At 52.1% G+C, this 108,745-nt stretch overlaps 1 protein-coding gene across 3 annotated transcripts; it reads left to right on the top strand.

The window, feature by feature from the left end:
* Window positions 1-16,798: 16,798 nt before the first annotated feature.
* Window positions 16,799-75,997, top strand: RUNX3 (RUNX family transcription factor 3). Of its 3 annotated transcripts, XM_068657774.1 has the most exons (6): window positions 16,799-17,020; window positions 37,049-37,293; window positions 38,357-38,513; window positions 43,401-43,505; window positions 61,068-61,232; window positions 72,386-75,997. In XM_068657774.1, exons 1-6 carry the CDS (start codon window positions 16,963-16,965, stop codon window positions 72,907-72,909), a joined length of 1,254 nt encoding a protein of 417 aa, XP_068513875.1. In that variant the 5' UTR covers window positions 16,799-16,962; the 3' UTR covers window positions 72,910-75,997. The 3 variants fall into 3 exon arrangements, with proteins under 3 accessions (XP_068513875.1, XP_068513874.1, XP_068513873.1); XM_068657773.1 differs by lacking the exons at window positions 16,799-17,020; window positions 61,068-61,232 and having other exon boundaries at window positions 36,618-37,293; XM_068657772.1 differs by lacking the exons at window positions 16,799-17,020; window positions 43,401-43,505 and having other exon boundaries at window positions 36,620-37,293.
* The last annotated feature ends 32,748 nt before the right edge of the window (window positions 75,998-108,745 follow it).

The following is a 108,745-nucleotide window of genomic DNA, read 5'->3' as shown; positions in this document are numbered from 1 at the left end:
TACCTCTGCCAGAACATTTGTTTAACAGGACAAACTGGGAAAGTCGATACGGAAGGTGTGGGACGAGGCGGAGCTCCCCCGGCTGCCCCGCCGCAGGACGCGAGCTCCGGGCGCTCCGAGCAGCGGCTCCGGCGGCCGCCGGCCTCTGCTGGGCCCCGCTCCGCGCCGCAGGGCGGCCACGGCCGGGCCGCGCCGGGCCGGGCAGGGCAGGGCCGGCACCGCCGCCGTCTCCCCTCCGCAGGCCTCACCCCGGAGCAGCGCCGCGGGCCGGCTTCCCCCCCGGCGAGGCCTGCGCGCCCCGGGGCTGCGCCGGGAGCCGCGGAGCCGCTTCGGGGCGGCGTGCGCTAGAGGGAGACAAAGCCCCGTGCTGCCGGGCCCCTGGCCGATGGACGTCGGGGGCCCTCGGTAGCCACGGCCGGCAGCGGCTCGAGGCTCTGGGACGCCCGCTTGGGGCTGCCGGCGCCGTCCGCGGCCCAGCTCCTGGCCCAGCTCCTGGCCCAGCTCCTGGCCCAGCTCCCCGCCCGCACGTCCCCGCCGCGGCTGCCCCGGTGCCCCGAGGGCTGAAGGCCCAGGGGATGAGGTTTCTGCGTGGGCTGTGGGAGGCAGTCCCGTGCACGATGTTGTCCCTAAGTAACAGTCAATCACTGCTCCTTCCAGGGGATGCTCTTTCCCTGGAGTATAAGCGTTTTATTCTGAATAAATGTAAAGGGCACGGATGAGAACAAAAATATCTGTTTTCTCGCTGTAATCCATCTCCACCTGACACTTCCCTCTGGTGCAGCAAGGCTGTTGCCGCTTTATGAGCTATCTAACACTGATTGTGTGTAGATTGTGCAATTAAATGTCACTTTATCTATTTATACCTTACACCCACCTCCCCTACCCACCCCCCTTAAAAAAAATAATTACTCAAAGTTACTCAAGGGCATGGTGTTTGCCACCAGCCTTCCCTGCTGCATCTCTTAGGGATGCAGCTGCCTGAACAGCCTCGCACAAAGCACTCCTGGCCACTACCACCTCACCACTCCGAATGTGTGCATAAATGCAGCTTCAGCTAACAAAATGTGACATTGCTTTCTTGTCTTCAAGGTGCTACACTGATTTCTGCCAGCTGAGGACTTCGCCTGATGACTGTATCCTTTACTGGTAGCCTTTACATCTTCCCACTGATAGGTTAACCAGAGCAGTATTTGTTGGAAGCACATTTCAGAGCATGCTTTTTGAGGTGTGAAGCGTGTCTGTGGAGATGTCCACCTGAAGAAAACATGGGCAGGCCCTCAGCCTTGCACATCTTCCAGGCTGTGAAAGAGGAGAGCTGGCATCAAGGAGCCGGTTTCACTGCTCCACGGTGTTTTTTCACCATTGGGAAATGGTTCCTGTGCGAGCTCGGGGCAGCTGGGATGAGAGGGGTGTTGATGGAGCATGTGATGAGGCTCTCTCCACAGGCACGGCAGGATAGTGTTGGAAACATAATATTGGAAAATACTTTGTAAAGCTTGAGCTGAGGAGGCTGAAGTGCTGGGGGCGGGGGGGGGGGGGGGGAGCTGTGATTCAGGCAGCCAGGGACAAAATCCCCTCAGGCTCCCAGCTTTGGGGAAACTGTCCCAGCTGGTATTTTGTGCATCAGGGGCAGGGGATGTTTGCCCTGTGCTGTTCGCGGTGTGGCAGCGTGGAGAGGGCTGGGCCTGAGCCTCATGAGCTCAGGACCCAGCAATTGAGTCTGCTCTGAGAATGCCTCTCTGGAGTGCAGGATGAGTTTTGAGCCTCTACCTTGTCTGAGTGCTCTGCTTCAATGCTTTGTTGTTGTTGTTGGTTGGTTGTTTTCTTGCCTTTTGGTCTATTTCTGCTCAGTAGAGAACACACTTTCTCTAACTGAGATTGCAGCATTGCCACCCTCCATGCTCAGCCACCCAGGGATAGCCATAATAAAATAAAATAAAATAAAATAAAATAAAATAAAATAAAATAAAATAAAATAAAATAAAATAAAATAAAATAAAATAAAATAAAATAAAACAAAGTCACCCCAAAAAAATAAAATAAGCAGGCTTTTTTATTATTATTTTGTTGTTGTTGTTAGCCACAGTTGAGTCTTTTCTGTTCATTTTTTCCACTCTTTGCCCATGACTGCGGGGCTGGACACCGGCTTTCACTTCTGAACCATCATTAGGATGCCCGTTTGTCACCTGAGCTGGTGCCCATGGGGTCATAGCGATTCTTGCATTCCCAGCCCTTTCAGTGCATCTTTTTTGTTTTTTTTTTGCAAAATCCTACTCTGCCAACTTAGGCATTGGGTTGCAGTGGTTCTGCTTAACATGATGCAAACTCAGCATTGCCACTGGTGCTTTGCTCATGCAAATAATTGCAGCAACAAGCACATCTTCTGTGCTGCAGCATCCGGGCAGGAGAGGTGGAAGATAGCCCTTGGCAAGTTTTGGGGGCAGGTTTTGCTGCTGTGCTTGATGGGAGCTCTAAGAGGGCTGGTGTGTGGGACATGGGGTTGGCACAGCAATTTGTGCTACTGACAGTAGAGTTTACCCCAGGTGTTAGATGCTGTCGCTGCATTTCTGCCAAGAATATCCTCTGCGGTTTATTTGAGGGCTGAAGGATGCAAATGAGCTCTTGCTTTAGTTTGTTTATTTGTTTAGAGCCACGGTCTGTCTTTTCTGGCTTCTAATTTGGACTCATCTGAGCAGTCTCATTTGTTTAGCAGGCCCATCTGTACCAAGACTCCAAAAAAATCCTTTTTTCTAGCACATTTTTCCTGGTCACTGAGATCACCCAGTGGAGCTCTCAGCTTCTGCATGCTCAGGGGCTGGCAAGTGCCGGCAGGGGAAGGCACTGGCTGCAGTGCCTCCACTGTCTTCTGCACTGGTACCCTGGCACCTGATGTCAGTGGTGATTTGTAGGACACAGAAAAATCCTATGAAAGCCCAGAGGCCCTGTGTCACACAAGCAGTCCCCCTGGCAGCTATCTGGTGAGAGGATAGGGGAGGGCAGTAGGAATAGGAACACCATTAAGACACCTCGTTGGTCACAGGCAAACACAGCACTCCCCAAAGCAGCCTGTCTCAACCACGCCATGTCCTTGTGCCCCTCTGGCCTTGTCCTCGGGACCCACCAAGCTGTGACATTCGCAGGTGCCATCCTGAAGCCTTTCCTGTCACTGATGTACCGGTGATAGCATCAGGGAGGGTTTACTTTGTGAATTTGAGTAATGATGAGGTTTAACTCTGTGTCTCTGTAGGAAAGAGCTCCTTCTCTGCACGACCTCGAAGTGTCACATTTCATTTCAAGAAAAAAAAATCCCTGCATTAGGTTGGGGGAGAGGGAAGAAGGCCACAGTTTTTTTGTTTTCTTAATAGTTTGTCTGTATGCTTGATGAAATGGCTGTGTCATTAGAAACCACAGGTTCCCCACTGTTGACATTTCCATTAATGAAGAAATCATTTCTATTTGCAGGTCAAGAGCTGTGGTTTGCAACCAGTTACGCTAATGAAGACTGTGGCATGCCCAGCCTCATCTGGCTTTACACCAGCACCCGTGGAGAATTTGACCCACGCCACTGAGTGCTTTGCCCAATTAAATGGTGCGGCAGCGGGACTGGCGCTTCCCCGTTACCTCCCGGCAGAAAGTCTGCAGATTGCAGCTGGGTTTCTCGCAGCACCTGAGCACCTGGTGCATCCTGAGCCATGCAGCTGGGCAGGCTGGCTTAGTGGCCAGAAGCTGGCAGGGAGCAGCTCTCGCTGTCCTGGACTAGATCCTCAGTGTGCCACCAAAGGAAGAACCTCTGGGGTAGGCTGAACCAAGGAAATAACAAAGTGATGCTGCCAAATCTGCTTTTGAAGGGCTTCCCCTGGACTTTGTGGCCAGGAGGTGGCTGTGGCAGCCTCCTTGCTCACTTGGTGTCTGGCTTGCTGTGGCAGCTGCGTGACCCTGCCATGGCACTGGTGTGGAGCTGGGACACGGAGACCCTCCCCTGCTGCTCTTACCACCAGGGCAGCAGAGCACTTTGCCTGCAGGATGCCTTTGTGCTGTCCGTGCCATTCCTCTACAGGTGAGCTCTGTAGGTGGTTTCCTTTAAACATCCTGTGTGTGTTGGTGGCACAGGGAGACCTCCATCTGAACTCCAGCTAGGAATGAAAGTCAGCCTCATCCCAGTGATTTTAAAAGTTTGTTTTAGTATGTTGAGGATTGTTAAACCTCTTATTTCTTCTTTGCTCCTCAGAGGTGAAGCAGAGCAAGCCAGAGCAGGTCCAGGAACCTTCAGACCTCCCCTCGCAGGCAGCCCTGGTGCAACATTTCCCCAAACTGCCCAGATGTCCCTACGTGAAGCAAACCACAGCCTGGGAATTTGGATCTTAAATACTGTTGTGGCTGTGAAACCCTGGCTGTGGGGTGTCCTGCAGGGGAACGTGTGTGCCAGGGTGTGGATGGGTAAGTGGCAGCATCTGGCATCCTACATCAGTGATGTCTCCTCTGAGCATCATCCCAGCAGCGCCCTGATGCTGAGACCTGTCAGACCCTGGCTCATCCTAATGTCCCCTCAGCCCCTAAGGCACTGCTTTTCCTTGGCAGAAGCAGAGCAAAGCCTTGACAGTGCTAATAATTTCTTCTGGTGAGTAATTTGGGGCAGATCCCTGGCCCCTTATGGGAAAATTTCTTCACACCACAGGGCTGTCAGTGGCTTGGGGGTGGGGAGGCTGGGAGAAAACTGGGGGGAGGAAACAGCTTTCTCTGTTATATCAGAGAATATAATTACGCAGCTTCCACCTCCATTTCTTAACGCAAAGGAGGAATGTGCAGTTATGTGATCACAGTTTGCTGCAGTGAATTATTTAGTCAGTCTGTCCCGGAGCATGTTGTTGAGGCTAATGTTGCTTGTACTAATGTAGGAAATCATTAAAGATCAATAAAGAAATCATTAGCAGTGTGACGCCCTTACCGAACTGCCTGAGCTACAGATATACCACTTAATCCGGCCATAAAAACGGCACCATGAGCTCATTTTAATGGGTGTCAGCAAGATTGATTGGCTGAGGGCAAAGGTTATAACAGCAATTTGGAAGCAGGACCGCTAATGCACTTGTAGCTCTTCGGTACACTTTAATGCAAGTTAAACAGAAAATGCCCTAGAAACCACATAGAGTCCTTTTGTGCAGATGGTTTAAAAGACTTTCAATGTAATGCAAGATTTAGGAATAGAAATAGCACAATAACACAGATGGATTTTACTTAGTTAAAGCAAAACAAGCCATAATGCCATGCGTTCGTTCAATAGAGATGACTCCAAGCAGCCTCTAGCGGGTCTGCCAGCCGCAGGGGATTCTGAGCACTCCCTCAGCGGGGCTGGGACTCAGGGCTGCTGGGCTGGGCTCAGCCCCTGCTCCAGTCCCTGCTTTCTCAGCAGCATTAGGGTTTTGCTTGGTTTGCCTGGTGCTTCCCAAGGACGTCTTTGGGCTTTTAGCTCTGATTGCCTTAAAGGCATTTGATTTTCCGCAAGCGCTGGGAGCACCCAGGAGGTGCCCTGATTCTTTGGTGTGCTTTCACACCTTTTGCCTTTTCCCAGGTAAGAATTGGCCTGTGGGGTGACCATAGGTGGAGGGTGATTCCCTACCAGTTCCTCAGTTTCCTCATCTGAGAAATGTGAGGTGTTGAGCTGTGTCACCAGCGGGTCATTATAGCACCTTATTGAACTGGGGAAACAGAACTGGGAGTCCTCCAGGCCTGATGCAAGGAGATGTTTTCTGGGCAGGGCTGTCTCTTGAGCTAAATGCATGGCTACTTGATTCTGAAGAAATACTGAAGACTCAGAAAAAGTGGTATTTACATATCAAGGCTGCATCTTTCTACAATCCTGATGAAGGGCATTTGATTAAGTAGACAAATCCTAGCAATGGAGAGGGGAAATTGTGGTGGTACCAGAAGCATGCTAAAGCAATTAGTGGGCAGTGGTGCTGGGCTCCACTGTTAAATTCTGTGGTCACTCACATTTATTGAAACCCCATCCCAGCAAAGACACATCTGCTGTGACCTCCTCATACTTCATGCTGGCCACAGGAACACCACAGTGGTATCAAGAGTGATTCGAGGCATTAAGGAAAATTACTTATCGCAAGACAGCATGCTCATGAAAAAACACAACCCAACTGACCAAACTTAGTGAGTCTGAAATAATGGGAGTGTGGTTTTTCTTTCCTCGCTCATCAGGTTTAAATTATTGGCGTTGGATGTAGGGATGAAGCCATCTGTTAATTATTCTTTTCATTAGAGTTTTCCTCCTTCAGGGTGAGTGGCTGCTTTGGGAGATTCTGTGTCAGTCTGTGCTGTACAGGGATAAGTCAAGGGGGCTGTGATATTCCTAGGGATAAGGCTGTGGGTGATATTCCTGCTACAGTTGATCATAGCTGTATCAAACCCTCATTTCTGGGGCCAAATTTCACGCTAGAAATTTCACCTGAAACCTTCCCAGTGAGAATCCAATCCCATCACTTCCCTTGCTCATGTTAGCCATCTTCCACCCAAAGTCAGTGGGACAGCAAAATGCGGCACACTTAAAATCCCCCTGGCAGCAGCGTGAGGAAGAGCACAGCCCCTGCTTTCAGCCGTGTCGCAGAGCCCCGCTGCCTGGCAGCAACACAAGCTGTGGCTGCACTGCCTCCACCTGCAGGCGCTGCGGCGCTTGCAGCATGTGTCCACTGCAGGACACTTCTCCAGTCCCATCTGCCTGCGCTATGACTACTGCCACTGCTTGCTGCGCCGTATTTCGAAGCATAGAACACTTAATTATAAATGGCATAACAATCCCTCGCTAATGAAGTACAGAGCCCTCGGATCCAGCGGATGCAGCTTGCATTAGCTGCTGGTCGCTCACGACGACTTAATGAAACACTCGTTATCTGCTACCAGACGGGAGAAAGGTTACATCCCCATTTAATAAGTAATTCCTAATGAAGTTTGGGGCTGGTAATGAAGGAAATGCACTAGTCATGGTTTGAAGTGCTTATGAGATAGGGGTTTTCTTGGTAAATTATTCCTAAGGTGTTTGTGCTGCAGTGCCTGCAGCCACCCGTGTGAGCCCATTGCATGGGGCTCGGGCCCCAGCTCTCTGCCTGGGGAGGCTGCTCGTGTTTGCTGAGGGGGAGATCCTACTTGCAGGGAGGCTTGCATCACCCCGACTGGGACTGGTCCTGAGAGAGCAGGAGACTGGGGGCGGCCCTGGCTGTGGTCTAGCGGTGTGTGCCCAGAACTGCTTCACTTGGACTCAGAAAGCAGCGAGTTTGTCCTCACTGCAGTGGCATGGCTGGCCCTGCCAGGGCCCGGGGGCTGGCAGCAGAGGTGGCCCCCAGTGCCCACCCTTCCCCCTGCCAGCTCTGGCAGTGCAGCACTGTAAGCAGAGTGCCCAGGCTTGGTGTGCCTCTCAGTATGTAAACCATAAAAAACTCTCATTTCTGCTTTGGTTTTGTTACCTTGTTTTGTAGTAGTGTTTTTGTTTGTTTGTTTGTTTGTTTGTTGTTTTCTGTTTCCAAGACAGGGCTGATTTGGGTTTTGTTCTTTCCCTCTGCCTGCAGAGCAGCGCAGCACATTGGACCTGTGGTCTTGGAGCAGCGCAGTGGGTTGGGGTTCCCCTCCCCATGGCCACCACCCCCACCAGGCTCTTGCTGCCTGTGGCACCTTCACAGCCCTGCTACGTGCTGGGGAAGAGAGGAGCAAAGTGCTGAGAGACGGTAATTCAGCATAAATCCTCACTAGAAAGAAAGAAAAACCCCGTGTGGGGTTTGCAGTGCTGGCTTTTCTTCAACCCCAGAGAGCTGCAGGTGGAGGGGCACTGGAAGTCACATCTCCTTCCCCTCCTGCTGCCCCCTCGCAGCCAGCCCAGCACAGCAGGGGCTGCAAACAGCCCTGGGGCCACCGGCCACAAGCGACTTCCCCAGCGCAGCACAGACTTCTGCTTGGGGAGTGCAGCCGTGGCCAGGGTGCGTGAGCTGCTGCGCCACAGCCCCCCCGGCGCCGGAAGCTGCTGCGTGTTGTGTCTGCTGCATCGCTGAGAAAAGGCGATTTCATGACTTCATGCAGTGGCTCTGTCTGCTGGGGGGGGAAATGCCCTCCTCCACTTCCTCCTGGCTGTGAGTGATGGCAGGCGACGGTGAGGGGGGCGCCCGCATTGAGGAGGCCCAGCCCCGGGGTCCTGTGTGCAGCCTGGGCCTGTCCTGGGGATGCTCCCTGTCCTGCAGCAGCCTCTCTGCTGCCCTCACCGTGGCCCGGTTTGGGGGCAGAAATGGTGAAAAGCCATCCCCGAGCCAACCTGGCTGCTCAACACCAGTGCCTCCCCGGAGAGATGCCTCCGGCGAGGGCTGGGGCTCCCTGCAGCCCTCCTCATCACAGCAACTGCATTTACAGCCTGTCGGGGTCAGCCTGGCTCTTGCCGGGGAGCAGACGCAGCGGGCGTGAGCCTGAGTCCCAGCCGGCCCCTGTGCAGCAGTTATCTGGGTCACAGATAAGGTGACTTCTGGCCCATGTCTCTGTGTCACCACAGGGTTCCTGCTAAGTTCAAAAGTGTCTGCGGGCAGCGCAGACTGCCGGGTTTCAAATCCTTTCAAGCCGTGCAGAGCCCAAGCCACGGTCCCTGTGCTTGCATGGTGCCAGGTCCCTGAACCTCTTCGACAGTGCCCCCAAAATCCCGCTGCAGCACCCCTGAAGTGCCACCGGGTTTGCTCGTCCGTCCCTGCCAAGGGGACACTGCAAGCAAAGCACAAAGTGCTTGCAGTGAAGGGTTTGGATTTCTCTCTAACTTGGAGAGACATCCTGAGGGGAAGTAGATTCAGTACGATAAGGTTTTACTTTCTAAATTAAAACGTGAGAAAAATTTGAGCCTGAAATGAAGCATTTCCTCCCAAACCAAATGCAGACCTTGTTTTATTTTTTCCCCCTTTCTGATCCATTTTGTTGGGTTTGGACTGTTATATTTTCTCCTGCAGCTCTCAGTAATGCCCAGGAGCATTTTTCCTGGACGAGGACAATCCATTCTTCTGGGAGTGCCCCTGCTCATGGCCAGACCCACACCCTGCACGTTAGCAATGTGACCAGCTGTGGTCAAGGGACATCCCTGTGTGCTGCTACAGAAATGCCTCCCTGCCTCTGCAGGAGAGGTTTCTTCAGTGTTGGAAACTTCTCCGCCCTTCATTTCTAGTAGTAGAAGCATTTGGGATGCATTCTTGAACCTGGAGCAAGAATCCAGTGCCTGTTTGCTGCCTCTGCCCTGGCTCAGTGCTGGAGTTACCCGCTGCTCATTGCCCGCTGCCGAGAGCTGTTGGCAGCACGAAGCCATCTATGCCCTGTTCCCCAGACTGCTGGTGCATCTCAAACATGAATGAAATGTGGTTTTGTGATTTTTATTCTTTTTCCTCCCAGGTTGAGTCACCTGCAGAGGCTATTTGAAAATGATTCAGAACAAATTACAAGAATTCAGAACTTCAATCTCAGAGCAGTTTCGTTTCACGAGGAGACCTGACGCCTGCAGGGAGGTGCAACCCCCCCCCCCCCCCCCCCCCCCCGAGCCGTGTCTGCTCTCCCTGCGCACGTCAGCAGCGCTTGCTGAAGCCTCTGTGACCCCACCACTGCCTTGGTGCTGACATTTCCCGTAGGGAGAGCTGCCTCCTGGTTCTCGGCATTTCTCCTTTGTGGCCAAAGTCACCCCTTGGTCCCACTCAGGATCTGGAGCTGAGGGAGTTTGGAGGACCTTGCATTGCACACACGATGACATTGAGAGACCCAGAAATGTGTATTTTCACATGGAAAAGTGCCACTTCAAAAGCATGAGCAACTCCAGGTTAGGGCAACCCCAGGTTTATAAAGATGCTGCTAACCCACAATGAACGGGGGATGTGTGCTGGGCTGTGCCTCAGTTTCCCCCATTGCTAGGACAACTGCAGAAGAGGCGTACAACTTCAGGACAGAGAGAACGGCCTTTTGAAGTGCCCACCAGCCTCGGACCCGCTCAGCTCCCTGCAGCATCAGGGACAGAGCTGGGCTTCTCTGGGGCCACCTGGGTTCCTCCTCCTGGGGGGCTGACCCGGGGCCAGGCTTCCAGGGCCCCTCCCAGGGGACAGGGTCAGGGCTGCTCAAACTCTACAGACACCCACAGGCCATAGAGCTGCCCAGGGCCCCCTCGAGGTTCCCCTTCAGGCCAGAAGTGCCCTCGGTACCACTCCCGCCCTCCCCAGCCCCCAACACAATTTTAGATAAGAAATTGTGGCTTTTGTTTGTTCGTTTTTCTTTTCTGGAGGCAGGGGACTCTTTTCTTGTTGGAGGGAAAAGGAGAAAAAACAAACAAACAAACACAAAACTCTTTGGAGCTTCGTCCTCCTAAAAGATCTGACCTTGATCCTCTGTGCAGGAGGCAATTGGGCTCTGGGTCCTCCGAGGCAGAGGCACTCACTGCCACTGCTGGGGTTGTGGGTTTTTTTATTTTTTTTTTATTTTTTGTTGTTTTTTTTGGTCACCCCCCGCTTGCTCTGCCTGTGACTCACCCGGCACAGCGATGACACCAGTCCCTCAGTTTAGAGAAACCGCACGTCTGAAGAAGTTTCCCACGGCCGCTCTTTAAATAGGCCCCAAAAGCCGTGGATTGACCACGCCGCCGCTCGCGCTCCGCTTCCCCGGCCGCCTTCCCCTTCCCTTCTTCTTCCCTTCCCCTTCCCTTCCCCATCCCTTCCCCACCTGCAGCAGCTCCGTGCGGGGGCGCAGGGCTGAGGTTGGGGCATGCAGACCTCCTCCTGCCAGCGAGCCTGCCACCTGGGCGCAGAAGGTGAATCTCAAGTGTGTGCCTGGGGGGCATTGGTACCCCCAGCAGCCCCAGCACATCCTCCAAGGCCCCCGGCCCCTCGCAGGGCACTGGTGTGGGGCTGAGGGGCCCCGGGCAGGGCTGCACAGTGGCCCTGCATGCTGAGAACTGTCCGTGAGCCCCCCAGCATCGCAGCGCTCCGCCAGGCTCCACTGTCCTGCTAGGACAGGGGCAGCTCAGGGAAGGGCTGATGGGCCCCGGGGGGGGGATCGTGTGTGCTCAGCCTCTGGGGTGTCACAGCTTATATGGTGTCCCAGGAAAAGGGTAGGAAAAGGAAAAGGGGAAAGGAAAAGAAGAAAGAAACCTTCCTCATGCTGGCTGCAGTGAGATACCAACAGTAATATTAATCACAATTTAAGCCACAGATGACTTGAATTGTATTTACAGAAGGTGAAATTTGGAAGACTGTGGCCAAGTGCCCCCATCCTGCTGCAAACAGGTCTCTGCCTTCAGCGTCACTGTGTCGTGGTCACTGCTCAGCAGGGATGATCCTCGCACCGGGCACATCCCTGTGAGCTGGCTCCACTGAGCTCCTCCCTGGGTGATGATGTGTCAGGTCTTGGCTTGTTTCCATTCTCCTTTCTTCTCTTCTTCCTCCTTTCTTTCATTCTTTTTTTCCAAGGTGGAAAACATCTTTGAATCCACCTCTACCCACAGGCTGTGGGGTTAATACTCATTTTTCTATCTGCTTCAGAAGTTGCCTGGTAACAAACTGCAGCCCGCACTTGCTCTCCTGTGCTGCCCACTCACAAGGGCAGGGCAGCAGCAGCTGGCTGTGAAATGCAACCCACCACGTCCTTTGGGGGCACTGGGGTTCTTGGTAGGGTATGACCAGGAGGATGACCCTCCTGGTGGCCCCTGCCTTCATTCAAGCCCCAAATGCGCGTGGGAGGAGCAGAACGGAGATGCAGAGGGATCGCTGCTCTTCCCCTTCCTCTCAGGCGCTGGGTCAGCTGGCCAGCCTTGCCCTGTGGCTTCGCGTTTTGGTAAGCAGCTGTTTTTATCAAAAAGGCACTGGGGCTGGATCAATAAAGAGCTGCCCTTTCCACCAGTGTTTGCAGACTTATACAATGTCAAATCCCAAGCGGAACCTTTTTACCACTGGCTGAAGTGTCTGGGTCCATATGACACACGTGAGCCTTTGAACCTGACACCTCCCCATGTCTCCGGCTCTGCATTTGAAGCACGAGATGGTCACGCAGCTGCTTCACTGCGAGCAAAGCTGTGCTCTCCCTGGGGGTGCGTGTGTGGGTGTTGGTGTTGGGTTTGGGAGTGTGTGTGTGTGCAGCACCTTTGGGCTCATTTTATCCCTAATTTAGACCTCGTGTGTCCCACCATATTGATGCAAACAGGGCACGTGGTGTGCCTGCATATCAGCAAGCACAGTGGGGCACAGACCGTGGGACTTCTCCCATGGTCCTGGCCTTCTCCATGCTGGGGAACTTGGATTTATTCCTGATTTGATCATTGCTGAAGGGAGATTTGTTAAGTGAGAATCCACCAGCAACTGTCTTGGTTTCCTTGGCTTCTGCAGAAAACTTCTTGGATAATGTATGCTCTGAGACCACAGACCAGACACAAAAATTCACGTTGTTTGCCATAAATTATTTGTTTTTGCATCACTATTTGTGAGAGCAGCAGTTAAAATGGAAGGGTGATTTTGTATGTTCCCATTGGCATTTCAGAATGGGTAGATTTCTGAAAAATCAAAAAGCAAAGGGAGCTTCTTTGTGTTCTGTAGACAAATTGAGGTTTGGCATATTTTTAGATTCTCTGTTCCTCTGTGGGGCTGGATGCATCGCCAGAGGGAGCAGCCCCAAAATGCCCATGGCCTTTGGGTGCTGCCAAGCCCAAGGCATGGCTAGTGAGTTGGAGCCCACATTGGAGATTGGAGCCGGAACTAACTCCAATCCTACTGAAATTAACATGATTTTTTTTTTTTTTTTCATTCGGGGCTATGACTTAGTAGCTGAAGTGGCTTTGCCATCACCTGAGAGTGTGATTCCTTCTGAATCTAAAAGCTTCCCTTTAGCTTTTAGAAAAAAGCTTTTTTGGTCACCCCCAGCAATGCACAAGGGCTGGGGCTTGTGTGGGCTGGGGCACAGAGCAGGATGGGGACGTGGTTGCCAGCTGGCCCTGGGGCTGGTGTGATTCTGCTGTACATTGCACGCTCTGACAGCCTCAGGGTCCCACAGGAGCAGGAAGGAGCACAGCCAGCACGGCCTGTCCCTCTCGCCCTGTCTGGCACCTCCCTAGAGCCCCTCCAGGCTCCAGAGATCTCCAGGTGGGCACAGTCTGTGCTCTGCAGAAGCACCAAGTTTCCCAGTGCTGCCTCTGCCTTGCGGTCCCTTCCTAAATTTGTATTATGTATTTCTGTTATTTTTGTTTGTTTCCTTTTCCCCTTTACCCCAGGGCTGTGGTTACTTCCGTGGACAATCTCCTGGACCGCAGCAGATTCCCTCTGCCTGCAGCTCTTGGGATGCTGCTGCCATCACCAGAGGCAGCTCAGCACTGCCCCAATGCCCTGCAGCTGCTGCAGGGGCACCCACAGCTCCAGAGCCTGGGTGCTTTACTTTGCCACCATCAGACACACAGGGAAAAGAAGGCAGCAGAGATGGAAGTGATCGCATGGCCAGCCTCTGCTCCGTGCAGCAGGGATCGTTCCCCTGGCACCAGATTCATAATGCCAGCATTGTGCCGCTCGGCCACAGCCGCGTGGCAGCACACTGCTGCGGGCAGGGGTCTGGGCAGCAAGCACGGGGGTGCACAGAGCACCCTGGCGCCAGCAAGGCAGTGCCGGGGTGAAGGCTGCACACAGCCTCAGATTGTTTCCTGGGCCTGGTAGGTTTTATGGAGGCAATCACATGCCTCGTTTCCCAGGGCTTTAGCCAGAGCCAGCACAGGCTGGGTGAGGCAAGGAGATGCTGGGGCCGGGATGTGCTGTCAGCGTTGGCGGCTCAGGCGAGTGAGTCCTGTCTTGGCAGGGCACAGCCGTCAGCCCAGGGGGCTGGAGGGGGCCATGAGATGCACTGCGGTTTCAGGACATGGGGGTGAGGAGCTAACAGGTATTTTGGCTAAAATACAGCATGCCAAAATGATGTGGCACATTGCAGATGTGCAGAGCTTTGAACTGTTAAGGACATGTATTTATTTGCTTTCAGCCATCTTCCCAAATTAATATATGTTTTAATCCCCACTGTCTGGTCTCGGTTTCCCACATATACCATCAAACCACCATCCCACCTCCCTTCCTTGCAAATAATGACTCTGGGAAACACCATGCGTACTGCAGTGGCTCTCCCCATGGACCAAACTGGCAGGTGCTAACAGCCTGAGCTCTTGCTTTTCTCGGGTGCCTGGATGCTGGCGCTCAGGCTGCGCTCGTGTGCACAGCAGGTGCTGGACCCTCTGCCCTGCACCTTGGGAGCAGAGTGTGGCTGTGACCTTCCCAGAGGCCAGCGTTCGTGGCACAGGGCACAGTGGGCAGCTGCAGACAGGCGCGGTTTTAGCTGCACCAAAGAGGAAGTCATTGAGCTGCAAAGCCCCTTTCAAGCGAGCACACAAAAGCGTGTGCACTTACAACAACCTGTTAGCACCAATGAATGTCAGTTATTTCCGAGTAGCAGCATTTTCTGAGGGTAAAAGCACTGGGCTTGCTAACCCAGAAATGCCTTGCTATCCCTGAGGCTTGCAGCAGTGACAGAAGTGGCTCTGGTTGCTGTACCCACACTTTGTTTGGGAAGGTGCAACTGCAGCTGGGCTTGCTTGATGGTGGGGCTGTGTTTGCAGGGAGGGCAATAAAGGCTCAGTGGCTATCTGTGGTAACATGGCTAACAAAACAAAACAAAACAAAAAGACACGTTTTTGTAAACAGATAAACAGATGTAATAGAGCAAAAATTTAATGTGGGTTTTGTCCTAAAATTGCTCTGAAGTCTCTTAGAACTTTGGGGAGGAATTTTGGATTTCCACGAGTACTGGCAAGCAAGCAGAGTAAGTCATTTGGGATGTTCATTACCCTCACGTGGATGCAAATAAACGTGTGTAATGAAGTGTGATGCCTGAGCTCATTGTTAATCTTCTGGACGCATGCTGTGAGCACGGTGTAGGTGCCGTGTATAGATAACACATGGAATACCCATCAGTTTGTAGACCACATAATAAACCCTTACCTCTGAAGGAGCAAATTGGAGTGTTTAGATGTAAAGATACACTTGTGGAAAAAAAGTGCTGATTCAGAAGGGCTGAAGGAGAAATTTTATGATAGAAGCTGATTTTGTGGATTGCATGAGGACAATGGCCAAGTCCACAAGCCCTAGCTGTGCTAAAGGGGCTTGGTACCACATCTGTGGGGTTGGTACAGCCATGATTTAAGGAACATGAGGCGGTGGGAGAGTGACCAAGAGGAGAAGCCCCATCCAGAGCCTCCTCCAGTTAGCACAGTTGAAGGATGTTTGCTCAGCTCAGCTGAATCAGAGCTCCAATCAATCTGGCACCTTATAGTGGGGAGGGTGCAGACACCTTAAAAGCACTTTCCCCTCCTCTTCAGTGTGATTCTTCCCCCTTGATGCTAGTGGGACTTAAGCCAGATGAGAGGTGAAACTTCCACACATTTCTCTGTATGGAAGGAGATGCAAAATAAAAAAAATAAAATTAAAAAAAAAAAAAAAGCCTGAAAACTCTGAATGTCACCCAAGTGGACATGCTGTGCTGCTGAGCTAGGCAGGGATGGTGAGCAGGGTACTGTTCCCCTGCTCCCCTCTGGGCTGTGCTGGGGATAGGGGGCTGCATCCCCCTGCTGCTGGGCACCTAGAAGGAGCAACGCCACTGCTCCAGTGGAAACAGCTTCATTGCCCATAACTCACATCCTAGGGCTGAAGCTGTGGTCGCAGGTGGGCATCTGGCAAGGAGAGACAAGGCGATGCTGTTTGATAGCATAGACACAGCTCTTTGTGGTGCTAGGGCTTGCATCAGGTGTTTTCCAGGCTGGGCTGCTTTCCTCTTGTACTGGTATTTGCACATTGTCTGCCACCTCCAGGAGTCTGAAAACAGTTTTTCCCACTCTCTGCTTAAAAGTAGAAAACAGGCTGGTTTTCAGTTGCAGCAAATATAAGCAGCTCTTTTTTTTTTTTTTTTTTTTTTTTTTTTTTTTTTTTTTTCCCCCAGCCTGTAATAATGCCGCAGGAATCTGTAATGCCTTGGATGATAGCATCTTGATACATCTGACTGTCAACATCCATCAGATGAAAAACTCAACTGACAGCAGCAAGTGGCAAGAGGAGATGAGTGCCAAACTATAAATACCTTGAAATTGTACTCATGTGCCCTGATGCTCAGCCAGACCCACTGCCTTCTTCTTGTCCTCCTGCTCCTCCTCCTCACTGGCCTTTCCCACCTTTCCCAGGAGTGATGGTGGTAGGTCCCTCCTCTGCAGAGAGCAATGTTTCTTCTACTGCATGTGCTTCATATTTCTACTTAATACTAATTCACATAAAATCCCTGTGAAGAACCACCCATCTACACATATGGAAACAGTCTCAGCACACAGTACCAATAATCTGTAAGGGCTGGAATTCAGAAAGTCGTGTACAGCTAAAAATTAGGATATAGACAAGTGGTGAATGTGTGAGAAAAGGCAGTTAAAAGGAAAAAAACACTGAATGTAAATGGGTTATTATTTCAATCACCCAATTAGAAATCTACAGACTCTCTTCTCCATTTCTTCTAAGGCAACGTTATAATTAATTAAAGAAAAATGTCTCTGCGCTCCTCTGCTCCGCTCCTGTCTGTCACTCACCAGCGAGTCCGAGTGAGTTGCACAGGCCTCCCATGAACCAACAAATACAAACCATAAAATTATTAAGAAAAAAAAAGTCGAAGCCACAGCGATATCGCCAGGCCCGTTGACGCCACGAATCAGGTGACGCTGCTCTCCCACCCAGCGGATGCCGAGCTGGCGGCTCTGCTGAGCCGACCACAGAACCACGAGCGAGCCAGAGGCTACCTGCACCGCCGGCGGGGTTTTCCTCTTCCTCCCCCTTGCTGCTGCCTCTCCCAACCCTCCACCTCCTCCTGCCTGCCTCCAGCTCCTAAGGGGGAGCCGAGCTGCGGGACGAGGGGATGGCTTCCAACAGCATCTTCGACTCCTTCACCACCTACTCCTCCACTTTCCTGCGCGGTGAGTACAGACCGGGCTGCCTCATTCCACGGTGGCAGGAAATGCTGTTGGGTTTTGCATTTATTTAGTTATTTTTTAAAGAAGCAAGCCAGCAGCAGGCTGTGATGCAGCTTTGCTGGCACATCTCTTCTCACTGCTCCTCGCCAGGGTTTTCTGTTGGGTCTGCAATGCTTTGATCCATCGCTGTCCTCGTGTAGGACTGGTGTGTGATTTCCTCCCAGTAGTTCTTTTCCTTTTTCCCATGTGGTATTGTTGCCAGCCGTGCTGGGAAGGGTCAGTGTGGACATTGCAGAGGGTCAGGACTGACTTGTGCTGGGACTTACTTGATGTTTTTTCTACTGTCCAAGTTGTTACCTGGGCATTGGGTGTTGTGGGCTGGATGCTGTGCAGGTACAGCAGGAGGTAACCTGCAGGGGGAGTAAAAATCTGCAGAAGTGTAAAGAAATTACTTCTAGGGAGAAGCTGCTCTGCAGGTGGAAAAGGGCTTGTGGGGAGGTTTGAGCTGCATTCAGGCTTGGACTTTTGTATGTTTACTTCTATATAAAACTATAAATGTGAATACACACAGCAACTGTACATAGCGCTTCACCAATTATGTAATTTCCTTGGGAAATGGATTTATTCAACCTGTTCTTACTGCCATGGCCTCTCTGCAAACCCTGGGACATGGTGGCCTCTTTCCTCGTCTGCCTCAGGACAGGCACGTTGCCTGCTCAGTGCCTGCTTCTCTCTGGGTTTCTCCTCTGCAGGGTCCCAGCTCCCAGCCAGCAGTGCCTGCTCCCAGGTGTGGCACTGGGAGGAGCAGAATTGCAAACTGCCACAGTCTGTCACTTTTTCAGGCCATTGGTGCTGTTTCAACTGCACGTTTTATGACATGCGGTGCATGTGTGTGAGCACAGAGACACCCTGAAGGATTTATGTTGCAAAGGATCTTTCTTCAAGAAGGGGGATAGGGCCTGTAATTCCTGCCGGCTGCGGTGTGCTGGTCCCTGTCTCTTCATTGCACACTGGTGGCTGCAATGCCTTCAAAATGCTTCTCACAAGAGCATACATACTTTGCAGGTAAGTTGCATGAGATGAGCCAGATGATTTGGCCTGTCCTTGTTTCTGCAGGCTGCAAGCGGGTATATGATGACACCTTTTTGGGAAGAAGCTTGGTGCTTGCTAACGAGTTGGGCAGAGCTCTGCAAACTGCTGCCTTCTCCCTTCCTAGTTTTGCAGCTGCAGTTAGGGAGTGTCAGCCGAAGCTTGAGCTGATCACAGCTGTAAAGACTCAGGTCCTGAACCCAAATGGATAGGGGCAGGGTGATCCTAAATTGAGCCCTACTTTAGGGGCAAAATAGAGCAGGCTGCAATTCTTTGGGGCTTTCCAGCTGCATGACCAGAAATGGATTAGCCATAGTTTTTTCTGAGAATGCAAAGGTTATGTGTACTTTTGAGGCAGATTGATGGTGTCAACTCTCATTGCTGTACCTGGGGGCTTTGAATTTTCTTCTGAGCAGAGGACGTTGGACAGGGAGCAGAAGCCAGAGCTGGTTTGGGGTATGGGAGTGCGAAGCCGGGTTGGCTCCTCTGACCCCAGCATGGCTGCACTGTGCCAGAGGACAGGGAGAACAGGCAAAATACGCATGGTTGTCGTAATGCCCTCTGCTCAGGGACGGTGGCATTACAAATGTGTCTTTTGTACTCCATGGAGCTAATTAAAGGCAGTTCCATGGCAAGGAAATAAGAGAATTTTATAAAAAACATTTGCATGGTTCTTTTTAATCTATACTTCAGCCTCCACAAGGCAGATGAAGAAATGCCGGAGTTTAACTGTGTTTGCTCATTTAAAAATAAAAAGAGAGTGAGAAACAGAAATATCACGTCTCGTATGCAATTTCCATACAAATAGGAACTCATAAAAGCAATAAACATCTTTGTTTCAGACATAATTTTTATTAAACGGGGGAGAATTAAATGATTACTCCAAGGGTGGAATATGGCCAAATGGTGAAACATTTGTTTAGTATTAGGACAATAAATCCTTGTTTTCTTTACGGAGCTCAGTGTGTCTTCTGCACAGCTTTGCGCACAGCTAGATTTGGGTGAGTACAGTAAAACATTCATGAATGTTCATTTAAATTCTTCATGGCTTTTTTGGATTCAACTGTATTCATATTTTTTGTTTGTTTTTCTGGGCATATCCATGAAAATGGATGTTTGTTTGCACAAACATTTAAGGAATGAAACAAAAAATCCCAAAGGTATTCACTAGTTAGTCTGGAAACCCTTTTTTTAATAGAAAAAGTATTTTTCATCTCTCCAATGGGGTAGCTGAAGAAGTGCCACATGGTAGAGCTGCACCAATCGCCAGTCAAAGGAGTGAGGAGGAACTGCTCATATTCACAGCTGAGTAAAAGATATGGTAGAACCTCAAATGAATTTGCTTTGAGTCCATGGCTTTTTGGATATAAACCCCATGTTTTGTAGGGAGAGCAGCTCCATGGGGCAAAGAACTGTCGACAACATGTGGTTCAGCCGATGTTCCTCACGCCCAAAGCAGGCACAGCTCCTTATGATGCTGGTGGTAAAGAATTATGATTTTTGCTCAGCAGATCAGCTCCTGGTTCCAACCATGCCCTCCTGGGACCTCACGAGTCACCACCCTGGTGGCAGCAGGTTGCCGCAAAGTTGTCAGGCCACTCGTGTCACATTAGCCCGTTGCTAGTGATGGCTGTCGGGACAGGAAGGCTCAGCGAAGACCTCTGCTTTCTTCACAGCCACCACTGCTGCTTCAGTAGAAAACGGCTCCGTTTGCAGAACTCTCTGGCGGTGGCTGGGCTGTGACACCGCGGCGGGGCCACGTTGGGTGGCCGGGGCTGCCAGCACTTCGCTGCGGGTCGTGAGGGGCTTGGTGCTGGGGCGAGCCCTGCCGAGGCCTGCTGGCAGCGGCATGGGCGACTTGTCTCCACAGCTCAGAGCGCCCATGCTTTGTGTTTTCCCTTTGCCTTTGTAAATCTAAGAGCACGAGGGAACAGCTCCTGAACCAGCACTCTCCGTCTGTGCTCCCCAGTGAAACAACAAAACTGTGCTATCTTGTTTTTGCATCTTTCTCCGTCATGTTGGTGTCCTTGTGGGCAGCTGCCCTCTCCTTGCCTTGCTGGTGGCTTGACCGGTTTTCTGAAATCCCACTGAGAAAATTGGCTGCCCCAAAGGGGAAGAAATGAGCCACATGCCCACGGGGCACCATCCCCGAAAAGCAGCGGCTCACACAGATGAGTTAACTTCCGTCTCCAGGGGTGGCCAGTGGGAGCTCTGCCTGCTGTCCTGCTGCTGGGGGGGGGGGAGGAAACATTGTGGCCGCAGGTGTCAGAGGTGCTGCTGGTCACCTTTGTCTTCTGAAACTGGGTGAGGATGACAGCCCCCGTGCAGTCAGAGGCTATATTTCTTCTCTGTCAGGTCGATGCCGTCCGCATGTTGCCAGCAGCCCCAGGGAACCCATGAGCACAGGTTACTCAGAGGTTTCACCATGACTGGCTGCAGCGGCTGTGCCCTCAGGGCGCCTTTCCCTGTGCCCCCAGGCCCTGTACAGCCCCTTGCCATCCTCTCCCTTCCTCCTTCCCTCTCCAGCTCTTGCCAAGTGCAGCAGGTCCGCTGCTCCTTCCAGAACCACTTTTCTTCTCATCTTTTTGTCATGGACCACACATGTTTTTATAAAATGACCAGCTCGCCTCATGTGCTTGGGAGAGGCAATGTCCCCGTCTCTCCCTAGGCAGAGGTTTCTTTTTCCAACCTTCCCATAACTCGCCACCTCAGGATTTTTCCTCATCAAACTGCCTTTAATGGCTTTCTGTGTTTCTTCCTAACCACAGAAAACTGTAACCCTGGCAATGTTTCCAGCAGTTTTTCCTTGTCCTGCCTCACCACGCTGTGGGCAATGCCTCTGGCCGAGGCTGGCATGAGCAGGCACCACACATCCCCACGTACGGGTAGTGGCAGCACTGAGCTTTGCAGCTGAGTTTCCCTAAATGCAGGTGCTGTGTCTCATCCCGCAGCACTCAAGGAGACTTTTTCTTGTTTCAAACACGAGAGCAAATGCAGTTCTCCCCAGCATGATGGCAGTGTGCACCAGAGGTCTGCAGCAGGGGTGGGAGGCAGGAGGACAGGGGCCATACCTGCCCGTGGCTGGGCACCAAGCGCGGCCATGTCTGCGGGTGGGAGAAGCAGGGCAAAAAATCTGGATGCTGGGGAGGGGGGAAGGGATGCTATGCAGGCCAGCCCACAGACACGTGTTTTGGTGTTAGGCTAATTTATAATGGGTAAAATCGGTGGGTCTCAGCACTATGCTTTAGCTTAGAGTGCTGAGGAAAGCTGGTGGTGATTTTGGACAGAGAGCTGGTGATTTGGGTGCACTGGAGCAGTGTCGGAGCAATGCTGGCTATCTAGGCAGGGATGCTTGCACACCCTAGAGCTCTGCACACCTGTGAGCTCTCCAGTGATCACAGCTCAGCTGGAGCCTGCTCTCACCCAGTGCCTACCTATGCATGCACAAAGCCTGGCTCAGGGCCCCCCAGCGCCCTGTGGGTGCAGAGTGGGGGAGCCCGAGTGCTGCACTGCACCGCCCCTGCCCTGCACGCACACACTCACACACGTGCCAGGGGCCTGGTGTGCTGCAGCACGTGGCCGCAAGGTCTGCTTTGTCTCCATTCATCCTCCCTTCGTTGGGATGGCTTGTGTGGTGAGTTTGACGGCTCCTGATCGACTGTCAGTGGCTTTGCCTTTTCCAAGGGCACCCTGCTGACTCGTGGCATGTCTTTTTTTTTTTTTTTTTTAATATATTTGTGTGTGTATGTTTTGGGGGGGGCAACAGTGAATATAAATTCATTGTCTCTCATCACCTTGTTATGATCTAATAGGGGTAGAGAGACAGTGGCGCTTCCCTTTACTAAGCACTTTAATTCATGATGATTTCTTAGACTTGATCTGCTCTGATATGTCGTCAGTGTTTGTGGTCCACTGTTTTGGCCATGTACAGTTTAGGAAACAAAGAATGAGCTGTGTGCTTGCAGGCTCAGATCCACACATGGTTGGCATTAGGAGCAAGAATGTGACTTCCCATCTGAAGCAACGAGCCTGAGCCACGGACCACGCCATAAATATTCCCCAAACAAGGCTGATCAACAGAAGGGAGAACATTCAAAAACCTGCCAGTACGTTCTCAGCGCCCGCCTGGCGGGACATCCCCCAGCAGCGTCGGGGCGGTGGCAAGGAGGGTGTGGGGCTCAGCCACAAGGATCCATGTTTCCTTGTCCTCCCGTTACGTGGGGCATTCACACCCCATTTTTTCTCATGGGTATGTCCAGGGTGGGAAGAAATGTCATTGCTGGGTCGTTAGCTGCAACCTGCTGAAAATGGACTCTCCTGCATTGAGCTGCCATGCAAGCAGACCAGGGTCCAGCAGGCTGAGCTGTGCCCTCGTGGTTTCCTGAAGCACCCGACCTGCCTGCTGCAGTGCCCCAGCCGTCCTGGCACACGGTGCTTCTCAGACGGGCGCTTTCATTTTCTTTGGCCTTGGTGCTTTATCCCTGACATGCTGGGGATGGAGCCGGCGCAGCGGCTTGGGCTGAATCAGCACTCCAGACCCTTTCATCCTGGAGTCCCAGCAGCCTGTGCACAGAAGTCCCTTTGAAGCCTGGCCACCAGTTCACTCAGGGTTTCTTGGTGTGTTTTTTTTTTTTTTTTCTTTTTAGAGCTCACCCCAGTTTTGCACATTTCCTGTCCTGTGCAGAAAGCAACGACCAGTACTTAGAGCAAATGGAGCAGGGCCAGTGCTGCCATGCAGTGCCTTCCCATGGAAATCGTGCTGCATGCCAGAGCAAATGCGCTTTCAAGGAAGACCTGGTTGGCTTTAAGAGCTTCAGCTTTAATTCTTGTCCCAAAAGAACACTATCCTTGCCCTGACAGCAGCACCTGGGGTGGTGGTGTAGGGTGGGATGGAAAAAGGAGCAAAACCCATCTATAAATGTGGTAACTCTCCCCCTCCTCCCCCTTCCCCCCCCCAAATTACACACAGGCTGTTGGTGTTTGCTGCAGCAGAGGGAAGCATCACAGACACTTCAGGCTTTTGGGCTGCAAATGCAAACTGTCCTCTGCCCTGCAGCCTCCATATTCATTCTGACCATGCCTACTCCATCCCTGGCTCCTGTGATCGCCCAGACCCAGCTTGTTAATTTCTCTGATTTACCTGTGTGAGAGCAGTGGGCAGAACACAGCATCAATGCACTGGGTGCTATACAGGCCCTGGTGATGCTGTGGGGCTCTGACAGTCTAAATCGACACCAAAGCTGGCTGTGACCATGGTCTGCAGCAGGACTGAGACCCACATGTAGGTCCCCAGGGTGCTAGGCACAGCCTTTGAGCACAGCATCCTCCTCCTTGGCTCTTCCCTTTCTAAAAATGCTTTTTTTTTTTTTTTTTTTTTTTCAAGAAAGTGGGACAGTCAATGCGTCTGCAATCTGGGGGTATTTTCCATAACATAAACATATTAAAAAGAAAAAGAAAAGGGAAAATAAAAAGAAACAATGTTTTTCCATTCCCACTGGAAGAAGCAAGTGCCTTTGGAACATGAGGAACGTATTACTCAAGCTATTGTAAAATAAAATATAAAAACAACCAAAATAGGAGAAGGCAGAGTTGAGTTTTTGTTGTTGTTGTTGTGTTGTTGTTTTTTCAAAGAAAATGAAGGATTGAGTTGGGAAGGGAGATGCTGAAAACGTGCTTTTTTCAACAGCCCCTGTTATGCAGGAGGGCCCTGCAGGAGGCCTGACCTTTGCCTCTGGGACAGCCACAACCAGGACAAGAGGGACATGAAATGCTGGAAAAAGAGGGTCCAGGGTCTGTGCGTCCATTTGGGGAGGCGAAGGCTGGGAAGGGACCTCCTGGCACTGCATTATTGTCCCAGGGAGAAGCAGCCCAGGAGGGATTTGTGGCCCTGAGGTGCCAGCAGCTTTGTAGCGGCACCGTGGGGTAGCAGGCACGCAGCCTGGCACCCGCCACGCCTGCTCAGGCCTCCACCCGTGCCTCGCGCCACGCCGGGGCTGGAGCTCATCACTGCCGGCGGCCACGCACCCGGAGCCGGGGGACACCGCATGCTGGGGGCTGCCCAGGAGACAGCCACGCTGTGGGAGCGGGGCCGGTTCTGCCCCTGATGGTGGGACTGGGGGGTCTGGGGCTGCTTTTTGTCAGTCAATGTTTGTGTTTGTCTGCTATATTGGGATGCGATTTCACAACTCAGCATGGTTTTTGTTAAAATAACTTCTAAAAAATCAAAACAAAATGGTAGGAATGATGTTAGCAGCACAGCCCTGGACAAAAGTCTGCTCTGGCTTCTCGCACCCTCTGTGCCTCCTGGTCCCTGGCCAGGGCTCGGTCTGGCATGGGGACAGGCAGACAGGCTCAGGGTGTCGCAGACTCGCCGCGGGGCGGTGGGGAGCGTGCAGGCAGGTCGGTCCCGTACCGATACACCAAGTCGTGGCTGGGCTCTGCTGGAGGCTTCCCAGCGGGCTCCAAGAGCAGCCCTGGTCTCTCTGCACAGAGTCAACAGCATGAGTGTTAGTGTCTGCTGAATGGGCGTTGGTTAAATGGTGCTTGGTTTGTGGTTTGCAACTGCAGAGGTTCATGCAGCAATGATAACTTTGTAATGAAGGGGAGTTCTGGGGATGAAAACTTTAGCAAGCAACCGAGGCATTGGCTTTCTGATCTCTGCAGCGAGCACATGGTTATTGCTGGGAGAGGCGTGTTTCCTAAGGAGAAACGCAGCCTGTGCACACCTCCCATCCAGCCTGCTGCTGGTAGCATGATTGCTACACGAATGTCCCCAGCAGTAGCTTGATGCTTGATTTCTTTCCTGATAAGGAGCCAAGAAGCAGGGGAGGAAGCCACACTCATTACAAATATTAAAAACTACTGCCAGAGTTGCCTACTTCCATTCTTGTTCAGACACTGTGTGTCCCGGTGCCATCTGCCCATTTGTGAACCCATGGCTCTGCTGGAGTTAATGGGACCATTTGAGTGAAATTATTTGCACATGCCTTGATGTCTGCGGAATCAGCGTGTCTCACCCAGACACCGATTTTTGCCTTGTGCTACTGCAGGGAGATGCAGGAGATCATTTATTGGTGCAGCAAGGATGTCTCTTGTTCAGCAAAGGCAAGTGCATGAGAATTGCAGATAAATGCTTGAGCTTGGTCTGGAGCAGCAGCTTGGGCTGGGTGCGGGGAGATGCACTGAGGTGCGCAGAAAAGCTGCAGAGGCTGTTTCTTCGCAGCCTGGCAGACATTAAACACCAGACATGGGCTTTGCTGTTCCCTTTAAACTCAAAGCATATGCATGGAGATAATTTCAGGACAGAGCACAATGCCATGGTTTCAGTGACTTGAAGTCAGGAATAAACTACTTAGTGGGATTTGAGAAAGGCTGTGCCATTTTCCCTCATTAGGAGAGAGAGAGAAAATGCTGCCCGGAGAATATAAAGAATAAATCTCATGTTCTGTTCCAAGATTAAGCCTTGTTCTGCAGCTCCTTTGTACCATGGCTGCATTTTACTGGCCACTTTTGTGCCCAATTACATTGAACCCTGTAATTAAACACCTCCTTTTATTAGTCCTGGGTCAGTTTGGAAAATCTCACTGCATGGGCAAGCCCACCATTTTTTCCATAAACTCAGCACAACTGCCAGGCTAGGGAGCAGCAGCCCCAGACCTGGTTCCTCATCCCTGCACCCAGTGGCAGGGTGCCCACCAGCTCCTTGGCCCCGGTGCTGCTGGGCTGGGTCCCTGGCAAGGCGCTGGCTGTGAGGATTCATCTGGCACCGTCCCCCTCTGCCTGCCCTGGAGGTGTCTGTGTCCCCACATCAAAGCCTCTTATCCCTACAACCTTTGGTGTTACACTGTCATTAAAAATCCTGTGCACGTGCTTTAAACTCTCCCTACCTCCACAGCTAATAGGGGCCTCTAAGTGGCAAAGCATGTCAGCTCCTAATTTACTCCACATTAATGCTGTGTGTTTTCTTTTGCACCTTGAGCTGGGCACAGAGCTTCCCTTCCCTTGTGTTTTTTCCAAAATGTCATGGTTCTGCTCCTTGTTAGCTTTGCTTTCCTGGCTCTCCCCTCGCATAGCTGAGTACAGTGGCCCCTGGGATCACAAGCAGGAGCTTAAACCACTCTTCCAAGTGCTAGGGCAGCTGAAATCCATTGTCACTTGCTTTCTCGTGTAGTTTTGGGCACTTTAGGTCTGCTGAATTTGATGTCAGGATTGTGGAGGCGTTTCATGACATACAAGAGATGGAGAAGGTGTTGGGGAGACATCAGTGTGCAACAGAGTTAACGTGCTGCTGGGAACCAGACCTGTCCACTTCAGTCCTGAGTCCTTCCATCCTGCAACTCTCCCCATTGCCTTCCTCCCTTGGGTGATGGAAGCCAGTAGGGTAATAGATATGAATGAAGTAGTTCCTGGTCAGCCCCCGATTCAGCTAACTTTTCCAAGACCAGGCTGTGGTAGCTGAAACCCACTGGCATACATTTTTCTGCTATCATTGCAAAGGCTCGTTCCTGCTGTGATGCCAGAGTTCTTTGTAATTTATTCTGAGACAACATTACAGGATATTATTAACATGCAAAAATGCTGTTCAAATTATTAGAAGGGGATTAGGTTTTTATGGGAAGACCACAAACGTCTCTCATGCAGCAATCTTGTAGAGCACTGGGAGTCCAGAGGTGTACCTGCTCACTCCCTCTCCTGCAGCAGCTTTTGCCTGCGCAGCTCCTGGGGACAAGGAGCTGCTCTGGCCCTGCCCTGTGATGGTGGGATGGACTGGGATCCACAGCACTGAAGCTTTGTGTCTGTGGTGGGACAAGCAGGTCTACGATGCTGGCCCCCCAGCCCCTCCATCCTGGCTGCCCCTTCACAGGAGGGATTGGATGGGAAAGGCAGTGCTAGGATTTCTCTTGTATTGACACACTCTTTGGTGTAGGAGGGATACTAGCCAAGCCCTTGAGGTAGCTATTTTTTATTAATTTCAAACCTCTTTCTACCCTGAGAGTCAGCAAGTGCTATTTAAACTGACACCCTGCAGAAAACACAGCTTGGGCGCTTGATGTCCCTGTCTCACCCTGAGTCAGAGGAGGTGAAATACCCTCATCACCTGCATAGAGCAGGTGCGTTGGGGTATGCTTCCGAGATGGGGGAGTCATAGTTTGTCTCCCCAGCATTTGAATGGAGACCTCCCGCCACCCATCCCCAGCCATCACACGGCCGCTGCAGTTTTACTGTGAGGCTGCATTTTGGCAGGAGAGAGGATCCTGACTGCTGAGAGATCAAAAGACCCCGTCCCGTGAAAATCCGTTCCTGCTGACATAAATGGAGGTCGAGAGTGCTCGCTGTTGGCAGGACTGGCTCATATGTGCGCGTATTTTATTGGCACGGTGGATTGAAATGTCAAGGAGTCAAGGATGTGAGGCTGCCGGGGCTCACAGTATTTTCCTTGAAGGAGCACCATGGCCAGGGCCTGATGGAAACGGGGGCTCCTCAATGCCAGATGCGGGATGCACACGTGGCACTGGGGTGGGTTGTGGTGCTGGGGGCTGCCAGGGCTGGGAGAAGCACCGTTATCGCTGCTCTGCAGATGGGGGAACCGAAGCACTTGCTGGAGCCCATGAGCAACTTGTCCAGAGTCCTTGGGGAAGGCTGCGGTGGAGCTGCGAATTGAACCCAGACATCTTGCTTCCCCCGCCAATGCCTTCTCCCAGAGCCCACGCTTCCTGCCAGTGATGGCCCTCTGTTCAGTTTTAGGAGAAAATGTAAAAATATTCTCCAAAACCACACGATCTCTTCCAGTTTTGGAGGTTCAGGCAGTCCCTTCAGCCAGACACAGAACGGCTCAGACCCGAGGAAACAGCTGAGGTTGCGTTTCACAGATAAGATCCCCCCTCTCCCCGCAGAGCTGGCTGCTCATGCTAGACTGAAAGCCACTACCATGTTGTCTGGACAAGTTCTCCATTTCTCTCGGCTCCAGCCCTAACCTGCTGCTGAACTGCTTCACTTCCCAGCCCGTGGCCTCGGCTGGGGTGGGAGCCTGCTGGTGGTGTCAGACAGCTGACCCCGGCAGACAGGCACCTCCTGGTTGCATACAAACTTTTATAAGAAACTTCTGCAAAAATGAGCTCATGTAGCACGAGGCTTGCAGGGCTGGGGGGTTGGAGGGCAGGCGTGGTTCCCTTCCCAGGCCCAGGCAGGCGTGGTTCCCTTGCCGGCATGCTGGAGATGGATGAGCAGCAAAAAGGACTCAACAACATTCTCTACATAACATTGCATTTGATTTGTCAGAGTTCATAGCCAGAAACCAGAGAAGTACCTTCCATGTAGTTTTTAGCCTGTGACCAATTCCTTAAAGTCCAGGGGATTTGTTCTCTGCCTACATGGATGCTAAAGTGCAAGGTGAATTCACAGTCTGAGCCCTCTTTGGGGTTTTCTGTAGCTACTCTACCACTATGAGACTTACCATCCAGGGATGCTGGTTGCCAATGAGAGTCTTTACAGAACGGCAAATATGACAAGAGAACGTTTGCACCGGAAAAAATAATCCGAGGAAGGAGCAGAAGCAACCCTAACCCAGACTCCATCTAGTCAAAGCTGCCTGACCGCAGCTCTGCTGTGACATCGTGGTGATAGTGCATCGCTGAGAGTTATTCATAGAAGTGAAACTAGTGAATAATTGCAAAAAGCAAACCAGCCTGGAAAAAAATGGTGTGGGCCCAAAGGACAACTTGCAACTGGAAACAGAGGCCAGTTTTCTCAGAATTACTTTACCATAGGTTGGTCACTGACAGCAGTTTGAGGTTGCTCTGTGTCACTGGTGGAGAACCTTTACTGTTTCTCTGGCTGATTGCCATGGAATCTGGCAGATAAGGCACAAGTCAGGGATCAGTCCCACGGGAATGTTACACAACTTGTAAAGGAAAAGCTGGTCCTAGCCTGGGACCTTGTTTTCTGGGGGGGGGGGGGGGGGGGGGAAGCCAATAAGTTGCATTGACAGAAGTGTCCAGGGTGCAATTACAGCCCTGGCATTGCAAAAGGGATGCAAGCCAGCCTGAATCTCATTCGTATCATCTGCCTTGAGCTATAAGGTAGTTATAGCTGTGTTTGCCAGCGATTTCATGGCTTAATTTGTAACTGGTGTGATCCTCAGGGAATGGCTGTTGAGTCCCATTGACAGGGCTACACACAGCATCTCCTCGCGTGCTCTGATGTGTCCCCAGAGGCAACTTTACTCTCCAGTGTGAGTTTTGGGGTGGGATGGGCCCCATGGCCTCAGCACCCCGTGGGAGGAGACCTTGCCAGCACTACTGGTCCCCAGAAATTCCGGGGTTCTGGGCAAGCTGCTTGAGTCACAGCCCATGTGAGGTGGACCTGGGGCAATGACCGAATGCAGAGACCTGGGATCTGCCCACAGGGCTCGGCCGGCAGCCACTGCTGGCTGTTTGCTCATGTTTGTTCCCGTTGCAATGCTGATGTTCTGCAGGGAAGTTAAATGGTTGAGGTGTGTTTGCACTTGCCTATAAAACTGGTTTTGTTGAGATGTGGCACTAAGAGGCTCTATTAGACCTGAAAAGGAAACTGGAGCTCCAGCTGGTGCCAGTTCCAGCTGCAAGATGCTGTCAGTCCCCTCCTGCCCTCACCAGGCAGACAAGCACCTGTTTCTGTCCCTGCCTCCAAGGCGTAGTTGCGGCCATTGCAGCAATATCTAAATCTACGGCCACAGTTTGCTACAAGCCCGGTGCCTTTCACAGCGATATTAGGTGAGAGTGGGAGAACATGAGCACTTCCCAGCGTTCACTTTCTCTCTGTTCGTGTTTGACTTCCCCAAATGCGCGGCTCCAGCTGCTGGAGCACAGCGCAGCAGTGTTCAGGGCACTGCGAACACTTCACCCAGCTGGCACGCAGGCACACAGCCTGGCCGCTGCTTTGGTGTGCATGAATGACCCTTCCCAGAGGCTCCGTGTGCAAATCTCAGCCTGCCACAGGAGTACTGTGCACCCATTTGATACCCGGCATCACAGCAACATTTGGGGCCAGACTCATGGGAGCCTCACTGAAAAATGTTCTTTGGGAAACATCATTACACATTGAGTCACCACATGGAGATAAGTGATGGGGCAGGTTTGCCAAAGCACGGCTACTTTCTGAGACAAGAAAGTGCCTTCCAGAGCCTGTTTGTGTTGTGGGAGAGCTGCTTTGCCTGGCACGTGCAGCAGGGTTTCCCTGCACACTGCAGCTGTGTGGGTGCAGGGCTGCCAGCGCCCCAGCCCTTGGCCTGGGAGCCCTTCCGTGACAGCAGCTCCTCGGAGCGCCTCTCCTCGAGCTTAGAAATCATACTGTGTTTTTTTACATCGACCCCGTTGTACTTTTCTTGTCGTCATGTGCCTTTCAGTTCCTCTTTCCACCATCCAGACATTTCCCCTTTTTCTTTCCTTTGGAATTTTTTTTTTATTTCTCCCCATGTCGCATTTTGAGTTTTGAAGAGTCTGGCACCAGCCCAGGCTCTGGCAGCACCTGAGGCCTTGTGCACGGCTGTGGCCTGGGCAGTGCCTGGGGCCCGGAGGCTGGAGGCTGCTCCCTTCTCTCCTGGTTTGGGCTGCCTAGGCTCTGAGAGAGGTCCATGCCACATCCCAGGTGCCCTGCGAAAAACTCGGCAGGACTTCAGCCACCTGCCTGCCAACGTGGGAGCGGGCACCGCGGGGGTGTCTCTGTGAAAGATGAGTCCTCACCCCTATAGGGTCTGGCAAGAGGCATTGTACCCCTCTAGACTCCTCAGAAACCCCCAAAGAGACAGAAACTCCACAAACCTTAATAACTCAGAAAAAAAAAGCGCTGTGTTTCCAGTTGTTATCCACCTTGGGCATTTTTTTGGAGGAGATGGGATGTCCTTAGGTGCTCCATAACCTTTGCATGAATAGTTCCTTTTCTCTGCATAAACACGTTCTTAAAGGAGCATCAGGCTTTCATTCTCCACTTACTTCAACCATCGTACTTCTCTGTTCACTTGTTTAAATCAAGCATAAAGCTCTAACTGTTCTTTGAATATTTATGACTAGTTTTTATCTCATGCCATGCATACAAAACATACTTGATTTCTTTCCTAAAAGTTTTTTCAAGTGCAAAGTTTTAAAAACATGTGGCTTTTATTGCAGGCAGGAATGAATAACAGCATTCCACCAGTAACCACATTAAATGGAACAGTAATATTCATATGCGTAAGGGCAAAAGCTGCCTTGTTTCCTATTTGCAGTTGAACTCTGAAATTAATTAAGAACTAAAAGGATCTGACAGTCATTAGGATCTTTTAAAAAGGAGTGGAAGTGGCAGATGGGACCCATGCTCCAAAAAGCTCGGCTGTGCTATCAATAGCACAGAGGATGTAAGCCCTGAATATGCTCTTAATTGTTGCCGTTGTGAGGAGAGGAGAATCACAGTGCTGAACAATGAAGAATGGCACTTTCGTGACTTCAGAACCACAGGATTCACGTCAATAGCACTCGTGCTCCTAAGTCACTTTGCAGCTTTTGAAAATCTCCTCCCATCATGCTGCACAGAGTACAGGACACCCGCAAAAGTCTGGTGCCAGGGGAGCCGTGCGTTCTGGCTCTCATTGCATGCGGTGTGTAGTGCTGAGAATACCTCAGGAGCAGCGGCATTGCCCGTGATTCACCCCAGTGCGTGCCCCTGGGGCTCAGTTCTCTGGTTCCTGAGTGGTCAAGGATGCGTGTGTGGGTGCACATGCATGTGGAGAGTCTTCCTGGGGATGCTGATTTAAGTAAGGACTGGTATATAATGCGCTGGTGTAAAATGGGGAGAAATGGGAGGACAGGCAAGCCCCAAAGTTGTAAGGAGAGAATGCAACCACTCCTCCAACTGTGGCCTTTCTAGTCCTTCAAATGGTGAAAGAAACCTGGCCCCAGGCAGCCAGGTAGGAATCTCATGTTGATTTTCCTGGGTGGCAGCATTTCATGCCAGGATCCAACACTTTTGCTGGAGTCTTCCTCCTGCTCTGGCTGCTCCATGCAAGGATCCTGGACACCAGGCTCCAGAGCTGCTTATGAAGACAGTGAGGTGGAGCTGGGCAACTGTGGCTCCCATGGGGTTAATGGATGCCCTGGCTCAAATATTGATGTCAAATTGCAGCTCTTGCCTTGTGAGCGGGTGCTGACATAGGTTTTCCTCCCTTCTCTATGGGTGTCACCCAGCCCCGGGGCATACTGGCCACAGAGCAGTGTCTGGTGCAGCGCTGCTGGAGTCACCAGCAGGACAGTCTCACAGCAGGTCCCTCGCCCAAGTACAGGCTTCCCAGTGAGTTATGTCTGGGGCAGGCACTGTTTTTTGCGCGCGCGCACACACACACACACACACACACACCAGTTTCCCCATATTTCTTCCCTTGAGTGCCACAACTTCCCTCCTGCAGGAGCCTCTGACTGCGGCTCACATAATTGCCTCGTGAGAGCCTGTTTTGTCTGTGACACTCAGGGGTTAAAAATTGTCACCGTCATGCACCCCATTGGACCTAGCATCTGTTGTTTGATTTATGAATGAATAGCACGCTCCCTCCCTGCATGCTGCTCTCAGATCCCCTTCCCTTAACTACAAAATAGATCCAGACACCCGCATGGCCCTACTGAGCACTGTGCTCCTGAGACAGAGTTTGTGATGAATTTTTAATAGAAAGCTTCCTATAAGCCTCTGCACTTACTTCCTTGCTGTTGAAGCAAGTGGCTCTGCTGCTAAATAACAGCTCAAATGAATTAAAAACTACAGAGGAGACTGTAAGGGAACTAATCCCAGCAAGTAATGATTTAAAGAGCTGCTGACCTCCCTGCAAATGTGAACAGTAGCTTCAAAGTATTTGAAAAGAGGCCCATGCAAATCCGTGGTCTTATACCACATTAACCTTCCCTGGAGTGAGCAGGGGATGGAGGAATACTCCCCACGTGTCGATATTTCCTGGTTTGCAGAGGAACAGAGTGGTGTGCGCTTCGTTCCTCTCTCTCCATTTCCAGCGCAGCTTCCAGGGCAGTTGCTGTCCCGTTTGGCTCTGTGCTGCAAAGGGAAAGGGCAGGGGCTGGCAGCTGAAAGCCTGGTGTTTCACTCGGACGTGAGTGCCTAACTTTACCCTCCATCACCTGGAGGAGGAGCCCCTCTTTGAGACTGAGGGATAATACAAACGAAAGATAATTCCTGTCAGGCTCAGAGCTTGCTGGTGCCAAGGGTCCCTGTAGCTCTGGGACATGTTTTCTTGCTTGAACACCTCTTTGCTGGAACAGCTGCTGAGTTGCTTTGCTGGGCTTTACATGTCTTGGGATGACCAGCCAATCTGAAGTTGGGGAAAGTCTGATTTACCACTGCTCAATGTTTTAGGTTGCATTTTGTGTTGCTGCAAGGCAGTGGCCAGCTTTGTACCTATGCAATGGGGAAGTTCAGGGCCACAAAATGATGCAACAGGTTATGGGAGTGAGCTTGCCTCCCGTTGCTCAGAAGTAAAAAAAAAAGTCAGTGTGGGGGATCAGAGGGTGCTGGTGTGAGTAGCTTTTGGGGTGGCTGCAGGGGAGGGGCGGGACATGGTATGCTTCACACCTGGAAATACCCAGCTTGGGTGACTGACTCCAGGTATTTTGGGGAGGCATTTATATGGTACCTTGAGGACACTTAGACGATGCAATTAGGTGTCCTTTTGAGCGTGTTGTTACCAGTATAAGAAGGGGTTCGAGCAATTCATGGACATCAGGGCTGCAAATGGACACTGACATAAGGCAGGAATGTGCCTCCATCATACCTGAAAGTGGAGGTAATAGCAGGAGTGTAGGCTATGGAAATCATCCAGGTTTGTGCCCTCTCTCTGAATAGCATCACCTCTCCTCACCAAAGGATGATTTGGGTTAGACGAAAAAGATTTGCATAAAGCATAATGAAAAGCAAGAGCCCCCTGGGGAGGACAGTGCTGTGTGGCCACAGTGCTTACAGAGTCCCGGTGCGGAGCAGCTCGTCAGCACACAGCAGCTGGACAAATGCGCGAGGATGGGCTGCTCCTGCCCACCAGCAGGCCCCCAGCTGGGCACTGCCAGGCCCGGGCCCGCCTGTGCTGGGGGACGCCAGCCCCTCCGAACAAGCACCCAAAACCCGTGAATGGGTTTGATGTGCTCCATGGCAGGTGCTCAGTCCCTCCCTGGCTGCAGTGAATGGATTAGATTCTCACTTTGCGGCATCTATAAACAGGAGAAGAACTTGTCACCTCTACTGGTGGGGAGCAGGCTGGGAAGAAGGGGGCCAAGGTGCTGTGTCACTGCTCATGCTCTGTAGGAATGTCAGGTTTTAGGGAGAGACACTTTAAAGGCAAGTTCCCAGCAGAACTTTAAAGAAAATAAAAAATAAAAATAAAAGACAGGACAGGCAGGAAATGTAAAGCCAGTAAACCTAGAAATGAGCATCATGCCGCGGGGAGGCAGCTCTGTCCCACCGGGACCCCCCCACACCATCCCAGCCCGGTGCTCCGTCTGAGAGCAGCCGGGCGGGGAGGGAGGGGGATGGGGGGGGCAACACGGGGGCCCCGGGGCCGCGCCTCCCTCTCCGTCGGAGAGAACCCGCGCAGCGGGGCAGAACCGAGACCGAAATCACATCGGGGGGGGTGGGGGGGGGGGGCAGCAGGACGAGGTCGGCAGCCGCGGCGGGGCTCTGCGACGCCAGAGCAGCGCCGGGCCCCCCGCCCAGCCTCGGCACGGCCCCGGTCCGGGGCGGCAGCGGCCCCGGCAGCCCCGTCGCGGCCGCCCCGTCGCGGAGCCGCCGCGCGGAGCCGCGGCGCCCACCGGCGGCCGTGCGCCCGCACTGCAGCGCTGCCCGCGCCCCGCCGCGCAGGCGTGCCGTGCCCGCCCCCTGCACAACCCCTCCGTGCCACCCCCGAGGGTACCAGGGGGACGGCGGGGATCGAGCCCCGGCCGGCCCCGCCGGGAGGCCACGACAAGCCCGGCCCGCCCGCGGCGCTGCCCAGGGCTCCGCGCCCAGCGGGGGCAGCCGCTTTCTGCGTGCGTCTCCCTCGCTGCTACACGGGGGCAAAAAATAGCAGTGAACGCGGCGGCCCCGCGGCCCGGCGAGCTTTCCCCTAAAAAGGGCAGGATCGCAGCGCCTCCGCGCAGGGAGCCGCCAGGAGACGCCCGGCACGCGGGGGTCGGCGGCCGCCCCCCCGGGCCGGCTCGGGGCCGGTGCTGTCCCCGGCACCGGTGCGGCTTCCGCGGGGCCGGAGCAGCTTCCCTCTGTGCCCCGGTTACCAACGGGGCACCGCCGCGAGGGAACCTCTGATCCTCCCTCCTCTGTCCCTGTTAAATGATGTCTTTGTTCGCTTATTTTGACACACGCAGATTTTGTCTTTCGGTCGTGTCCCCGGCTCGGCTCTTGCCGGCAGCGGAAGGGGAGCCCGGCCCGGGCTCCTCCGCGCCCTGCGGCTTGCGGGGGAAAATGTTTCGGCAGTTCGAGGCGGAATTCGTCAAAATAAGAATTTTCTTTCTTTTAGTTTTAAGGGAAACCGTGTTGCTCGCAGCGCGGAGCCGGGCCGGCTGCGCTCCGCCTCCAGCCCCGACGTGCGGTGCCGGCCCCGAACCTGCGGGAGGCCGCTGAGCCCCCCCGCGCCACTCGGGCCCGACCGCGGAGCGCGGAGCTCGTCCCCGCCGCGACCCAGCCGGGCCCCGGGGCAAAGCAATCCCCGCCTCGCCCCTCCGCCGCTGCCCCCCGCCCGGCCCCGGCGCGGCTCGCCTCGCGGCGCGGCGTTTCCGCGGGCAGCCGCAGAGAGCCCGACGCCTTCGTTTTGTTCCTGCAGCACCGGTCGCTTCGCCACGAGTTTTCTCGCCAACGATTCCGGCCGGGGCCGCCGGCCGTGCCCAGACCCGCAGCCCCCGCAGAACGGCCGGGGGCGCCGGGCACCGCGGGCGCCCCGGGACCGCCCGAGGCTGGGGCGGCTTCCAGCTTTGGGGGGCCGGAAAGCGGAGGCCGGGGAGCCGCGGCTTGCAGCGCGGTTTGCGGGGCGAGCCGCCCCTCGGCGCGAGCCGGCGGGGCCCAGCGGCGCGGCCTCGGCTCCCCCCGTCCCGCGGTGACCGAGCCCCGCCGGGGGTCGCGGGCGGCGGCACCGGGAGCGCTCCGCGGCGGGGAGAGGAACGGGCCTCGCTCCCTGCCGCGCCACACGGGCACGGAGGCGCCTCCGGCCCCAGCCCGGCCCCACCGCCCCCCAAAAAGCCCCGGCGGCGGCGGCGGCGAGAAGCTGCCGGGGCCCCGACGTGCACCCGGCCGGCCCGGTGGGGCGGGGCTCCGCGGGGACACGCCCGCCTCGAGGGAGACCCCGCCCCCTCGGCGGAGTCACCGCCCCTTTTCCGTGTGACCACGCCCCCGCGCCCCCCAGGAGCCGGCGGGCGGGCGGGGACGAGGCCCCTCGCGGCTGCCCCATTGGCGCGGCGCCCCGTCCTTCAGGCGCGGCCCGCCCCCCCGGGGCCGGCAGTAAATACGGTACCGGGCGGCGCGGCTGGCACTGGGGAGCTGGTTTCGGGGCCGCCCGGCGGAGGGGACCCGCCTGCAGCCGAGCGCGCCCGGCCGCGACGTGGCTGTGCCGGGGCTCCGCGCCGCCTTTCCCCGGGCGGGGCGGGCGGGACCGCAGCGAGGCCTCCGGAGACGCGCCCCGGAGCCGGGCGGGAGGAGCAGCCCCCCCGCGCCGCTCGCCCCGGGCCGCCCCGCCGAGCACGGGAATCTGCCGGGACGGAGCGAGGCGGCGCGGGCCCCGACTGCCGCTGCCCGAGCCGCCTGCGGGGAGCGCCCCCGCCGCGCCCCGCCGCCCCGCCTCGCCCCCCCGCGGGAGCCCCGCCGCAACCGAGCGGTGGGCGCCGGGCCTCGCCGGGCCCCTCTTCGTCCCCCCCGGCCGCGGCGGTTCCCTGACGCCCGCTGTTGTGATGCGTATTCCCGTAGACCCGAGCACCAGCAGGCGCTTCACACCCCCCTCCACGGCATTCCCCTGCGGTAAGATGGGAGAGAACAGCGGGGCGCTGGGGGCCGCCGCACCGGGCGCCCGGGCGCGACCCGAGGTGCGCTCCGTCGTGGATGTACTGGCCGACCACGCCGGAGAGCTGGTGCGCACCGACAGCCCCAACTTCTTGTGCTCCGTGCTGCCGTCCCACTGGAGGTGCAACAAGACCCTGCCCGTCGCCTTCAAGGTAAGCCGGGAGCTCCGGGGACGGCTGCGGGGCGCCGGGTTCCGCTATCCCCCTCCTGCCCTCCGTTCCGACCCGCTCGCCTCTCTCCCTCCGCCTCTTTCATTTTGACTCGCTCCTGACATCACCTTCACGAGAACCTCTTTTATTATTTTTAATCAAGTCTCCGCATTGCCCTGCGGTCACCGCATCTTAGATATTCCGTACAGTTAGGAGCTCTCAGGCAACTTTGAAGTTTAATGAGACTGGAGGTTAATTACCTTCCCGGGAGAGGGAGAGGGAGGCAGGGAAGGGAGATCTAATCTGCAAGAAGAAAGCGAGGAGCTGGAGCGCCGGCACCGGGTTGCGCTGCCCGGGCCCCGCGTGCCTCCCCGCGGCTCCGCTCCCGCGGGACGGGACGGGGCGGCCCGACGGGGTGCACCGGGATGGGCGGCCCCGCTGCGCGACCGGCGCTGGGGCCGGGGGAACGGGGCCAAGGCGAAAAAAGCGAAAAGAGCAGCGGGAGGAGAGGCGGGGGAATCGGGAGGGGCTGGAGAGCAGGGCCGGGCTCCGGGCAGCCCGGCGAGGCGGGGAGGTTTTTACAAACCGAGTCCCGCTGCCGTGCGCTGTCGCCGGGAGCGCGGGGCGCCGCTCCGCGGACCGGGGCCGCTTCGCTGCCCGCCGGTCGCTTCTCCCCTCGGCGGCCGCTCCGGGACCCCAGGCGCAGCCGCCCCGCGCTCGGCAGCGAGTTTCTCCCGAACCGAACAGAACAAATCCGCAAAGCCGCGGTTCGCCGGTGCCGGAGCCGTGCGGCGGACAGACCCCCGGCACGTGGAAGCCCCTCACTACTTCTTACCCCCCGTTTTAGCTCATTTTCTCCTTCCCCATCCGTTTTTTAGTGTGTGGGTTTTTTTGTTGTTGTTTTGCTGTTTGTTTTTTTTTTTTTTTTTTTTTTTTTCTTCTCGGGGACTCGGATTGCTTTTGGTTTTGGTTTATCTTTGAGGGGGCTTGAGGGGAGAGAAACCGTAGGGCAGGTTAGCTCAGACCGCAGTTAAACTCAGCCTAAAATCCTTTTGTCCTGCCCTAGGTTGTAGCCCTTGGAGATGTGCCTGATGGGACGGTGGTAACGGTGATGGCAGGGAATGATGAAAACTACTCTGCAGAGCTCCGCAATGCCTCCGCCGTGATGAAAAACCAAGTAGCAAGATTTAACGATCTCAGATTTGTTGGGAGAAGCGGCAGGGGTAGGTATCGGCCAGGAAATGGTTGGCCTTCTTATTTGGCTTTTATTTTCTCTAAGAAAAAAAGAAGTTTGTTGTACTTTAACGGCATATGTCTTGTGAGCCAATGGAGGTGGTTTTGCTGCTGCGGGCTGGGCTTGTTGGGCAGGGAGGAAACCTCCAGCACCGAAGTGGTTTTTGAGTGGGCCGTGGGCAGTGGGGCAGTTGGAGGGATGTGGCAGCATCCCCGGCTGCTCCCTGCAGAGCAGATCTAGTGGCGGCTTTGCTCCGCTCCTCCCTGGGGTTTTTCTCTGCTGAGACATCAGGCACAGATGGTGCAGGAAAAGAAACCTTGTTGTAAAACCAATGTGGTGTTGTAATGCAGCCCCTCTCAGGTGCATGGGTTTCACTCAGAAGTGCACATGCATGAACTGGTAGGCAGCCCCAGCCCAAGTACTTCTAAATTTATGGAGAGTCTTCTCAGTGAGATAAGGCAGACTGGTGACTGCTGGAGCCTGGGTCCCCTCTGCCGGTGGATGTACTTGGGGTCTGATGAGGCAATAATCTGCTTTTCTGTTAGCTGTTAAGGGGTGCAAATCAAATGTTTGAAATTCTTATTAGAAGAATAATTCCGTGCTCTGCATGGAGTAGATGCTGTGAGTAGGGTTGCAGAGAGATTCATTCAAATTGCTGTGGGCAGTACCACTGCCAGGGACGCAGGAACTGGGGCAGTTGCAGGTGTGAGTGCCTTTTGGGGAAGATGCGTTTGTTTTTCCCTATGCTTGCTGCACAGGCAACTAGAACAGAAATTTTACCTTCTGTCTCTAGAGACTGGCTCTGTTATTTATCCTTAAACTGATCACAGTACTGGCTTTTTGGAAACAAATCATCAAAGAAATTAGTCCTTGCTATCTGAGAAAAGCAGAACAAATCCCATGAAAATACTGAGAGCCAGTGGGTGTTGAGAGGAGATCCCAGTGTGCCCTTCACTTCTGCACAATTCCTCACAGCCGCATTTCACCTGAATTTCAAGTAATATAAATAGAATTTCAGCATTTCATCACCAATAAACACTACGGACTAAACCACTTAATTGTTAATTTAAATAATAATTAAAAAAAACTATTTTAAATGGACATATGATAGCACTTTCTCAGTCTTTGAATGTACACACACAGTGTCAAATGTATTTTGACTTCTCTGCATTAATTAAAAGCAGTGATGTTAGGAATTATTTGCATGTAATAACTGTTTACTTGTTCCTCTTTATGAAACTTGAATAGTTTACATTCTTTCATACATTTCCTTTTTCCTGTTGGCTCCTTCTCCAAATTGCAGTTTCTTTAAAACTCTCCACTTAACTGGTTGCAGGTTGATGGATGGAAAATGTTTTTCTTTTATGAATTAAGCTTTCATTTCTGTAATCAATTATTCTCTTAGGCTCTTTTCTTTGTTTTTTCATTCTCCTTACACAAATTTCCAAACTGAATGCAACCCAATCTCAACTTGACTCTTGAATTCATTATTAACTTTCCTCCTCTGCAATCCCGAGCTCTGAATTAACAGTAGTTTACAGTCTACTGAAAGTGGCTGGGTGAATTGTCTCCTTCCTCCAGCAGAGTCCTGGTAAATGCTCATTACAGCAGTGGAAACACCTCTGTTGCATCTAGCAGGCTTTGGAGCCAGCAAGAAGTTTTAACTCAAGTGCGGATTTCTTTACCTATTCTTACGGGATGAGGCTTTGTAGTGTCTGCACAGACCTAACTCCAGCAAGGCTCCCTGGTGCTGTGTGAAAGAGGCACAGTGGCGTTTTTTTTTTTTGCAGCTTGAAGCGTGTGCTTAGTTCTCTGTGCATGGCTGTGCTTTCTCAGCAAGGGGCTACTTGAGGCATATTTAGTGCTAAAAATCGTTTAAACTGAATTTTTAATCTTAATCTTAATGTCCAGTGTTGGTTTTGTTAATTCTGGTGGAAATCTGAATTTGCTGCAGAACATTTTGTTGGAACAGAGTTCTGTGTGTGTAAAGTTTGTGTAAATACGTTGTGTGTAGATGTGTGCTTGTAAACACGCACAGCCTGTGTCCACCGACTAACAGCAAGTCAATGTGCCTGAGCTGCAGGAGAATCACAACCAGCGAGGCTCTTGTTTTGAAAACAGGAGCTGAAGTGGTTCAGAGCCGGCCACTTCTGTTCCTATCGTGTGGGTCACCCAGCACCGTGAGCCGCCCGGGGGCAGGGGAAAAAGCAGGTTCTTACCTCCCCCTCTCCAAAATTACCATCCCCCTGTGCAGGACGAAGGGAGGGGAAAAGGGCCGGGTCCCCGGCTTCGCTCGAATAAAGATTTCTGCTCATATTTCAGCATATAAAATGAAAGCCAAGGGCAAGGGGATGCTGCAGTGTGCGCTGCTCTCCCGGCCAGGGAACATCCCCACGGAGCATCTCTCGGAGCTGCCCGGACCCCCCGAGGGAGCCGGGCTCCTTCTCGAGCCGCCGGCGAGCGGCTGCTGCCGCCCAGGCGCTGGGGCCGGGGAGCGGTGGGAATGAGAAACCACAGCCCGGCTTCCCGAGAAGGCGGGAAATGAGTAAAAATGGTGCTGAGTAATAATCGTCATTTTCAACTCATGGGAGGATTTTTGAGAGCTGTTAGAGACGCAAAATGTCACGGCCGGCTCGGCTCTGCAGCCGTGCTCCCTGCGCAGAGGTGTTTGTATCTGCGGGGAGCAGGGAGTGAAACCGAAAGGCAGGGGAATTGTCGCTTGGAAAAGAACAATAATTAAAATTAAAAAAATAAATAAAAATCACACCTAGTGGGAAGTAGCAGTGCTGAGCACGGAGCTGCGAGCTCCGCTCAGCCCTCGCTGCGTGCCCGGGGTGCTCCCCGCGCTGCGCTCCCACGCGAACAAAAGGGCTCCCTCCCGTTGCCTTCCTTCCCGTGAAATAGCTTCCTAAATAATTTCTTCTAATAATCCTCATCTGTGCACTCGGTTTCTGCAGGCATTTTGCTAACAACTACTCTGCTTGTGTCGGCCGTTTTTGTGTGAACGCAGTCCCCGGGAGCCTCCGCGCTCTGCAGGCTGTGGCAGTGTGGCTCTTTGGTGCAGGTCGGCAGCCGGGCTGCTTCCTTGGGGGTTACGTTTTCATTTAGGGGGGTAAAAAAAAAAAAAAAAAAAAAAAAAAAAACTCCTTGTGTAGAGAATGAGCTGAAGGTTTGTGCACCGTTTCGGCTTATTTTGAAAGCTGAAGTAGGGCATGGATTGGTTTCTGGCTTTCACAAATCCTTCTTGCCGTCTGCTTTAAAGCCAGCCTTACTCCCCACCCCCCAACACTCCCGTAGAGAAACTTCCCACCTGAGATAACTGCTCAGTGTTCTCTGCAGGAGATAATTTATTTTTCTATTTATTCTTTTTTTTTCTTTTCCTGTCTAGCTGTATAAATACCACTGATTTTTACTATGAGCACTCTTAGATCCACCCTTATAGATGGTGGTTGGGATCTGGAAAGCCCTAATCCAGGGAAGAGGGAGAGGAGTCTGTTTCTTGCTCTCGGTGGAGCTGTTTGTGAGTGAAGCGAAGGCTGGAGGAGCTCGCGGGTGACTGCGCGGGCACTTCAGGGCGATTTGTGCTGGGTTTTCTGCCTCCGAAATACCGCCTGCCTTCGAAATCCCGCGGCGATTGCTCTTGGGGGATCGGCTGGCGCGGTTCCCTTGCACACACACGCAGCCCCCCCGTTACCCGCGGAACTCCCGAACGCTGCGGGGATGCCCCGGGAGGGGGCGGGAGAGCCGAGGCCCTTCCAGGAGGAGCCGGCGCTGCCGAGCCCTGCGCCTGGCGATGGTGTCCCCGACCCGCCTGCAACGGGGGCCGGGCCGGGGGCGTGCTGCTGCTGCCGCTTCTCTCTCTGCACGGGGAGAAAATGCCCTCTGCGATGCCAGAAGCATTTGGGGCTGCAAATGGAAACGTGTTCTGCCAGAAAATGTCACTGTTGTGCTCTCGCAAATTATGGGTTTGGAGAGCTTTTCACCACCTACCTCCCTGCCCCCCACTTTTTTTCCCCAATAATTAAAAAAGTGAAAAGCTCAGTGCGTCAAAAGCATCACTAAAAGCCCACCATGATGATGTAAGAAATCTTTTTTTTTTTTTTTTTTTTTTCTGGCAGCGTGTTCCTGCTCTCTATTTGGGGCTGGGGGAATGGGAACAGAAGGACATTCCCCCCAGTCCATGGGGCCACGTGTGTGGTGGCCAGTCCTGGTGCACAAAGCTGGACATATTTGGTGCAGGCTTTGCAGCTTCCAGTTTCTGCTGCAGCCTGGCATAAGCACATGTGGGCTGTGTGCCGCAGGTGCCCCCATGGCCAAGAGCCCCATGTAGCTCCCCTCCAAACCTACCTGTGTAGGTGCCTCTGCAGGACCACAGCCACCAGTTTTACCCAGCAAATGCCATCATCCATCACATCTAAACTGATGTGATGTTGCTTGATTTTTCCTCTAGGAGTATTCCATGGGTGCCAGGACCCAAATATGGCCCTTGCAGAGAGGATCCACCGTGCAGTGCTGCATTTTGGGGCTGGATTCCCATGGGAAAAAGGGAAATGTCCAAACAGGGAGGCAATGGGAAGCTGCTGTGATATTGGGATAGGGGAGGGGAAGGGGGACAAGTGACTTTTCTGTCCATGAAGGTTCAGACTCCTGCTCTGAACCAGGCCCAAGTCTGTCTTCACTGCAGCCAGCTGAACCCCAGCGGGAGGTGGCTGAGCTTTGTCTCGACAATAATGTCTTATAACATTAACTGATATGTGTGCTGGAGTTTGGTGTATGCAGATGTTTGTGTCTGAGTTTTCTCCAGCAGGAGCAATTTACTCTCAAAGGAGCTGAACGTATGTGAATATCCTCTTTTTCTCTCCCCCCCTTCCCTTAGGAAAAAGCTTTACCCTGACGATCACAGTGTTCACCAACCCCACCCAAGTTGCTACCTATCACCGAGCCATTAAAGTGACTGTAGACGGACCCCGGGAGCCACGAAGTAAGTTATGTTTTATTTGGCTGCTGAGCAGTGGGGGGGTGTCACAGGGGGCTGAACTTTCCCTGGCCACGCGGGTGAAGGATGCCTCTGCAGCCGGGACAGCTGCCTTTCGCAGCACACAGAGCAAAGATGACGGTGTGGTCAGGCAAACCCCAGGAGTGTGCCCGGATTGTCTTCATTTTCTTTTTCTCCATGGAGCACCACACGTGTCCTGCCTGCTGCTTGTTCCCTCTTGCTGTGCTCTGTGTCCCCCAAGGTCTGTGCGGTTGTACAGCCCTGCTCCTCGTGGCACTTGGGATGCAGTAGAAATGACAAAGGCTCAATCCTGGGGGTGTGCAAGGCATTTTTGGGGTGGGGGGAGTTATGAAGCTGGAGATGCTGTGCCCTGCTTCAGAGGCTGAATTTCTGATTAATAACACGTTTTCAGGTTTCCCTTGCTCTGTGCTTCTATTTGCCTGTCTGTCCACATGGGCCCAGGAGAGCTCGCAGGGTACCTTCCCCTTCTGTTTGTTGGCAGTTTCACTTTCAGGTTGTCAAAGCCTCTGGCTGGCAGTGGCCACTGATGGAGGCTGCATTGCTTGAGAAAACCAAGCAGACGATTCAACTACAGAACTATCTTTCTGTTGTGATCAAGAAGGGTCTTCTGGATATTGCAGGGCTGGCAGTGTCTCTGCAATGGCAGCTGCAGACTGGCTGCACTCAGTTGATTTTTGGAGTTGGGGTGGCTTAAGTTCATCTTGGAGTGCCTCTCCTATGATCAGAGGAGACTGGGGAAATGCTCCAATAATGTCAGCAGGAGGATTGTCCCTCTTCCTTGAGTACTTGCTTGTCAGGACCCCTGTGAGGTGGGGTCCCAGGACCTCGTTCCCAGCCCTCTGTTGCTGTCCTTCTGCTCCAGCTCTGCCTTCCTGCGTGCTCAGCACCACCCTGGGCACTATAAAGCAGAGTTTGTTCGCTTAGCATGTAAAGCTGTCAGTGCCCAAATTTAAGGGAAACAGTTTGATCCTTCTAAATATGCTTTAGAAAATATTTTCTGTTGATGCTGTCGCTGGGCCATCGGCACCCCTTGATGTCAGGCTAGGTCAAGGCTGTTACCTCTGCAAGACAGTTTTATTTGCCTTGTTTTTTGATTTTTTTTGTCCCCTTTTTAATTTTTTTCTTTTTTTTCCCCCCCTTTTTTTTAGTGTTGGAGCTTGGGGTGTTAGAGACCTTATATAAGCCCATTGGGCTGCTGGTCTGGAGTGCTTGTTTGCAGAGATAGTACCTAGGCAGTGCAATGCTGTGTTGGTTTTTTGTTTTTTTTTTAGTGTTTTGTTTTTTAAACCATAAGCATAAGGCATGTCCCTGTTACAGTGCTGTGGCAGTGGAGAGCAAACATGGGTCGTGGTGGGCACTGCAAATACCTGGGAATGGGCAATCTAGGCTGGGCGGCAGAAAGCAGGCAGGGTTTGGGCAGGGAGTTGCACAACTGTTCCATGTCAGGAATAGAAACCAGGTCTCCTGACTCCTGGCTCAGCCCCTTGTCTGCTGCATCAGATCGCCTTTCTAATAATAATAATCATCATCATCATCACCATCATAGGGAATATATAAATAATAATACAAGGCAAGATAGTTACTACTCTTAGCGTTTGGTTGGCTCTGACTTCACCAACGCTCAGTACTTGCCAAAACCAAGCTGAATCATACCCACTCCTCCTTTTGAATTTCAACACGATGGTTGATCATTACTGATCTTTAATTTAAACTTTCTGATACGGAGGCACAGGATTTGTAACTAGGCAGGGAGCTGTGGGTTTGAGCCATGGACGCTCTTGGCCTTGGTGCTGTGCCTTCATTTTGCACAATTAGCTAAAACCTGAGGATGGGGCAGCTGGCCCTGACTCTTGCTTGGTTTGCCTGGGGGATGCCGTCCTGGTGTGCAAGGTCAGCAGTTTGCTGTTGTGTGTGTGTTTTTTTTTGTTTTTTTTTTTTTCTCTCTCTGATTTGTGTACCTCATAATGTTTGTGCTGACGATTTGGGCTCTTTAAAGAGCTCTGTGTCATATTTATTTGTTGTTTATTTCCTTGTCTTGTGTGGATCCTAAAGGTCAATCTTTTTTCCTCATCCCTGTACTACCAAACACCCTCCTCCCCCTAAATCCTATGAATTACTGATCTGAAGAGTTTAAACCTAAGCTGTAGTTTTTCTGCTATTTGCAGATGGTCATAGGTTTGTTGGCTGCAAAGGTCATATTTGTAATCTCTGGGTCAAACTGGGAATTCACTCATGTCTCGTGAAAATACAGTCTTACACTGTATGGGAAAAGTTTTTTTGTTTTTAAAGTTCTCTCCTTTGTCATACTTCATTGGTTTTAATTTTCTAATTAACCTGAAATTTAAAAAAAATAAAATTACATTTGTCCCTTCCTCTCCCTGCACTCCTGTCCCTGCAGAAATCCTGGCTGTAGAACGATGCTGGCCCACCTGGTCGTGGAAACCAAAGGTGGTTTTCCTGGGTAACCTGCCACTGGGTGGCTCTCTGGGATAGCACCCCTGGGTGCACCCGGCACCTGCTGGGAAGGGAGCTGGAAAGGCTCCGGTAACAACCATCTCTGGCCATGCATGACAGCTTGTGCTCTCCTCCCCTGCTTGGTTTTGGGAGGTGAGATCCACCAGCAGGACTTGCAATTATTTTTATACATGCACGGATATTACATAGGTGCATTTATAGATGTAAATATATACGTAAAAATATTTTTTCCCCTTCTTGGCTGCCCTGTTGCAAATGAGAAGGATGTGGTGCATAGCGGCTCCTCTTGTGCAGGACTGGTGTTGGCTGGTGCTGGAGGCTGGACACGGCTGGGGAGGGGCTGTTGTGATCGTGCGGAAAAGCATCCTTCATACGGAAAGAATTGGCCATTTGTCTTGGTATCCTGGGAAAGCCCTGGGCATCATCTTCTCAGATGCGGTGAAATTCCTCCAGCAAACGTTCTCGTGGGGTTTTTGGCCAGAAACGCGGCTCTGCTCCACGCCCCACCTCTGAGCTTCCCATTCATCTTCCACCCCTGTCCCATCACTTCATCTCAGCCCTTGAGCAAGTCTTTTAACTAAAGCTTTGCCCAGAAAACATCTGAGGAGTTTGAAATCAAGTTGAGTTGGGTGAGAAACTGCAGGGAACCGAGTTGCAGCCAGAGCCCGTTGCGGGGCCAGTGGTTAAAACCCGGATGGGGAGACTGGGAGAGCCAGACCGATGTGTTGAAGACACCCAGATGTGCTTGTTTGGAGGACCCATGGTGAAACTGTGGGTCACAGCCCACAACAAAGTGAAGAGTAGGGTCAGGCTGTGCACAAGGCTGGTAGCAGCAGTGGCTTTGGTCAAGTGCTCATGTTGGCTGTGGTTCATGAGCATCTCCTGCAAGCCATGATGCAGGCTTGCTCCCAAGTTCCCTGCTCACTCATTCCATTATTTTTTTTTTTTTTTTTGCTCTGCTTCATTGTGGGTTAGATCTGGAGAGATCAAGGACACTCTTTCAAGTTGACACCTTAGCTCTAAACAAATGGTGCATTGGGTGCCAAGTGTTGACATACTTCGTACAAACAGGAAGTAATAAAATATCTGAACTTCCTGTGGAATTTCCTTCTCCCCCCTCCCTTCTCTTTATTTAGCAAAAACCTGACTTAGTTGAGCTGCAATCCTTGTGCAGTCTCTCGCATCCACGCCTGCTTGCAAAATAATCCACAGAAGGCAGAACACAGAAAAATGAATAGCTGGAAGCTATGCAGTAATGTTTAGTCTATGCCTGGGTAAATGAGAGCATCTCCAGGGCCTCCCCCCTCACACCTACCTGTTGGGTGCCTTCCCCTTCCTTTCCTACAGCTCTTCCCTCTTGCCTTCTGTCACTTCTTGTCAACCCTTTTCACTTGCTGTCCTCCTCCCAGCTCACCCCTTGCAGCAATAGTTGCTTTTTGTCCCATCTCCTGAGAACTCTTGTGCAAAGTCCTTCTTTTTTCCTTCAGTGTCTTTAACTTGCTCTGACTTTTCCTGCTGCTGTTCATCTTTCCTTAACCTCCCTGTATAAAGTCCTTTAGCTCTTAACCCCTTGTTTCTTGTTTCTACCCTGTCCCTGCTGTCCTGGCCACTGTGAGGAGCAAAGGGCACCCACAGCAGATGTGATCACCCATCCATAACCCTTGTGGGGCTGTATGTAAATATCCAGCTGCGTTCACTGGGGGGTGAAAACCACCCCTCTGGCTGTGAGTGGGTGTCGATCCCTGAGCATGGGTGCTGTGGAGGTGGGCAAGGTGCAGGGCAGCTGTGCCAGGATGTCCGGAGCCCTCTCTGCTCATGTGGTGAGGACCTGGACCGCTTGGAGGATAAGGTCTGTTCCTGAGGTTCGGTGCTGGCCAAGCTGTACACAGCTGGCTTTTTTCCCCCATCACTGCCCCAGCAAAAAAAGCATGTGGAAGAGGGAGCAGGCATGGGGCTGAGGTGCCAGCACAGACCCACTTGCTTTTACACTGCGGCTTTTACACTTCTGTCCTGAACGAGTGACGGAAAGGAGGATGAGGGCAGGAGGGGCTGTACCTTGGTTTTCCATGGCTGAGGAGCGGGATGGCAGCGGGGTTCCTGCCTTCCCCCCTCCCTGGTCAACCAACAGGCCATGGCTAGGAACAGCAAAGCAAGCGCACATGGTTGGTGGGGGCCACTGGGCAGCGAGTTGGTGTCTGTTGCTTTTGGTCATGTCCCTGCTTGGTGTGACCACAGCAAGCATGTCCCTGTGCTGCGCAGTGTCTGCTGGGCTTGGAGTGGGAGGGGACAGATGATCAGTGCCAGGCTCACCTCCACCTAGCAAAAACATTTAGGCTCCTGCTCCCCACCACGCTGACCCTGCAGGGACTTCCTGGCTGGGCCTATCCTGTACAGGCACGAGGTGTCCCCTCCTTGGCCACCTTTCCAAAAGGCTCCTTCCTCACATCCACTGGAAACACATGCTGGGAGCAGAGCCCCTGCCGTGGGTGCAGCGTGTGGCCGTGGTTCTGCTGTGCCCCGAGCACCCGCTCCCCCCTCGCACAGCACATAGCTGGCGGGTGGAAAGGCTTCTCACCTCCCACGTTTCTGAGTTGTTTCCAAGAACCACTGGTTTCTGCTTTGATATTTTTAAGAGCCTCGGCTGGGTGAGGGTTTCCCTCTCCGCCTGTCCCCTGCGTGTGATGTCAGTCCAAGCTGCAGCACAGCCACGCATTCTCAGCAGGGAAGTCAAGAGCGTGGGGTCTGCAGAGGGTAGCAACCTTCCTTCCTGCAGATGGGAACGCTGCTCCTGTGCAAGGTGTTAATGGGAGAGAGAAGAAAGACTAACTGGTAATGCCAGGTACCTCAAGACCCTCTCTAAAAGCATTTCTTCCAGCACCGCCTGCACTGCCCAGGTGGCAGCTGAGGAAGAGAAAGGGTTGTATCAGCATTTACTTGAGATGATGCATACCTTGCTGTGGCTTCTCTATCCACCTTGAAGCTGCACTGATAAAAAACCAGCGCCCTGAACCACCCTGTCCTGCACTGGACCCGCCAGCCTGGACACACCTCGGCTCCACTGCCCACACCCCAATCTCGCCGCCTCCATCTCGGTTCTCATCCCACGCCCAGCGCCTCTCTGGCCCCGGCACCTCAAACATCGGCGCCTCCACAAACCACCCTGGAAAAGCTGCTTTCTTGCTTTTATTTATTTTTAAGGTGTGTCTGAATCGATTTTCTTGAATTCTGAGGGTTCTGTTTTGTTTTTTTTTTTTTATTCTATTCTCAGTGGATGCTCCAGATTGAAGCAGAGAGAAAGAGGGTACACAGGGCTGTGCTAGTGAGGAAAGCGATCCCCCCCAGAACTCCCCGTCCTCGTGGCTCCCTCGTGGCCAATGAATCTGAGATTTACAGCTAGAAACAGCAAAACTTGAAAACCTGTTCTATGCAGGGAAGGGAAAAGAAGTGCAATATTTCACCCCGCTAGTCAGAATAAGCTCTGTAGAGACCCCAGTATGATGGTAGCAACTAGAAATCACCAGGTATCTGCTATAAGATGGTGCTGAGCCTAATCTGAGCCTCCATTCCTGCTAAAATTTACCTGCAGGCTTAGGGCAGGGGGCTGTGAGGCTGAGCACCTAGGGTTTTGCACTTGCTGTGGGCTCTGGGAGGTTTCAATACTTCAGTTTGTGTGGTTGTGGGGCAGAGTTGGTCGATGTGTCCCTGCAGTAAGCAGTCTCTGTTCAGCACCGGGTTCGACCCCAAAACCAACTCCACTCCTTGAGCACCTCTGTAGCCCCAGGCACGGTGGGGATTTATTTATTTGAAGATGAAGGCAGTTTGCCCAGACCTGAGGCTGTGCTGCGCGGCAGCTGGGTGAGGCCGAAGAGCTGAGTCAGCCCGTCCGTGCTCTCCGGCATCTGGGGCTGACGTGAGGGCTGTTGGTGGCGGGGTCTTCCTCAGGGCCCCCAGTGGTGCAACTTGCCAGGCTTGTGTTGGCTTTTTCTAGGATATGGCCATCCTGTGCAAAACTGATTCCTTTACCTGCATCATGGTTTCATGCCTTAATGGCTTAAATGCCATAAAAAATACAAAAGTGTGTTTAATATATTGTGGTGTTGGTTATTTACTTGCAGACTTCTGGTTTATAATATATCTGGCCAGATTTCTGACTCCGCAGTAATTGTAGCAGACAGCACCTCTGTAGGACTTCCCTCACCTGCACCATTTGGGGGCAAAAAAAAAAAAAGAAAAAAAAAAGAGAAAGATAAAGCAGAAACATTCTGATTACCTCTGAGAATTTTGGCTGTATGGGGGTTGTACTATGAAGTTAAACGGTCCATGCATTCGCTCCTCACATCCTGGCCCCACTGTAAGGTGTGCTTCAGAGAAGGAAATTGCTGGCAGCATTGGGAGAGGAAGAGCTGCTACCAGCAAGCGGGGTGATGCCGGGCGCCTGCCCGTGGGGACGCAGCTCTGCTGCCTGCCAGCCCAGCGGTGGTTTTGGAAGGATGATTTCAGGATGTTTTGTCGCGTGGACCTGCGCTGCAGAGGGATTTGCATAAATCCACACCACGCTTCCTCCGCAAGGGAAAAAGTGTCAGTTGTCTCATGGTTTCGAAGCAAAATGAGATGCGAGAGGGACCCGTAGGGCAGTGCTGTGGGGAGGCTCGGGGAGATGTTGCAGCCCCTGGCTCCGTGAACCTGGGTGGCGGAACAAAACCTGTGGTGTTTCCATGCCTGTGACACGGGGTGCCAGGATCTGCTGCATAGTGGACATGGTGTGCGTTAGCAAGGGACAGCTAAAACCAGCTGGGGAGTAGAGAGGAGAGGAATGCAGCCAAGCAGGGTGACAGGGCGGAGGCAAAAAAGGAGTAAGGACAAAGTGATCCTCTATCGCAATCTTACTGTGGGCAGTCTTGGGACCCCGTGGTCTGCAGCTTGCCCAGGGCCATGGCAGTGACGCCCCACGTTTGCTGTGCCTTTTGTCCTCAGAGATGTGATTTTGTCTGGAAAGCCCTTGGAGAAGAGATGATAAATTATTACAGGGTCTATTGCTTTTCTGCTCGAATTCATACCAGGACTTGGGCTGCGTTGTGCCAGGATTATATGGTTTCAGATCTTTATCTTGGCAGAAAGGGTTTCTCAGGGGGGATACATGAAACTTGCCTTTGAGATATTTCTGTAATTAAAACCAGGATTGTTGCTTAAGTGCTCCCGTGGGGTGATAGTTTGGGGTATTATTAGGGTCTTTTGTTTTTTTCCCCTGCTTGTCCTAAGCTAGATATAAATAAACAAATGTTTCCCAGTCTGTCCGGGAACTATTTAAAAAAAAAAAAAACAACAAAAAAAAAAACTGTAAATAAATCAAACCAACAAGATCATTTAAATAAATGACCTCACCACTTCCTGGACAGTCACTTGTTGATTGTAAAATTGCTATCATTTTTTATAATTTAGAGTGCAGTGCTTAAACTAGGGTGATTTCCCACTTCTTAAGACCTGTCCCCTTCCCTAGAGAGCAGAGGAGGAAATCCTGAGTGACAGTTTCTTGCTTCCATTATTAACTGTTTGCTCTGGATACACTTCAGCTTGCGAGATGAGCCCTCACAGAAGCCCAGCAGCTGCTCCCTGCACTGGCCCCTGGCCCAGCGGTGGTGCAGCCCTGGGCATGCCGGGCAGCCACTGGAAAGCTCCCTGGCCTCTGTTCCTGCTCTGCCACACAGATCCTGTCCCCCTGGAGGCTCCTACCTGGAGGAGCAGAAGGGTCTTCGAACAGGGCATGAGATCTTCAGAGTGTCATGAAACAAAGCATGTGTGTGAAATCCTCAGAAAAATACAGCATATCCTAATGTTTTAGTTCTACTGCTGTTTTCTTATATTGTCCCTTAAAGCTGTCATCATGGGGCACTTGCACGGAGGGTGCCTCCTGCACGGAGACCAGCCTGCGCCATCCCACCCTTCCATGTCCTGTTTGCTCTTTGAATGGAGAAAAATGAAAAGCCAATGTTGGTTGGGATGATGGCAGGGCCTTGGTGCCGTCACTGCACACCCTGAGCAGCGATGCACCTCCCATTCCTGCCCCATCCACCAGGTCCCTTCAATTTTCCCTGGTGCCCTGTTCGCCAGGGGCCAGGCAGGAGGTCAGGGCTGGGGCCAGGGCTGAATCCGCACAGCTCAGGTGTGGGACTCTGAGTTCACGCGGGAGTCCTTGCAAATCAGTACTTGCTGTGAAGCAGGGTTTCTCTGTGTTTATTCCCATCTCTAATGTGTTTTGATCCCAGCGGGTGAATTTGAACCCTTTGGTATCTGCTGAGACCGTCCAGGGCATTGTTTTCTTGCAGAGGCAGTTTGGGACTGCTGTTGATACATGCATCGCAAGCAATTATGTTAAACTACCTCCTCCTCTAATTTCTTATAGGTACTGCTATCCAGTTAACCCCTTCTGGGCAGAGACAATGTGTAGGGGGAGTGAAGGTTTGGCTCTGGGTTGGCAAAAATCACTCGGGAAGAAAAGCAGATGGGCTCTGGGTTTTGGCAGGCCAGGCTGTGCAAGCCTCCATCCCCACTCACCCCTCGGCTGGGTACGGAGCTGTTCCCCGGTTGCCAGGGGCTCACGGAACCTTCCTCAGCAAGAGCAAAGTTTGCTTGGCTGTGCCCAAAGCAGTGGGTTCACATTGCCTGGTCCTTTGGTGTTACAGTTTAAGGCTGTAATCCCAGCGTTGAAAGAAGTATCAATAGAGCAACCAAAATTATATGGGCTCCAGTAAATTCACTCCTCTAATTATTTTATTTGGTGCATATGCTAAGTTCCACCTCTGCTTTTATAATCACCCAGTGTATCACAACTTCAAAATCATTTCACTTAAAAATGATTAGTATTTTCTAAGCAAAGCAGTATTGGGAGTCAGAACAGGGAAATTATTTTTGCTTGCATTGTACAAAGAATCTTTGTTGAAAGTGGTTGCAACACCTCCTGCTTTTGAATGCTTTGGAAAACCCCAGGGCATGATTCTCAGCTGAGTAGGAGAGCACACCTGATCCTGGTCTGGCTTTGGACAAAAAAAAAAAAAAAATCAGAATTGTAGACAAGACATTGATATTGTATCTGGAAGAGATTAAACTGGAGCAAAAGTATCCTCTGGTGGATGTGGCACATCTGGAGAATGAAGTATCATTGAAGGCTACTTCCAGAAGGATGTCAGTGGTGTTTTGGTCTTGGGTGCAGGGGCAAGTTGTGTCAGCTGCTGTAAAAATAAATAGCAAAATAAATTTCTGCTGAATCCAATGGGTGAACCAAGCAAGTGCAAAGGGATGAGATGGGACAGCATGCAGGTGCCAGGACACCCTTCCTCCCCCCAAAAAATGAGTATTTGTGACAAGGCTGTTGGCAAGCTTTGGTCCTTCACAAGGGGTGTCCCAGCAATTTGTCCTGTATCTTATTTTATCTGTTTGTAAAGTGAATCTAATAACCTGGCGCATAGTGGGTGACGTGGGAGCACGATGTGTATATGGAAGCTTCTGTTGGTGAGAATTTGTTGAACTGCAGCTAGAACTGCATCTTGCAGGTTTATTGACGCATTGCAGCCCCACTCCCCTTGGGCAGGATTTGCAAGCTCAGGAGGACAGTGCAAAGGGTCGCAGACTGAAAGAGGGAAAAAAGTCAATGCTAAAAGGCAAGTTTCGTTTCAGGGAAGACAACAGCTAAAGGACCAGAACTATCAAACAAAACCACAAGATCACATCAGATATCAAGGCAGGACACATCTCGTTTCTCCCTCCCGAAAGAGCTTATCAGTGCAACCAATCACTTTAATGATGTGGTGGAGGGAGGAAGAAGATTTGACTCAGAATGAGATGAAATTTAGTTCCTAAGACCCTGCTCTTCTGCTGCCGGAGACTAGTCACCTGTTCTGCAATCACCCAGAGATAAATCATATCCTGCAGCGGAAGGTGCTTAGACATGATTTTGCATTATTTTATCTTACTCTTTCCAGTGAATCTATGCGCTGTAGTAGGAGAGGGGAGGGAGAAGCAGCAAGCAAAGAGCAGCTCCGGTGCCTCCAAGCCGTCGCACCAAGGATGACAGCAGTGGGAAGGTGCCAGCAGCCGAGAGCTGCGCCTGCTTGCCGGGGCTGCTGTTGCTCTCCCAGCTACACGCCTCCCAAAAGCACGTGTGGAGCAGGCAGCTCAGCGGCATGGAGAGGTGAGCCTGTGCGTGATCCCACTGCTTCGGCTCTGGAGAAGCAGCGTTGTACAGAGGCCTAGGGGTGCCATGCTGGCAGCATTGCTCTGGGACTCTCACTTACAGCATTGCGCTGTGAGTGCTGGTAAAGCTTGGCAGGAGCTGTACTTATCTGACATACCAGCTGGTCTCTGGAGATGGAGCTCAGGGCTCAGTCCTGGGATTGGGGGATATTACTATTCTAATGCCAGGGCTTCGCTCCAGCTCTGTCCTAGGGTAAAGGGGAAACACGACGCTCAGCATCCTCAACCTTGGGAAAGTTTGGATCTGACCCGGGTTGTGCTGTGTTACTGAGAGCACAGGACTGTCTGGCAAAAGCTCCTACATCCAGTTGTCTGCTGTACGGCCCCACAACATCAGGTGCATCTCGTGTTTGTCAGCTGTAACAGCATATTCCTTGCACAGGTTTGAACCCAGCAGATGGTCCTCCCTGTCCAGGGCAGAATATCCTAACCCAGGTTGCCCAAAGGAATTTGATGTGCTTGCCCTAATGGAACAGGTTATTAGATGGGAAAAACCAGCTATACTGGTACCATGCAGCTCCCATTTCAAGCTGTTAGATAGCAGGTATTAACTCACTGCCTGCTGTAAATTGGCATAAATCCACTGATCTACCTAGTGACAGCTAATATATATGTGCACTTGAAAATCTGATCTCAGACTAGACTGAGGCAATACCAGCTGGATGTGCTTGAGATGTGTCTGCTTCCTCCCAAGTGCCCAGCCTTGAAATCGTTGAATCAGGGTTTTTGCCTAATTCCATGAGAACTGGATCACAGCCCATAATTGAATTTTGCCTTCCTGGAAATGGGAGGAAATGCAGCAAAGCCAGTGAGGCTGGTGGGTTTTGCACCCTCTTATGAAAGCTGCTGTATTTCCTACAGATGTGCACTGATCTGCTAGTTTGTGACATGTGAAATTTTCAGATCTTCAGTCAAAACCTTTAAAAACCTCCTAATTGACTCCGAAGTCTCAGAGCCAGATTTTCAAGGGTATTTAAGGATGGAAAAATACAGGAAAGCACTTGTGGGGTTTTTCAGCAAGGCATAAGCAGGCTAAATGCTTAAACCTAATGATTTTTACCCAGTTTATTGTTGAGACACCCACCAACTTTACTTGCGCTTTGAAGTGCTTTAATTGTCCTTCAAATCTAGAAAGACTCAGTCTTCCTGCTGAAACCCTGGGGATGGGGAGCCCATGTTCTTCAGGATCTGTGCTGAAGCTGCATCAAAATTTGTATGCGAAATTCCTTTCAATTGGAACGTGGGCCACAGCTCTTGCATTGCAGGAGGTGTTGGAACTGCTACCCAAGATTTCTTTTTAAATATCTGAGTTAATGCCCTGCTTTGTTTTCCTTCCAGAGGGATGAGTTTTTGGGTCTGCTGGTGTAATAAAAGGCTAGAAGTACAATAGGATTTATCAGAAGCTGCCTGCTTGCATAGCCTCCCACCACAGGGTGGACAGGGAGAGAGGCAGAGGCAAGCAAAGTCAAGGGACTAACCCACAAGTGAGAGGAGATTAAGGGCTTGCAAACCAGCTAATCAATACCAGCCTGCATATAATGAACATCTCTCCCACTGCTGTAGCTTCAGACAGTAAAAACCTACTGTAAATGCAACATATCTCTGTGCTTCCTGCCAGCTGGCCGGGAGCCAGCGTATTTCCTTCAAAAAGAGGGATATTTATTTTCATCCTTTTAGAGGCAGCCAATTCATCTCAGACCACCACCAGCTAAAAAAGCTTTATAAATTAGCAGCCTTTTTAAAATTCTCTCCCCCACCCCCTTAAATATTATTTTCCTTTCGTTGTTCAAGTCAGTGTAAATCCTCTGCCAGAACATGCGAGCCGAGGCGCATTGCGACACACTCGCCTTTCTCTCAAAGCTGGAGAAAGACAGTAGCGGTAGTGTCTCACGAAAGCCAGAGGAAACCAAAGCAAAGACTCGCCGTGACCGATTCTCTTTCCAAATGGCGTAAGCAGGCTAACTTCAAACATGTGAATAATGAGTTATCTGTGCTTGACTTTGTTCGGCAGCAGAAGAGACAGTTCCTTCTAACACTTTCTTCCTTTCCTCCTGCTCCCTCCTGTGAACTTCTTTGCTTTCAGAAGCGGGCTGAAGTAGCACTGGCACTTGCCAGCTGCTGCTGCTCTCTGGAGCTCAGCAGAGCTCTCCATCCTCTGCAGAGACGTCGTGCTGGAGTCCTTTCCAGCTGCTAGTGCCGTGAGCAGTCCGGCTCCGCTGCCCTGCCCTCCCTCGGTGGCCATGGGGCTCCACCACGTGCTTCTTGGCTGGGCATTTCCCAAGGTGCTTGAGCTGGAGGTGGGGTTCCCAGGAAGACCTGAGGGTCATCCTGCGTTGCTGGTGTGCAGAGATGAAACCACTCGACCATCTGTTGTAAGGGACAGGCCTGATGTTCCTGTAACACAGGCCTTTCACATGTGGCTTGTTTCTGGAGAACATGCTGGGACTTGATAGTCTAGCCGAGGCTCAGACCAGAAAAAAACTCAATGCACTGTAGAGGATTGGTGTGTCTCTCTGAAGTACCTATTTTGAGGGCTACAAGAGAGATTTGAAAGCTATTTTGTGCATTGAGATGGAGTTTTATCCACCGGTGATTGCTTTCTTGTGGTCTCTTTTCATGGATGTGTAGTAACTAAGCCATTAGGCTGTGCATGGCATGGCTGCACAGCTGATCCGGGTGTACTTCTCAGCTGGGCTGCTAGGGTTTGAGCAGCACTGTGGGAGAAGGATGGTGGGAGCTGGCAGCTGTGACAAGCCCTGCTTTGAAGAGGGACATGCTAGGGGCCCTGTGGCTGCTGATGGCTCATCTCAAGCTGCTGTGGCATAATCATAACCGAGGCACTGTGCCCCAGCCCACACTACCATCTCCTGGTTCTTGTCTCCTCCTCTGTGGAGCTCAGGAAATGATCTACAAATGCGTGTGTTAATAAACACACACATACACACACATACAGCCCTGAGCTGAAACGCTCTGCATTTCCTTTGCTCCATCTTGCCGCCAGTGCTTCGCAGCAAGACGCCTGGGGAGGGCCAAGCCACTTCCCACCATCTGCTCTCCCTTCCTTTGGTAGCACAGGGTTATGGCAGGGGACAGGGATGAACGTGACACCCAAACCCCGACCTGCCGAGGGCAGAGAGCGTGCTGTGCCAGCTCCCTGCCTCTCTCTGCCGTGACTCCATCTGTGCCTACGCACAGATAAACCAGGGGCCAGGACCCCAGGTGCCCCAGGGGGCTTTACAAGTTGCCCTAGCATCTGTACTGGGCCAAATCAAATTTGCAAGCTCTTGGAATCTGGTATCATTCAAGTCATGAAGTTTCTGGAGCCCCTTTCTACCTTTGGTCAACGTTATACGCTGTACCTAAGCAATCTGGGGAAATAATCTGCTCTTGTTGAGCGCTGTAGACACCCCCTACAGCCTAGAAGCCCCATCCTAGCTTCCATTTCAGAAGCCATGTCAAGTTGCACACTCTTAGAAGGATGAGCAGGGTCTGTCTGGGCTTTGAAAAGTTTTAATGCAGAAAGCCTGTCTTTAAATCATAGCTTTAAGGACCTGAGCTTCATTGCAGCAGGAAACACCCAAAACTTCCAGTATGCATCTTATTACTGGTTTAAAGTGTAAAACGCTCATTGTCTCTTCCAGCAGGGAAGTGCTCAGTGGGACTGTTTGTTTGCTATGCTGATACAGGTCGTGTTCTTATCCCAGGAGCTGAGGTGATCTGTCAAAATATACATCTTGTCATACTGAATATCAGAGTTGACTGACTTGGAAACTTGACCTACCTTCAAAACCCACAAGAAGTGTCCAAGGTCAGCAGCTGCCATAGAGTTATAACCATAAGGCTGTTGTTTCCATGAGCACTGACCTGTGCAAGTTGGTGCTAGTGCAGCCGGCTGCATGGCCATGGAGGGCAGGAAGCCGCGCGATGGAGCAAGGTGCTTGCACTGGGGCAAATGCAACACAAAGTTTCCAACACAACAGCAGGTTTTGTACCCAAAAATTCACTGTTCAGGGTGATGAAGACTTCTCAGACAGATTTCTGGGGCTGAGGTCTGGAGCTGTTTGAAGTCGATTGAAAATCCACCCACTGACTTTGTGAGGCTTTGAGTCAGTCCTTGGGTTAAGCTAGAAACCACCTTCCTTTTCTCTAAGGTACGAGCTATTGTTCATTTGACGGCGTTGGTTTCCTCTGCATGACAGCTGTGGGTAGATGGGGAAGGGCCTTTAATGAAGCCAACCACTGCAGAAATTAAAAAGCTCAGGTTGTTCTGATGAAAGAAACCCATTAATAGCAATTCTCTCTTGCGTGACAAAGTCTGACGTCCCTAGCTCTCAGTGACAAGCGGCAGGAAGTCCTGGGGAGACAGCCTGTACCAAACAGGGTTGGTAGTCCGCAGAGCTGGTGGTTTTTAACTCGTTTGTTTCCTCATTTCATATAGCTCAGTGCTGCCCAGCCCCAGCTCCGTTGATGGAGTTATGACACTGCCGGTGCAAACTGGAGACGGTCTGGGAGAGCCAGGAAGGGTCCTGGCCTCACTCCTCTGCTCTGAGTTTCACTCCTAAATGAGACCCATTCTTTGCTTTGACTTAGTTTGCATCAAGTTTTCTACTTTCTTTTTGTAGGAACAGTCCTAGGTTTGAGGGTGGGGGTTGCTGGTAGTTGCTGTGTCTGCCCACAGACCGTCCCCTTTCAAGGGTTGTGAGTACAGCACTGGTATTTACTTGAGGCCTAAAAACCCTGTTGGTTTGTGCCTGTGTTCAGGCAGCGCAGGGACCAGAGCAACCACAGTGCAGCATAGTATAGCCACATGAAGCTCTTGGTTAGGTTGCATAGCTGAGTAATCTTTAAAAGCATTATCAACATAGACATCACTTGATTTATTTTTCAGTATTTTCTCTGTCACATGCTAAACACTACTGCAGGATTGGGTTTCAACTGAGACAGAGGCAGGGACATTTCCTTTAAATTTCTGTATGACTTGGTCTTTGCAGTCCTTTTAGCTTCTCTGCTAAGCCCTACCTGAGAAAACTGTTAAAGGAAAAACTTAAACTTTTTTTTTTTTCTTGTATGTTCAAACATATATTGAAATAATAAAATGTGGGCCAAAACAAGACACCTCACTGCACACGCTTTCCCCCTTGGGGAAAACACAAACACCATGTGAGTTGCTGCTTGTGTGTCTCTGAAGGCCCTCAGATAAGACAGAGATGCCTGAGGTCTAGGGGCTCACAAAGATTAGAAGAGATCTTTTATGGTGTTGATTTGAGGTTTCCTTGGTTTACTTCACACAGCAGGGAAAATGCATTTTCAAAATACCATTGGGTTTTGCTTTCTGCTGGGAGTCCTTTCGCAGCAAGTTCTGCTCGCTGGCATTGGCATGTTCTTGTTGGGGCTGCAGTTTTGCTTGGGAGCAGCCCAGGGACAGTGGAGCTCGGGGCTGGTGCAGCCTCGCAGGGTGCTGGGGTGCAGTGGAGTGGCCCTCCCGCAGTCATGGCTGTGTCCTCCCGGCTGAGCCACCCAGCACCTCCATAAGCAGCCCGGGAGCGTAGCCCCAGCACGAGAGCCAAGCAGAGGCAAGATCAGAAGATACCAGACGCCAGGTTTAAGGAGGGGAAGTCTGGGGACTTTCTGTGACTTTGCTATAAACTGACACCGAGCTCACACTAAGCAGATGTGAGGGGGCAGGGTTGGGGGGGGGCATGCAAGCAAGAGGTGGCTGTGTTTTGTGCCTCTCAAGAGCGGCAGCATCGCTGTTTTCTAAAAGCCACGGAGATCTCAGCTGGGTGGGTGCCGGGCCATAGAGCTGGTTCTGGTAAGGTGCAGCTCTCAGGAGAGCCTCCCGTTTCCTTCCCAGCCCCTCTCTGGCCTCCCTGCCAGCCTGCACACCTCTGGTGCCCTGAGCTCTGTGCTCGGCTATGCCAGGATCAGGTGTTTGCCACCTCGTGGAGGTACTTTTGTGACTGGCGCAAAGAGCCAGGGGCACTGCAGGGCTGCCTGGCTGCGGCAGGTGAAGAACAAGGGAAACCCAAGGGCTGAACCCAGCACTGGTTCAGAATGTAAAGCTGAGGCAGCTCCAGCCTCGCTGGAGGCCCTCCAGCTTTATGCGGGTGTAACTGAGACTGGAATCCGGCCCAGAGAGAGTGAAGCCGTTCAGTGATGATTAATATAGTAAAATGCGAAAGTTATGTATCAAGTGTATTTCATGCGCCTCTTGCCTCAGGCCAATTAGCATAAATTTAATAATTATTGCCCTGTTCCAGCAGCTGCTACCTAAGAAGCTGGGAGTGTTTTACAAATGCTCATTAGTTGCTGCCCTGCCTCAGGGAGGTAGGTGAATAGTCTCCCCGTTTCACAGGCTTAGGAGAAGAGGAGTGGAGAAGCGAAGTGACACATCGGAGGTGCAGTACCGTGGGGGGCTGTTCCCAGGCCCCTGCAGCCCCCTTGGCTCTGGCCACATAGGCTGGGCAGGGGACTGCAGAAAGACAAGAGTTTGCTCTGGATGCCATGAGCAAATGCTGTAGAAAATATTTAAAATGCAACATTTCCCTTGCTGGTTCCCCAGCCACAGCTGTGGCAGGAGAGAGGCCTTCTCCCACCTCGTGTGTGTGTCCCCTCTCTCGTTGGGAGCAGGTGAGGAGGGCGCAGACTGGTGGCTCAGGAATGGCCCACGGAGCCCCTCCAGGCCCCCACCGCGTATCACAGGCTGCCTCGAGGACCAGGGCTGCTGTGCTGACACTGTGCTTACCAGGACAGTCCAGCCAAAGGGGAGCCGCTCAGACACCAGCTTCTCTTATCGTGTTCCAGGGCACAGACAAAAGCTGGAAGACCAAACCAAACCCTTCGCTGACCGCTATGGGGAGCTGGAACGGCTGCGCCAGTCCATGAGAGTCACCCCGACGACACCCAGCCCTCGTGGAACTCTCAGCACCCCAAGCCACTTCGGGTCACAGGCCCAGACTCCAATACAAGGTACCAGCCGCGCACCACCCTGGCGTCGTGCAGCCGGGACAGCCGCAGGGCTCAGGGGTCGAGCCAGGGGTGGGTGGGACGGGGATCTCACCACCAGAAGCTTTCTTGCACCCGCTGAGTAAGCAGATTACAGTTATGCTGAATTGTAAACCCAGGCGATTTCACTGAGCGCACCATTAGGTATGGGGTCTGAGGTAAAACTGAGGAGTTCCAATAGGAATGCAAGGGAGAGCTAGGCATGCTTTGAATTTGGTAGCTTCTTTGATATGAAGGCACCCGCGCAGACAGTTAAGCATCAGCAAGAAAAGGGTGTATTATACTTTACATGGTAATCCAAGTGGTTTCTTATCTTGTTGCATTGTGTTTATGCCAAGTCTGGTGATCCATCACCTAACTCCAGCATAATTCCCCACATGTATGCACACCTGCATGGGCGCACGCGTGTGTGCACACACAGGCTTTGCTCTTCCCATATTTGCAATCAGCATAGCTGAGCCCTCGGGCACTCCCCGTGGGTCTGCACTGGCGCTTGTTGCCAGGACAGTGGTAGGAACTGCCACTAGTCCTTCGGAGAGTTACCTGTGAGAGGTCAGTCTGCTAATCCCCTGCGTTTGAATTTCATCCCCAAAATAGGCATTGCATTTGAAAATATCCAGCTGCCTTGCAACTCCCAACTTGCTGCACTTCTCAGCAACACCAGACACTACTGTGATGTATTAAGAGAGTCTGTTCTCCCACCTGCACATTGCCAATGATCCTTTTCCATGCATTTTTGATCTTGGTGTTGTTTTCCTTTGAAAATCAGCAGAAGTACTAACAGAAACTTAACAGATATTAATTAAGCAGTCTGTAGTTTGAGTTTTGGTGAAAAGTTGTGCCTCTTGGAAGGTTTTGGGCTAAAATGTTTCAAAAGCTTTTATGCTGCATTTTCAGAAGTGACATAGATGTTTGAAAACCTCAATGTCATTGGCAAAGGAGGGTGTCTCAGGCACAAAAACATGTTTGAAAACGTTACCAAGCTGTAAAAGCTACCACACTCCTCCCAACCCAAAATTACAGTGAAAGCTTAATTTATTTCTCATTGAAATGCAAATCTTTATGCTTGGAATTTTCATTGATATTAGCACAGTTTATGAGAAGAACATGGGCATTTTGTGTAGGATCATCATTTGATTTTTGTTTTTTAAAAGGAGAGAGTTTTATAGGCTCGACTCATTGGCTGTACAATAAAAAGAGTCTTGGGAGGGGGGAATGCATATTTTAAATTAGCACAGTCCCCTGTAGTGCCAGAAACCCAAAGTGTGTCATTTGGAGCAAAGAGTCAGGTGATGACACAAATTCAAAAAGAAAAATGAAACTGGCCACAAGTTACCGCCTGTGCCAAATTCCCAAATGTCAAGTGACAGCAGGAGTGGAGACACACAAAATTAGCCATCTAAAATCATTCCTGCGGAGTAAATCCAAAGTACCAGGAATGCTGCAAAATGCAGTTTGTGCACGCTCTGCTCTTGGCTCTGTTGTTTCCAAGTTGGAGGAACTGTCTTAAAATTACTGTGGGTTCTTACCAGCGTAACTGGGAGCAGAATCAACTTAGTAACTTTAATCCCAACTGTGTCCTTTTGACACAACTCTAACTATAACCAATAATAATAATAATAATAAAACCCTTTCTCTCTCACACACACAGCTTATTCACAAAGATCGTAATTTTTACCCAAGCAAGTGGAGCCTGACGCATGCCAAGAATAACACGAGAGTTAACAGGCCTGTAATTCTCACGACTTGGCACATTCTTAGGTAACACACATGAGAAGCCGATTAGCAAAAGCATAACGAGATATTGGTTAGGAGGGAATGAGGCAGGCTGGAGTTCACCCATCCCCACTGCCCCTCACCTGGGTTCTTCAAGCCTTAACTTCCTCAGTGTCCTCGCACCCCTGTGCAGGGGGGGGGGGAGCAGCTGTCCCTCCGTCAACCAACTTGCTGGCGTTGGTTGGCCTCCCAGTTCTGCTGACCCAGTGGTTTGCATGAGTGCTTCCTAATCCACTTCTGGCAAAACCTGGGCAGTGAGCTGGGATGCCCAGAAACAGCCTCAGCCACCAAAGGGGGAGTCAGGCACCGCAGCTCCTTGAGCTCAGCGCCTGGAGTTTTTTCTTTGTAGCAGAAAGTAGGAGATAGGATTCCTCTCTCAGAGGAATTAGGGTCCTTTGGAGATTCATTTGCTCTGGATGTATCCGATCTTTCCTCCCCAGGAGTGAAGGCCATGTGGCCACAGTGGAGATCACAGCAAGGACAGTGGTGTAAATGAGGAATCTGGCCCTCAGCCATTTGCAAGAATTTCAGTAAAGCAGCGCCTGGAGGTTATAAATAGCCCCCATGTAAAATGATCATCCTGAGGTTAAATGGTCTCAAACCAAAAACCTCCTGGTAAGAGAAAACCAATCGTTTCTGAAGCGCATGCCAGGAAGCACAGGAGGAGAGTGTGCTCTGCTCCAGCCGAGCGGGTGAGATTCTGCTCTTGCACTGGTTTCCCACTGCCCAGGGAGATTTTACTGCAGTGGCTCTAGTCTCACCTTACCCCTTGCAGATGAGCAGAGAATCAGTATCTTCCCATGCCTGTCTGCAAATGGGACAGACGTTTTCAGCCTTGCACATGCCAGATTTGATAGCCATTTCCACTGTTCTGGAAGAGAAAATGAGTGATCTGAGCACAGCTGTGGTGAGAATGGGCAGGTGGGACAGGCATACCCACACCCAGCATCAGCTGGCACTCCTTTCCTGGCTGCAGCAGAGCAGAGCCATTTGTCTCCATTGAGGATTTGGCCCAATACTTCTCCAGTGAGGTCTGGAAAATTTGAGGTTTTGAAATCCCAGCTCTCCCATCTCTGCAGCGAGACACCAAGCTGTCATTAGGATGGCTTGAAATGGTTCCTTATTATGGGGCACACGATGCCAGAGCCTTGCGTGCTTACTTCATTGTGAGTTTTGTCTTCTAGTTTAAAAAAAAAATCAAGGAGCTCTCAAAAGTGAAGCAAGATGTTAAAGAAACTTGCTTCTGTGCGCTTTTGGCTGCTTCTCAGGGCCTCCTTGCTCTGGGGAAGTGGGACGGTGACAGGCACACATCCTCCTGGGGAGAGCCGAGATGCTCCCAGCAGCCCCCTATTCTCTGCGCGATGCTTCATCCTTGCCCATGTTTCAGCAGTGGTTCATGCTGAACCGTTTTATTCCCATTGCAACAGAGGAGGACCGCCCACGCAGCCGGCTCCTGTGTTCTAGCTTTGCGGTGGAAACATCTTCAATCACTCAAAAGCAATTGTGTGCATTGTCCAGCAACATGTAGGGGCCTTGTGTACATGAGGACAATTGCAAAGTGATTTTAAATTTGATCTACTCAGTAACAGAGCAAGCTGTTTTGATTAATGCACTTAACATCCCCTTGCACACTCTTCATATTGCTCCAGCAAAACCAAATTCCCTTGACTTCACAGGGAGAACAGTAAACGCTGCATCCTTTTGCTTCTCCCAGCCTTAGTGTCTGCTAAACGGTTTTGGAGACATTGTGCTGGTGAAGAGCTTTCAGATCTCCTGATCTGGAAACAGCTCAGCTTTAACCAGTTTCATTTGCAATCCATTACTTAAAGCCAGTGCAACGTTTTTAACATAGGCCAGTCATCAGCAGAATGCTTCACCATATGCATTTAAAATAAAATCTCTCTCTCTCCTTTTCTTTTTAAATATACATTTTAGAAGTATTATATTACTTTTAAGAAGCCTCTTGGCATAGGCAGCAAGTGCCCTATTGTTTCCGAAATGCAACGTGGCTGCTCTGAGGTTAAGTCCTGAATTATGGGCCCAGCAAATACCCTGAATTGCTGCTTCCTAATCCCTGTCCAGATCGACTTATGGTTTCTTTAAAATATCCGTTTCTTAATGGATAAAAACATTCTACCATGGGCAGAGGCTAAATTGTTTCCAAAGGAAGCTAGGCAAGCATTAGTGGGAAGAAAACATATTGTGGGATTCAGCTTCAGCCTCAAAGGAAGGAACATGCTTAAGATGGGTTTCCTGCCTCCTCTCAGCCTCTGAATGCTTCTGTGCCTGTCTTCAAACTGCTTTTCTCCTCCTCTCAATTGCATTTGCCCGCTGTGCAATGGCTATTCCTTAAATGAATTTGTCAGGTAATGGTCAAAGATGAAACACAGGCCAGCACTGGTCGGGAGCTGAGGTGCTGCTGGTGGAAATGGAAGGCAGGTGTGCAGCAGGACCAGACGGCCTTGCCCTGGGCTCCAGGGCAGCTGCCCTGCCTCCAGCAGGGGTTCAGGCTGCACCGAGCCCCGCAGGGGCAGCACCCGGCTGGGCTGCGGCGCGGGAGCGGTGGAGCAGGGCGGGCACCCGGGCGCCTCTCGCCCACCGCTGCCGAGCTGCAGTGGGTTTCCCATGGCAGGCCGGCCTGGCCCGAACCTGCTCAGCAGGCAAGGTGGTCTAGCTGCAGGCTGGGTTGTAAATTCAGCTACTTCCTTTTATGTAGTCAGGGCTTGTTAATTTTTTTTAATACCCTTTGAATACAGGTAAAGAGCAAAGCGCGGGCAGGCCGGAGGCAGTGCCTGCAGTAAGGCAGCGCTCCCTGTGCAGCCCGCCCACCCGCGCAGTCAGCACCGTTAGCTCGCTCCTCGTCCGTGCGGGACCCAGCAGCGGGGACTGAGGCTGAGGCAGCGCGTGCCGGGCAGGGCGTGGGGCAGAGCCGGGCTCGGGGATGGTGAGGAGAAGTGAGGGGCCTGGTGGGAGGGGAAGCTGGAAGAGCGTGGCTTGTTTAGTCTAGCAAAAGGCAGGCTGGGAACGGAGCTGATTGCTCTGTGTAAATACATCCAGGGCATAAACATCAGGGAGGGAGAAGAGCTAATGTAAGCTATGAAGGACAGTGCTGGCACAGGAGATGGGGCTGAACTGGCCCTGAAGCGTTAGAAGTGGGGTCCTCCCCAGAAGGGCAGGATGGGTGCAAGGAATGTCTGGGACAGGGTAAAAGCATGGACCTTGAAGGCTTTGCCGAGGAGGCTGCGATGCGGTGTGGGGGTCAGGGAGCCAGGAGCACCCGGGGCAGCCCTGCCTCCAGCCCTGCTCTCCTGCAGAGCCTGGGGGCTGCTGCCCAGCGTATTTGGGGCCCAACTGGAAGTGCCAGGGGAGGACCGAGGAGAGCATCGTTGGCTGGTTTGTGATGCTCCTGCGGTAGGTTTGGGGGCTGGGTCTGTCTGCACAGCAGCACACTGTATTTGAAGAGAATGAGAAAACTGAGTAGCAAACGTGCTCGGCGATCTTGAGGTGGTGCTTGGCGATGCTGTGATAAGCGACATGTGTGTTGTTGTGTTTTGGTTTGGGTTTTTTTTTCAGGCTCTGCAGAGGAAGTACTAGCACCCAGTTCGTGAGCCGGTTATATCAGATACAGAACAATTGCTCCATGGGTGTGTAACAACGGATGCTGTTCACACCCTCATTTTTTTTCAACACCTTCCCCCTCCCCCAAAATAAATTTTGCTCTATTTTTCGTGGGGCAGGAGGAAGGGGCTGTTTCTTTTTTAGTTATCTCTGACTGTGAAACGAATGAACTTGTTCACATATGTGACAGAGGCGTGAGAGCGTGCCTGCGTGCGTGGGTGGGGAGGAGAGCAGCGCCTTTTCTAGAGATGAGCTGGGTCTTCAGAGATTGAATGCATCTTGTGCACCTTCCCTTACAGAGCAGATTCTCTTCGTCTTTGGCCACCTGCCTCTTCATGCTCCCAGATGGAGCCGCTATGATCAGGGGAAGGAAGCAGAGAGGAAGAGAGGTCAGAAAAATGCCGAAAACAACTTAGAGGTCCAAGCATCACAGAAACTAGTAGAGAAAGAATAGCAGAAGGTATATACAGAGAGAGAATTTCTGTCCCCACTCCGTCTTGCATATGCATGCATATTATATACATAAGCATAAAGTATCATTAGTGTTTACATTGTTGTCAATCATCATGGCATAAGACAGGAAAGGAGGTTTCTTTCCCCCGGGCTAGATTTTTCATGACAATTTTGCAAGGCACGTATATGTATATAAATAAAACGGTGATATATGGCCAGGCTGCAGATATTTATATATTCTATATACATAGAGAGTTCTGTACTATCGAGTTCCTTTTAAATTTCCTTTATTCTCTCTGTGTTCCACATGCTATATGTATTTGTGTGTTTTGTATAGTTTACACACAAGCTTAGGTTTATTGCTGACTTACTGAATAAGCCACTGCATGTTCTCCACATCTCTAAAATGGGGATGTAGAGAGTAGTATCTGGGTTGATGTGGAATTGCTCAGGTTCCGCGCATCACTGCACATCCCCAGCTAATCTGATGATCTTCTCATACATTGGAGATGTACGAGAAGAGATGTACGAGAAGATCACAATGTACATCAGCTGTACATTGGGCCTCAGCGATGTGCTCTGTGCACGTGCCCTGGGTGAGCTTTGTCATTTAGTTGTCCCTTGGAGCTCTTTCCATGATGTGGCACTAAAGAGGTCCTGACGTAGCTTTTCTTGCCCTTCTCCAGACAGAACACACATTTTCTGGGTTAAGAGGCAGTGGAAGCCCTCACTGATCCGATGGGCTGTACGCACTTTGGTGCCGCTGGTCTCTAAAACCACTTGCAGGGTGCATTGCCTCGGCTCCACGAGGGTTTCTGGGGACTCTGAGCAGACCCACCAGTCCTGACCCAGCATGGGCACAGGAACCCATTTCAGCCCATCCAAGAGAGCTCCTAAACCTAGGAAGGTCTTAAGGGAGGAGGCTGAACACACCCAGACCCACTCTGTGGTCTCCAAGCCAGCCTCCCCACCTCCACGCTCGCTGCCAGCCTGCACTGCCCTGCGCAGCTCCGCCATGAACCTGCCGAGCTCTGCTCCCATCACCCAGGCGCCCAGATGCAGCTTTGCCTTTTTCTCCCTGCTGTTCAGCCAAGAAAAGGCCCGTATCGCCTCTGAGGTGAAAATAAAGCTCCTGTGTCACTTGAGCACAGTTGTTTTATCTGGAAAGAGGCTGAGCAGCTTTGAAAGTCTATTTCTATCTGACTCTGCAAGTGGGTGCACAAGGGGGTGTGGGGGTCCTCAAAAAGTGCAGATTGCAGCTGCACAATTAAGTGCTGGGGTGTGTCCCGGCCTCGGGGTCCCCTGGGCAGCACGGCCCTAACAAGGAGACAGTGGCATTACTAATCAGGGCTCTGACCTTTACATGGCTTTTATTTAATACACATTCCACACTTCCCCAAACTCCTATCCAAAACATTGACATTTCCGCTGATAGATTGGGTCAGATTTTGGAGTAGTTGGGGGGGCTCAATTCACTCTTACAATGGTTAAATTCTTACAGCTAAATGGGCTTATTCAGTTAGTGCAGCAGCTGGTGTGATTTCGAGAAGAAAATAAACATTTCCTTCAAATATTTTGATTGGCAACTGGACAACCGAAATACTCAAGCTCAGATTGCCAGGGTCCAAAAAAGCAAATGGGGGTTGGACGGCGAACAAGCAAGGCAAACCGTAGTAAATCCTCCGAGGCAGCGCTACCACGCAGATTGTGCTGGCGAAGCGCTGCGAAGGAGGCAGCGAGATGCGATTTTCGAGTGCGCTGCCGGCTGTGACCTCAAAGGGAGCGCGGGGCCCAAAGGTGCAACTTCACCGGCTCCCCGGGCATCTGCTTAGTGCCTCGCTCGCTCCGGACTGCCGCTCGGGAGCTGGCTGAGCCTAACAGAGGGCTGCTTTGTTGCCGAGCTGGGTGGTTGCGGCGGGGATTCAGGGCAACGTTTTGCCCTGGCCTCGCCGGGGCTGTCCCAGAGCCCCCCGCTGTCCTTCCGCAGCGCGGCCCTCCTCGGACCCGGGGCAGGAGGCCCGGAGCCGGGCGGAGCCGGGCGGAGCCGAGCTCCCCGCCGCCAGGGCCCGGGGACGGAGCTCGGCACCCGCCGCCCGGCCCCGCCGGGGCTCCCCCCCCCAGCGCCCGGGCGGCGGCGAGCCCGGCGCGGCCGCGGCTCCCTCTGCTGGCGCCTCCCGCCGCCGGCTCGGGGCCGCTGCCCCCTGCTGGAGGCGAGACGGGCCCGGCCGGGCTCCCCCGGGGACGGGACGGGACGGGACGGGACGGGACGGGACGGGAGCATCCATCCCCGCGTGCTCCCGGCGGCGCAGGAACGGGGCTGGCGGCCGGTTACCGCTGCCTGACTTCACCAGGGACGGCCAGCGCCCCCCGAACGGCGTGGGAACAGAATAGACAAGTGGGGTTGGGGTTGGTTTTTGTTGGTTTGTTTTAGCCTCGGATTGGTGGGGGAAGACCGGAGCTTTGTTCTGGGAGAGCCTTCAAGCCCAAGGCCCGGTGGAGATGAAAGCGCAGCCCAGCGGTGCTGTGCGGGTGCCTCACATCTGCAGCACGCGGGGCTGGGGGGAGGCGAGGAGCCGAGTCCAAAGCCCGGCACCCGCAGAGCTCACCCGCTGCCTGCCGCTGTGCTCAGGCCATAGCTGGAGAGTTTCTAGCCTGCTGGTATCGCTGTGCTTTGCTCTCTATGCACGCAGCCTGCAATTATCGCTCTCAGAAGCTTGCGTCTAAATTAGTAGCAAATACCAATTGCCAAATGTTGCACATTCAGTCCAATAAAACATAGCCTTTAAAAAAACCCTTTGAGCATGTTATAGAGGAAAAGGGAAATGTGCCCTGAGCATTTGTGTTTTATTTCAATTTACATTTTTCTGGACTATTATATAAGGGCACATTAAAGCTAACAAAGGAGCACAGTCTGATCACTCGACATCGTCCGCTGCTCTGGGGAAGGTGCTGAGCAGCACCCTGGGGTTTTGGGGCTGGGGATGGTGAATTTGGAGCCTGCTGTCTCTGTGTGTGTAGCTAAACAGTCTTGCCCTTTTCCTGCAGCGACCAGGCTGCATGCTTGTAAGGAGGTATTCAGAAGATCGTCTTTTTTGAGTCTTTCCCAAATTCAGCTGGGATTTTTGTTCTGTGGTCCTACCCTATTCTTGCTGAAGCTCAGGGCTCTGCTCAAATTGCTTCTTGCAGCAACTCTTCAAACCTCACCTCGCAGCACCTGACAGCAGTGCTGGTGCCACTTTTGCAGTAGCATGGCTTTGGGATGGGGCAGAGTGTTCTGCTGGCAAGCTGAGATGTGAAATAAGGTTGGTTTGCTCAGCTCTGAGCGTTTTCCGCAGTGTAGCTCTTTTCCAGCCAGCCCAAGCATGCTACCCCTCCACATAGCACCCAGGATGGATGGAGCCGCGGGTGTGTGCGTGTGGTTCATGACAGCTTTGAGCTGCTCCTCTCTTATCTCACACCAAAGCCGCAGCCACATTCACAAACCAGGTGCTCCCCTGCCTTTCTCCTCCATGGAGCCTGCGTGGGAAGGCAGGCGCTGCCGATCGCCCGCAAACGGCTGGAGGGGAGGGTGGCGCCTCCCCTCCACTGCTCCCCTGCTGCAGGACTCACCTGGACCAGAAAGGGGCTTCAGGTCAGATCCCCTCCCTGTCTGCTCCTCCAGAGCATGTCCTTGCCACTAGTTAGCTAGAAGGGATTAGCTCAGGTGTTGTTTTTTTTTTTTCCTGGGGAAATGCTGCAGGGACTGGTACACCAGCCCTGAGAATTTTAAAATGCTTTGGCATAATAAATATATATATAATACACATCCCTATCCATACACAGCTAATATGCAATCATATATCTCTGTGTGTCTCTGTATATACACACACTTATGTAAAAATAACAAGTGCTTCTATCATATTCATCTCACACATTTTCTTGTTCGGAGTTGATTCAAAACCCAGCCTTATGAGACAGACAACCAACACCTAATAGCCTTTCTGGCTAGGTTTGCTCTTTAGAGCTAGGCAAGCTTTTATGTGTTAGCTCTGAGCATCATAAATATTCTCATGTGCTGCAGAGTCTGGCACAGCAGAATTTTCCCCCTGCTTTGGAGCAGTGTGTCTCATCCTGCAGAGTGTGGGGAAGAGGAGGGCCTGCAGAAAAGGCCAGATGACATCCTGCTACCAAAGCAGAAAGGTGCAACATCCCTGCCTTTAACGAGGGAAAATAGTCTTAGCAGTAAAGAGAAAGCCACCTCCAGCCAGCCAAGAGCTCTGAGCACAGTACGTCAGCCAAGAACTTTGGACTGGAACTGTTCTTTCTAGAGATTTTTGTTTTATGGGTGGTGTTAAAAGGCTGAGAAAGGCACAGTAGTAGCCATTTATAGCCATGCCTTCCTTCATAACTAGCGCCAGAGCTTAATGTGAGCTACTGAGGTCCAGAGGACAGGGGTTTTGCATCTCTGCTGGGAGAGCACAGCTCATTTCTCTTTGCTTCCCACAGAGGACAGGACCCAACAGCACCAGGCAGAGGTCCTGTCCAGATAAAAGCTGGCTGCAACCCACTTGACATTTATACCCCTAAGGAAAAGCACAGGGGCTCCATCATCTGTGGGAGCTGGGTAACATCCCCACCACACTGACCCAAGCATCCCTTCCCCCAGTAGAGGAAAGCCTGAATTTCTCACTCTCTTTATCCTCTTGGAAGGAGAAAAATACACAGAGAAAAGCAAGCAGAGGGGTAGTGTGGCTCCTAGCTTGGGAGTTTTCAGCTGTGTGTTTATCAGCTCCATCCCCTGATGGTATCAGCACGAACAGGCCACCCACAGGAAGGCTTAGCAGCCTGGTCTGGACTCCAGCTTTTCCTCTCTGTCTCCGTGTGTGCGTGTATATACACCACCGACTATCTCAGGGACCAGCCGTCTGGGGCCTGCATCCATTTATTTACTACACAGCTGATGTAATGGCTAAACATTTTTTTCTATGTTTATGGGGTGTTTTTTTTTAATCTGCCAGAGACGAATAGACCCCTAGAGAAGTCAGCTTAATTGTGTCCCTTCTTGGATAGGAAACAACAAATTTTAGGACAGGAAATGGGAACAAATTAAACAAAATGGTTTTAGGATTTTTGTATTTAAGTTTCCCAGCTCTCTTCCCCGGCAGATCTTAGAGATGTTTTTCCCTCTGACTTTTATTCCTTGGGCAGGGGATGACCCAGGACACAGGGCAAACTCTACAAGCCACCAGGAGAGTGCTCTAACCACCCGCTTTCTTCTCCCAACCCCGCAGGCACATCAGACCTGAGCCCCTTCTCAGACCCCCGGCAGTTTGACCGCTCCTTCCCGACGCTGCCAGCCCTCACCGAGACCAGGTTCTCCGACCCACGGATGCATTACCCCGGCGCCATGTCCGCTGCCTTCCCCTACACCGCAACGCCCTCTGCGACGGGCATTGGGGGCATCAGCATGACCAGCATGCCCACCACCACGCGCTTTCACCACACCTACCTGCCGCCCCCTTACCCCGGCTCCACGCAGAACCAAAGCGGACCCTTCCAGGCCAACCCCTCTCCCTACCACTTGTACTACGGCACATCTTCGGGCTCTTACCAGTTCTCCATGGTGGCAGGTGGCGAGCGCTCGCCCACCCGCATGCTCTCGTCTTGTACAAGTGCTTCAGCGGGGAACAACTTAATGAATCCCAACCTGGGCAATCAGAATGACGGCGTCGATGCAGACGGGAGCCACAGTAACTCACCGACCACCATGACAACTACAGGGAGGATGGATGAGTCGGTCTGGAGACCCTACTAGGAGGAACACAGCTGGGCACCCACCACTTTAACTTAATTTTCCACCATCATGTTACTCCTTTTGGTAGTGAATGCAGCAAAATGAGACCTAGGGAAAAGGTAAACCAAAGTCTCCCAAACCAAAAGCAAACCAGGATCCTCTACATGGAAGCAGGGCAAACGTCAAGCAAAGATAAACCAAGACCTATGTTACATTTCAAGATAAGCGTCCACAAAGCTTGAATTTGTCGCTTGATGTGGTTCCTTTCATTTGTTTTTAATATGTGGATTGTACATAGGAAAGAAAAAAGATGTGTGGAATCAGATATTTGTTTATTGCAGAACACTTCTCAGTCATCTCACTCTCATCCCCATCCCCACACAAAGCATTCAAAAGTTAAGAAAACCTTGTCCTTCTGCAAAACGTTTTAGAGAAGAGAAAGGACCAGGAAATCATCCGAACCATCTCTCTGCCAGTGCAGAAAGACTGAACTGAAAAAAAAAAAGAAAAAAAAAAAACGAAAAAAACCTTTGTCTCCTCTCAGTCCCTCCCCACCAGTTTAAGGCTCCTGACTACCAAAGATCCGTGGGACGATGCCAGAGCCACATGCCGCACGTGAGAGTCTGGTTTACAGCACAGCCGTGGGTTCTCGGGAATGCACGGAGGCTGCGCATTCCTCGTGGGTCAGACGGCATCAGCCATGTGAACAAGAGCTGTGATGTGATTATTATTATTCTTTGTTGACGACAGAGGTTGTATTGTTCATTTTTGTCATTGTCGTCATTTTTAAAACAGTAACGTGGCTGATTCTGTGCCTGACAGACCCTCCCCTTTCCTGTATGTTTACATATGAGATGTACTTTTTATGAGATGTGTTTTGTTGTGTTTGCTCTTTTGTCCTGACCTCACCATTCAATTCTTTGCCCCTCTTTAGCAAATCTCAGTGATGGTGTCTGAAGCGAAGGCAGTGTTCAGGACAATCCAAGGTGTGTGAGATGCACTTCCAAGCAAGCGTGTTACCTGCAGAGTGACTCAGAAACCTTTGGCATGACCCTGCCACTGGTCTCTGGGTCTTCCTTTCATTCTCTCTGAGTGGCTATACATGCAGCTGGTGGCAAAAGCATCATATTTCTGTTATGATTCTTTCCCGTGTTTTCACCCAGAGTGGATTGACACATGATGACTTTTCTATTTAGAAACAACTTACACTTGTCAGTTCATGCTGAACGCTCTAACTGAGATTTGGAGAAAGGAACAGTTTCTACGCAGTCCCTTTGGTGGTGGGAAGATTGTGAAGCAATGTTACCTGACGTTTTCCAACCCCTTACCCTCCTTTCCGTTCTCCCAAGTGACCTAGAGCGCTGATATCTTGCTGTAGATGAATAAGCTGAAGAGCAGGCTCTTAAAGCTACCACTGGTGCACTGTTAGCTGGTTGGATTGTGTGGCATCTGGAGGAACCAGGTCCCTCAGGCACCGTGCAGACACAACCCCATAGCTGGTACCAACGAGGCTGTGACCTGAATGAGACCGCACCAGGTGGCAGCAGGCAGCTGGAGAGGTGGCGGTGCTTCCCCCAGGCCGAGCTGGTGGCCTGGCCCCAACGCACGCCGCAGGGTTAAGCCGCCTTCCACCGGCTGGCCAGGCTTTCTGCTGGTGTGCAAACTGGGGCTGGGTTCTGGGCTCCCCGTGCTGCAGGGCTGGTGGCACGTGGGCAGGATCCTAGGAGCGTTGGGGGGTGAGCTGCACCCCACCGCCCTGCAGCAAGGGCACAGGACAGCCCCCAGACTCCACTGCTACCAGTAGCCTGCACCAGGTCATTTTTTCCACATGTAGGAAAATTTAAACCTTCCAGCTGACCTCCCAGTTCCTTCTGTCTATTTTATGCCATTATACCGATCACCAAATCTCAGTTGTAGCTTGTCAGCAGTCAGTCGAGATACAGAGTATTGTAATTGCACTACCACATAACGACTGGAGCAAGACATCCTGGCTTAGTTGGAAAGCTGCGATGACCACTCATGAGTTAAACAAGCAACTAGAGGAACAACTTTTTTAAATAGAAAATTTTAAAAGCTCTACCCCAGCAAAACTGCAACATTTACTTCCTTAGCAACAGGGAGCACCTCTCCGGTGCTTGCCAGCTGTAGAAACTGGACCGCAGCAGCAGCCTGTGTTTTGATGCATTTATGTTTATCATCCAACCACGCCACTGATTGAAAGCACAAAGAAAACAAGGCATTCGTAGTACTAGGTTAATTTAAGACTGTTCATAATGAATTTTTTAAAATGGCAACAATGTTATTTTTATGACATATTGTCATATGAAGGTGTAAATATATGCACCTCTATTGTATGCAAATGGTCACAAAACAGGCCAATGTTTTTTGCTTTGCACTATAATTTGCTTTTTTTAAAAAATGCACAATCGCTTGTACAGTAAAACCCCTTTGTCTGGCTCAAAGAATATTTAACTATAAAATCTAATTTTTGGTCTTATTTGTTATAATAATATAATTCTTAAATGTGTTGAAGGATCCGATTCTTAATAATGCTTCTAATACTTGTATGTGCAGGGTAAAATGACAACAACCAACTAAGGCGTTGAGAACAGAGACATTTGTAGATAAAGAAGGCTAAAGTTGTTGGTTTTTTTAATGGTGTCTTACAATGGACATTAAAAAAAATGCTAGTGATACCAAATAATGTGGTTATTTGTGTAATATACCAGCCCTACTTGAAGGTAATGCCCTATATTTAACATGTAGCCCATCTTTTTAACCTGTAGCACTTGTCACTGGGGTGGGGGGAGGCGGGGAGGGAGGGAGAGGATGGGGAGGGTCTGCTCCTGTTGAAGTCGTTTGAAGAAGCTCTGGCTGCTGACATCTCTGCCGTGCCAGCTTCCGTGAGAGCAGTCGGGCTCCTTTTTGTTGGCCGGGCTTGTGAACGGGTGGGACAGAGTTGGTACGAAGCCACAGCACAGTGGTCAGTTCTGCTTTTCTATTATCGGTGTCGATGTTCTTATCCAATGTACATGATTATATTGTCAGGCCTTCGTGTAATCATTTTAATGACTTTCCATGTGGAATAATAAACGTACGGTTACAAGTCCCCCCGTGCCTCCTGCCTGCTGACTCCTTGCCCGCAGCTCTGCAGGTCCCAGGCGCTGCATTCCGCTGGGAAGGGCCCGGCCCCTGGCCCAGCACCCCGGGGCCGCTGCCTGGGCTGGCGGCCACGGCCGCAGTTTGGCCAGAGCGGGCACAGTGAGCGGCCCTGGTCGCCTCACAACTCAGGCACATGCCCACAGGCTCTGGCCAGCTTTCGACTCTCCTGAAATCCATAAAAAAGACTCCTGCAGCCTTCTGCAAGACCAGACTGGGCCCTGACCTGGAGAGCTTGGCAGGCGTTTCATTCCCAGCAAAGTTTAAATATCTCCCAGGACCCGGTCCTGTCACCACACTAAGGACTTCAGCCCCTTGTCCCTGTTCTCCACGGGCCTGGGCCCCTGCCCTGCGCCCCTCCCTGTCGGTCATTGCCAGCACATGAAAGCTCCGGCACAAAGCCCACACCGCACCCAGCTCCCACGCAGCCCAAGCCCTAAACCCTTGTCTCTTACCACTCACCTCCAGGACCCCACTGACAGAGGAAAAGCCAAGAGCACAGCGCCACAAAGAGCACAGCCCCACAACAGTGTCGGATGCCAGCGCGCTGTCTGCCTGGAAGCCCGGAGGAGCCAAGATGAGACAAATGCAGCCCAGGCACTGGCCACGAGCCGAGCACGGGGATGTCCAGCAAGGGTGGCAGCAGCGGCACTGCAGGGTAAAGCCAGCGCCTCGTGCATCCTGCGGGCTGGGGCAGAGCCCTGCTGCCCCTCGGCAAACAGCTCCGTAAGTGCAGCCCGCAGCGGTCCTTGTAAGGGAAGAAAAGAAAGGGAAAAAAGGAAAAACCCAGACAAAAGCACAATAAATGGGTGGGGCTTTGTTGGAGAATGCTGCTGCACACCCCAGTGCTGAAAAAGGCTTTGGGGGGGGCAGAACGGCTTTAGAGCCGGTGCCTGTCCAGGGCCAGGGCTCCCCTTCCAGACGCTGCTGGGCTCACCCAGCACAGGGAGGACACAGCAGCAGCTGAAACACGGACCGGAGGCACATGCAGCTCCGAGAGCTGGCGATGTTAAACTTACCCAACACCTGAAGGCCAGATGGGCGTTATTTTTATACAGGCCACCTACCAAGCACAGGATTCAGAGAGCTGCAGATGCTGGGGCCGCATCTTGCCCAGGTTTTTCACCACCATAGTGACTTCACAGGGAAGGCTGCGCCCACAGAAGCTGCAGTGGGGTCTGGCCGAGCTGAGCGCCCCGCGGCTGCTGCTGGTGAAGGGGTCGGCTGAGCACCGGGGCAGAGCGTGGTGCCGTGCAGCAGCTGCAGCATAAACATTTTTTAATTTTTTTTAAACATTTGTGATTTTTCTTTCACAAAAATTAAGACGGGGGAGGATGGGGGATGACACAGGACACACATCACTGAGGCTTTGGTTTTGAACGTTCAGATATTGAACTGAGCAGAGTTTGTGCTAAAAAAAAATCGTAAGAAAAATGAAGAACATTTCCTTTGAGAACAAAGCTAACAAAAGTCTCAGTTACACCAAAATTTTATTGTAGTCTCTTTCCAGACCAAATTCTAAACCCAGTCTCTCTTTTAATAACAGTTTTGTCTCCAAACTGCCCATCTTAGAAATAATCTTTGCACTGCCAAAAGGTTTATAGGCTACCCAGGGCACGTGGGATGGAGCTTGCCTTGGTGCAACGCTTACAAGGCTGTGGGACCTTGCCTTTCCCTCATCCCAGCGTTAGCGAGCTGCCGGTGGGCAGCACCATGAGGACACAGTCCTGCCCCTCCAAAACAGTGGGGCCAGGTACTCGTGTGAGGTGCCCATTGCCCTGTCTGCAGCCCCAGAACCCTGAATGTCAAACCCTGCCGAATGCTCCTGCTCTGTCACAGCTTCTGTCTGCATCTGCAGGCGGATAATCCTGCTGCAGCGGATGGGGGCTGCTGGTGTTCTTGAATATGGCCTATTTAGAAGCTAAATGGTAGAAAACATGGAAAATTCATTAGGGTGTCTGGGAAAGTGTTAGGTTACACATCATTCGCTTCTATTTACTCAGTGGGACTTCATGCTTTGGGGGAGATACATATTTATACATGTATTTTATATGTATGGGCTGTTTTTATTGATTTTTTGTTCTGTTGTTGTTGTTGTTTTGTTTTGTTTTATTTGTTTGTGTGTTTGTTTTTTTTTCTCTCTCTGTTTGGTTCCCAGACAGACACACATGTGAGCCCTTCACTTCTCACAGGCTCTTCAAACCACGAGGCAGCTCCTGCCACGACAGTCCAGCATTCACTCCCTCCCCAAAACAGAGCTGCAGCTGCAGCCCTGCCCATGTGCTGCCCCACTTGCACACATGTGCCACTACTCACCCCCCTGCCAGTACAGTGCTGATGCTCAGCATCTCTCAGAGGCAGCCAGTGCCTTTGCCATCTACTTGGAAAAGTCAGGAGCTGCTAAACCAAGGCCATAAAGGGCAAAATGCAGCCATGCCAGGACCTGCTGGCAGCAAGCCTCGTCTGGCTGCTGCCGCGGTGCTGGCTGTTAGGAGGCTTGGCGAAGATGGGAGCTGGGAGAAGAGCAAGAGGGGGCTGGCTGGTCACTGCCCAAACAATAAAAATACGAGAAAAAAACAATCCCTCATTCCTGATCACTCAGAAGTTCTGAAGATTGGTGAAATACAAAAACAACCCCATAAAAACTTTGCACTGAGCAACAAGAGTTGTTTTGCTCAGCTGGAGCCAGGATGTTTCATTTTTCAGGTCCACTAACCCCTCTGCTGAGCTGTCTCTCCCCAGACTTGGTCGGTTCTGAAGCTGCCATCCAGCCCCCACACCCCAACCAGAACTTGTTCAGCTAAATGCAGTCCTGAATCAACCCATATACTGCAGACTCTCTATTTCAAATAAAAACAACAAAAAACCGCAACCGTCTGTGTTTTCCTATAAATAGGACTCTAACAACAAATCCCCACTGTTTGGCCATGCCATGACTCCTGCTTTACCTGATGCCTGCTTGTTCCTGGTTGGGACAGCCCAGACAGCATAGAGGGAAGAAGGAGAAGGCATCGCAGTATGTAAAACTGCCCCCATCCTTATGCTCGTGGCTCCCCATCATATCATAGAATGGCTTGGGTTGGAAGGGACCTTAAAGATCATTCAGTTCCAAACCCTCCTGCAGGGTTGCCACCCACCAGACCAGGTTGCTCAGGGCCTCATCTAACCTGGCCTTGAACACCCCCAGGGCTGGGGCCGCCACAACCTCTCTGGGGGAGGGGAGACAAGGCCAGCGTCTTTCCCAGTGCCTAATTTAAACCCGGGTCCCTGGATCCCCGTCAGCCTCCTTGAATCCCTCCCACCCCGCAGGGATGCTGCCAACACAGGGCCATGTCACTGGGGCACGCATCCCGCTGGCAGCCTGAACCCGCAGGCTGGTGCTTGGTGGCTGCGCCCAGCAGCCTGCGTAGGAGCAAGCACCGCTTGTGTGGCAGCCACACAAAGCACAGAAACCACATCTTGAAATTCCCCTGAAGCACACAATGTGCCGTTCTGCACGAGAGCTGTAACTTAATCACAGATACTACTTTTTATTTAAGTCATGCAAATAAAATCAACTGTATAACTGTTAATTCCCTGACAGTAGCAGGGTGAGATGCAGGGAAGGTGTTTTCTTGTGTAGAGAGGTTGGGTTGGGCTGGGAGATCAGAGGAGTCTAAATTAAAATGCACTCTTACGCTGCAAATATCTATTCTTGGCTTAGCCTACAGAGTCTGAAAGTGATGGCAGTGACACGGCTCTGGGATGCTGGCTCGCTGCATCGAGCGCCTCCCACCGCCATCAGACAACAGGCAATGAAAGCAGCTCGACTTCAAACGGAGACCAAGGACTCATTAACCCTGCAGTCGCGTTAGATGGGGTGATACCAGGCTTTAATTAGGACAGCCAAGGTGAGCACAGGCGACGAGGTTGCAGGAGCATGTGTGTGTGTGTGTGTGTGTGTGTGTGCGCGCGCACACGGCGCCGTTTTGACGCAGCCTCCAGGTGAATGCCTGTGGGCATGCACCTGCCTGCGTGGGCAGGGCGCACACGCGTGACGGGGCATGTCCGCGTGGCGGGGGACGCGCGCCCGGCGGCACCCACCACCTCCCGCCACCTCCTGCCACCTCCCGCCAGCCCTGCTCAGGTTCACCCGTCTGCTCAGCTCCTCGCAGGGATGTGCTGCTCCACCAGGGATGCACTGCACTGAGAGGGCAGGATCCGGCCTTTGGGAGCTGTCTAGGCGCATCGCTTCCCTGCTCCAGACCAGAGATGCTCAGGCGGAGAGCGGTGGGATCACAGGGCTGCTGCCCCAAGCTCCTGCACACAGCACAGCAATGCCTATGACCCAGCAAGACAGGAGGAGTGAGGAAATGCCAATGGCCTTTTTGAGCTGCATAAAAAAAATCCTGGCTCTGTGCGTTCAGTGCTGAGAAGCCAAGGACCAGGTCAGGCTCCCCACCACCACTCACCGCTCCAGCCCTTCTCCAGCTCCCATCCAGACTCTGGCTCAGCTCCAGGAGGAATATTTCACACTAGTGTTACCAGGCAGCATATTTCCTTTCCATTCTAGTGACTTGCAAAGCCCCCTGGGTCCCTGAGAACACATATATCTAATTCTTTAAGATGGGTGTAAAAGCCCTTGGCAGCACTGGGTTTGGCTGCGGGGAGGGGAGCTGGAGGTGGCACGGAGCAGGGCTGCCCGCAGGGCCAGCGGCCCCGGAGCCATCCCCGGGGGTAGCTGCAGCCCTGTCCCCGCCTTGGCAGGTTTTGCTGTTTGTCTTTGCAGCCAGTGGGTTTATTACAGCTGGGAACACCCAGGTTTTTTTTGCTGTCTGCCATGAAATCGATACAGTAATTTCATTTCTCAGTCATAAATGAAATGAGCTGTAAAGTAAAGTTGGGTGTTTAAGCCAGAGTGAAAGAATGAATTGTTCTAATGGGGGACGTTAATGAGGGGATTAAACATGCCTGTGAAACCCGGGGGTCACCAGGCCGCTCCTGTTGTCCCATCGGGCACTTTTTGGGCTCCCCACGCCCCCCCCCCCCCATTCATGCCAGCTTGGAGCTGTGTGGTCCAGCCCCAACCATCCCACCTGGGTGGGCGCCTGCAGCCCCCTGCACGCTCCCAGCACAGCGGCGGGGGCCAGTGGTGCTGGTGGGGGGCCAGCACTAGGCATTGGCTGCAGCCCTGCTGCGTGCACCAGCATCCTCGGCACCATGACGCCTCACTTCAACGAGCAGGTAGACAAAGAAAAGGGGAAAAAGTAGAAATGAGAAGTTTCTTAACAGTAGCAAAAAAAAAACTTTCAGCTGACCCAAAGCAACTGGCTTTCCACACAGATTTTTTTTTTGGGGGGGGAGAGAAGGAATAAAAGCATAGCGAGCGTGCAGAGATTTCCACGCCTACCAGGGCCAGACCATTTCCAACAGGTTAAATGCCTTCCCCAGGGTAAGAAAGCCCAATGCTTGCCGGCCCCCTGGTGCCCAATCGCTCCTGCCAAGCTTGATGCTAAGGCCAGCATTTGGCCTTTGTGCCCCTGAAGCAGTCAGAGCAGCCTTGGGACTCGTCCCTGTCTGAATACACGGAGACACACACCCCCCCATCCCACACCGGTCATCACCCCCACACACTTCATCTTCTATTTTTCAGTAAAATGCAACTGAGCACTGATCCAGGTAGGGCAAGAGAGCACTTTGATAAGTCCAAAAATATGAGTGCCATATTATCTTTAAACCATTAAAGAAATAACACAGCTAAAGCCCTACTGGGCAATGAGAAACTTTAGCCAAGTTCCCCAAGCCAGCCCCCTGGTTCAGTTGTATTCCCTTGGAAATCCTCGCAAAGAAAAACACAGGGCATGAAAAATTTGGTTTTCATTAAAACCTCGAATGTGAGGGGTTCTGTAGCTTTCAATGGGGCTTTGATTCCTATAGATGATGGAATGTTTTCAGAACATTTAAAAAATGTTCTCCACCTTTCTATCTTATATCTACAGAAAACTGTGCTGGCAGATTTTTTACCCCTGCCCATGCAATAGCACTGGTGTGTGTTGAATGCACATGCAAACCATTCCCTTTATTTACTTTGAGGTTTCATTTAAAAATACAAAGATATTTTCTTGTGGCTTTGGAACCAGAGGAGATAATCCTCCAAAGGGGCTGCAGGGCCAGGGGAGAAGAAATGTGTGGAAAATGCTGGAAGAATTTTCTTAAAGGTGTTTTTTGTTGTTGTTGTTGTTGTTGTTTTCTTCCTTCATTGTGAGAAACCAGAGTGTCTTAAAGGCACCTGTGTGCCCTGCTGAGCACCATCGACAGGGAGGAGAGAGGCACCTCATGGGTTTGGGGTGGCTTTGTGCTTTTGCTTGCATGAAAATAAGAAAAAACCTTCTTATGTATGTGTGATCCACACTTGGCATCTCCGTGCCATGCTGGGCACGCAGCAGCAAGGCAAGGCGAGGACCCAGCCCTGCTTGTGCCAAAACGCAGCGCCGCGGTGCAGGCCGGTGGCTGGTTCAACCAGCCGGGCTGGCTGGTCGGCGGCCGTTGCACCGGGAGCCACACCGCGCTCCCCGCTCCCCGCTCCCTATCTCTTCCTTTTCTTCCCCTCCCCTCCGCCGGCTCACCTGCTGCTGTGCATTAAAGCCTCATCTCAATTACACCAGTCATTAGTCGCCGCCCAAGAAAGGGCCACCCAGTCTGCAGTGGCGGGCTGCCATCACGGCCGCCGATGGCGTGGGTGCCGGCCCCACAGCTCCCGCCGCCCCGTGCCCAGGGCCAGCGATGCTGCAGGCAGCTCCACGGCTGGGCCGAGCCACGCAGCGCAGCCCAGGGATCACCTTCAGGGCTCCACGTTTATCAGCGATCTGTCCCAGAGGGATGAGAGGGAGCCGAGCGACTTGAATAAACCCAAACAAACCTCGTGCATATTGCAGAGGCAAGGCCTGCAAAACCCCGAGCGTGCCTCAGCTCCAGCACAGACCCAGCAGCACCGGTCAGCAGCCAGGGGTGCCGCTGCCCCCCACAGCCTGCATGGCGGCAGGGCTGGTGTGAGTGCAGCTGATCCAGGGGCTGCCTACATCGGCTCCGTGCCCACCCGCGGGGCTTCTCCCAGGCGGCAGGCAGGGACAGGCCCACTCTGGCTGCGGGCCGCTGCCGGCAGTGGTACAGCAGAGGTGGGAGCATTGCAGGGCAGGAGTCCCCTGTGCTTCCTGGCCATGCTGGGGCCGAGGGCTCCTGGCTACCGCAGCTCGCTGCCACGCTGCTCGGCACCACACCACTGAGGCCGGGAGGCGGAGGAGAGCAGCGCACATGTGCCTGCCTGCCACAGCTCACGTAGGCAGGAGGTGCTGCTGACCTCGGCTGCCTCCGCGCTGCAGCAGGAGGATGGCAGTGCCTGTGCACGACCTGGACAGGAGCTGCACATCCTCATGCCGGGCCCTGGCCCTGCAGCAGAGCTGGCAGCCGAGCCCAGCCTGGTCACAGTTCAGCCACCTCGAAGGTCACCATGGCTGCGCCTCGTTTTAGGACGTGTATGGCTTCATGCTGCCCCCACCACTCTCTGAGAGCTTTATATGCCAAGAAGCTATGAGCAACAAGTGGCCAAATAAAAGCTACCCTGCTCCTACCTACCACAAGAAATAAAAACATGATTAATGTTTTTTATATATAATGAACTTTTAATAATTTTTACCCTTGCTCTAGGAGTACAGTTACTGCCTCTGCAGCTGTCACTTCAACGCTGTGCATAAGGAGGTAATAAAACACCCTCTCAGAGCCTTTAAACACTTGATGGCTCTGGGTCCATACGGCAACAGCAAGGACCCCCACAGACGGCATGCTAATTACCATGCAGGGGTGTGCAGGGTTAATAACCAAAGAGCTTTCACCTCTGCAGCACCCCGCTGGCCCAGGCTACAGTCCTGGAGGAGGCGGATGCTGGTTTTGGTGAGGTTGAGCCCCAGGTGCAGCCTCAGGGCCTGGGACCAAGCCGTCCCGGGCATGGGGGGAGGGACGCAGCCAGGCCAGCGGGCACCAGGCCCCGTCAGCATCTGTGAGCTCGTCAGGTCCCTGGCACAGCTTGGAACAAGCTGAAATTATTCAAGGAAAATGTCAAAGGCCCCTCTATAACCCAGCACGCAGCAGTGTTGATCTGTGCCTTGATGAGCTCTAGCACTTTGCCCAGAAGGAAAAAATGCTTATTAGATTAAAATCCAGCCCCTCTTCATGAATCCTCTCCCTCTTCCCAAACCCAATCATTTTAAAAGGTAGAAGTGAAAAAAAAAAGGGGGGGGAGAGTAGCTTTAAAGAGACTTACCCGTTAACAGGAGATACTTTGGCCTTCTGTAACTTTACAAATAAACTTTGCTTTAAAAGTTTGACTTGTGGCACAGTTTTGGCAAATTCAGACCCCTTAAATACACCATTTCCTGCATTCTTGATTGCTATCTGAAGGCTTGTGAAAATATACAGGTGGATTGAAAAACTTTAACTGTTTACTCCCCACCCTCACCCTCTGATTTGGAAAGCTGCTGCTGTTGCACGGAGCTCAGCCCTGCTCGGGACAGGGCCAGCACTGCTGGCTGGTACCCAAATCTCCACCACAGCACTGGGTCACCGCATCTGGCACTTGCGGGGCAGCAAGGGGAGATGCTTGGGACAGGCGTAGGGTAAAAGAAGAAGAAGAAGCACAAACATAGTAATTTATGGGATGCTGGGCTTGCATCCACTGGTCCTGGCAGCCCTGGAGTGCAGTGACACCCACCGGGGTGAACTCCCCCTGGAGCCACCTGGCCCTTCCCCATGGGGTAGAGCAGCAGGGACAAGTGCCAGCCCCAAAGCCCACCATGTCCCCAGCTGCCCCTGTGCGGAGGAGCAAACCACCTGCATGGAGCACCAACCAACCCGTCTTGCTCCCTGTTAGAAGCTCATTTTTAGGACAGTTCCCTGACCCTTTGGCTGTGGCCAGCCACCCAGAAGGGCTTTGCTCAGTAAGGTATAGCCAGCCTTTCCCTTTCCAGCATCAGCATCATTGTGGGAGAGCGAGGCTTGGCCCTAATCCTGTTAGTTCCTAGTTATTTCCTCTCTGTCCACTGCTCGAGCATTAACAGGGCTCTTCCAAAACCACTGGGGCTATTGGCATCAACTCTCCCCCTCGGTTGGCCGTGGCTGAGGGATGCAGATGTGAGGGAGCTGCCTTAGCGGGGGGCCCAGCCCACCCAAGGGTGCCCGGGGATGGAGCAGGGGCTGGGGTGAGCGGCGCTTTTTAGAAACGGGCGCCGCGCTGCTCGTGCGGTTGTCCTGGCATGTTTCACCAGCACCGTCTGGCTTCTAAAGGAAACAAACCCCTGCAAATACAGCGAGCACTGAGATTTCAATCAAAAAAAAAAAAAAAAAAAAGGAATCAAGGAAGCCTTTCCCCCACCCCCGCCCTCTCCTGGACAAACAGCGTTTCTCAGCCCACATTCAATACCTAATTTCTTTCTGCCACATCAAGATACTATGGATCTGAATCAGCTGTTTTTACAAGAGAGGATTTTTTTTTTCTCTTTTGCATTTGCCAACAAAAGTATTAATAGTTTCAGCTCTGGAGATGAAAAACGAGAGGCTGGAGAAAACACAGCCCAACTCCCAGGTGTGGAGCTGTGGGGAATCTGTGTGCTGCCCAGAGCTGGTGCTTTGGAGAGGGCAAGGAGAAGCCAGGAGCTGCAAGTCCAGGTTAATTTCCACCAGAACAGAGAATGAACACCAGCAATTTTGCTGGCCCTAGGCAGCCTGCATATGGCCAAGGAGTATTCCTGTGCAGCTCCCCAAGCTCATCTGTAAAGTAAAACAAACAGGGGCTCAAATAAAATAATAATAAAAAAATCTGAATTGAAAATGCCAGCCAAGACCTTTTGTATAAAGGAGACCCCGGGAGCTGCAAATATGCAGGTCCTCTGGTTTTCTCTGTTCTGCATCTCCCTACCCGGGCTGGGGGCTGCAGCAGGGGCAGGGCCTGGCTCTGGTTCTGTACAGCTTGGACGAGCCTTTCCCTCACAGGCATGCAAAGGAGCGAGGTACTGAGCGGGCCTTTCTCTCCTACCTGCTCAGGCTGCAGGGTTGCATAAAGACAAACTCTTTGCTGCACAGCAGCCTGACTCCAGCACACGTAACGACGGTCCTTGTCAGCCTTGTGCTGGCACAAAGAGTTGTGCAAGAATTAAAACTCACGCCTGATCCCACCCGCTGCTGCTGGACAGAAACCAGAGCCTTTCTCCTCATTCAAGTCTCTCATTTCCAGTGCGCCAGGCTGGTCCATTCTTTCCTCCCGGGCGCATCATGCCATTGCCGGTGGCATGCTTTTGCTCCACTCAGCAGCAGCAAGTTAGGGCCATCAGCTGGCAGAATTTGATGGCAGTTTTGCAGTTGAGTGGCTTGCAAAAGCTGAGTTCACTTTCTATGGCACACATGGGAATTTATTCGTGAAGGAGCTGTGCTTGGGGACTGCATCGCGGAATCAGCGTGTTGGACAAGGACCTGCCCAAGGAGCCCCCATCCGGAGCAGGCGAGGTGCTGGTTGCTGGGCTCTGCCTCTCCCTCCCATTTGGGCAAACATCGCCAGGGTCTGCTGCATGCCTGGGAGCACGGTACAATAAGGTTTAAGTTGCCAAAACCACAAGGGAAATAAGCATCTGTTTAAAAAAAGAAAAGGGAAAAAAAAAAAAGAAACAGAAGTCACAACACTGATGCTTTGGTCTGGGATTTTTGAGCTGGGGCAAATCTGAGCCAGCGTTGTCTCTGTACCAGAAACAAACCTTGGGTCAAGCCCAAGCAAAAGGAGGAAATTCCAGTCCCTTTCATTCTATTTGCCACTGTAGAAAGATGCTGAAGGTGCCCAGAAATACATATTTCAGAAACACACTTTGCAGTGGCTCAGCCACACAGGAATAATGCTTCTGCGCAAGAAGCGTTTGGGCTGGGCACTGCTTCTGCAGCTTTTTTCCTGCACACATGGGCTGTAACCTTGGCCTTCCACAAAAACAGGGGCAGGAATGCTGGCAGCACCTGGGCAGCTGCAAGCTGCTGTGGGGCAGATGTTGCCAGCACAGCCTTCCCAGAGCAGCAAGTGCCTCGCACAAGGGCAGGCACCAGCCCAGCAGCAGGAGGAGCCCGGGGACGCGGTGGCTTCAGGGGTCCCTTTGTGCAGCTGCAGAGCCACCGGCCTCATAGAGGAGCTATTCCCTGGCGTGCTGCAGCCAGGACAGCTGGCGAGGGAGGGATTGCTAACCTCCGTGGGGCCTGCGGGCTCCCTGGGGAGGAAGGAGCATTCGCCTCTCCTGCCTCAGCCTACGCTCGCACGAGGCTGCCTTTGCTTTGCAGAGGCCAGCTGGGACCGTGCTGTCAGCCCGCTGGGTATGCAGCCAGTTCCATGGCTTTGGCTTGGAGGAAGCCCACAGAGAGCTGCTGCTGAACAGAGCTCCGCAGGACCCTCCTGCTGGCAGAGCGGCGTCTGCGACGTGCCGGAGCTGCGTGGGTCCCTTCCGAGCAACACAGTACGGCTGGGCTTGGGCTCTCCCTTCTGGGGAGTGAAACTAGCTCCACTGAATGAGGCAGACAGCAGCCCCAAGCTGCTGTGAATACCCACATCAAGTGAAAACTACTGGGAATTAAAGAGCTCACCATCACATGGCTCATCCCTCCCAATTCACCTGAATGCCCCATGCTGTGAGCACTTTTACTGACTCCCGGGTACAGGTTCAATCCAAGCCACTGATGCAAACACCCTGTGTCAGCAGCCTTGACCAGCAAGTTAGCATGGAAAAATATAACGCCCGTGGAAGCACTCACACAAAATTAACAAGCACTCCTGCTGCTGCTCATCACACTGAAGCACCCCAAAGGCACCAGTTCCCAGCACAGTGATTACCTACTCCAGAGCCTTCCTCAGTTTAAGGATGATCTCTGGACCCTCATGAGACCCACAGAAGGGAAGATGAGAGCTCACCAAAAGCCCAACTCAGCTGTAGTGCTGCCCAGACCAAAGTGAACCCTGGAGTCGAGCTGGAGAATTGGAAACCCTGGCACTGCTCCTGCATGGCACCGCCTGGCCCTGTCCCACAGCACCTCCCGACACCCTGTCCCTGTCCCACATCTCCTCAGCACCAGTTGGGTGGAAACTAGGAAGGACTCTGGTCTCCCACAGGATTCCCCCGGCCTTGCCGGCCCAAGAGGGAGCTGAGTGGGCGTCCCAGGGGCGGCTGGGCTGCCCTCACTGGTGTGCAGTGGAAGCACGGCCAGGACATGGCCATGAGCGGTGGGTGGTGATGGGAGCCTGGACATGCTGTGGGCCCTGCCCCCTGGCAGTCTGAAGACGGGGATGTGGAGCCCACCCTGAGCACTGTCACCCTTGGACACACAGCCCCATGAGGGACTGGGACACGGGGTGTGTAGGGGCATGCTTTCTCATCCTGCTCCAGTGCAGTGGGGGCAATTAACAGGTGCCTAATGAGGCCCCTGTCTCACCCCTATTTCCCCAAGCAGGGCCCAAAAGTGCCTGGGCATCAGGGGCCCATAAAGCCATTCAGCTCTGTAGCTCTGCCCTGGCTGCATCCCACCTGATGCTGGCGGCAGGCTCTGCACTCCCAGCCGCTGCCAGAGCTGGGGCCAGGGCCAGTGCCCCCCGAGGCTGAGAGGAGCTGGAGCTCCCCGTGGCGCAGGGCTCGCACCCCTGGCCCAGGGCAGATGCTGGCCTCAGGCTGAGAAGCGAGAGGCAGCGCAGCACAGATGAAAAGCACAGGGGAGTGTTTCAGAGTGATGGACAGTACCAGGGGAGAGGACAAGCAGATGTGAGCCTGCCCCAAATCGGCCTCGTCAAGGCTGGGGTGAGGATGGGTAACGTGTGAGCCCAGATCCAAGCTCTGCCCCAGACTTATGGAATGACCTCAGGCAACTGCTTTCATCTTGCTGTCTCTGTAAAACTGGGTTAAACGCTCCCCTCTTTCCTCCTTGTTTGTTTAGACTGTGAGCCTGCCAGAGTGAGGGCTACCTCCCTGGTCCTCCCATGGCCAGCATCGAGGCCAAGCTGCTCCAGATCCTGTTTGACCTGAGAGCCAGCAGGCTCAGGCATCTCAGCTCAGCACATCCACTCATTGCACACCTCTGGGAATATCCCAGGAACCCTGCCTTACCTCTAGAAGTCAGTACAAATTCAGAGTAGATTCTAGCCCTGGAGTTACAAAACCTGGAATGAAATAAGGGCATCAAAATGGTGCTCCTTTTCTCCATTGGTAGTCATCAGCCCCTCCTTACTCCATCTCCAAGGGAAAGCAGAGGAAGTCTCAGAGCCCCTTTGTCCACATCGGAGAGCTGGGACAAGGAGCCGAGGGCAGGAGCTGTTCCCTTTGGGGCCCAGACCCTAGGGGCCATGTCGATGCTTTTATTGCACATGCCATGCCTTGTCTACCCTGTCCCCCAGCACAGGGATGGGGCAGGAGGAGAGCCACCGCATGGCTCACCACCCTCCCCGGGTGCTCTGCTGGGGTTTGCAGGGACAAGACACAAGCACACCCATCTCGGCGGGTGCTTCACTGCAGACTGGGGAGAGGACCCGGGTTATTAACACAAGCACTGAAGGGGAGAGAGGAGGAAAAAAAGGAACCTGAACTAAAACCACACCATACTTGTTTATGGGAATGGTTTACACTGACCACAGGAAATACTGCACATGTCCGGGCAACCCTCCCGGCCAGCCTCCACGGAGCCACTACCTCGGTGTGGGCAGAGCTTGGGCAGGAGCCTCTGGGGTCAGAGCCCGGCCTGCAGCTCAGGAGGCAGTGCCATGTCTTTTCCTCGAGGACACCCGGGGCAGTGCCGGATGCATGGAGAGAGCAGGGGCTGCACACATACACCCAGGCACAGAGCATTTCCTTTTCTCCTCCTCTCTCTGAAAAAAAGCAGTACCAGAGCTTTCAGAGGTCACCACTGTGTGCAACAACATTTATCAGGACTTCTGCTTGGAGAGGCCCCTACCTGCTCCAAGTGCCACCGTTTCAGAGCTAAACAGTGTGGTTCACATCAACCTGCAGGGGCAGCCCTGCACGGGGGCCTGGTGTGGTCCCGAGCTCCCCACCAGCCAGCCCGGCCGCCGCCAGCAGCCACACAGCCCCAACCAGTGCCGCCGCCACGCCGAGCCAGCAGACCCGGGCGCTCTGACTCATGGCGCGGAGCCGTCCCCGGCCCGCAGAGAAAGTCGGAGGCGAGAGCTGCGGCCGGCGATGGGGGAGCAGAGGCCAAACTCCCCAGGCAAATGTCCCATCTTGGAGCAGTGCGAGCCGATTGTGCAATAACACCCCTGTGCGAGCGGGGCTTTGAAATGCAAAGGCAGAAAGATCTGTTACGTTCATGTAGTGCTGTTGTGGTCTAAGTCAAACAAAGTACACAATATAAATTGGCTGCAATTGCTAATCAGCAGGCAGATTCAGACCAAGAGGCATCTCGCATGTAAATCATATTTACCACTAATTAAATGCACAAAGAAGTTTTTTCCAGGCATTCAAGGTTGCTTCTGCAGAGTTTGAACACCCACACATGCACACACCCATCGCCTCTGCAAAACGACAACTTTTTTGCGCACAAAGCAGTTCATTTCCATGCGCGTGGATTAGGCAAGCACTTGCCGAGATGCCATTCCCATGTTCCCATCCCTGCTCCTGTAAAGGTGCACAGGCTGAGCAGCAGCAGCAGCCGGACCCACCGGGAGCTTGTTGCTCCCCAGGCATCCAGGTAGCTCCCAGGGTTCAGCCTCACATCCACCCCAGGGCATTTACATGGCAACAGCACCATTTCAGCCCATTTCCAAGTTCAATGGAGATGGGAGGGGTCTCAAGCTGCTACAGGGTCTGTGAAAACATCTGGTTTGAGGGGGAGAGGCCAAAGAGGTTCCATCTCCCCAGGGAAAAACCCAATCCCCGGTCCACCTTCCCAGGGAAAATCCCAATCCCTGAGGTCCAACCATTTGTTCCAGCTGATCTGCTAGCCACTTGACACGTGTACCATCAGGCACTTGCACCAACAGCCATAGGAGAAAGTCATGTGTCACGCCAGTGTAGGTATGCTACATGAACCAGGCAGAGGTAGCTCAGCACCAGCTATATTGGGTATCAGCTGAATGCCAAGGCGGGTGCTGGAGAGACATTAGCAAAATGCAGCATTTTTTTCCCTGACCAGTTTTGGGGCTGCCATGAGATGACATGTGCAACGGGCTTCTGCAGTCTCCCTCTTAGGTGTTTACACCTGAGGGACGTGCACACTTGCCCTGTCCGGCTGATGTCCCAGACCTTGTGTGTGAGCAGCAGGCAGCATCACAGGCCGTGCTCTGCTGCCGCAAAGCTGCACACCAGTTGGGAGTCTGGCTGCAAGCTAATGAGATAATTTGGCAGAGGAAAGCTTGGGGTCAACAAACAATTGGGTGGTGTGCTGTCATGCACTAGGGTTTGTGAGGCAGCCAGCCTGCAGGACAGAACAGCAAGTGTTGCCTTTAATGGGTGATGAATATAAATCATCTGCTAAACATACCTGAAACTACGGTGACTTCAGAACAAGGAGGAGGTGATGACAGTGAAACTGAGCTGGCCTTTTCCTCGATCTCTTCCTGGAGCAGCTTTAGCGGCAGAGACCTGCTCCATGGCTTAGCTGAACGCGGGCTCCATGGGCAGGGCAGCAAGGTTGGCCTAGGACGAAACGCAGAGTGGCAGCACACAGGGACACCACCAGCTGCAGTCCCTGGCTGCGTGCTGTGCATGAACCCCAGCTCCCCCATCTGCACCGAGCAGCATGGCCAAGCACACCTTAAAATCCTGATGCCTCTATTCAGGAGCTGCAGCACAAGGTGCTCCAGGAGCGGGGGGCTCCAGTGCTTTGAGGAGCAGGGTCACTCACGAGCATCATCTGCGTTTGCAAGCAAGGCTTTAATCTGAGCTACCCGGCACGCCTGTGAGCAATCATCATGCCGCAAGGATGTCGGCACGCACTGGCCCTTGCACAGGACACATTTGGATTGCATTATACCGGGGGTGTCAGCAGAAGGCATGGTGGTGAATGCTTCAAGGCCCAGAGCCGTGGACAGAAAGACATTCCAGCTGCTTTCTGACACAGCAGAGACCCGTGTACGTGTCACGTGCAATTAGAGGAATGATCAAATATATGTCAAGGCACTGGGAATTAAACTCCTAATTCAGTGCAGCACTAGTCCCTGAGAGGATCAGGCAGCAAGTCTGCAAACCCGCAGAAAGAAGAGCTTTCCATGTGGCGCAGTGTTAGGCAGCGAAAGCAGCTGTCGGGGCTGAGGACGGGAGGGCTCAGGAAGCGTGGAGCTACTGGCTGGGGTGGGCTGCAGGCAGCGGCTGGCAGCAGCTTCCCCACAGCAGTGGGAGAGGTGCAGCAAGCGAAGGCTCGAGCTGGCCCTGCTGTTCCTCTGCTCTGGCCCCTCATGGTGGCAGAGCCACACAGATGGCACCGAGACACCTCTGTCCGCGCTGAGCACACAGGCTGCCCCAGCACAGATCCCCACCAGCACCTTTCCCCCGCAGGGACACGCTGCCACCAGCTGCAAACCAGCCCCTTGCCCTGCCGCCTCCTCCCCACAGCTGCAGCGTGCCCAGGCCCTGGGCGCAAACCTCCTCTGGGATGGGCAGCCTCGCTCCATCCTCCCGTATGCAGCGGCCGCATCCAGGGCTGCCCAGGCGTGAGCGGCCTCGCCAGAAGGGCGCATTTGTGAAGGCAGGCTGCGAGGGGGGGCAGAGGGAAACAGCCCTTGCGCAAGAAGGCAGGCGCTGCTGCGAGCTCGGCGGGACGGCTCCAGGGAGTAATTCCACCCCACGGTGATGGAGAGGGGCGGGGGGACAACGTGGCATTTAGCAGCCGGGTTTTCAAAGCCCACTCCACCCAAGGGAAATGCAGGGGACGTTCAGACGGCAGACAGCAACGGAGGGCCATGTTTCACAACTGCAAATGGCTCGTGCCCCCCACCACCCACGTTTGGGGCGTGTTTGAAATCTAGATGTCGACTTTGTATCTCCTGCTCATCTCCAGTTGAAACATTCCTTCTTGTTTACTGGTCCTCTCCCAGTCACAGGATCCCAGTTGAGCGAAGGAGCCTTCATTTCCTAGGGACATCTTGCATTCATTAGGACATGTTGTTATTGACTTACAAGGCTGCTAATTCTCAAGGTCCAATTTAGCCCTCAAAACCACTAACATGTGTGCTGGGGAGTTGCTACATTGCTGTGACCAGCCAAGCGCTGTTCGCCAACAAAGCAAAGCCGGGCACAAAGGAAGCCTCCATTTAAAGCCATCTCCTCCGTCTCCTGGCGCGGCAGAGGTTTGGCTCCTCTCCTCTGGTGCTCAGGAGCTTCAGCCCTGCATGCTGTGTGGCAACGGCTCTGCTGGGGCTTGGTGGGCGACGAGGCTGGCAGATGAGCTCGAGCATCTGACCTCTGCACATGGGAACGGACGTCAGGAGGGGGAAGCCATAGTGCCAGGAACGCCAGCAGGGCCCCAGTGGGGGACCAGGACTCCCGGCCCCCAGCACACTGGGGAAACGCACGCAGGCTCCTGCCTGAGGAGCACAGCGACAGCCTCAGGGCTGGGGGAGCACAGGCTCCCGGGGCTAGTGCCTGGCAGGCTCTGCACCAAGAAGCAGCACACCCAGGCGCCTGCTTCGGAGTGAATTCAAGTGGTTTAAGAAGTTGCCTCAGCCGCAGATGAACTGTGGCAACTGACCACGGGCTCCTTGTCTGGTCCCAGCATTAAGTAAAACAGCCTTGCTTAACTCCCCATCTCAGGGTACTTCTCCCTACCTGTGGTACCCAGGTAGCCAACAGGGAGGGGCAGGTTCCTAAATTGCCGCCTAGCAGCCCCACTGACTATATATAGGGAGCCCTAGCTCTTAACTTGAGCCCCTCAGGGCACTGACTCACCGACAGAGGTGGATTAAAGTTGGGTGGCTGAAGCAATTACAGCCCCCAGCTGCCAGCCCCACCCCAGCCGGGAAGCTGCAGCCCCCACAGCGGCGATGGCTGAACCACACTTGAAGCAATGCCTGAACCACCGTGTTTACAGGCTGCTGAATGAAAGCAGCGCTGGGGTGCTCCAGGGAGCCGGCCCACAGCCGCCACAGGCTCCATGGCGCGATGGCGGCTGATTGCGCCCGGCGGGGCACGCAGCCCGGGGCCTCCGCCGCGGGATCTGCAGCAGCCGGCACAGGGGGCAGCAGGGATGCAGTTGATGCACCTGAGGAAGAAGCCGCTCTTGGAAAAGCCCTTTTGACTTTCACTAGCCAACGAGAAGCTAAGAGCATGGACAAAGGTAAAGAAAAAAGCATGAGACTGAACCTATGGCCTCCGGTCCATTGCTGAGCTGGTCCCAACCCCATTGCTTCCTCTCCCCAGGAAAGGGGAGGTTTGGAAGCACCACAAGGCAGGACAAGACACCCCTTCTCTGGGCATACAGAGCTTGGAATGGGACCAGGAGCTGGGGCCACCAGCACAGGGATACCCGAGAAAGGTACTTGCTGACAGCTCACTCATTGCTCCGAGGCTGAGGTGCTGTAGAGGTCTCTTCTGGAGGAGGGGGTCTAGGAACAGAGTTCCCCCCCAAAAAATCCACCCTGCAAAGCCCGTTTTGGGCACCAGCTGGCTGCGTCTCCTGGGACGGTGCCTGGCGCCAGGCCGACGGCAGCCAGGCCCCAGGCATTTCGCCAGCATTGCCCACAGGCTGGGCCCAGCCTTCCCCAGCTGGGCCTGTCCCAGCACACACCGGTCAAGCAAAGCCCATGCACTTATTGCTGCCTTTCCAGGCAGCTCCTTGAGCAGAGCAAAGAGGCGACAGCAGCCAGGAATTGCATTAGCCCCCTGAGGGGTTTCCACAACGCACAGAAGCAGGAAAGCTGCTCGCCATATATATATCTGCACACACACAGGAGCTGCTCGAGTCACTCAAGCAGAGGGATAGCAGCCCAGTCAAGCACAGGGGTCCAAACCACCAAAAAGATTTGTAGGTTTGTGACATAAGGCCCAGAGGCAATGCAAACTGCTGCTTTGGTGGGAAGAGAGAGGGATGGAAGGGAGCAGAGGTGGCCAAAGCTGTCAAAGGCAAGTGACAAAATCCTAGAATCACATTAAGGTTGGAAAAGACCTGCAAGATCACCTGGTCCAACCATTCCCCTACCACCAGTATCACCCATGTCCCTAAGTACCACCTCCTACCTTTCCTTAAACACCCCCAGGGACGGTGATGTTGTTAACACCCAGCAGGCTGACACAGCCCCAGGGCATGGTGCAGAACCAGGAGGTGCTCCAGGCCCATGAGAGGTCGAGGTGTCTTCACGTGCCGCTATACCCAGGCTAATCCACCCTAGCTGCAGGTGAGGTGCCACGCTGATGCAACTCCGTCTCCTGCAGGCTTGGCAAGTACTGCTTCGGGCAGCACGTCCTCGGGCAGCAAAGCGAGCAGGACCACCTTGTTTCAGACACGCTGTGCCCAGGAAAGGGCTCCTTGGACAGCATGGCCAACGGAAACCACAGGGGTGCTGCATTCCCTTTGGAAATCAGACACTGCGAGGACTTTGGGAAGGGACTACACTTAAGAGCCCACTGCTCTTAACCAAGTCCTGGGAAATCCAGCCTTGGGCTCCTTTGAAAAATTGATTCTCAGGTCATGGTTGAATGACTTGAATTCATTACCATACATTTAAAAAATGCAGATGAAGAAGAGCCTGGGACCGATACACCTTGCTACAGGCAGGCATAAGGCAACCTAATAATTAAAGGCTTCAAGTATTTCTTCCCAGGTTCAAGTCATCACTTAACTGCCCGTCAGACGACTTTGTCCTCAGAGGAAGCTGGCCCTGGCCACTGCTCTTGGAGTGGCTGTTCAACATAAAAGTGATATCGGACCAAACCAGTGAAGCACCTGCTGATTAATGCTGGCATGAGACATGCCATCACAGGGCCCATGACCTTAAAAGTCACCTAAAGAAGTTATCCATGTTAAATGATCAGGAAAGTCTTTGATTGCACTAACAATCTGCCTCTATCATTGGGTAAGCAACCCCAAACGTTTTCAGCAAGCAACATGTGTCGCCAAACACAGAAGCCCTGCTGCACGCAGAGGCTGGGCTGCTCCCAAAGCACTGTGCATCTTCAGACGGCCTCCCAACACGCAGCCGTGAACAGCACCAAACCGTGCAAGGCCTTAAAGCAAGAGCTGAAAAATCCAAGCAGATCATTTCCTCCTGGACATATTTGGGAATGTATTTATTTTATATCTTGTGAAAAAATTCCAGGATGTAAGTGAGAAGCCAAGAATGAGTGGGAAAAAAAAAGAGGGGAGGGGGAAAAGAAAGAAAACAAATTTGAACCGGGAATGTTTTACGTGCAGTATTAAATCTCCAGCACACAATGAATCACGCAGTTCTTGGTCTAACAAGAAGGACTCCAGAAAGTCTGTAGTATGAAGGAGTCACTGGAGACTATAAGAAATATGACAAGCTCAGTCCAAAGTGCACAAAAGAAGTGTGTGTTTTTTGTGTTTTTTTTTTTTTTTTTTTTTTTTTTTTCTGTGTGTGTGTATTTTTTTTAAGTAGAGTAAGAAAGAAAGAAAAGAAAAAATTAATGGTAAGAAAAATTCTCTGAAATTACAGTCCTACAACAGCTCCATTTTGTATAATCCTTCTCATACCCAGAAGCACTACAAAACTGCAGTGCTCAACGAGACTAGAAACAGTTGACAATAATACAAGGACAATATGTATTTGAACTTTTGTTCAGATCTCAGACGTGTGTTTATGGTGGGACAAGCACATAGGTGAGTGAATGTGCCCACACGCAAGTATGTGCATACAAATCACAGAGAAATAGCGCTGGAGCCCAGGGAGCCGCCGAACCTGTTCCCTCGCCCAAGGCGCGCTCGTGTTTACATAGACAAACATCTGTCTGAGCGCTGTAACACGTCCTTCACCCCCAGTGGTGGCGGCTCCCCAGCCTGCTGAGACTACCCTGGCCTCTGCTGCAAAGCCAGAGATGGTGGGAAACTCTGCACCTTGTGTCCTCTCTTTTGGACATCATCTTCCCTCCTCAGCTCCCGTTTGCACAGGGGGGATTTGTGCTTCTTCCCACTACTCGTTTCTCTAGACAATACATGATGTCCCTTCATGTAGCCTGCTTGAGGCTCCCAATGTCTGCCTCCTCTCTGTGAAATTCCAGAAATAGCCACTTACCTTTGAGGTTTGACCTTACAGCCTCCAGCCCTGACTTCTCAGCTAGGGCAGACGTGCACAGGACAGCACAGCAACCAAAGTGGTGCAGAACCACCCAGAAAAAAACCCTGGGGAAAGCCTCTGTTCTCCTGAGGCTCCAGCACAGCCTCTCCCAATGTCTTCCCATGAATGGTTTGAGCTGAGCAAGGCAGGAGCCAGGTTCCTCTTTTTAAGGCTGGCAATCCTAAGGGATAGATCTGAAGGAAGGTCCAGTGCAGCTGTGTGACTGATTTAGGTCTGCAGATGGGGTACGTACGTTGAGCCAAAAGCTCCCCAAGATGAGATGCATGAGAGCTCCAGGGGTGATGCTCGGTGTGCACAAAGGCATAGCAGCCTCTGGCAGCTGCACAGCCAGCAGGAGAGGCAGGAGAGGCTTTACAGAGACCTGGCCGTGCTGCAGCAGCAGACCCCTTGTCCACAGTTCCACCAAGACCCCCACCAAGACGTTGCTTTGCCCACCACCCAAAAGCTGCACCGTGGCAGTTGCCCAGTCCCGGGACAGAGCTGCATTTCTTACCAAACCTGTCCAGACTGCTGCTGCCCAGCTTGGGACCTGGCTGCCCTTTGGGTATCTACAGCAAAGCCATGGTTCTGCGAAGAGAAATCCCCCTGACAGGGAGCATGTGCATGCACAGGTGAGCTCCAGCTTCCCTTTGTGTCTGCGACAGGGAGTAGCCAAACTCCACAAGGAGATTGCCCACACATACTGGCCAGGGTGAGTCCAAAACCTCTGGCCTCTCTTAGTCAAAAGTAGCAATGTCAACAGCAGAATGTCCTGCCTTGCCCAGTCACTCCAGGCTCCAACTGGAGCGATTAATCTAACATGTGGAAGGAGGAATGCAAGAGTCAGCAAGCAAGCAGGGCTGGTGGAAGAGCCTCCAGGAAGGAGCGGGGCTGCCTTTTTTTCAGTTGAACAACAGGCTGCAGGAAGCAAAAGATCAACCTGTCAGCTTGGCTCAGCCCAGCCATCAGTCTGTTACTTCACAAGCAGTGAAACACTTTTGTGGTTTTGCTCCATTACCACCATTGCAGGGCCTTTCTGGAGAGCTCACTTGCTTCTCGAAGCAACTTTGATGCAGGATGAATACAATAAAAATGGGGGAGGGGTAGAAAACTCACCCCATGGGCATGCACAAGCACAGCAAACTCGTTCTTTGGCCTTTCATCTGCCTTAATAACATGCTTTCTGTGGCATCTATAGAAACCTGCTAATAGCAAAGAATATGAGCTAAATGTGTATCTAACTTCTTCACATATTAATGGCTGTGAAGGAGCCTGGGGAGCACAAAGTGAGGACAGTTACCCTGCCAGAGAGCAGCCAAGAGTCTCTGAGCATCTGCTGTGGTTAACAAAAGTGGCCACACCATTTAAGCAGCAAGGGCACCAACCTGAGAGAGCTGGGGTAACTCCTGGCTCCCCCACCCTCACCCTACCTGTCCCATCTATTGCCAGCAAAATGGGGACATGAGACCTTCAGATCTCACTGTTAAGCTTTTTCTAGAATGAATTGATGAGTACTGTGGAAGAGACCAAGGAGTGAGAGGCATTTTTCTTTTCTTCTCCATCAGTTCTCCACTGACCCTGAAGCCTCACTGCATACCTGCAGCGGGGAACTTCCCCGCTTCACTAGAGCTCCATCAACCCAGCTTGCCATACAGACCACGATCTCTGTGATTAGCGACTGAGTGCCGTGAAAGCCACGTCCCATTGGCAGGGCAGGAGCCCAGCACAGGTCAGTTCAGGAGCCTAAAGTCAGCTCTGCTAATTAACACCGGGCACCGCACAGACCGCACGCAGTGAGGAACCACCCCGGCATCCAGCCGTGCTTCAGGTTCCTCCGTGGGAAGCCAACGGGCACAGGCCAAGGAGACGCCTTATGGAGTGAGATGGCCCTTGAAATACCACGGTCAGAGGCACTTGTCCAGATGTCCTGCTGGGCACCCATCAACCTCCAGCGTTCCGCACCCAATGCACGAGGCGGGATCCTCCCCGCGGTGCCGCTGGACAAAACACCACAAACTTCCCAGAGAAATCCACAGCCTCGCGTGGGGTCCTGCCTGTGCGGGCACCTCTGAGTTCAGTCTTCAGAGCATCCCTGCGCTCCCCTCACAGCTGAGGACACCCAACGCCTGGAGGACAGCCCAGGAAACCAGCACCCACCCACGGTCCCCGCAGCGCCTCCGAGGCCACCTCTGACCCGCACCCGCGCCCCGGGGATGCGGCACGGGAGGGGACAGGAGGCCCCCCCCCCGGCCCCTGCACGCCCCCGGCTGTCAGGAGGGGCCAGGCCGCGGCCCCGCGGCCCCTTCCCGGCCTCCTTCCCCTGCCCTGCCCCGCTCGGGCCGGGCCGCGGTTCCCGGGCCGAGGCCGCCCCCTGCCGGCCCCGCGGGCTCCACCGCGCCTCGGCCCCGCCGGCAGCTGCTCCAAACGCGGCGCGGAGCCGGCAGGCTGCAGGAGCGGGCGTTCCGACAGCTCCGAGAAGCACAGTGGGACACGGGGCCGGCCGGCCCCCACAGCTGCTGAACCACCAGCAGAAAGTTTGCGCCTTGCCTCGTTTGCCTCCTGCATTTCCCTACCGACCTAACGCCGCCTGGATCTCACGCGGACACAAAGAAGTTTGTGGAAGCTCCAAGAAGAGCTTTTCACTCCCCATCTGCCACCACATGCCCCAGACCCTTCTGGGGGTCCTCTCCCACCTCTGAGACTGAAGCAGATGCTGCCTTCAGCACCGTTTTTGGAAGAGCCAATGCACACAGGAACAGAGCCCCAGACTGATCCCAAAGCAAAACTGGCTGCAGAACCAGTGGTCTCTGACGAGATCCACACCTGGTGTATGCAGGTCGCAGGGAGCAAGGCTGATGCTGTGCAGTAGGGGGGGAAAAAATGGCCCTTGACAGACAAGCTGAAGTACAAACATGCTTTCCAGGGCCTTGAGGACCCATTTTGCATAGAGAGGATGAAGCAGAACTTCATGGCCTGAAGCAGACCCAGCAGTCCTGATCCCCTGAGACCCATACCACTTGCTCAGAGCAGGCGCTGAGAGGCGAGGACTGTGCGCTTCTGCGCTAACGCCGTGCCAGGAAGGGCTTAGCAGGTCTCCAGTCTATCAGCAGGGCAGCAAACATTGAAGATTTGGTTTTCAGCTCAAAAACAAAACAAACAAACAAACAAACAAAAAAACCCTTTATTTGCATAGCCAATATTGAGGCTTCCTTTTCTGAAAAGGTCCAAGGGAGCAATGCATATGCCCTGATGGGGAGCAAAGCCATCTCTGGAAGGCAACAGCAGCTCTGAAGGCTCTTGCCTTGCTGAGGTTTTCATTAACAGCTGCTGATCTGAACTCCTAGATGCAGCATTTGTCTCCTCAAAGCCTTGGCTTTGTCTGGGTGTTAGTGTCAGATGCAGAAGTTCTCCTGGGTCCAAGTGGGTCCTGCTTTGCCCTCTGCGCACACCAGCCTCCCCTCGGCACAGCATGTGACGGGACAGAAAAGCGCAGCCCCGAGGGGCAGCGTGCGGCCGGAGCGGCAGGCAGTCTCCCTGCAGAAAGGCAGCTTTAAGTTGGTGATGCTGGGGAGACATCAAAACAAGAAAATCAAACGGAAGATTATTCAGAGAACCATTTCAATGCCTGAAGGAAGAGAGTGGGCAGAGCAAAGCCACTGAAACTGGCAGGACTGAGTGAGTGGTTTGCAGGTTGGGGCTGTTTTCAGGAAGGCTTTGGCCAGACGTGATGAGATGCCCCATGCCCCTGCTTTCCTCTCAGCCCAGCCTGTGCTCTGCATGGCACAAGGTGACAGCCCCCAGGGGCAGCCCGAGCCCTGTGCTCCAACACAGACACCGTGGCAGGTTCTCTCACCTACCCAGCCAGGAAAGTGGTTTCACAGAGATGGCAAAGACCTTCCACCAAACAGCTGCATCTGCAGAGCAACATTTGGCACACTGAGGCAGGTTCTCTCTCTTCCACCGCCACTACTGATGGGAGTTGCAGGAATAAGCAATGCTGATGGGAAAACAGCCTGTGGCATGGAGAGGGCAAAGATGTCTGGCTGTTCTGCCACAGCCCTCTCAGGTGGTAACCGGCCTTCTCCTCTGCAGACCCCTCTGCTCCCTCCTGGTCGGCTGCTCAGCTGGAAGGAGCAGCCTTGCCAGACCGGTGCTGTGAAGATGACATGAGAAAAAAACAAGTCTCCCATGAAAACTCACTCAGGAAGGCGCCTGGCAGACGATGTGATGTACTGACACATTCTGCAGAGCCAAGTGTTTATACTGAAGTGAACTCTGTACAGATATGCACTCTAGGCTGGGCAGAGATCAGGATCACAACAAGGGTGTAAATAAGATCATGAATGTAGCACTGATTCCAGTTTGCCCACTAACAACGCTCCCAGTCACTTAAGGAAACATTCCCAGGAATCATTCCCATTTGCTATCTAGCAATTCAGGCTGCGTTTTTCTCCTCTGTTAAACCAACGCTCCCGATAAAGCAAGGAGCCTTCCGGCCACTGTCTTAATGTAAGGATACAGGAAAAAAAACCCTCACCTTTTGCTGCCTGTTCCAACCAGACGGGGGGCCAAATCAGGAATCCTGGGGAATCAGGATTCCCAGATTCCTTCCTAGACCCGTTAACGCCAGGAGAGGTGCTCCACCCTCCACATGCAAAGGGGGTCCCTGACATGCACCCACACTCCACCCGAACGGGTGCATTTGTAAGGTCAGCTCCCTGTGGGTGTACGATCAATCTTGGAAGCAGTGTGATCACGGCAGGGCAGTGCTGCAGCTGGGTTGTTTAACCTCCATACAGCATCCCCCAGATACTGCTTCACCCTTTCAGGTCAGGTCACAGCGGGGGACCTCTGCTCCCGGCTGCGCTGCACGCTGCAGACACGCGCTGGGTGACTCACACAAGGGCACCCGGAGTCAGCAGCAGAGCCAGCTACAGCGCCTGTGAGCAAGTAACCTGGAGGGACCCCCAACGAAGCTGTGAAGCTCAGCTATTCTTGGGAACCAGTCACAACTTGCCTCGGTTTCAAGGCCTTCTCTTATCTTTTGCAGCAACTTGGGCTCATTGTGAAATCTTACCACTGAAGATGTTAACAGCCAAGATTTATGGCTTCTGTAGTTTCCCTTTAATAGCTTCAGCTGGGGAAGCGCTGGCGAAGGATGAAAGATGCTGGTACGGGATGGATGTCAGGAGAAGACTTCAAAGACTTCCAATACATTGAGTCGCGTTATGATACTCAGGATCCTTCTCTTACAACCATCCAACACTTTCAGGAGCCTCTCCCTCCTTAAGCACAGGCTTAACCATTTGGACCCAGAGTCAAGCACCTGCGTCTCCTCTCTAGAGGCTCACAGGCAGGATTCTGCCCCCAAGGAGCCCCTGTTCACTTGCTCCCAGCAAGCTTACCATCACCTACAGCACATTTTGAGTGGTACCTTCCCGCTTACCCCAGACTTCCCTAAATCCTTCACCTTCCCAAAGATGCTATGAAATGCCGACTGGTTCAGACCAATGCAGTAACCACTGCAAAATCCAGCCTGCAGCAGGAAGTTTCATGGGAAAGAGCAGCAAATTCTGCTGTAATGAGTTACAGAATAACTACCCATAGGGAAAGTTTCATCTGGAGGGGAAGGACAGAGCGAGTCTGAGAAGGGATTTTGCACACTAATAACTGTGGATTGCATTGCCCTGTGGGCTAGTCGCACTGTGAGAAAGTTTGCTCGTGTGCATCTTTCACTGCCCACTAGTATGAAAGGATCCTAGACTAACTGAACTGGTCTGTCACACGTTGTGACTGCAGGGCAGGTAGCTGGGACCCAGGAACAATCTCCATCCTGCAAGTGTGCAAAATTTCTTTCTTCAACAGATTAGCACAGAACTCACCCACTGATCAGAGCAGCATTATTCCACGGTCTTGCTATGGCAAATCTTACTGCGTGGTTGATTCTGGTTCAAAGTCCAGAAACGTTCTGATAATAGTTAGAAATCCCTTGAAAAAAATCTCATGCTGAATACTTCAAACCTGTCAACCCCTCGCATGGTGCCTGCAGTAAACGCGCATGTGCTGCAGTGTATCTGATTCCTAGGTGAGTGGGTGCAGCAAGACAAAGAGCCAACCACTGCCTTAATAAAAACACAAACTACAGGAACTCCCAGTCCCCATAAGAAATATTGCCTGAGGAAATTAAAATTAAGAAGTAGCTGAAGCAGCATATGCCTGCCTACACCTTAAACCCACATATACAAGCAGGAGTTGTAATAACTCTCAGCATTCTCCTGCCCTGTGTCCCTGTGACCTTGCATGGTGTATCCTGGCTTCACATGCTCATTTGTCACAGGTAATGCCACCCTGCATGCAAACAGCATTTTACGTTGTCCTGGTCCCTGAGTAACAAAAAAAAAGCACAAGCTTCATCATACGGGTCTATTTCAAACATATCCAAAGCAGAAGCCCATGGATACAGATCATCCCAGCCAGATCAAATGAAAAAATTCAGCTACAAGCCACACAATCAGTATGAATGCTAACACAGCTTTGTTACACCGATGTAACTTCATTCTCAGTGAGCCAGCAAAGCAAATAAACAGAAGTCATTGTGACCAGAAGAGCTAACAGAAGCCAGTTTCCCTATGGCACATGCCCTTGTCCTCAAGCACCCCTCTCTGCTGCAGCAACCTCAGCTCTCTTCACCCCACAGCCTGCTGACACCAGGCAGGGTGCAGCAGTGCCGTAACTCGTCTGGAGCTCTGCTTGTGCTTAGGCCAGCTCTGCTGCCAGTGCCAATACAGCAGCTGAGCTCTGCCCTTCCTTGTATCTCACAGGGACATGACTGTCCAGGATAACTTCAAGTTTCCTCACTGGTATCTACAGATGGAAAGCACTACTAAAATATTTTAATGGAAATCACTCCCTTTTTATGAAAGCAAAAAGGAGACAGCACAAAAGGAAAACAGCTTGCTGAAAAGAGGCAAGAAATTAACCCAGGTCCCCTCGCATCAAGTCCATGGAACTATTGTTAAGACCACAGTTCTTACACAATTTACTCTACAAGAAATTCATCCCAGAAACAACCTCCAAAGATCCTACAGCTGCAGAGTAACAGCTCACCTTAGCACACAGGGTCCAGTTCTAAAGCTTTACGAGGCAGCAAATTGTTCAGGAAGAAGATAGGGGCCTTTACCTTTTGCCTGGCATCCCACATAGCTGCAGGAGCATTCAGGAGTATAAGTTCTCCTTGGAAAGCTATTCACACAGCACAACAAGTACAGAGCAACTGGGCCTCTGGGAGAAGGCTGCAAGTTGGGGCTCACTGCTACCAGGCACTAAGCTGACTGCAGCCGGCTGCCTCGTCAGGAGGCTGCAAGTGGGCTGCTCCAAATTAAAACCAGGAGCCAGCCGCAGCCATGCTCCACATCCAGATATAGCATCACACAGCAAAGGCTGCAGCAGGAGTATGGAGCTAAAGGAGCAACGAGAGCAGAAGCTGTCACAGACTGATGAAACTTAACGCTGTGAACAAGCAGGGACAGTCAAGACTGTTAGGTTTAGGTGCTGGGCAAATGTCGGACCAACAAGCTTCCCGTTTCCAGTTTACATCACTTAAATTTTGAGAAGAAAAAAAAGGTAAAAAGAACAGCTACCTGCACCTGGGTTCTGCTCTCACTCTGACCACCAGCATCTTTTAAGATACTGATCAAAGATTTCTGAAAACCACAGTCCTGTATTACTAATGGGCACATCAGAAGTTAGGACTGGAACAGGACTCAAATGGACACCAAGACAGAGAACCCTGCTGCCCAGCTCTGCCTTGCAGGCAACTCTCTCAGGTAACTAAGCTTCCTCCTTAGCAAAGCAGCAAACCTGCTGCCTTGGAGCGTTCTACTATTAACAGCAGCTTCTTCAGCTTCTTAGAATCAGCTTTTTAATCACACATCGCTTATAACTTTGCCACATTCGACATCTAGAGCTCAACACTGGAAAAGAGTTCTCCTCTGCCCTGCATCCTCTGGTACATTCTACCAATGCATGGACTGAAAAGGTCATTTTAACCAGAATAAAAGAGGAGCCGTATCACTTTAATCAGACTCTTTAAAATAAGAATTCCATGTGCAAACTGACAAAGTCATTCTCCTAGGTCCTGCCAAGCCCTTTGCCGTAGGCAAAGGAGCTGAGACATCCCTTAGCATCAATTTTGTTTGTTTATTTATAAAGTTCACATGTTTGATCTTTGTTTAGCAACTGTTTTCATCTCTCTGTCCAGTGGTAAGAACACAGCAGTTCTTCTCTTGAGTCAAAGAATCATGAGTTCTCTTTTTCCGGCTCTGGAAACCATCCAGCATCAGCTCTGAGTGCTCACAAAAAGTTTAGCAAGACCAAATGTTGAGAGAAAGACCATGTACCTCCATGTATCCGCAGAGGGAAAGACCACGTCCCTCCAGACCTTTCATTTTTCTCCCACACAGTTAAAAGATGGGCAGCTCTTTAAGTCATCTTAAGTTTATTATGTTTCAGAAGTTATTTATCATGACAAATGTATTACTTTCCCTGATCTCTGGTTAATTTTGAACATAGCAAACACAACCCCAAGTTGCTCAGCCACGATACACTTGTGGTAATCTCAGCAAAATACTAACCCAGGCTGAAGAGCTTTGTTACTGCCAGTGTTAGTGAATTTTATTTTATTATTATTTTTTTTTACCATTAAACTGCATTCAGTCTCACACTATACCTACTGAGTACAGTAGACCACCACAAAACCAAGCATTTGGATGTGAGCTATTCAGCAGTTCCAGGTGAATCTTGCTTTTGCAGAGAAAATTCACCAAAGTAAAGCCCTAGAGCAGCAGTTCCCAAAGACTTGTGATTAGAATGTCTGTCAGCTTCTCACAGACCATTCGCCTTTCGGTAACACTATCCCCTGCTTCACGTAGGCCATAAAAACTCTCGTTGGCATCATGGACCACCTGCGATTCACAGAGAGGAGTTTGGGAACCACTACAGTTAAACATATTCTTGATTAATGAGTCACTAAATCCACCCTTTCTCCTGGAGACTTTCAGAGACAGCAAAAATGTTTAGACATTCAGCTCATACTTAGCTTTCATTGTAATGGGTGTCCAAAAGCCTTCAGGCAACCACGTCAAATGAGTTCCTTTTCTATCCCACTGAATACAAAGGTTTGTCCACTTTTCTTTTTCCTTCCATAAAAATCTCAACTGCACTCTGACAAATTGATTTATTCCTACACCAGCACAGAGATACCAGCAGGCTCTCCTTGGCCTTTTAGCTACTGTATTTTGCTGCTGTTTATAAGAAAACCAATTTGAGGAAGTAATTAGAAAATCGTTTCTGGATTTTCCACAACATAACTAGTAGTATGGAAACTTTTGGAAAACAGTCTGCTTTAGCCTCTTTGCAATAAAAAATGGATACATTTGAATACATGTAAAGTGTGCTCGTTGCTGAAGGAATGAACCAAGACAAATCAGATCTTCTGAAATGCAAGCACCACCCCTGCATAAAATATGGAGCTACACTAACAAAATCAGGAAACCGTGTGGCCAGTTAGGTTGGAAAAAATGCTTATTTCTAGCTAATTTCTAGGAACTTCAGTGAAACATCACAAAAATAAGGCGATGAGCATATAAAACAGTATTTCCATACAAGATGCCAATACTTCAAGGCCAATGCCATTAAAAAAAAAAAAAAAAAAAAAAAAGATGAACCAGCACTTAAGATCTCCAGATCTTCATGTGGCTTGGTTGCCAATTGTGCAATCAATTGTGGATACCCCATCCCTGGAGGTGTTCAAGGCCAGGTTGGATGGGGCTTTGGCCAACCTGACCTAGCGGGTGGCGTCCCTGCCTAAGCCAGGGGGTTAGAACTAGATGATCTTCGAGGTCCCTTCCAACACAAGCTATTTTGTGATTAAGCTCAGTCAAAATAGGCCAGAGTACAAACAAGAAGAAAAACATTACTCAGATATAACTGGGGTCTAGCTAAAGCCTGTTGACGTTGGAAGAGGCAGCACAGGAGAGGAAGAAGAGTGACAAAGCACAATAGTCACTGCAGTACAGATTCCACTTGTCTCAGTCCTTGCAACTGAGCCCAACAGGTACTGACTGCTTTCACAATTACTACATATCATAATTTAGGTGGTTCAAATCCTAAACCACTGGAGTTAATTGCAAGAGATTTCCAGACTAATTCTCCTAGGGAACACACGAATACTTTTGGAGAGATAAGCCAGAGCTACAAAACCTAGATTCACATCAAGTTCATAATTATTTGGATGAGAGCCGTCCCTGAGAACAGGGAGAATGCAGTGGTCAGAGACAGACATGGAACGTTCAGCCTCACCTAGCTCCCCTCAAGTTCTCCCCATTGCTCACAGACAGCAGCTACACAGAACTGTTTGGGAATGGGCTCCATAGCTTTCACGGAAGCCAAAATCCATCCATTTCTTGCTAGGACATCCAGTAAGAACCTTCTGCACCAGACTGGGTACCTGAAATGCCTTAGAACAACATCTAGCAAAAAATAGAAAGGTTATCAGCTGGATGAAAGCAGCACTTGCAGCAAATTTTAATTATATAAAATATTTATTGTACATCCTAGGACTATTGTTTGTGCTCTTCAGGACAAACACCGTCTTCATAGCTGAACACCATTCCCTTTCTGTACGCTCTTCACACAAAGAGCACGTTACCTTGCTTTACAGTCCGCACGACTGCATTTTGTGGAACTATGTGACCAAAATGAAACAAGGTAACTGGAAATCTCATTGCAAAACCCAGCTCTGATCACAGACCTCCTGGTCAGTAAAATAATACAGGGATACAAGCATGTAATCCTACCCAGGGTTTAATTGCTGGATTTCCTACTCCTTCAAGCACAGCCATTGCTTTCCTGCACACGCTCGAACCCAGATGATAGCATCCCAGATTACAGGCTCCAGGAACGTCTTCTGGATTCCACACATTTCCTTTCAAAAACAAAACGAGACCCAAGATGCACCTCAAACACTCACAAGACAGACAAGAGATTGACATGATAACGCTTAGGAAGTTTTCTTCAAAACTTCCACTAGCAGCTGGTGGTCTCTGCCCTGGAGACCTAATACCTACTTACACTCAGATTAAAAGCAGGGGTGTATGGTGTTTACCACAGCTAGTTTAGACATACTTACAAGCTAAAGACAGTGAGGAACCAGGGCTGAAACTCAGAATAAGAGCACCAAAATCCACAATCCAAGATTTCTGTAGAGATGTGAATTCAGTCTTGACTCTCGAAATGCCTAGTTTTAGTGGATTATTTGGGTGTAAACAAGTTTAAATATATATATATATTTGGATGTATTTTTAATCAAATTTTCCAGTTTAACTTTGAGTATCTAGTGTTCTGGAGAAAAACAAGCTATCA

The sequence above is a fragment of the Anas acuta genome, chromosome 21 (assembly GCF_963932015.1).
Source record: "Anas acuta chromosome 21, bAnaAcu1.1, whole genome shotgun sequence".
Classification (NCBI taxonomy): domain Eukaryota; kingdom Metazoa; phylum Chordata; class Aves; order Anseriformes; family Anatidae; genus Anas; species Anas acuta.
This window is presented reverse-complemented; position numbering and strand designations above follow the sequence as displayed.

Coding starts and splice junctions, on each gene's coding strand:
- RUNX3 (XM_068657774.1), top strand. CDS start 16,963: ATGGCTTCCAACAGCATCTTCGACTCCTTCACCACCTACTCCTCCACT. Junction 38,514..43,400: donor TGTTGGGAGAAGCGGCAGGG/GTAGGTATCGGC, acceptor CCCTTCCCTTAG/GAAAAAGCTTTACCCTGACG. Junction 43,506..61,067: donor CGGACCCCGGGAGCCACGAA/GTAAGTTATGTT, acceptor ATCGTGTTCCAG/GGCACAGACAAAAGCTGGAA.